The sequence below is a fragment of the Semicossyphus pulcher genome, unplaced genomic scaffold, assembly GCF_022749685.1.
Source record: "Semicossyphus pulcher isolate SPU_LCO1_2020_fin unplaced genomic scaffold, fSemPul1.0.p SCAF_25, whole genome shotgun sequence".
In the NCBI taxonomy this organism is placed as follows: Eukaryota; Metazoa; Chordata; class Actinopteri; order Labriformes; family Labridae; genus Semicossyphus; species Semicossyphus pulcher.
The window spans coordinates 1266133-1388028 of record NW_027211699.1 but is presented as its reverse complement, the minus strand read 5'-3'; the positions used below and the strand labels follow the sequence as shown (position 1 = coordinate 1388028).

Sequence of the window (121896 nt, the reverse complement as noted above, 5' to 3'; positions counted from 1 at the left end):
CTTTAAAACATTAAAGTGCTGCTCACATCAGAATGCATCATGAATAAATCAACATAAATGAAAGCGTGACATTGACTTTGACAGAGGGCATTTGTCCCTGTTATGAGTCTGCAAAAGTTGGTCTGTAAACAAAAAGTGCTCAAGTTATTCCTAAAATACAGTCACGTTAAATAAATATATTTAGATCAGCTCTGAAATATTCAGTTTGACTTCTCCAGCAGCTCCTGATAACACACAGCCACAGTGAGGAAATGAAATAGTTTGAACTTACGGCTTTCAGGTTCCTCAAGAGTGCATCTAAATTCTTCCCAGACCTTGGATTTGTTTTTAACTTATCTATCACTGTGACAATAATCTGTCCCCGGAGCCCGCCGCCTGCAAAACAGCGCTGATAGAACGGAGACGTGCCGAGCGCTCTTGTGGACACAAGCCGAGGTCTCCTTCCAGATAGATGCACCTTAATGAACTGCAATGAAGCCGAGAGCAGCCGGGAGGTAAACACACACATTAAGCATTTTGACATCACGGCATTGGAGCAAACTGCCGGCCGTCACGGGAGGAGTAAACAGTGTAAAGGTTAAAGCTGAAGGTGAGGAATCATTTCGACGAAGTGGCAGACGTTAGATCAGCTAGCTTTATTATGGCACTTTGTACATGTCACGTTACAAACTCAACATTCAGGGTTTCTTACAACACACGAAGAGATCAGAGAAAACATTGCGTGTTTGAAAAAGAAGAGGCTGGATGGGCCGGAGGAGGAATGATACTTTAATCCATCGGTTTTATAATCACCTGTGACAGAAGCCTGTACTGTCTTATTGGTTTCTCTGATTTGATTTGTGACATTGAAGGATAGTTTCACTTCTTTCAAATCTGTCTTCATATGTACCTTGAAGGAGCTCTTTGTATCTGTAAGAGTTTCTCTTCTCCTGACTGGAAGGAAACGGTCGCTTCCTAAAGAGATTTCAGTTTGACAGATTGGGAACATAATCCTTCTGTGATTGAATGAATCCTTAAATTTAGCTGGAGCTAATATGTCAGCGACCAAAGCTGCTGTCCTTTTAATACAAATGTGTGTGTTTGACCAGACAGCTGACAGTGAACACTAAATATCCACTTTCAAAAAAGAAGTTATGTAACCGTTTTTAAAGTTTAGATATTCCCCAATAAGGATTTATTCCTAATGTATCATTTTCGGATTAAGACATGTGACATAAAGTGATATTATTCAAGTCAACACACACTCTTGCCTGTGAGCAGTCAGCTGTGTGTGTCGTAAACAAACCAACTACCCAACAGTTCACAAGGCAAGGAGGGATTGGAGTATGCACGGTTGCATATAAACAGGAACATTAGTGGGATATTCATTTTGAAGATATTTTTTTTTTTGCTATTTTGCCTTTATTAAATTAAATAGGACAACTAAGGAGATACAGGAAATATTGGGAGAAGAAATTGGGGAATGGCGTGCAGCAAAGGGCCGAGTAGCCTCTGACAGTAGCCTCTGATTACGGGGCGCCTGCTCTACCCACTGAGCTAAACCAGCACCCCAAGGCTATTCATTTAAATTAACATTAGAAACAGCCTGGTATGAATATTGTTTGTTATTAACAAGGGCACTGGTATATTAACTCCAGATAAATGTAGTCATTACTGAGATAGATAATAACAAGGAGAGATGTATCTATACCAAATAGTTGTTGTAACACTTGATATTGCAAACTTCGAACTCCACAGCCCTGCTGTAAATACGATTTTGTGCCCCTTAACCTTCAGTAAAATTGTGCCACATAGGGATGTTTTCACACCAGAAGAGATGAAGCAACAGTAAAATGACCAACAGCTCTTTGAATGTACATGTGGCATGTTTTTAAGACAGATTTGAAAAGCTGTAAGTCCATCCTTTAAGTTCAATCTAAAGTATTTTCCCAGAGTCAATGCCGGGATTACGTCAAGTGTATATCAAGCCTTTAAAGGGGGGTATTATGCTAAATTCAAGCTTCATTATTTCACTCTGTGATACCTGTGGAGTAGCTTAGCATAATTTACAGTTAAAAAAACTCCTAATTTTTCTCACACTGGAGCTCTGTGCAGGCCCTCATACAGCCTCTGCCTGAAATGACTCAGTCAGCTAAGAAACCCCGCCCCTACAAGCCAGCTTTCTTCTGATTGGCCAGCTCTCCGAAAGCCTGCTGAGGCTGCACTTTGTGACGTCACAAAGTGTACAAAAACCTGTGAAACCTGTCGTTCACAGCAGACTGAGCTGAGGGATTACTCCAACATACTTTTACCTACAGATTTGAAACAGCATAATACCCCCTCTTTATGACAAAGTAGATTTACAGTATTTTTTTTTCATTTATAATCTTCTAAATGTCCAATGTGATCCGTCTAGCTTTAATAAACTTTAATATCAACAGGAAAAAGACAGAAAATAATAATTGCAACTGAGCCGCAATGAACAAGGAATGTTTGTCCTTTTCTGCTGGAAATTAATCAGAATTTATCTAAACATCAAAGTTGAGCATTATTTTTTGGATTGATTTTATCTCCACACTGTTTCCACTCAGACATCAATAAAGCGAAACCCTGATTATCAAAGAACACAGGCGTGGAGTCGCCTCCTCCTCCTCTTCTTCTTCTGCTGTTAAAAACACACACGTGTGCAAGTAAACTGTACAAAACCCTCTCCTGTACGTAAAAGGACGACCTCAGGTTGGTGCACGTGAACATACACGGTGACATCCATCCACACACACTTTGTGCAAATCATTGTTTTACACACAAACACATGTGGGCTCCCAGGGATTAACGGTAAACAGGTTGCATTGAAGTGCTACGAGATCATTCGTTGGCACGCGAGGAGTTAACATTTACAGTATTTACATTTAAGATTAATAACCATGCGTTTCCTAAATACAAACAGTTCTGTAGAAAATAAAGTTCTCATTCCTTTTTAGTTTCAGTCCGAGTGTCGGAGTTTTGTTGTTTAGCAAAAAGACTCGTTTCAAATGGCATTCACTTAACGGGTTATATCTTACTAGTCCTGTTGTGTTGATGGTTCTTATGCTGTACAGGATGCATGAGCAGGAATTGGCATTAAGTTGAATCAAACTTAAAAAACATGCTACTGAAGGTTCTCCAACAAGAGTCACGATAAAGCTTAGCCGTCCCCTCGACTAGGCTGAAAAGAGGAGTAAAACGCTTCTCCAACTTCAAGCTTTCATCCGCCTCTCGTCTTTGAAGTCGTTAAATAAATTGAAGCCAAACCTGGCTGATTATGACTCCAGGAAGTGACAGCAAGACTGTGACTTAGGGTGTTTAGACGACCGTGATCGATCCGCTGCATCACCCCACACAATAAAGTCCTCCTCTGACATCATCCTCTCCCTTTGGTGCCTCACTTTATGGCTGTGTGACCAGCCCTGCATCAGTCACTCGCTCAGCAGACTCCCGGGCTGGCCAGTAGGCCTCTCAGAGGGGGGGGTGGGGGGGTGGAGGAGCTCAGGGCGGGTGCAGGATTGGGACGGGTTGGCTGTGAAGTTCTTGCAGGAGGAGGGTGTGTAAGTTTAGGTCCGCACCCAGCAGACAGGCACCCAGAAGGACTCCCGCTCCAGCCTTTCCAAGATCCCCCGCAGTTCTGCACAGGCACTGGCTGAGTCCTCTTTGATCAGGACCCGGTCCACCAGGTGTCCGTACTGCTGATCGATCTGGATGGCGGATTGTCGCATCTCCTGGAGATCTTCGTCCTGCAATAGAAAGCAAAATAAAACTTACTGAAAGAGAGACGCATGCAAACTTTGTCCCAATTATAGACTTGCATTTAGTTTTTTTGGAGCACGCCCTGCCCATAGAAACTGCTATTTTACTCTAACCCAGTATGATGCTTCATTTGTAAATCTAAAGTAGACTTGAACGAGCGATTCAGATCATAAACTCACTTGGAAAATTTTGTGAGAAGCAGGGTCTATTTTTTCATAGACTTTTATACAATGTGAGTCCTTCTGCAGCCCGTGGAGTCGCCCCTACATGCCAACAGAAAGAATGTAAGTTTCTGACATGTGCACATGGGCTCCATTATTCCAATCTGTAGGTGACTTTTTCCATACAATCAAGTTTAGGTTAAAGAGCCAACTCTTTTCACAAAGGTCAACGGCGTAACTATCATTGATGCAGGTAATGCAACTGCGTAGGGGCCTGCAGCAGAGGAGGGCCCGGAATCGGATGGACCTGCTGTTGTTTTAAAGCTGCATTTATACACTTCTTTCATTCGTTCATTCTGATAGTGATATTGTGAGATTGAGCAAGCTGCTGGTGAGCAGCGCAGAGGGCCACTGACGGCTACTCAATGCATTAATCATGCTTTATTCACCTGTCGTGATGAATAAGAATACTTGAGGACAGCACTGCTGAGCTTTCGGGCGCTGTCCAAGGTGCTGAAGTTGTAAACGTGCAAAAAGTTTGGATGTTTTTTAATGTAGTGCCGCCTGAGGGATCAAAGGTCACAGGCAATCAGTGTTGGGTTTCTGCCTTGCCCCTTACGTGCAGAGATTTCTCCTGATTCTTTGAAACTTTTGACGATATTATGGACGGTAGACGGTGAAATCTCTAAATTCCTTGCAATTGCATGTTGAGGAACGTTGTTCATAAACTGTTGGACTATGTACCCAGGCAGTCTTCACAAAGAGAACCTCGAGCCATCGTTGATTGTGAACGACTGAGCCTTTCAGGAGTGCTCCTTTTATACCCAATCATGGTACTATCACCTGTTACCAATTAACCTACTTACCTGTGGAATGTTCCAGGTGTTTTTTGAGCATTCCACAACTTTCTGAGCTTTTTCTTGCTCCTGTCCCAACTTTTTTGGAACGTGTTGCAGGCATGAAATTCAGAATGTGTGTATGTTTCGAAAAAAACAATAAAGTTTATCAGTTTGAACATTAAATATCTTTGTCTTTGTGCTCTATTCAACTGAATATAGGTTGAAAAGGATTTGCAAATCACTGTATTCTGTTTTTACTCACATTTTACATCCCAACTTTTTTGGAATTGGTCTTTCAAATGTGTGACAGTGAGGCTGTTATTGTAACTGAGCAATCTGTACATAAGAGCGGGGGAGAGGCAAAGGGGAGGCACGTCGCAAACTGACCAGCAGGCAGAACATAATGATGCAGTGTGACTGACAGGGCTCGCTTTTAGCCGCGCTCGGAGCTGACACGTTCCGCCACTGACAGAGGCTGTTCATCACTCTAAATGGTGGCAGCATCATGTTTTTACACATAACTGTCACATGCAAATTGTGGATGAATTTGCATGCAATAGTTACTTCAGCTCCTGCTCATGCATAAGTCATGCATGTTCGGGGGAAATATTCTCAAGCAGCTAATTAAAGCTTGCATGCTGAATAATAGGTGAAGACGGCTCTCTGCTCTCTTTTCTAAACATAAACATATCAGCCAACGGGCTTCCAATATTTACATCCTGCACTTTTCTTTCCAGATGTGCGCCTGATGATCACATTGACACAAATACCATACTGCTAAACTCAACATCTTTTGTGATTCATTAATAAATCATGATAAAAGACCCACGTTCATGTCTATGTCATAAAATGTATATAAAAAAAGGGTATTAACCTCCTCTACTAAGTGTCACTCATGATATGTACTCCAAGTTTGTCTAAAGAAACTTTGTGAGCCACTATATTACCAAGAGAAACCCTGGGACTCACTGTAATGCGGCCATGATCGCCCCCTCCTGGCGAGGTTGCAGCGCTGCGCCGACGTCTGCTCTCAGGAACGCGAGGTTTCACAAATATGACGTAGGGCTTGAACTCCGCCGTCCTCAGCCTCCTCAGGGCCTGCAGTGATGGAGGAGGATTAACATGCAGCACAGGAGACGGGGTTCAAATACAGGACATGATGGGAGAGAGAGTCCAACAGTGATGCAGATCTGATGTGACAAGCAGTCAGCAAACTGCTGCTGCCTGCAGGATGTATAACTCCTGACTCCTGTGTTGTGATACATTTGGATGCAAATTAAACATTACAGGTGCTACATGAGCCGTACCTCCGGCTGCACGTCCACCACACACATCTTATTCTTGGCCTGCACCGAGCGGATGGCCTCTATACTCGTGCCGTACTGGTTCTCCTTGTATTCGCCGTGTTCTATGAACCTGGGAGGAACAAACAAGACTTTTACTTAGAAAGGGTTTATGTTTGTATACAATAAAAACATGGCATCAGTGCAGACGTACTTGTTGTTTAAAGCATCTGTATCAAACTGCTGTTTGGTGACAAAGTGGTACTCCACTCCCTCCTTCTCGTGAGGCTTCTTAGGCCTGGTGGTATCTGTGGGAACATAAGTAGGAGCTTGTACATGTAGTGTGATGCTTGTTTATTGTTAGTAGAGTGTGTGGAAATGTTTGGGAACTCACGTGGAACAGCCACTGCAAAACGATGTGGGTTTTCAGCGATCACTCGCTGCTTCAGCTCATTGATTCGTGCTCCAAGAGAACCTTTAAAAGCAGAGCAAAAAGTCAACTTCGAGTGCTGGAATAAATGTGTTGCAATGCATGCTTTAATCCACAAGGTGTCACTATCACCACAGGAGAACCTTTCAGTCTCACCGATCAGCACCACCAGACGGGGCCTCTCGTGGGGCCTCTGCTGGTAGCGTGTCACCTCCTCATACGTCAGGTAGTCGGGGTCTCCGGGATCGGAGCCCTCCCCGGAGGATCCCTGCCTGTCCTTCCGACTCAGCCGGAAACTTCTCCGTAAACCAGCTGTGCGGCGAGGCCGGAGAAAGGAGGGAAGAAGGAAAAAGAGAAAAAGGTTTTGGATTAGATGTCATGAAGTATAATGTTTTTGACATCACATGAGAACACAGTTTCACTTCAAGATGCAGATTTAAACTTTGTGCATTTAAAGAAAGTTATTAGTGCAGAGAGCAAACATGTTGGCATAAACTCAAGTCCAACCTGCAGATTGTCATGCATTAAAAACCTCTGTAAACATTGCACGTTAATAAAAATAGCTCACTCGTATCTTAAACTTGATAGTGTGAGATATTAGCTGAGCCAATCAGACGTCATGCTTCAATTTAAGTTCGATTTCATGCAGCACGACCAAAATCCTAAAGCCTGAGGGTGAAGCAGGCTCTCTTTCATGACTCTTTCCAATTGGAGTGACCCTAACTAGACATCATTTCCAACATTGTGGTCCACACAAGGCATGCTGCTCAGAACGAGGCTACAGTGCTGAGGCAGGACACACAGGACAGCCTGGCCCTGAGAAACACCACGTCAGCAGCACAGAGCGGCTGCAGGTCGGGGTTACCCCACGGCCAGGACTGCCTGTATCCCCCCGTCAGTGGTGTGTACCTGAGGGAATGAGCCGGGGCACTGTACCTGAATAAAATTCCCAGGAAAACACCTGGCCACAGGAGGGCGCCACTGCTTTACACTTAGGAGAGACTATAACTGGCGTTAGAGCATCACACAACCCAAGCCTCACAGCTCCACACAGGGTGAACGAGCAGCAAACGTGCCTGGTTGAGTGTGCAATGCGTCCAACGCAGCAGGGCCCTCATGAGGGGTCGGGGAGGAGCGGGGGGCGAAGAGGGTGTTTTTAAGGGAGGGTGGAAGCAGTGCACTGACATCAGCACAGCAGCAGGGGCAGGGGGGCAGTTAGTTAGATGCAGGGCAGCAGGGAGGAGGGGGGTTTAGGAGGATCCAGAGGGAGGGGTGTAGAGGGGTTACAGCTCCAAGCAGAGTGCACGACAGGAAGCACAAAAACTGTTTGCACTTAGTGTTACAGCGTGGAGGTGCTGACCATCACTCCAGCAGCTCGCAGGATGTGGGGGAGGAGATGGGAGTTCAGGTCGGGCTGCAGAAGGGGTGAGGGAGGGGAGGTCAGTGGAAGGCTGGAGAGGGGTTGAGGTTAAGGGCGACTGATGTACTCCCTCCACCCAGTTCACAATTTATCAAACCCTGTTACTCGGCCTTTATACGACCATCTACTTATTCAAGTCCCTCCACAATTTTACGTCCATTTTCTGTGATTGCTGCGGCCAAAAATGTCTGATTTCACTGCAGCTTTTTTAAAAAGCTGTGATGTTTTTTTCGCGCCTTTATTTTGTGTGTAACACATTAAACATCCACTGTGAGCGACTGGGACAAACGCTCTAATGAAAACATCTACTGGCAGAGCGAGCTGTTTGTCTTCTGACATCACTTCTGGTTGATTTTAGTGTCAGGACTCCAAATAAAATGTGTAAAAATTGAATGACATTAAAACCCCACGTGCACATTAAATGCTATCCATATGTGCACGGGAGAATCTACATTACATTTAGGCTGTTCTACTTGTTATTATCTCACTGTACAATGACTATGTACAATCAGCGATGACACAAACATCAGTAACAAGTAAGTAATGCAATAAAAGATGCCCTCAGATGTGTGAACTTCAATGACTTCACACATGAGGAGGAAATAGGATGATTGGCCAAAATTGCGAGGTCGAGTAAAAGTTGCAACAACTGGTTGAATTTGCACGAATTCGTGGAATTGCAACTTCCTGGAGGGACTGAACAGCTTTTACATCGTGCTGTAACATCATCATCAAAGGATAGTTCTGACAGTAATACAAGCACATTTGAATTTTTTTGTGACTTTGAATCAATCTATATTTATTGTATGGTTTGTATGTTTTATGTTGTTGAAGTATTTATATCTCTGTCATAAGGTTCTATAGAAGAAATAATACTGTGAAAAGAGCAGCTGAATTTCTATAGCCCTTTTTACACTGCGGTTCCGCCTCAGCACCCCAATGAAGCTCTGCCGTCATGAAGCCTTTGTCACTTTACATTGGACTAAGCAACGCCGGCGTATAGCCGCCCCAGAGTGTGTTTTTATATAGTGTGGTATTTGGAAGAAAAACGTGCGCGAGGTGTAAACAAACAGCACATGCTTCAAATACATCACTGCCGGCCCTGCAGTTCACACTGACATTATTTCGCCTCTGTTACTACCTCCGATGCCGGCTCAGAGGCGGAACGGCTTCGCCCCACCATTACGCCTCCATGCGTTCTACATGGAAGACGCATGGATGATAATCCCGCCTTAAACTGGCAGTGTAAAAAAGGCTAATGTAAAAAACGGAATGCAATAATTTGCTTATCCTTTTATTTATCTATATTTTATTGAAAACAGAATAAAGACAAGATATTTCATTTTCAAACTGATAAACTTTTTTGTTTTTTAAAATATTTACTCAATTATCATTTCATTTCACGCAGCTTCACAACTATTTGGAGTCAGGGGTGTATGTACTAAAGTCTTAATGATGTCTACTTCATGTCTTTAGATGTTGACTTGCTGTGCACAAACTGAAATAATTTTAAAGGGGGGGTATCATGCTGATTTCAAGCTTCATATTTCACTCTGTGATACCAGTGGAGTAGCTTAGCATAATTTACAGTAAAAAAAACCTCATCATTTTTCTCACACTGGTGCTCTGTGCAGGCCCTCATACAGCCTCTGCCTGAAACGACTCAGTCAGCTCTGTCCCTTTAAGAAACCCCGCCCCTACAAGCCAGCTTTCTCCTGATTGGCCAGCTCTCCGAAGCCTGCAGGGAGGCTGCACTGTGTGACATCACACAGTGCAGCGTGTAGAAAAAACTGTGTGACACCTGGCGTTCACAGCAGCCTGCACACTAAGCTGAGAAAGCCTGGGTATCACTCTAACATACTTTTACCTACAGATTTGAAACCTCACACACGTTTAGTCTGGACATTATTTATATGTCTTAAAATGTGAAACAGCATTATAACCCCTCTTTAACGCCATTATTTGAAATACATTGTGCGGATTAAGTAGCACCAAAAGTCCTTTCAGAATGCACTTACATAATCATTATTGTAATACAGTCTCGGTTTGTTTTGCTCTTGAACTGTCATATCCGACAGCTGAATTATGGGTAATTAATTATGCATGGGAGTCTCTGAAGAGGCAGATCTGTTACGGGCTCCTGCAGAAGTGTGAGACAATACTTCCCACACATTTTTCTCTCTCAGGTTAAATACAAACACTTGTCCCCGCCAGAGTAGCCTGTCTACCATCATCCGTCTTCCTCCTCTGGCTTTGTCTTTGACCCCATCTCTTGACCCCTTGGAAACCTTAACCTTAACCCTCAACCCCCGACCAAGACAGGTCAACCCTACAAGCGGCCGATTTGACCCCCAGCCCCCCAAAAAGCAGCCGGGGACCCAGCGCGCAGCCAGACTGCAGCAGGCAAAGAGCAGAGAGGGAGAAGGAGGTGGAGAAAGATGTGCACGCTCTCACCTATGTACTGTCCATTGAAATAGCCCTCACAGTCACAGTCCTCTGTAGGAAGGCAAGCAGGGAAAAGAGGGGGGTAAGCACAGGGTAAGAGACCTGGAAGAGTTAAAGGAGGAGTCGAGGAGGTGGAAGAGTTAAAGGAGGGAGGTGGGGGGCGGGGCACTGGCGCTAGAGAGGGCAGGCGGGGCAGACAACAGGCAGCAGGCAGGCGGACGGCGGGAGGCGAGAGTTCAGCCAAGAGATAATGAAGGAGCGCTGTCGGAGGCGACAGCCGCTAACAGAGGCTGGGTGAGAGGAGAAGAGGAGGAGAGAAGGAGAGGAGAAAGAGTGGCTCTCCTTCATGTGGAAAGGAGCCAGCTGTGTCTGTGACCCGCACACACACACACACACGTAAACAAGCTCGGCCTCCTCACAGAGCTCACTTACAGACACCTACGAATCCAACACCATCCATCAAATCTAACGTGTGACCATCTGTTCTGATCGTAGACTGACTAATTATAGACTAATTATAGGGAGAAAGAAATCTGTTGGAGCGCAGTAAAGAAAGGAAACTACAGAAAACTCTGCAGCTTGGACTGCGGCAGAATAAAGATGAGGAGGGAAAACAGAATAGGGAGTGAGGATGAAGCAGGAGGAAAAGTAGAGCTATTGTTATCTTTAACAACCTCTGCTTGGTTGGGCTTAAGTCTCCGGGGGATGCTATTCTGCCTGCAGATCACCTGGTACAACACACACACACTCACTCAAACACACACTCAAACACACAAAGACTAGGCAAAGAATCTCTATTCTGCTCTGGTACGCTAACAGGAGGAGGAGAGGAATTAAGCTGCAGGAAGTAAATATTCCGAACGCACACACACACACACATACACACTCTCCTACAAGACAACTAGAAATATTTCTACTGTGTGTTGAGATGAAAAATGTTTGCTGCCGCACATGTACCCACCTTTATCACATCCTTCGTCATCTGATACAGAATGCAACAGGGAGAAACAGAGTGTAAAGTCATTAAAGCAGGCGAGAACAGGTTGAATTTTGCTGCAGAGGATGCGATAAAAGAATGAGATGGGGCAGATTTTAAATTCAAGGAGGTTTTTTTGACATCAAAGATGTGTAAAAGGGGCGTGGATGCACATTTAAAGCGCCCCTGCTGGGATTTGAGGGAATTAATCAGAGAGCTGGAGGAGCACTGAGGAGTCCCCCCCACAGGCAGGCGGGCAGGCTAGCTGCAGCAGCTAGCATAGCAGGGCTAGCTGCCATATCGCTAAGCTCTTGTTGTCTCCCCGCGGCTCAGGCCTAATCAGATCGCATGCGGCTTAAGCGCCACAAAGAGCCGCCGCTCACATTACGCACTCACCTGTGTGTGTACACCGATCTCTATAACATGGAGCGAGAAAGTGAGAGGTGAATGTATTGTCGAGGCTTTGTTGCAGCGCAGTCTGGATCTACTTAAGCCGAGCTTGCTGGCCAGATGGACCAAAACATGAAAGAGATTAATTCATATCTGTTATCCCTCCCTCCATCTCCCTCTCATCCCTTTTAAAAGCATGTCTACACAGCAGCCCGCGGAGGACGGACAATGAATACTAATGCCTTTGAGAATGCCAATTACCAGCAAAAAAGAGGGGAATAAATGTCAATGAAAACATGGCTGCATTTATCCAGCAGAGGTATCATTGTCCTGGAATGACAGTGACTGATAGTGAGAGATGTCGAGGTGGTAATTATGAGATAGTTCAGAAGATGCAGAGGAATCCTGGGAGAGCAGAAACTTACAGACAGGCTTTTTAGGCGATTTAGGATTCGGGAGCGTGCCCATTTTCATCCTGTAAGCCAATCGCCTGGAGGAAAGTGGCGCAGCACAAAGAGCCAGAGAGGACGCAGGCAGAGAGAGAATCATCAGGTGAGGAAGACAAAGAAAGCCAAAGGTGAGGAGGGAGATTAGAAAAGATTTAAACAGGAAAGAGAGAGAAACATACAACACTTCAACACATTAAGCGACAATATGCCCCAAGGCGAATATATCTAAAAAGCCCCCCCGCTTCACAATAGTAAGACACTCAAACCAGGGGAAAGGGCACAAAACAAGGCAGCCTCTTTTCGACCAAATTTGTATCTCTTTGTAGTCATCTCTTTGTGTTTATTTGTAGTCGCTATCCGTCTCTTTGTGTCTCTTTGTAGTCATAATCCCCCTCTTTGTGGTTGTTTTGTGTCTCTTAATAGTCGTTATCTGTCTCTTTGTAGTTGTTCTGTGTCTCTTTGTAGTCCTAATCTGTCCCTTTGTGGGGTTTTTGTGTCTCTTTGTAGTCCTAATCTGCCTCTTTGTAGTTGTTCTGTGTCTCTTCGTAGTCCTAATCTGCCTTTTGTAGTTGTTCTGTGTCTCTTTGTAGTCCTAATCTGTCTCTTTGTAGTTGTTCTGTGTCTCTTTGTAGTCCTAATCTGCCTCTTTGTAGTTGTTCTGTGTCTCTTTGTAGTCCTAATCTGCCTCTTTGTAGTTGTTCTGTGTCTCTTTGTAGTCCTAATCCGTGTCTTTGTAGCTGTTCTGTGTCTCTTTGTAGTCCTAATCTGCCTCTTTGTAGTTGTTCTGTGTCTCTTTGTAGTCCTAATCCGTGTCTTTGTAGTTGTTCTGTGTCTCTTTGTAGTTCTAATCTGTCCCTTTGTATTTGTAGTCATCTCTGTGGTGTGTTTATGTTTCTTTCTGTGGAGTATCCGTTTCTTTCTTTGTGGTCTTTATACATTAAAACATTTGTAGTGGTTTTGTGTTTCCTTGTGGTTGTTTTGCATTTACTTGTCGACTTTTATGCGTCTCCTTCACGTGTCCTCATGGTGGATGAGTGTCTTTCTTGTTTCGTACAGCTCTTCGTGCTTCATGTTTTGTGCCTCGTTTTTGTTACCCTTGTTGTTTTATGTGTCTTTTGACCATTTACAAGCCTTTTTGCTGCCACTCTGTGTCTTTTAATAGAAGGGTATGGTAGTTGTTCTGTGTCTTTGTAGTCTTAATCCGTCTCTTTGTAGTTGTTCTGTGTCTCTTTGTAGTCCTAATCTGTCTCTTTGTAGTTGTTCTGTGTCTCTTTGTAGTCCTAATCTGTCTCTTTGTAGTTGTTCTGTGTCTCTTTGTAGTCCTAATCTGTCTCTTGCTAGTTGTTCTGTGTCTCTTTGTTGTCCTAATCTTCGTGGTTAAGCATTTTTTTTACAAACATTTATGTTTCTTTAATTGTTTTGTGCTCTTTTGCATCGACTTGTTTTCTTTTTTGGGGATTTCCTCAGCAGTTTTTCTGTCTTCAGGATGGTTTAGTGTCTGATTTGGTTATTTTCAGTCTGTTTTATGTTGTGTTGGGTTAGTGTCGTTTAATAATTACTATAACCCAGAGCTCAGACAGATCCCACAGCATTAGCATTTATCATCTATCATTCACTTAACCTAACAAACACATTGGTTTAGACTTTTCAGGCTTGGATACCCCTCTGATCTGTGAATCTGTCTGCGTTTAAGCTGTGGTTATTAATCCAACAGACGCTGCGGTGTTTGGCAGGGATCTCCCAGCCTGCTGAGATCATCTTACTGACGGATTATGACACTAACAGTATCAGCATTCGCCTATTCAAGGCTGCTTTGATGCTCCATCTAATCATAGTTGACCCTTCAAGGTGGAAAACATGATTCTGATTTAACAGATTGCAATGGTTGGATGAAAAAGTAAATATCAATCTTCTGTGGGTGAACTGTGCAGTCCTGGTCCTACAGGTTGTCCTTTTGATGCACAGACACATGTCTCATCCTGGATGCTCTCACCTCTCTTGGAACTTTTTGGAGGGGACGAGTCCGGCTCGCAGGTTGCTGTCTCCCACTCGCTTGGCCTGCCACCATGTGGGGTCGTCTTGGGTCACGACCTGCAGGATGTCTCCCCGCTTGAAGGGAAGTCCTGCTTCTTGGCAGGGTGTCGCCTTATCTTCCAAAGGGATGTAGTCAAACAAGGCTCTCATGTACACCTGGAATAAACAACCAAAAGGACCATATTCATTAATATTAGCTAAGAAAGAGAAATAACTACTGTGGAATGCAACAGAAAAAACAGACTGCAGATTATGTAGTCCCTTTCTTCCCCTCAGACACTCAGTACTCTGAGCACGCTCAGTTACTGATACTTCACCTTGCTCTCCTTCAGGCGGTCCTCTTCTTTAATGGCAGGGATTATCTTTAGAGTGATGGAGCCCTGGGACTGGGACTAGATCACAAATAGACAGAGGAAGTAGGAGAGAGAAGAGAGTGAGCACAGCCTCAAAATAAAGACAAACACTAAATAGACTTAAAGCTCACAGGCACCCTGCTGTGGAGTTCAGCAGGGTTTTAAATTTAATGGACTATCAGTGAACGCTGTTTTAAATAAATAAAATATGGAAATATAATCATCAGACACTTTGTTGTTTACCCCACACAACATTAACCATTGCCTCCGTGTTGGGCAAATACAGGGAACGACTTTAAATAGAAACATTTTCAATCTTTATTCTGAAGAAAGTACATTATGTACTTTTCACATTGGGGCAGATGTTTTCAACAGAGAGGGGGTGAGGGTATAATTTTATGGGACTACTTTGAAACTCTGTGCGCGCACAACAAAGACAAGTAAATGTTTAACAATATGTGGGCTGAATTTGTGGAGCAGTTTGATCGATCTCCAGCAAAGCACAAACTTAATTCTGTTTATGCAACTGAGCCAAAAAAACACCTTTTCAATCGGCACAGAGAAGAGGAAAGATTGTGATGTGTTTTTACTACTGACACCAGGTGTATATTTGTTTTATAGTTGAGAAGTCTTATCGACATGGTCGAAACAAAGATATCAGTACAATACATTTAAAGCCATAGAGTTCTAAAAGATGACATGTGGTATTAAATTGATAAAACACATTTTGGTTATTATTGGTTGTAATCATAAATAGATGTTTTTATGTAGATCACATTGAGCATGCTTAACGCATATATTTCGTGGTTAATTTCCTTATAATGATCATCGACTTCATATTATACCTGCATTTCCCCCGAGGGTAAATAAAGTTTCCTGGTTCTGATTCACTGCTACAGTACGTTGCCGGTTATGTTGGCATGAAAGGGAAGCTGCCCTCAGTGGAAAATTCCCAGATTCAGAATTTAGTTCATTTAATTAAAGCTCCCGTGAGAAACATTCAGTTTGTTGATTTTGGTGCCCCCTGTGGACAAAGCCATAACCTCTTATCTCTTTGCTGACATTGTTCTGTACATGCTTAAAGATACAATTTTGAATATTTCAGTTTTGTGCTCTTGAGCGCCACCCATTGGCAATAAAAGTCTATGGTTGGCTCCCTTGATCATGGTTCTAACTCTTGATTTTCCTCGCTGACTTTCCTTTTTAGACTGTTTGCCTTCATCTGAGCGTTCGCTTCTTTTTCTTTGGATTTTCACTTATTTTTAAAGTTGTATCTGTAGTCATCGATCTTTTCTTTGTTTGTTCAGCCATAGTAGATTACTGTTTACTGTTTTGCACTTGCAGAGACCACTGCTGGCTGATGTCACTAACATGTCGCCACAGACACCTGGTCCATAAAATACAATATACTACAAATGCAAAGGCTCGGCCGTAGGCTGTTACCTCATTCGGTGATAGATAGTGACTTAACAGACATTTATTTACATGAAAAAGTTTGAGATTATCATTTTAAGTGGTGTTTTTTTAACAGAAAATCTCATCCTGCTTTCTTTAACAGTCACATGTATCACTCACTTTAAATTTTTGCCCTGGAAAATGTTAACAAAAGCAGAGTTTAATCAGAAATATAAAGACTGGGTGTTAATGTTTCCTTTAATCTATACAGTATAATAACTGTGTGTCTTACCAGCAGCTGACTGATCTCATCCGGTCTCTTGTGGATCACAGAGACTCCGTTGACCTCCCTGAGTTCATCTCCTACATGGACCAAACCTGAGAGGAGGAGGGACAGCATGAAGCAAACACTGACAACACTCCTCTGCTTCTTTGTTGATCAGTCGCAGCATCAGATCCACAGATCTCCTCAGATAGATCTGCTCAGATGCAACCACAACAATGAAATCAAAGTCCGAGAGGAAGTCGGATCGATACGCCTCTCCCTCAGGACGGAGACGCACAAAGCGCGCACACTAACACATGCAGCGCAACGTATGCAGGCATACAAACAGGTCTGAGGCTCGCTCTGTAATCTCTCTGCAGCTGCTGTCTCTGAGATCTCCATCACATGACGCAGCAGGAAAGCGCAGGGAGACATGAATGATTAATGGTAGCGGACATGGATTGGTTAACTTTCCCCAGCATGCATGTTAGTAATGCTAAATCAGACACTCCTGCACATGGGTTTTATTTCCATGGTAACACTCATGAAAGGAGCTTTGCAGAGTCTGTATCATGCGTGACTGATTGTCTGGAGATTTGTGGAGAGCTTTGAGTTTCAACAACAAACCGCACCATCGCTCTCATATTTCTTCTTTCTCCTCCTGCTGCTGCTGCTGCATCTCTCTCTCTCTCTCTCTCTTACTGTGGCTTTCATCTCACTGTCTGCATTGGATTTTGATGTTTTTATCCTATACAATCATACATATATGCAAAGTTTGTGTGGAGCAGTCTCACGCAGATGAGTTCTTTCACACGGCTGTGAAAAGCAGGAGCATCTTGTCGCACTATTTCTTAACCCAAAAGGTTACCTTAAGTTTGGGATGATTTCCAGATTTGGAGGTGTAGCTTTTTTTTTTTTTATTAAATATTGTGTTTTTAGCCTTTGCCTTTATCTGCTAGGACATTGGAGAGAGTCGGAAATGTAGGAAGAGAGACTGGGGAAGCATGCAGCAAAGGGCCGAGGGTCTGCGGCGAGGGCTGAGCCTCGCAGAAATTAACTGCTGAACTGAACGGTTGAGCATCTTTAATTCAGTTGGTTCCCCTGGATGCAAACAAACGTCTATACTTGACACCTCAGCATGTCTATAAGAGGCGAGCAGGGCAGTAGCTGTAAGTAAAGACTCCACATGAATGTTTTTTGTCTTATTTTGAAGGAAGCAGCAGAACTCAGCTTGTGTTTGGCCTCTATCACTCCTCGCAGATTCATTCTACGAGCAGAAAGCGATGAGGTCATATCTTCCCAAGCTGGAGCCTGCAGGTTGACACTGGGCTGGTGGTGGGGCTGGAAGTATGAGCGCAGCGCAGGTGCAGAGCAGAGGGAGAGACCGGAAATGGTGCAGCTTAAACAGACCGCCAAATTGGGAGGAAGTGCTTTTGGTTGATTGTGGAGGATGTCGAGTGTGAATGTCAAGTGTGAAATCAGTGCAGCTCGAGTCGCCTGCCTGCACTAGCTCGCAGCTCCTTATTATATAGCAGCTTGGAGAGCATACACGTGTTTCCTTTGTGAATATGTTTGTTGGTTTAAGACTATTTAAAAGAAGAACAATGCTATGTCTTACACAACCATTACTGTGATGTAGACTAGCAGATGTTAGTTAAAGGTACAGTCAATGCCAGATGTTTTTTCCGTTTGTTTTACAGCAGCAAGAGATGATACAGATGTTAAAGTTTGCACTGTGTTTATCAATGGCTACCACCCCCCTTTGTGCTAAACGTGGTGAGGATTTTGAAACATTATTTTGATGCAGAAAAAATGCAGTCCGAAAAATAAGCACTATTTTGTGTGGAATTTTGTGTCCATCTAGTTTCCAACTCTGGTAATCATCATGAACTTTCAGACTGATTTCAGCACCTCTCCCTCGGTTGGGAATTACAGGTACTGTAAGCTCAGTAGTGTAATAAGATTTAAAAGCCAACAGAGACGAAATTAGAAGATGTACCGCTCCGGTCAGCTGCTCCTCCTCTCATGATCCGAGCCACGATCACGGCCCCGGTGCCTTCATCCCGTCTGATGGTGGCTCCCTGGTGAACAGAACAAAAGCATCATTAAAAGAAAAGAACAAAGGCTCCCTCATCATCACCTCCCTCATCCTTCGCAACTCACCAGAGGCTCCTTGTTCTTCACCAGCCGGACGATCTTCACCGACTCCTCCTCCAGCTCGTCCTCCAGGTCGTCCGGCAGCGGCGGCAGCACGGGGTCAAAGTTCTTCTGAGCCACGGTGTCGTGCACGGAGAGAACGGCCTGACGGGGAGAGGAAACGGACGATGAAGCGAGAGTGCGATGTCGGAAGCGATGAAAACACGGAGTAGAAGAGGAAGTGTGTTTACCTTGAGGTGTGGCGAGGTCAGGAGGTGCAGCAGCTCCTTCTCCTCGGTGCTCATCGGTCCGCTCTGCAGCTCCTCCGCCACCTGCACATCACAAAGCACACATGAGCCGTGACCCTGTGTGAACCTGTGTGTGTGCCAGTAATGCACGCTGCAATTTACTGTAGAGTAAACGCAGACAGATACAGACGTCCACGCAGGAAGATAAGTGTCGAGCAGCTAAGGTCAGCACTTTCCCCCTCACCGCTGCTTACTGGTGAGGAGATGGAGTTTCATCAGGATGAGTCAGCACTTTGAGGACATTAAAATTCACTTTTGATACCTGCATCGCTTCTCTGTCGGAGCTAACTCATTGTGACTGACTGCAGGGCCCGAGCGGAAAAGTAATTTAGGGCGTGTGTGCAGGAGGATCGTGTACGTGTGTGTGTGTGTGTGTGTGTGTGTGTGTGTGTGTGTGTGAGAGGAACTCACATCGTCTGCCAGACAAGAGGCACTGTGGAGGACGGGTGTCGGACTCTGTCTCTCATACTGCCTCAGCTTCTCATGAATCTGGAACACAAACACACAGAGAGGGGAGGGATTCATGAAGAGCAGGTGTGATGAAAGCTGAAGGTGAAAGGTACCCTCTGGATTTTTCTTGTAAATAAAGAAAAGTTTACTTTACATTCGGTGTTTGAATCCTTGAGGTCAAAACAAAAATGCTCTTCCCCAATTCAAACATTGTTTACATCCATGTTTACTTGCTAGCTTGCCTTCGTTGGTCTCTTGCAATTTTGGTGAGTTCATTACTACCATCTATAGATCGTAGGTACAGAAAAAAGCCACTGCTAGAAATCTGCACTACATGAGCCAAGTTTGGCAAACGTGCATGTCCATCTTTGTGACGAACAGTATGAGGTTTAAATGAAAAGAGACTTTATGCATTCTAAAAAACTAAGGCACAGACTACAAAACTATGTAAGCGGTTATAATGCATGTCTCCATTTAGGGCCCGGTCAGACAGAGCGACCACCGAATCATTAGCTGTCAGTAACCTAACTGTTATATTGTAAAGTGACAGAAGGCTCGCCTCTCCTTTCATCCGATTGGACAATGAGAAAAAATGGCCGTGACGTCCGGCGCTTTTCTGCTTTGAGTTGAAGTTTTTTCAACTCGAGGCGTTCAGAGCGTTTCCTCAAAAACATGAGGCGCACAAAGAGGAAAAACGCAACCCAAAAGCAGCGCACGAAAAGCGTCCCTCTCATTGAAAACAAATACAAAAAAGCTGCTAAAACGCGTTCTGTCTGATCGGAGTGTGCAAAATTGAGCTCACTACTGTAGTGGTTTTAAGATTGTTATACACAGCTGTCATAAATGCAAATGTGCTCACATTAATTCTTATTAATCCTTTCATACATATGAACACATACAGAGGATGCTGTGATACATTTTGTACCCACATCACTGAATCTGTTTTTGAGATATACTGTTAACTGACAAAAAGGCAAATAAACTAAGGAGGCATACACCTACTTTGTTGGTAGCGGGAGTCAAAACACAGACTTATTGCCCACTCAAAATGTCCTGCACACTGAATAAATGCATTAGAAAATAAACCAATAATTGATTTTGTTCCAACATTATGAATTTACAGGCCACACTATGAAGCCTTCTAAGAACCTGTATAAAAGGTTTGTTGTTGCATGCTACTGTAAAAGCTGAACAGGTCACTTTAAATAAAAGTCTACATTTTCCAGACTTTAATCAAAAAATGATAAAAACCCACTCTTCCTCTTTCAAAGGAAGCTTTCTGTGAGCTCATTTTAAAACTGCAAACATAATTCAACACAGCTGCATGTTCAGATGTTCTTCTAAAAATATCAGCGTACAGTGAATTTGTGCAAGATGCTTATTACAGCCCAGATTTATGTTTGTTGTTAAGAGGCAACCTCTAGCGGCTGTAATGCAGGAGATAGTGAGATGACGTAAAGAGTCCGTGTAGGGAGGAAGTCAGGTGAATGAATGGGCCGAATAAACCAAAAACAATTGGCCAATGTGTAGCTAAACCAAAAGTATTCTGCCTCTATACGTAACACAACTTATGTGACATAACAAACATACCAAGTGCTTTTCCTAAACCTTACCATTAAATGTGTTCTATTGCTATTTTATTTTTGGCTGACCGGTGGGGTCAGCCCTACACATGGGTCTGTATGTGACTGACTGACTGAGTGAGTGAGTGAAAACAAAACAATAACAACGGCCGGGAAATACTTCAAAACAAAAGCATTGTGCACAAATGAGGGGATTCAGAATTCCAGAACGGGCTTTTACTTTGAAAAAGCATACCGGAAGTGTTGACCTATTTTACTCTCCATGCCTGTGACTTTTACCGCAGGTAGAGATATTGCTGTCAGAGATCAATAGGACTCATCACAATTCATTTTTAACGTGTATTTTCACCGAGAACCGAGTGCGGCTCGCGGTAAAAATAGGGAGCCTCCTATTCTCTACATTTTCGCCGCATGAGTCGTGCGAGATACGTACGTGTCACGCCAGCATTGTGAAGACTCATTTCTTTTCATGCATTTAACATGAAAATCAACACGTCCCGCAGGCGTCACACACAGCTTCCAGTGATGCCCACAAAAGCGCACATTGACCTGATGTGGTCATACTAGGTTTTGACCTAGTCTTGTTTATAGTTTTTATCTTTGGTATTTTTCTTATTTTTGACTACAGCAAAAAATGGTCGTCCATTTTTTGTCTGTGCTGCCTAGAGACTTAGCATGCGCTGTGGGACGATGGCGCAGTGGAAATGAAAGAATACTTAGATTTGTTAATTGTTGTAAATTGGATTGAAATTGGTTTGGAAATGGTCATACCCACTTGTATGTTGATTTATGTTAGAACTGTGGACATTTTGTTTTTGAATTTTATGAGTAAATGAAAAAAAATACATGAAACACGTCCTGTCGAGGGTGTGTTTGCAAATGAAATCTACATGTAAACAATGATGTCAGACCTTCATGAGGTAGCCCAGGCTCCTCTCACTGAAGACGTCTTTGAGGAAGACCATGTCCTCTTTGTGGTTGGCATCGGGACGCAGCTGAGAGGTCAGCAGGGCCAGCGTCTCGTGCAGCCCTGCAAAAGGAGAGGAAGAAGAAAAACCAGCGTGTAGATTAACATGAACAGATGGAGCACAGCGCGTTTCAGGCTGTATGGACAGTACGTTTGGAGCATCTTACCAGCTCCTGCTGTGAGGACCGGCATGGCTTCTTTCATGGGGCAGTGAGGTGAGGGGGGGGAGGAAACCTGGGTGGAGGAAACAGAAGGAAATTAAAATCTACATCGCCATACAGATGCTGGATGGTGCTTTCACAGTCTGCGACACAAATTGTGTTTGTGTGAGCGCCTGCAACTGATGTAACAGCATCTGGAGACCCATGTGCAGTAATAAGAGCCATATATCTTCTCCTTATAGGCTTCATGCTTAAAATCCATTCAGCATTTCCTATTTTACAGTGCAGTTACCTCATGTGTGAGTGTGTAGGTGTGTATGTGTACATGTGCTCGCATTATAGAGCCGTAGTAGTAAGATAAACAGTCACTGCCGGTCCTATTAATCACAGCGACTCTCAGCACGCCCTCTGAGCTTTGTGTTGGTGTGTAGGAGAGCAGGAGAGGGGACACACATGGCACAAGCATGTATGTAATAACTGAAGCACTGTGTCATACAGCTCTAACTGACAGTTAGCTGACAGCTCATTAATCTATAGGATGGATGTTATCTCACAGGCAACTAAACAGCACGAGTTGTAAATGTGTCGTCTCTGCTCGACCCAATAAAACATGTTAACCACTTCCTGTCTGTTTGAAAGAAATAAAATTCAAAGGTGTGTTTGTTACTCAGCAGTAGGATGTTTTAGAAACAAATAAATGGATTGAAATATATCATATACATTTCACATTTTTCTTGATCAGCAACTCCCAACGATTGGCAGTATTTAGGAACACGCGTAAAGTAGATCCTCATGTCAGCAGCCCTGTGAGGCCATAATTAAAGGGGGGTATTATGCTAATTTCAAGATTCATATTTCACACTGTGATACCTGTGGAGAAGATTAGCATAAATTACAGTTAAAAAAACTCATAATTTTTCTCACACTGGTGCTCTGTGCAGGCCCTCAAACAGCGTCTGCCTGAAACGACTCAGTCAGCTCTGTCCCTTTAAGAAACCCTGCCCCTACAATCCCTCTTTCTTCTGATTGGCCAGCTCTCTGAAGCCTGCTGAGGGGCAGAACTCAGTGTTTGAGGAACACCTCCTACCCTGTGGCCGTGTTACAGAGTTGTCGGCAAACAGTAAACTTCACTTTTTTGATTTGAAATGAACGTCTGGTGCTCTTGTCCTCTGGAAAAGTGAGCACTGATGTCTTTCCGTCACAGCTAAAGAAACATTTTCCCAAAAGACGTTCTTAACCCGCTTGATGAGCAGAGCCGTTGAGCAGAGCGGTGGAGTGAAACAAATTTCCAAGGCAGACTGAGCTGCCAGGTGGTGTCCTTGGTGTACTGTGCCAGGGGCAGGAAGTTCTGCTATGTCTCGGGCAGATGCCCAAATATAGAGTTCCTCCACTTTGTGACATCACAGAGTGAAGCGTCTGGAGAGATCTGTCTGAAACTTGGTGTTCACAGCACCCTGCAGACTGAAACTTTTTTTAGCAGGGGATTATGCCAACATACTTTTACCTACAGATTTAAAACTTCACCCACGTTTAGTCTGAACATCCAACAATGTAACACTGTATATATGTCTTAAAATGTGAAACAGCATAATAAACACAACCTCTTTAAACACAGAGGTGCTTTGATTTAAAAAGAAACATAATCATGCAAAGCTCTAAAAATGTCCAGATGTCAAAGCTAATCAGGTATAATGTTAACCTGAGGCACAATCTGAAATAAATGTGTGCACTTTTTTCCTGAAACTTCTGCACTGAACATGTTTACCCAAAATGGTTTGCATTTTACCCAATCAATGTTTGACCCAATCAGCAGCAACAATAACATAAACCCTGCTAATGAAGGTAGTGGTCTTACTTAAGAGCATACAAGATAGGGTGTTTTATGTACCACTATTACAGTGTAAAGAAATGTTTTGCTACATATTGTCAGGCTGAGACCATAGACGATATATAAGCACTGTGATGTCACCCGTTGTTTTGCAACCTCTAGTTCGACATTTTGAGTGTTGTTATCTTGTTTTTTTGGAACCAGAAGTGACAGTATTTGAAGGAGAGGGTGGACACAAATTGTTACACCTTTATACTGGTTGACGTGCTGCGTATTTTAATCTTAAAGGGACCATAATTTACAAAATAAACATTATGCTGTATTAAAGACTTAGGTAGTAGGTGAGACCTAAAAATCATTCAGAAAATGTTTACTGAGGTAAGATAACAAGTAAGCAGTATGATCATTTTCCCATCTGTTTTTATAGGACCTCTTTTTGTAACCAGTAAAGGCTCCACCTACTGGCCTTAAGACAGACTGCAGGTTAAAGGGACATCTGCATTGGCTTTACTTTTGAAACCAGAGACTACATCTACTTTCTTTTCTTTCCTTTTAAGGTTCACCCTCTTTGTTAAGCATGTTATCATGCTAACATTTGCTAATTAGCACATAACACAAAAAGTAGTTGTGAAAAAGTTTAGTGATCCCCAAAGTCAGAGGATTTATACTTTGGGAATCATGACTGTTTGTACAAAATGACATGGGTATCCAACCAATAGATATGTTATTATTGGTATTATTTAAACAGTGAAAGTTCTTTAACTTAACTTGTGTTTGTTAAGAACTATACGACTCATTTCAGGCCTCCATACTTTGCTAAACAACATGTTCAGATGAGATTTTCTTGCAGTATTTACAGTACAGTAACTTTGGGAATATTACACTAAAATCTGTACGATTGATTCGAATATTCAGTCGGCTGAAACCTGCATGGACAGCTGGATTAACATAGCCCCCACTGATCAATATCCCCGTCACTCCACTCAATATTCTCTACACTTCCTCCCCATGGAAACACAAGTCAATAACATAAACCAACAGAGCGCGTCGTATCGCGCTACGGTCCGATGACAGAACAGCAGGAGGATGCCACAAAGACAAGGCAAAGCTGCAATAATAAGTTATATCCAGTGTCCTCAATTAACCTATGCAGTTTGTCTGCAATGTTGAGTTATTTAGCCAGCTCTGGTGAAATAATATTCTGACAGTTAAAAAAAAGATGCAGAGACACATTTGTTTAACCCGCCTGACAGTGATGAGCTTTTCTGCTTAATGTGTGTAAATAAACACAAGCTTTATAAGCAGTGTATTAAGTACAGGGCTCTGCATGTCACTGTGTCCACCCCTGATGGAGGCCTGCCATGATGATGCATCTTTTTGTGTTGTGTTACCTTGCACAGAGACGGCACTGCTGATTTTAGTGCAGGCTTCGCTTGCAATGTTGCAATGATTCCTGCCTCAAATCAAAACGTGCCAAATTTAGAAAGACTGAGTGAATGAAAGTGAGGCAAGAGCGGACAAGCTTTTCAAAAAACACAACTGTAACCAAGATGTCCTTTTTACTCTCTGTAGCCAGGACACACAAAAAGGAAAAACAATGCATCGCTGAACTGGTTTGAGAACTGTTAGCATGCTAGCTAGTGTTTATTATAACAAGCGATTGACCTATGTGCCGACTGGAGAAACGAGATGAGAGACAGGGACTAGGCGGCGACCTGAGTGGGAGGACAGCACAAGTTCCTACATAGATTACAGCTTCAAGGGGAAGCAAATGCTAATTGAGATACTTTAACCTGTTTTCTGATATAAATAAAGTCTGATGACTGTGATGACATACTGGAGTGAGATACAGAAAAATAAGTATTTCTTAACACAGAAATAACTGATTAGCAGTTCTTTGCATGCTAACATACCAAATCAACTTAATACACTACAATAAACATAGTGCATATTATATAACTAACTAAACATTAGCAATGTGAACAAGTTAGCCTCACACGGCTGCTTCAGTGGCTGTGCATCCTGCATTTAAAATAGCATACCTACTGCTGCCCTTACAAAGTTTGCACTTTGTATGTTATATATGCATATAATTGAGACGCACAACCTCTTAAAAAATTGTGCTGTGTATGTTTAGCCCCTTGCTTACATCCTTGAATTTGAATATTGATCCAAAAAAACTGTTGCCTTGGCGATGAAAATGCAACCATGCAACCTGATCTCATGAGAAATCCTGAAGTATTTTTGGCATACTTCATTTGAAGCACATGTATTGGGACACTTTACTAAATAGTATGGAAGTATTGACAGTATTGGAACGCAGCCATAGCCATATTTTAGGCACAATGTGCAGCGAACAGGTCAGTATTGCGGTAATAACCGACCAAAAACTACCAACTAACCAAACAGAATCTAATATTTAACAAGCCATGCACCTCTTTCTATTAAATGTACAGTCTCTGCAGAGCCATCAAGTGGCAAAGTGTTTTACAGTGACATAAAATAGGATTCAGTTCAACTGTGTAACCAGTGCAGAACTGTATTTTTAGGCTCATCAGCATCATAAATATGTCGTGCAGCAAGTAAGGAGTTCCTGACCGTGCACAGAGAGCAACACGCAGCTGCCAGAGTCCTTGCCTTCAAATCAGTTTCTTCTTATCAATTCTGCTTTTATAATTAAATAAAAACAATACAAATCATGTCAGAAATCTAGAATATTTAAACTTTATAGCCAAAAATGTAACGTACAGAGTCTTATTTAGCATAACTGCACGCTTGTTCATGAGAAAACCTCCAGTGCTTCAGCCCCTTGACTTTGATGTCTCTATACTGCTATGCTGCAATTTTTTTTTCACTCCTCCCGAAGCATTTCTAAAAAGTGTCCTTGTGCTTTGATGAATATGATGGACCTCAGCGGATACAGACAGACAGACAGAGCTCATGAATAATGAATGAGAGAGGGATGAGAAGAACAAGAGGAGGAGGAAGAAGAAGCAGCACGTCTTTTTTTGTTCTGTCAGGAGAATCAGTGAGATCAACGCACAAGAGGCAGCATGTGTATTCTCCTGTGTGTCAGACTGGATTCTCTTCTTATAACCTCACTATACTTATCAGTGCAGCATCTCTGGGAATGAGAAAGTGCTTCTTTCTGTACTCGTGTCAATATTGACTGTCAGTTGATGGTGTGTATGTCACCAGTGCCTCCTTCTGTAAAGTACAAAGTGCAGATTTAGATTAAAGACATGCTGTGAATGGCTTGCTGTTTAACATGGCGACTTTAACCAGATGCAATGTTATTAAAGTTCTGTGGCCAGATGCACCAGCTATGTCCAAGTTGTGTTAGGGTGTGAAGTCCACACTAAACCATACATTGCTACTTAAGTTGTCATTGTTTGGTTGCACCACGGAGACATAAGGTTATCTTAATTAAGCGTAACGTCCAAACGAAGCAATATATTGCCGCAGAAATTACGCTTTCACTTCCTGTGGCGAAACTATGATGGAGAGAGACGAGACTGACATTGCTAACGTGAAGTGTCTCTCTGCTGTGCAAAGAGCAAAGAAATTGCACAACTTTTTTTGAGAAATACCTCCAGATCACATGTAGCTTTGCTTAAGCAACCGCTGCTTTAGTTTAGCTTCTGTTCGCTACTGATCTCAGTTAGCCGTGCAGCTAGGGGTTCTTTTAGCTGCTTCTGCCTGGTGTTCTAGTTTAGGGAGTGTAAACTGACACATCCCTGTGCTCAGAGCCCTGACACCAGGCAGAGTCAGCAGATAGTACCGCTAGCTGCACGGCTAACTAAGATCCGTAGCTAAAGAAAGCATTTGGCACTTGCTCTTAGCTGTTACACCGAGTGCACCTACAGGCTGGAGCACTTCTGTTGTGTTGACTGGATTTGCATGTGTTGTCTGGGTTCGTGCATGATCCTTCTAATGGAAATCGATGTGTCTTTCGATGTCTGCTGTTTGTGGCATTAAGGAGGAAGGAGCTCACCAGCATATAAAGGGACACAAGTGACATTTGCAGGTGCATTTAACTGCCTATATTGGCTGCAGCTAAGCCGCTAATTAGCTATCTAGCCTTCAAACTGGTGTTTGATGTCAACTCGGGGAGGTTTTCAAAGAGATGAGCACCTCTTAGTGGCACCCATGGGGGATTAGGCTCAGATGGAAGAGGGTAATGCCTTTAATGCCTACATTTTTCATAAGGATATGATGATGAAATTTTGCCTAATGAGAATTAGCTTTTGTTACTCTTTAATTTCTTTGGGCGGCACAGCACTACTAGACTATGATCATTTTGCTTCAATTTGGACATGCAGATGTTTTCCCGTTAAGTCCATATACTCTCAAATGGTAGCAGGAATAAAAATGCATAAATGTATAAGTTAAAGCAGGAATTGCTTTAATTCTACTGCAATTAATTTTTAACGCTCCACTGATTTACACATCAAAGTTAGTAACATGTCTTGGGGAATACTACTCCTGTGTAAAAAAAAAAGTTGTGTAAGGCTTTTTTTGCTACAGAGGGAGCAGTAAAAAATCTGATAAATGCTAGTTGGCGCTAAGGACTACAAGTTTAGTGAAGGAGATGTGAGCCTACCAGGCTTCTGTAGCCTGCTCCCGACTCTGCTTGAGGCTAGCTGCTTGAAGCTACATTAGCTGCATAACACACGTCTTGGGCCACGCTAACTGTTTGCTCTGTTTTAAATTGGTTATCAGGAGTTTCTTGATGTTATAGGCGACTACAGCTAATTCCATCAATGACATGCTAATGGCTAATGGCTAATTGAGGATATTGTGATGCCAAACATGGAGGATAATGAGGAAGATGAGAAGGGTGAAGAAGAGTCTGAGCTGCATTTATACTGTAAGTTAGCATCATGAGCTAAAAGTAAGCTACCTCTGTCATGTGCTGTGTGCCTCAGGCTAACGTTAGCTACAGCTGTAGTGCTGTTTGATGAATCTGCTTTACTGTATCAGACTCCGGCAAGTGCTACAGTTGTATTCTCTCACAGCTACAGTATTTTGTGAATCCCAGCTCATGACTTTTTTATTACAGCTTTAAGAAAACTCGCCGGGAAAAAGTTCCTTTTGCCTTCAGAAAGCATGAGATTAGCGCTTTACAACATCACTGGGAAAACAGTACTATGAACATCAAACCAGCACACGTCACTGATCCAGAAATAGACGCAGACATCACACTTTGTGCACTTCATCCCCGCAAATATGACATTTTCAGTTCAAATCTAGTTAAGAGCTTAGCTGCAGATCACACAAACATGATGGAGCTGCAGTGAGGTCACACAAGTCAGCTGATCACATAACAGCCCCCGTCACATAACGCTCATGCAGACGGATCAGATGGTACTGTTGTACTGTTACTGCATTAAAAACATAATCCTGTGTTAAATAGAAAACCTGTAAGCCAACATAGCACCGAGTGTAATTCTCATATACTACTGAGATGCTCATTCATAAAAAGAGATGTATTTTAGACTCATATGAACTCTGTCTTTTCTTCCCCCCCCTTTATGCCATCTTTATCTTTGTCACACTGACACCAGCTCGAGCAGAACTTCTTTATCCTCCTGCTTTCAGAAACCAGCCCCGGAGGCGCTGCAACGTCAGCGGGTTCAGCAGGGCAGCGATTGGTCCTCACAGCGATCACCGCCGAGCCAGAGTTTCATCAGGTCTCACACAGAGTCTCTTTGAAGCTTGATCCAGCAAGAGCTCAGCTGTAAGAGCTGCTAAAGATACTACAGGGCGCCCAGTGCCATGCTAGAACCGAGCGGGGTTATAAAACCCACAAGGATGTGGGTTATGTTCAACACAATGTCAGACAATAGTGAAAAATGTCCGTTTTGAGTGCCCGAGATCCAGGTTTTTGTTCCAATAGCCGTCCCAAATATTCAGTCTTTCCCAACTACAGGTATTTTATTTTACCTCAGGCGCTACTTCTTTCGTTTTCAGAGAGTATGCTGATAAATTGGGAAGAAGCCTGAGCTAATAAAAGAAAAAAAGTAATTACGTTATGCTGAGTCAGATGCAACACCTTTACAGCAGGTGTTCACAGTGCGTGTTAACCAGCAAGTAAATGAGCAGAGAGGTTTGAACAGTTAGCTCAAAGTCCGAAACCGACAGTTTCATTAATGGATTAACTATTTAAATACCTGTAAAAATGTAAAGACAGTAAAACAGATAAATAATGGTTTTATTATAATTAAATGAAAAATAAACTATAGCGACTTATAGCTCAGAATCTAGAAGAAAAAACGAAAGCTTGTCCTCCAACCCAGACATGGACAATTCAGCTATATTAAAACATTTCTTAGCACGCTGTCCTGACAGAGAGCCCTGAAGGGAACCGTCACCAGTCTTAGCTCGGCATTCTCAGTATGAACACCAGAGGAAGAGACTGATGAGGATGTTAATGGAAGTAAATGGTCAAATGGTAAATGGACTGCAGCTTTTCTATAGCGCTTTTCTAGTCTTCCGACCACTCAAAGCACTTTTACACTACATGTCACATTCACACACTGATTGCAAAGGCCTGAGTGCCAATCTCCAATCAGGATCTATGCACATATATACACCAATGGATATGCCTTCAGGAGCAATTTGGGGTTCAGTGTCTTCAAACACCTGGAAGTTATGGCGCTTTAAAACCTGGAGCCTAAATGACTTGAAGGTACTTCAACATGTGACTGTAGCAGTCAACCCACTGAGCCACAGCTCAGAGAAACGAGAAGGTGACTGAGCAACATGATGGACAAGAGTTAATCTTAAACAGGCTTTTGAGTTGATAATGTTGATTTAACCATTTAACTATTTTGGGAAAACACTGACAAACCAGGTCTGAGAACATGTTGACGATAAAAGTCTTATTCAAATTAACACACATTGGTGGAAACCCAGACAACAACAACTAAGTATATTTGCCTCTTTTACGTGCACCTTTGTGTTCTATCATCTGAAAACCAAAGAGGAAGTCAAGAATGTTCTTAACAAAGATTCCCTTACACCTTGTTTCTATCAGGGACATGGGAAAGTCCTCATAATGTGGAGCTGCAACGTGTTTCAACCTGTATCCTGCATCCAAAATACGATGCTTGTTTATGCTTCCTGGAGGGACACATTAAAATGTCTTCTGATTTGCCTCCTCAGAACCTTCTGTGTAATTTCCAAAAGAGCTACAAATCACTGCTCAAAAGTAAATCCATTGTATGATGTTAAAACACTACAATTAACACTGTACTGGTGTGATATTGTGTCTGTACTTGTGTCACGTGGTGAAATTATACTGTACATGTAAAGGCCAAACGAGGGCGAGAGCTAAAAATTAGCTACATTCTCTCTGTTCAACACACCAGTTTCTTGCTCTGTGTTGTAGCTAAATTGCATCATCCCTATTAAAGAAGAATAAATTCAAACACCATCACCCGACTCTCTCCTTTAACCCAGCCGCAAACATAAATACATGTTGTTTTTCTGGCACATTTTGACTCCACTGGTGCTGTTGTTTTCTTGGCAGGACTGTCTCCATTGTTTATGAGCTGCTACAGTATTACTTTGCACTCCGTGTTTATACAGCATCTAAAGATGTTTCAACACAAAATGTGCCATCTGGAGAGGATGTGGTGATAAATGTGAGGGTAGAGGGATCATCGGAAAGACCCTCTCAAGCGTAACAGCTCTGAATGAAAATGTATTGTCCAGGATGCTGTGAAAACGTCTTGGCATCGAGATGCTGAAACAACAAATGCTCGGAAAGCTGTTGTAAATATGCTGCGTTCAAGGACCAAACAGTGTCATTCTGAGACATGTGATTTTACAATATGGTGGAGGATTTTCCTCCTGTTTCAGCCACTAAAAGATGTAAGAATTTGAAGCATGGAGCAGCCTCAGGAGCGGGAACACACACTGGTGGATGGTTTATGTGTGAAGTGTCCAAACACACACAGCTGACAACATCTTGGTCAGAACATGATCGAGCATCTTGGCTCGCCTCCCCGAGAATGAACAGCGCTCACACACACACACACACACACACACACACCAGCTAATCCACTGCCCTGACAGTAATGGGAGGCAACACTAAGCATGTTTGGCGAACATCCAACATGCCTTTCACACACGCACACACACACACACATTTCCCACACTCACACCCTCCACACAAAAGCACCCATCATATAATCGCAGAGGGTGTGGCCTTAGAGAAACTTATATCATCTTCAACATGGAGGGAAACTAGTGATGCTGACAGCTGAGACGCTCCTGTAGGCTGTCACTCAGATGCCACACACACACACACATACACACACTGCTACACAGCAACGTACAGGCAGATGTTTTTCTCTCTGTTTCCCCTCCTCTTCCTCTCTCTGTTCTTACTTCCTCATGTCTGTAGAGCATAATGCTAGCCCTCCATCCCTCCCTCCCTCCTTCTTTCTCCCTCCTCCATCTCTCTGCATCACTCTGCAGTGCTACGGCTCCCTCCACATACAGCGTGCCGTCAGCTGGCAGACGGAGGAAGAAAAATGAAAACACACCGTGGATAGCAGAGCATCGGGATCCCTCGACTGAAGGGTTAAGGAGACAGAAATGTGGACAGAAATTAGCTGTTTTCTCACCTTCTCTTCTCTGTATCGCCTCCTCTCTCTCTCTCACTCTCTCTCTCTCTGTGTTTGTGTCCCTCCTGACTGCAGCCACACTGTTTCTCTCGCTCTGATTCCTCCTCTTCCTCCTCCTCCTTCTTCTTTCTTCCTCCTCCTCCTCCTCTGGGCTGCTGCTCTCACAAACCTGCTGCCGCTGAGTGTCCGCCTCTTCCTCCCCTCTCTCTCTGCCTCTGACAGCCCCTCCCCTAGCCATTCTCCTCCCTGTTCATCACTGATGCTCTCTCTCTCTCTGGGCTCAGCATCAGTTGAACAGGAATGCCAGAGGAAGGTTGAGAGCTGTTTTTCTCTCTGTCTATCTGCTGCACAACAAGAAAAATATAAGAAATTGTTAAACCAAGCTAAAACTAATACTAATATAATGTTCAGTTTTCATTAAACTGATTTAGTGACGGGGTATTTTCAACTATAACAACCATTTCCATGATGTAGTTATAATGTTGTATTGTTGAACTGGGTTGCATTCTGACAGGTATTATGATTATTTCGGCATTATCTTGTCCACCTCATGTGCATCAATGAGGCTAAATGTTGGCTTAATATCAGGAATATCTCTCTGTGTGCAAAACAGTTCAATAGCAGCACCTGCAACTGTTGGATTAGCCTTCATTAGTGTTAGCTAGCTCGGTGTACCTGCAAGAAGCTAGCAACCAAGTGTAGTGCAACATTAAAGCACCAATTATTAATTTTGTATAAATAATGGATTAAAAGAATATGTGTAATAAGCAGAGGGTCATTCGCAGAGATACATCACCTGATTTTGCTCTTTTATTAATTTATACTTTAGTTAGAGCATCGTTTAGCTAACTGTTGACTTTTTCTTAGCTGCAGCTGTTTTCAAGGTCGCACTGAAGAACAAAGTTAGCAACTAGTAAGCAAGTGAAGAGCACTTTTTTACACTTATATTAATCTCCACTTTATAGCATCGATAAGCTAACTGTAGACTTTTTCTCAGCTAACTGTAGACTTTTCTTAGCTAACAGTTTACTTTTTCTCAGCTAACTGTAGACTTTTTCTTAGCTAATAGTTTACTTTTTCTCAGCTAACTGTAGACTTTTTCTCAGCTAACTGTAGACTTTTTCCTAGCTAACAGTTTACTTTTTCTCAGCTAACTGTAGACTTTTTCTCAGCTAACTGTAGACTTTTTCTTAGCTAACAGTTTACTTTTTCTCAGCTAACTGTAGACTTTTTCTTAGCTAATAGTTTACTTTTTCTCAGCTAACTGTAGACTTTTTCTCAGCTAACTGTAGACTTTTTCCTAGCTAACAGTTTACTTTTTCTCAGCTAACTGTAGACTTTTTCTCAGCTAACTGTAGACTTTTTCTTAGCTAACAGTTTACTTTTTCTCAGCTAACTGTAGACTTTTTCTTAGCTAACAGTTTACTTTTTCTCAGCTAACTGTAGACTTTTTCTTAGCTAACAGTTTACTTTTTCTCAGCTAACTGTAGACTTTTTCTTAGCTAATAGTTTACTTTTTCTCAGCTAACTGTTGACTTTTTCTCAGCTAACTGTAGACTTTTTCCTAGCTAACAGTTTACTTTTTCTCAGCTAACTGTATTTTTTCTCAGCTAACTGTAGACTTTGTCTCAATTAACTGTTGACTTTTTCTCAGCTAAAGTTTAAGAGCACTTTTTTGCACTTGTATTTATCTCCACTTTAGTTACCATCTTTTAGCTAACTGTTGACTTTTTCTCAACTGTTGATTTTTTCTTAGCTAGCTGTTGACTCTTTCTCAGCTAACTGTTGACTTTTTCCTCAGCTAACGGTTGACTTTTTATTAGCGGCAGCTGTTTTCAAGAACAGACAAAGTTAGCAACTAGTAAGCAAGTGAAAGTTCAACAGCGATAGCTAATTTAGCTTCTCAGATATTTCTTTTTTGTGGTGGTGGTGGTGGAGACCATACAGAGCAACAAAGACAGTGGAAAATGGGTATTTGTCAGAGACACAACACAAAATGAAATTGTTAGCATCTTTCTTGTTAAAACCTTTTTATTCTGCTGCCCATAATTGACTTATTTATATGAGAAAAAATACTAAATAAACAGTATGTTATAAAATTATAAAATCTGTTGGTGAAATTGAACAACCAGATACCGTATACCCCCTCTGGTTGTGGCCAGATTTTGGATTAAGTAAATGTTTACATGTTAGAAAAACCTTCCTGTTTATTCGCAGAAAGTGTCTCAATGACAAAACTGTAATGATAGAGGCACAAAAAGATGGTTACCCAGTGACAGCTGTATCTTCTCCTTTCTTTTCCACTTTCTCTTTGGCTTGATTCCACTCTGTAATGCTGTGGTGACTAATTGGATCTGATAGGCTGCCTCTGATGGAGTGTCCCCCTCCTCCCTCCCCCTCCTCCCTGAGCCTGGCAGGACTGAAGCTGAGGTCGAGGCTGTCCACGTCTTGCTCTGGAGCGGCTGCTGGCTCTTTGTCTGCTCATGCAGTGGACACACAGCATCTTAATGATGGGTTAACCCCCCGCGCACACACACACACACATCCCTTCATTCACATGATAATTGAGGGTGTTTCCAGTCTGTCTTTGTGCCTGGATGCCCCCACTCTTCTCAGTGTCTGGACCGCCGAGGCCCTCTGGATACAAAGGAGTGAAGTGCACACACAAACATGCCCTGAACATGCAGACACATGAGATTTCATGCTCTTTAAGTGAATTCAAAAGTGAGCCACATGTGTTGGTTTTCACAATGATGAATATGCTGGAGTCCAAAATTGGTCAGGTCATAACTTTCAATAACTATCAATATTGGCATTATCATTTAAAAAAAATAAGATATTGAGATTATCTGACACTTTTATGTAAAAATAACCGAATAAATACATTTGAAATACATTTGTCCTGTCCTGACCTGACTGTGTCTGTGCAGTGACATTGCTGCTCTCTGTGTATCAGCTGGACGCAGCGAGTATCCAAACTACAAACATCCCCATTAATCACACCAGTGGTCGTTTTGGCTCTTTGGCCAAATTGATTTGGAGACATCTGCTGACCTCCTCCTCTGGGGAGCAGGAGAGGCCGGCCTGATGTCCATAATGAGGGGAGGAACAGGAGGTCGGAACGGTCTTCTGACCCCACAAACCAGGTCTGTGTGTTCGGTCAACTCCAGAGGCACCACATGACCGGAGTGGACGTCAGATAATAGGGCACATGTTGGAGACCCTGAGAGCCATTATTCTGTGCTGAGTGCAGATGTATACAGCAAAATGATGATGATGAAGTATTTACTTCCTGTTATAATTACAGTAGAATCCAGACATGGCCTGTAGTCTCATTAACTTTATTTCATATGCGTCCCTCTGGCAAGTTCTTCTCTTATTCATGCTGTGGGCACAATGACAAAGCAAAAAAAGACTTAGAAGTAGTTCCTTTGTGCAACAACAAATATTATTTTTTCCTCTGCATTTCTTATCATGTTTGTTTCACAGCCTCTGGATAACATTTTGTAGAAGGAAAAAAAGAACAGAGCTCATAAAAGCAAACTTACTTTAGACACTGGGGAAAGGAAATGAATCATCCCTCTGCAATGCTGGAGATTCTGTGCACCAGTCTTTGTGTAGAAACTCAAGTATGTGATACAACGTTATGCTCTTAAATGCAGCATTTTCAAATTCAGCAACTAGCTTGAATTAGGAGGACCTAAGGCTTGTATAAATTAACTATATACTAAGCATAGGTATTATAATTATTGTTGTGTCTGTATGCTTAACTAATTAAAGTACAATACATTATAAATACAATGCAGCAAACAGCAGCCAGTTAAATCCTGCTTGCATCTTTTTGTTCTGCACTTGGGATAGATGCCGTATTTATGACACTTAAGAATGAACACTTAGTAAGCATGACTCAGATCTGCAGCTCATCAATAGCTGCATAAATCTACTACTCAGACATAATACTGATAGAATACAATATACACTATATCTGTAGGTTAGTGTGCAGATAGTGTGTCTTTGGGAAAGACATAAAGATGTAGCCAATGTGACCCATCGGTTTGTGAAACCACCTATCGAGTCCTGGAGTTCGGCATCCTGGCCGTTGCCTTCTCGGTTATTTCGGAGCCAGACGTGAGCGTACGTGCCAGGATGATGAATCCATCCAACCATTATCTATACCGCTTATCCTGTTCAGAGTTGCAGGGCGGGGTACACCCTGGACTGATCGCCACATACAGACACATAGAGAGGGACAACCATTTCAATCACATTCACACCTACGTGGGAAACAATTAACTTCGCAAGCATGTCTTTAGACTGTGGGAGGAAGCCGGAGTACCCGGAGGGAACCCATGCATGCACCGGGAGAACATGCAGAGTGGGGAGCGGTAACCACTGCATCACCGTGCAGCCAAGGATGATGAATATGCATTAAGTCCTGCTTGTCAATCAGAGGTAGCCACAACCTTAAGCATACCTTAAGCATAGCACTAGAATTGAAAAGATTACACGATGCTGTATTGAAGAAACAAGTGATTGAGACCATAAACTCATTAGAAAAATGTTCACTGAGGTAATAAATCAACTAAGAAGCGGGGACATTTTCCTGTCTGTTCTGAGAATCTGACTTGTTTTGCAACGAGTGGAGTCGCCCTCCTCCGGCTATTGGAAATAATGCAGCTGGTAGTGTACTTAGGAACAGGTATGAGCCGAGCAACTGGAAAAAAGATCTGCTACAGAAAGTGAGAGTGTAATCGGAAAATAAGGCACAGAGGCAAGTAACCGAGGCAGGTGTGAAAGTCTGAGGGCCTCTAGTGGACAGGTGGAGAATGGCAGTCACAGCAAATATTCAGTGTAGAAAAGAAACAGCCAAATGAAACGCACAGGAATACAAGAGATTTGATTGGACCAAAGGTGTTTCTGGTAATTTGGCCTGACTTTTCAGAGGTTAGCTCAACCTTCAGAGGGGGAGAAATGAGCTCTCACCTCTCTGTATGACATTAACTGATATCATATTTACTGTTCTCCCTTTCATCAGATCGTAGCTCTTTGTCTGGATGCAGGAGGCCTAATGTCCTCTCAGACTAATGCCGGCCTGGCGCCACAACTTTCTCACCATTCTCTCAGCCTCCAAGAGTCATCAATATGGCTGTGTGTCTGGCCTCACTGCATTATCTGCTGGCACTCAGACTCCTGCAAGGCCTCTGACCGCTCTCTCTTCTCTCCACCGTCTGAGATAATGAGGGGGGAGATGGGAGGATAACAAATCAGGTTGTAGCAAATTGGGTTACAGAGCCATTTTGAGTTCTTATTTCTGGAAAGGTTTAATTTGTTTCTTACATCACAATGACAGTATTGCCGACAGTAACCGAACGACTATAGTGACTGACTGATGCTGAACATTCATGGCCACACGGAGAAGTACACTGACATAAAAGGAGATAAAAAATACATCCAGAGATGTAAAAATAGCCACAAAGAGGTGAAAAAACAACCAAAAACATGTTAAACACAAAAACAACTACAAAGGGACACAGAAAGAACCACAAAGGCACAAAAGCAACCTTAAGGAGCCGCAAGAACAACTTTAAAGACATGCAACAACTTCAAAGAGACAAAAAAGCAACCATAATTGGACAACCAAAAAGAGTTGTGACGACAAGCACAAAGAGGGAGAAAAACAACTACAAAGTGACACATAAACAACTACAAAGAGACACAACAACAACCACAATCAGACACACCAAAACTACCACAGACACAAAAACAACCACAAAAAGTCATGACAAGAAGCACAACGAGACACAAAATCAACCACAAAGAGACACAAAAAACAACAAAGAGACACAAAAAACAACCACAGACTTAAAACCAACCACAAAGAGTCATGACAAAAACCACAGAGACACAACAACAGCCACAATCAGATGAAAACAACTGCAAAGAGACAAAAGAACAACCAAAAATAGACACAATACAACAAAGAGATTTTAAAAAAATGTCCCCGAAACAGAAAAAAATGACCAACCAATGATACCAACACGGCCATGCGTCTCGATTAATGTGTAAATCTTTATATCACTGTGGGGCTTGTTGTCTCACATGCATCTGTAAGCTATTTGATATTACATAGCAGCTATTCATGAATTTGTTTTTGTATTTTTGGACATTGTTGTCTTTGTCTGATAGTGATAGCTGCAGAGAGACAGGAAAGGCAGGGAACAAGGGGGGACGACATGCAGCAAAGGACGGTTTCATATCTCAGAGACCCAGAGCTCTAAATTACAGTTTGAAAATATTTATACTCACAATACAAATCTTCCCATTTTGAAGTCAAGTCATTATATTTATTAGTATATTTTGAGCAACTAAAAAATGATTTATAAGCTCAGTTTAAACGGCTTCACCCTCCATTACATCTCTGCTTGTTCTATGAAGGCGGCGCAGCCAAACATGCTTGTGGAGGTTTTTTTCTGTGGCAGGTGTTTTTTAAGATCTATACCATTTCTGGGAAATGTTTCATAATTTTATGTACCTCACTGGCTGCTGCAGAGCGGCACGAGGGAAAGTGAATTACAGCCGTCTGTGTGACTTAATAGAGACAGAAGGGAGGGAGGGGGAGAAAGCCGAGGCAGATTTCTGCTCATTCGCAGCAGTAAAATAAAGCAGGTGGCTTCAGCTTCCTTTGTGAGTCTTTTAATTTATGAGATTGTTTTGTTAGTAAATGTGGAATGTCAACTTTAGTGTGTGCAAACTATTGTCTCCATCTGCTGCTGTTAAAATGACTCTAATGTTTACTTCAGACGGCTGCAGTCTGTCTAATTTAGGTTCTGATGTCTTTGGTGGACAGTTTCAGTTTCTTTATTAAAATATGAGACTGAATCAAGTGCCCATCTATATCTCACTAAGTGTGTGACTGTCCAGAAACAGGCCTGATCTGCAGATGAACAGTACCTGCATCTCAGGGAGCAGGAAGTTCCTCCAGTTGGCGGTCCGGCTCTCTTGCCTCAGTGGCTCGATGCTTATTGGATTGCGTGCCCATTCCCACAGCTCCTGCAGGTCAAATGACTGGTGGGATGTGTAGCTCACGGCTGCTAAGTGGTGTATTGATCAGTCAGCTGAGCCTCTGGGCTGATGGGATGTGCTGCAGCAGAGCCAGGAGCTGGAAGGATGGTAATGGGCACTAAATACATTCCTGCACAGATTAGAGCCGCTGCCTTGGCTGACAGAGAGGGAAGTTCATCACAGAAGAGGTATTAAATCAACTGTAGAGTTTAATTGAGTTTAATTTATGCAGTTGAATTTTTAGCTTTCTTTTTCTAGGAGACAAGGTTGGAATTTTACTGATATGTTCAAACAAACATGAAGACCCCTGACAGTTTATCGTGTTATTTAACAGACAGACGAGTGTTAAAATCCATCCCTGCAGCTGGCATTGATTTTAATCTACAGATCAGCACTCTACACAGTAAACACATGCAAACAGAAATCAACACACCACATGTGCATCTGACTTTGCCCCCCACTGTGCCAGTCACAGTGCGTTCCAGTGACCCAGTGCCCAAGATTAAAGCCTAGCAAAGCCAGATTTAGCCTCCCAACAAACCAAATCCCAGATTTTAAGAGGCTGCGAGGACTCCTGGACTGTAAAGCCACAGCAACGCACCGCCAGCCAAGTTTATTTACACACTAACATAAAGCCCTCTCGTCTCTTAGGATGACAGAGTGCTGCACAGGCGGCAGGGAGAGGGAGTATTTCTGGGTAAAACGCAGTCAACATCAACCTCCAGGAATAATCATATTAACACTGTGATTCATGAGGCCGTGCATTGAGGTCCAAAAGCCTTCTGCTGCATAATGAGCTGCAGCAGTATGTATAAATTATTCTGTTTAGAGAGAGAGTGTAGGTGTTTGCAAAAGCAATTCAGAAAATGTAATGCTGAACTTTACATATGAGGATTTTCAGACATAACCAGTTGGAAAACAAACAACACATACGTATTAGATATGCTATGAACAAAGAAGAAAATATGAATACAGACACATTAGTATAAAAAGCAATCCTCAATAAGGACTTAAAAAACATTTAAATTGTTTCTTAAAAAAAAAAAAAGTTAAACTGAACTGAGTACCAGAAGGAAAATGGGTAAAATTATGGCTAGTGATAACGTTAGCAAGAACGCTATGGTTAGCCAACTTGCTGTAACTTAGCTACACTGCATTGTTATGGCATTGGTTGCTTTGTAGCGCTAGCTGATCCAAGTAATTTACCAAAAGCTAGCTAGCCAATTAACAAGCAAACACAGCCCCAGTAGTTTGTATGCAATGAATGAGCTAGCTAGCAAATTCCCCTGCATTAGCAAGCAAGCTAACTTTAGCTAAGGCCCCTGATTAATCGTATGTCCTAGCGATATTGACCCGTTTTCCAGTTCAGTTATTCCTTCATGTCCAGAAGAAACTTTCTGTGCTAAATTTTGGCCTTGAGTGCTAGTTTGTTGACGTTAGCGGAATCCATTGCTAACACTTGCACTGTTGGCGCTACAATTCTTTCACACATAAGCCACATGAACAGATTAAAGGTACAACGTGAAGCAATACACACGTATTAAAACTTCACTCATATCTAAGGTCAACTGACCCTTCGATAAGTCACGCCCCCCTTAGTTACTGTTGCTACGTTTAAGTTTTTGGCTGTCTGCTGTCAGACTTGCAGATTCCATATGCACACCGTTTCAACATTTCTCCTTGTACTGAAAGCTTGACAGGCCTTCCGCGCCTAGTTACGATTCCTAACGTAGGATTGGACAGTGGCCATCCAAAGGAGGGGCTTAGCGAATTGTAAAAAATGTACAAAAATTTGCTAACAGAAATACAAATAAATCAATAATTTGGGATTGAGAGGTGTAACGCTGTTTAAAAAAGACTGTATATGTAACATATAAAAAAATCTAATCTAACTTTTTTTACAGGTTTTTCTTTAACCGTATGCTCTTCAGCAGTCTCAAAGACATTCTGTTTCCAGGACTGTTTAAGCTGCTTAAATACCTGTAGGGCAGCTAACTACAATCACAGACAATGAGAAACAACACTTGTTTTTATATTAATTTATTTCCATACACACATTCTCTGCATCTTCAGTCTTACAAAACCTTGTCACTCTTAAAAAATAGTCCTCTGACTCAGACACACAGTGATAAATATATATCAGAGCGTTCAAAAGAAATGTATACAAGCGGTAATTGGCACATCTAGGAGAGAGGCTTTATCACCAGCTTTGCATGTTTCTTGTTTGTCAAACAGATCATGAAAACAGGCACATTTTGCAAGTACAGCCTCAAGAAATAAAGTTTATACTCAGCTACAATATAAATCCCTTTAAAAAAGTACCCAGAACCAGGGATCCAGCCCCTTGAGTTTAAAAAAGAATCACACCCATAAGAAAAGTATCCAGTAGCTCCAGAAAGCCCACATTCATTTACCTTTGATTTCAGAGGAAAACTGGTGGTAAACTTAGCACACACTTTAGTGCAATTAGCAACATGAAGCTTCATTTTATAAGTCTACAGGCTGATTTGTTTGAGCATAAAAAACATAAATGTACCTTTAAAAAAAGAGCAGGAGAATTAAACTGAGCGACAGTGACATCTTCTGGTTATAATCAGCACCATGCAGCTCGTTCCACAGAGCAGACATGATGCACACGACGTCACCTGTAAGAAGCTGTTTAAATGTTCTTGCTCGTATGATTGAATCTCTTTGGTGGCTTTCTCCCAGTTAAGATATGTCATTTGTGATTTGTCATGAATCCATGTGAGTTCAAAGATGTTTCCTGCTCAGGAAATGTGCCTGCAGAGTCAGAGTTTCAAATCAGCGATCAGTTTATACATGAATTCCATCGCAAGCTGGTGTCTTGTTTTTCAGTTTTTCTTCTCGTCTCCGGGTAAGAAGTACGGGTTCTCATGGCCTTGAACCAGATAGGAGTAGCGGGATGGATTCTTACCTTTAAAGGTCTTCATTCCATCTGGGTTGAGATCGTATGATCCCGTCTGAAATGTCAGCGGAAGCAATAATGATATTAGCATCTTTCATTTTCAAACATTCAAACACAAACACCCCTTACAGACAAATCACCAATGTGCACTAAAATCTATTATTGACTACCCCAGACTAACATCAGCTGAGCATCTTTGAACCATCAGTCACTTGATTTAGCTTGAAGATGAGAGCACACAGCTGTCCACAACCATCAAAACGCTCCCAGGAAGCTTCCAATCACCCAGAAAACCAGTGATTCTCACTGTCTAGATCATCAGCAGGAAGCATCAAGGCAAATCAGAATCTAGAAGCAAAGCCATGCCTTACCTTTTTCCATCCGTTGTGCTTCAGATGAAACCCCTACAGCAACACATGGGGAGTCAGGCAAAGCAGGGAGCATGGGAGGGAACTACTTACTAGTACTATATACTGTAAATATACATTCTGGATGATTGGGTTATACTTAATAGTGTGCATAGGTGTGTTTCTTTTAAATTACACGAGGTGATCATGTGTCAAGTGAGCATGAATTTGTTGATCTGCAGGTCAAATAAAGTCCAGTTGTTGTGGTTTAAACTGTAGGAAAGCATTGTCTTTCAGTGTAAAGCAGGAGCCACTACACACTGAAATGTTTAAATAAAGTTTAAACAGCTCTATGTGTTCAGATGTTCAGCCTAGATAACCCAGGTGTGTCTTTCATCTGCAAGCGGCCAAATCCATGCTTACCGGGTTAGTTTGAGGTTAATCAGCAGGTGCAAGATGTCAGGAGAACATTGACCAAACTTAAGGCTGATTTAGTGGAAACGCACGACAGAGGGATTAGTTGTAATTACTCGAGACGGCGAGACAATATACGGGAAACATTCAATGACTCACCAATCCGTTGGTCTGATGCTTCTTGTCCACCAGTGCTCGAGTGCTGCCCCCTTCTGTCAGCTCGATGGAAGGAGCTGCATCCCAGTTAGTGGTGGCTCGAGGGATGGGGGTGATGCCAGTGGGCCACGGCTGGTTTGTGTCGTCTGAGGCGTAGGGGCTGCTGCTGCTGTCTGGCTTGCTCTGTGAGCGTCCCCCACTGGTGTTAAAAAATAGAGAAGGTAAAATGTTGCATGTGTGAAATTTCACCTGGAATGAATTAATGTCAATAAAAATATTTTTTATTTTTATTATTTTATTATTGATATATCTTGTTCCTCTGTTGCTCCATTGTAGTACAAAAAATATTAAAATCACAGTAGTTTATCTCTTACCACAATAACATCATGTTGCCATAAATACTCAAAGAACTAAATGTATGTTACTGTATTGCACAGCTGAAAATAGTCCACAACTGTCCCAGGAAATTACTGATCCTTTTCATAATAAAAGCTGAAATTTTGTTTCCTGTTTTCAAAGACTTATGTCCTTAAGTATAAAAGTCTAAAATGAATTTTTAACTATCACATGTTTTTGGCCATTTCTTCTTCCAAAACAAAGAGACAGACCAATGCAATGCAGGTTTTGGTCTTTTCACATACTCCACTACTTCGAGAAAAATACTGAATAACATCTCCTTTACCCCCTAATGAACAAATCATTTTGCCATTGCTATAAGACATTTAAACTGATCATTTCAAAGTTCTTATTTTCATTCTATTTGGTGGCACCATATGGGGATAAAAGGCAACTGTAGGTGCACACATCCCAGATAACCAGACGTTTACATCTGGCTCCCTTTGTCACGGTTGTAACTCTTGATTTTCGTCGCTTTCCTTTTTAGACTGTTTGCCTTAATCTGAGCGTTGGATATGTTTCTTTTTCTTTGAAGTTGTATCTGTAGTCATCGATCTTTTCTTTGTTCAGCCATAGTAGATTACTGTTTACTCGCAACACTTGCAGAGACCGGAAAAGCAGCCGCTTAGCTCCGCCTACCCTCTCTGGCAGACCAACCACTGCTGGCTGATGGAAAACACATCACTAACTGGGCGCCGCTTGTGTCCCACCAGACACCCAGTCAGTAATACTGCAAATGCTGCAAAAGGCTTTCATTTGTTTACATGAAAACCTTCGAGATTATGACTTTAAGTTTAAACAAAATCTAAAATCATTATATTTCAACATCCTGTTGGTCATAACTCAAAATTAAAATGTAATCATTATACTGTGTGCATCATTATCGAGGATGCTGAAACATTTGTATGCATCCTAAATGTAAAATTAAACCCTAGTTTAAACAATGTAGGCATACAAATAACAACAGCCAACATTAGTCAGAGCTAAAACATGCAGAGTGTTAATATCCATTTCTTTCAATTGAGAAACTGCATGAATTGATTATATGCTGCATAATCATAAAAAAAAATCAATACTAGGGCTCTTAATGTTTGGAGGATTTGTTTGTTTTTCCCCTATTTTCCTACCAGAAGCAGTAGATGAGCAAAGCCAGGATCAGGATGATAAGAATCCCTCCCAGGACGCAGGAGATGACCACCACTGCCAGCAGAGCAGCTGTAACACACACATTAAAGGCATATTTCACTTTTTATTCAACTTCTACTTCTGCTGCATCATTTCAGCCCGTTAAAATAGTTACTCACAGTCGTTGCAGTTGAAGCCAGCATATCCAAATGAACATCTGAGGGACCAAACAGAGCATTAAAAATGATGATACTTGTGTTTACAGTAGGCAAGTTAGAGAGTGAATCCACAAGGGGGAGCTAACTTCATATCAACACGTACCACACAGTGACAGTAAAACACCCCACACCTGTCATTCCCTTTAAACAAAACTACAAATGTGTACTTACGGCTTGCACGTGTCTCCCACTGCCCTCTTCCCGCTCGGACACGCTAAAAAGAAACACACAATCATTTAAACACACACACAAAATGTTTCACAAAGAGAATGAAATAAGAACATAACAAGCTACAGTTTCAGACTCGCTCAGGGTAGACCAAGACGTTCAATACGCCTGATTGCACTGGCAATGAAAACACGAGCACAATGAGAGCCTCTTCTTTTGGAGGCCACATGATGACCATAACAAACAAGCCCATAAGGGAACATTATGTGTTTCTGGGAAAGGCAGTGTATGAACACATTTGTATGAAAGTCTTATTCTATATAAGCTCTACATATAGCCGATCTCCGTGGTCACAACCCCTCCACACAGAGAGAGAAAGCTGTGATTCTTCCACGTTTCCGGGGTAACAACCCAGTTAAAAAGAAATAAATGTGAGCGATAAATGAGGTAAAGGCCGAGGGTTGGCATGGAGAAAAGGCTGCAGCTCTTGACCTTGTCTCTGAGTCTCGCTCCCTGTTGTTTCTCCCCCTCATTCTCACACACAAGAATGTCACAGAGGAGTTTTTTTTGTTACAGTTCTCTTTACTGTAGATCAGCTGGGAAAACGTCACTGGAGCTTGTCTCAGGCGCTGTGGGGCATCAGATATAATAGTCTATGTATGAAGCTTTAAATATCTTTAGCACTATGGTAGCAGAACATGATAAAGATGATTTCAGCATGTTCTGGTCGGCCTAGTAGCTGTTACCTCTGCAGCTGGTGTTTGAGTACATGATGGAGATGTAGCCCGCTTTGCAGGAACAAACAGCCCGGCCGCCTGTATTTGTGCATGTTGTTGTGGCGGCCTCACAAGGTAGCGGCTCCTGCTCACACAGGTTGGATCCTAAAACAGAACACATATAAACAAGTGTATGAGAAAGAGTTTGTGTTAAAATAACCAAAGAAGTGGATAGTGTACAAGCTGTACTTACTTGTAAATGTAGCGTTCAACAATACATTTGAGCCTGCTGAGGTTATAGCCTTTCTAATGGACTTAACAACAGACTCTTGAGTGGCGTTGGTGTTTTCAAAGATGTTATTTACAGTTGCTTGCACACTTCCTTGTCTAGAAGCACAAAAAACATTGAAATATCTTTTGTAAGATGGCGCGATATCTTGCTGCAGGAGGAGAAAGAGAAAATACTCACTCAAGTCGTACAATGTCAGATCGAATATAACCAGGCTCATTTTTGAGGGCATCTCTGAGCTATGAAAGAGGGAAAAAACAGGTTTAATGACTGTGAATGGAGCATTCGTTCTAATTTCATTAACATGATTCCTAAGCTCACAACCTACCGCTGCTGATATCTTAGCCGCCGTCGTCTGGAATATGGTCGAGGACCTGTTGCTCATTTCTTTTTTAAAGATCAAGGAGGTGAGATGAAGCTGGCCGGGGAACACTTGGGCTGAGTGAAAAGAAGGAGAGGATGAAATAAGGCCCAGATTCTTACTGCCACCATTAGATGTGAAATGCTGTTATGTTCCTACCGGGTTCACAGCGGCCGTTCAGCAGGAAGCTACCGGAGAGACACTGGCAAGTGCCGTTGAGACAGACGCTTTCAAGAGGACAAGGGACAGATGGACACACTGTTGATGGGAGAAATAATGAGTGGCCATCAATAACTCTTATTTGAAGCGGAAAAAAGTTCTGATATACTATAACCTTTTAAACTGATGTGGTAAGCAGCTTATTTACCAATCCGGCAGTGAAGAAACAACATGTGTTGCTCCTCTCCTTTTAGCTCTGTTTTTGGTCTCTACCAACTCCTGAAGGATATATGATGCCCTTTATCTCCTAAACGCTCCACTATGCTCACCAGCTAGTCACTAACTCTGTTCCGTGCTGAACAGGGAGTGTACACTGGAAGATTTCAGAGCAAAGACAGCTGCCTACTGTGGCCAATGGAGAGAGGTACGAACCTATGACTGCACCCAGGGTAGGAATGGGCGTGGCTGCAGTGGTTGGGTTGACGGTGGTGCTTTCTGTTGTTCTCATGGTGGTATCAATACTGGCGGTGGTGGAGGTTGGCATGATGGTGGACAAGGCTGGTTCAGTTGACTGAGTTAAAGTACTGGTTTCTGCAGTGTGGCCAGGCACTGTAATAATAAACAATATGTAAAATCAATCCAAGGATATCTAAACAGAGAACACAGCCAACATCGCTGTCTAAAAGCATAGTGCAGCCTTAACCCATAGTCCACATTAAGTTCCTTCTCACCTGTATGTTTGAGTAAACAATTTTTTAAGAACACACACACCAACACTCATTACGCTGTTAGTCCTACCTCCTGGGGTTGCTGTAGAGGGACTAAGGGTGGTAGTAATTCCAGTGGGGGAAGCGGTGCTACTGCCTGGGGAGGTGTTTGGAGGGAGAGAGCTGGAGTTTGAGACGGAGGTAGGTGAAGAAGATGGGGTTCCAGTAACAGTGGAGAATGAGGGTGTTGTGGTAGATGGAGGAGACTCAGGAGAGGTGTTAGTAGAGTTTGTTAGTGTAGTTGTAGAGATAGCAGGGGTTACTGTACTTGTAATTGTTGTGCCGTTGCTGGTTTGTGTGGTCGTTGGAGTTGGAGTTGTTGTGGTGGCGCTCAGCTGTGTCGTGGCTGCAATCGAGGTTGTGCTGTTGTTGGTCTGTGCAGTCAGTGTGATTGTTGTTGTGTCGTTGCCAGTTTGTGTGGTCTGTGTCATTGTAGTTGTGTCATTGTTGGTTTGTGTGGTTTGTGGCATCGTAGTTGTGTCGTTGCTGGTTTGTGTGGTCTGCGTCATTGTAGTTGTGTCGTTGCTGGTTTGTGTGACCAGTGGCATTGTAGTTGTGTCGTTGCTGGTTTGTGTGGTTTGTGTCATGGTAGTTGTGTCATTGCTGGTTGGTGTGGTCTGTGTCATTGTAGTTGTGTCGTTGCTGGTTTGTGTGACCAGTGGCATTGTAGTTGTGTCGTTGCTGGTTGGTGTGGTCTGTGTCATTGTAGTTGTGTCGTTGCTGGTTTGTGTGACCAGTGTCATTGTAGTTGTGTTGTTGCTGGTTTGTGTGGTTTGTGGCATCGTAGTTGTGTCGTTGCTGGTTTGTGTGGTCTGTGTCATTGTAGTTGTGTCGTTGCTGGTTTGTGTGGTTTGTGTCATTGTAGTTGTGTCATTGCTGGTTTGTGTGACCAGTGGCATTGTAGTTGTGTCGTTGCTGGTTTGTGTGGTTTGTGTCATTGTAGTTGTGTCGTTGCTGGTTGGTGTGGTCTGTGTCATTGTAGTTGTGTCATTGCTGGTTTGTGTGGTCTGTGTCATTGTAGTTGTGTCATTGCTGGTTTGTGTGGTCTGTGTCATTGTAGTTGTGTCGTTGCTGGTTTGTGTGGTCTGTGTCATTGTAGTTGTGTCGTTGCTGGTTTGTGTGACCAGTGGCATTGTAGTTGTGTCGTTGCTGGTTTGTGTGGTTTGTGTCATTGTAGTTGTGTCGTTGCTGGTTGGTGTGGTCTGTGTCATTGTAGTTGTGTCATTACTGGTTTGTGTGGTCTGTGTCATTGTAGTTGTGTCATTGCTGGTTTGTGTGACCAGTGGCATTGTAGTTGTGTCGTTGTTGGTTTGTGTGGTTTGTGTCATTGTAGTTGTGTCGTTGCTGGTTTGTGTGGTTTGTGTCATTGTAGTTGTGTCGTTGCTGGTTTGTGTGGTTTGTGTCATTGTAGTTGTGTCGTTGCTGGTTGGTGTGGTCTGTGTCATTGTAGTTGTGTCATTACTGGTTTGTGTGGTCTGTGTCATTGTAGTTGTGTCGTTGCTGGTTTGTGTGACCAGTGGCATTGTAGTTGTGTTATTGCCGGTTGGTGTGGTCTGTGTCATGGTAGTTGTGTCATTGCTGGTTTGTGTGGTTTGTGTCATTGTAGTTGTGTCATTGCTGGTTTGTGTGGTTTGTGTCATTGTAGTTGTGCCATTGCTGGTTAGTGCTATCTGTGTCATTGTTGTTGTGTCGTTGCCAGTTTGTGTGGTTTGTATCATTGTAGTTGTGTCGTTACTGGTTTGTGTGATCAGTGGCATTGTAGTTGTGTTATTTCCGGTTGGTGTGGTTTGTGTCATTGTAGTTGTGTCACTGCCAGTTGGTGTGATCGGTGTAATTGTAGTTGTGTCGTTGTTGGTTTGTGTCATCGGGGTCATTGTAGTCATAACATTGCTGGTGTTTGTGATTGGCACACTTGTAGTTGTTATGTCAGTGCTGGTCAGTGTGTGATCTGGAGGGGGACTGGTGGTTGCATTAGTAGTCTCACTGGTGTTGGTGGGTTGGCTTGTCTCTGGGCTTGGAGTGGACAGTGTTGTATCGCTGGTTGTAGCCAATGGAGAATCAGTTAGGCCAATGGGGGAGTGACTGTCCTCAGTAATGGTGGAAGGGACTTCCTCTGTAGTGGTCCCAGACTCAGTGTTTGGTTGGGAGAAAGCATGGGTTGTGGATGGTTCCATGGTTGATTCTGTTGTGGCATTTTCTGTGATTGTAGTAGCTTCAGAGACTGTGGCATTTTCTGTTGTGGAGGGTGGTAAAGTTGTAGAACTGCTGGTTGTCCGGTTGCTGCTTATATCTGGGCTTGCAGTTACAGTCATGTCCGAAGCTGTTGGAGCTGTGGATGTCTCAATGATTGGTCCCCCATCGTTGGTGACATTAGTTTGTGTGATGGGATCTGTTGTTGTCATTCCTACAGTTGAAAGAAAAGCACAAAATGAGACATCACTTTCTCTTTCCTGGGCACATTTCACGTAAATGTTTGAAAGTCCAAATCTCTGGTAAAAGCCGGTGGAAAAAGAAGAATCTAAGACAGCTATGTGAAGAATTTGAAAATATCTGACACACAGAAGGAGACCACTACACACCAGACAATATGTTTAAAGCAACATTACTCACTGAGAGTGTCTCATTTGCTACATAAGACTTGCACCATTGGGATAAGTGTGTAAAATGCTATAAAAATGTGTAAATAAATATTAGCATAATATTATAATTTATTATAATTCTAACCAGATAGCCAACAGGTGGGTTATCAGAGCTTTGTCACTGAAAATGTTTAACATAAAAATACCGATTGGATTCACCTCACAATTTCTCAGCTTAAATAGTATGCTAATTGCTGAGGAAAAAATAATGCATAAATTAGCACATATTTCCATGTCAATGTACTTGTGTTCAGTTTAAAAAAAAAAATGCAGACATAAAATACTACACACTGTCCACCACAATGACAGGAAATTAAAAAAGCATTTTTTCATTGTTATTATTATAAAGTAAGATCTGCTGTGTTCAGACCTTGGTATTACTTTACTTTAATAGAATCAGAGGGTACATGCTAATTTTGTTACTCAGCTAATATAAGCAGAGCTAGCAGGGCAGACCTCTGCCAAGGCCAATAGTCTGGTCTTCTATGTAGTGAATGAAATGCAAATCTACGAATACATGTGCCTTGCTGTAGCATTTGTAGCTGTAAAACCTCAGCTGTATATCTCAACATATTTAATTTCTGTTAAGACGTGACATAAAAAAAAATCCCAGAAGTTTAAACTATCATCATAGTAGGTTGTGTCCTAAATAAACCTTTAACTTTAAGTGTTTAGCAAATTGGTTCTAAGCTGTGACTCCGCAGATAAGAATTATTTTTCAGCGCCTTATGTTTACCAAACCAACACGTGTCAGTCACAAGTGCTGCCAACTTCATTAGACCCTTTTAAAGAAATGCTGCCTCCTATTTGTTCAGTGCGCTGTCGTGACGCCTGTTCCCATTTAGCCTTCTCCCACTCTTCACTTTGTGTTTATGGGTACAGAGAGGAAGCCAGAGGGCAGCTTGAGGAGCGGTACAAACAGTAGGAGGTCTTTGATAATGGCTCAGCCTGTTTTCCTCATCTGTATGCATTGAATGATTACATTCAAAGCCGCCTTTTAAGCAGCCAGAGAGCGAACACAAATAGCAAGAGGGGTATAGATGCCCTGTTCAAACAGTTTTTTCCAGTCATATGAAAAACACAATGAAGTGGTGAGAAAAGCAGGACTAATATCAGATCCTGAGCATGATTTGATTATTTTCTCTGTGTAAAAGGCCCTGTGTCGCCTAATGTCTTTATCGCTTGGTAACCAGGACTCATTTGGAGATGAAAAACAACAGGCTGTACACACCCTGTGACAGCAGACTTTTATGGATATAATGTACTGGATGTGCACACACGCACACACACACTCCCATATCCTGTCCTTCAACAATTATGTATTAGGGGAGTGGAATAAGACATTAAGCAATCCACGGTGATGTATGAGGATGTGACACAGGTGGGAAAGATGGATATTCTGTCAGGTGGCGTTTTTTATGGTCATAAAGTAAAGGAGTGCCAGAGTTGAGGATGTGTAAAGCAACATAGTGTGAGATCATTATATGTAGCAATGGATTAATCTTGCTGTATGTCCAGAGATGAAGATCAATGAAAAACCTCCTAAACCAGATTAAAGTCTTCATCAGCCCTGTGACATTATCTGTGTGGTACTTTTTAGTACAGTATCAGATGCAAGGAATTGTTTCTTTCCATTATGAAGGTTACGCTTTCCTTAGTCTTGCATGGTTTACATATTACAATCTCAAAGGCCAATGATTTATCTGCTTGTATGAGAGGTCATTTTTCAAAATGCCTTTTGTTGTATTGAAACTTGGCAGGCAGTTTCAGTTTACCCAAAGTAAACCTTAGAGTAGTGAGATGTGACCTTCTCCACTATATCTGCTATGCGCCATGTCAGTGTCAGAGTGTACTGAAGGAATGTTAAGAAGAAGAGTTTTACGATCAACCAGCTCATAAGATGTAAGAGTAACATGTAGACGAATAACCTCTGTCAAAGAGCCTTATCAGTTCTGTGTGTATGTTTGGCGAAACTTCATTTCTTATCAATGCTTTTCATCTCCACATAATTGACAGAGTGGAAAGTTTCCAGTAAAGCTTATGAACACTGAAGCTGATAAGGAAGGATTTCACTGAAAAAAGAAAAAAATCATAAATACAAGAAAAGGTCAGCGTTTAAAAGAAGGCAAATCACACTATTCTGTCAATTATCAGCACCCCTGTATTAGACCCCCCCCCCCCCCCCCCCCACTAACCTCAACTGTTTGTTCTGTTTAGTGCTGATTAGTTAATGTTAACATGCTAACATGCTAAATTAAGATTTTAAACTACAGGGTGGATTCGCAGAGTTTATATTGTAATTACTTTTGTTAATCACCATCAACACCAATCAACATCCAGCATCATTATAGGGTTACATTCACATTTTGTCAAATACTAATTAGGTTAGCATGCTAACACACCGATAGTGAACATGGTTAACATAATGACAACTACAAAAAAATCAACAAGCTAGCATTGTCTTTTGATCCATGCTGCCATGCTAATGTTAGCGTTCAACAACGTTAGTTCAAAGAAACAATGCTGAAGTGGGCTACAGCTCTTACAAAGCTGCTAGCATGACAGCTAGCTAGTGTTTTTTAAGCTTGCTAGCAAGCTATCTTTCATATAGTAAGTGTCTGTTCTAAAGCAATATATAATATATAACACTTAAACTTATTTTAAAGTTGTAATCTCAAAGATCTGAGGCTCATTCTCTTTGGTGGCACCTATGGAGATAAACGGTAATTGCGGGAGCACTCTTCCCAGATATCCAGACAGTGTTGCATGTGTGACGTCCACGCTTGGCTCTGCTTGTGATTTTTTCCGCAAAAGTCGCCACCAGACAGCCAATTCATAATACTGCAAATGCAAAGGCTATCATCAGCGGGCCATAGGCTCAATCACTCAATCATTGTGCTACCTCATTTGGCGATAGACAGTGACTTAACAGACATTTATTTACATGAAAATCTTCCAGATTATTATTTTAATATGGGGAAGAGAACTACTCTGAGTTTACTAATGTTGTCAGGATGTTCATCGGCCCGGTAAATTTACACCACATCTGACATCCAATGTGTTGTAAAGGCCTCTTGTTTAAACATTAGCTCATGGAGGATGTTACTTAGTCAGGGTTGCCAATTCACAAGATAGGCGTGAAACAGATACTGTCAGGTTCTCTCTCGTGCTCTCACGCTGCCTAAACTAATTTCACATCAAGTAGAAAAAGCCACAAAGGCACTCCTTAATGAAAAAATGTAATATAAGGGCTTAAATTGGCTTTTTCTGCTAACAAGAAACCTATAGTCTATTCATCAGGGGTTCTCCCACACATTTCAGCATCATCACCTTTTTTCAAAATGATTTCCAAGCCTGAGTGGCAACCCTGATCTGGTAACCTAAGGGTGTTACATTGGTCCCTGTTGTGGTAATAAATAATACTGCTAGATTTACTAATAATGACATCAAAGCAGAGATAAAAGTCTTGGCAGGATTGAGGAGTTATCCAGTGGCGTACTTTATAACCACTTTAAAGGCCCCAATCAGTAATCTACAGTCATCCAGAGAGGAAGAAGGGCTACTGTTGGGAGGAACTGGAAAGCAATTTGTAATAACTTCAGATAACTCAATTCCTGTGATACATTCCAAATTTTCCTTTCCTTGTCCTATAATTATATTGCTAAGGCTGTTTAGGCCTTTACATGCAGATCATGGAAAGATGCTGGGACTAAGTTTACTGACATCATGAGAACATTTTGGTCTCACCATGAAACACCGAATTTATTAAAAAAGGGGAAGTGATGGACAAAAGGTGACTCACTAACTAGTTTGCATGGCTTAACACAAACAAATTGTGGTTCTTCCTCCACTGTAACTTTGTGAAAGTTATATGCGGCTTCCCCATTTATGTGAACACGGCAATGTTAGTCCAAAGTTAGATGATTTTGTGACGCCTCTGCCTCAGATTGATCCAAAAATAGCTGCAACAATGTATGATTAAACTTCTCCGACATCACCGCAGACCACAGCATCTCTTCAACTACATGTAAGCACACCAACGCCCAACTTGCACAGTTAATTAGTGTAATACATTTAAAAGAGTGGGGTAATTAAGAGCCCACTGTGCCTCGCATGTCCAACAAGGAGCCTTGTCTCTAAGGATTTAACCTACAGCCGGATAATCCCCTGCAGACACAAAAGGGATGACTGGGTCAGGCAGGGTGACAAGTGGGTCTAAGGTCGGCCTGCGAGTGCAAACTCAGGAGGATGTGGATCAGGAAGGTCCGGCTTTACCCACTGAGTCATCGCCCCAACTCTGGTTTGGACGGCACTTAAAATCTGCCACGCCTCTCCACCGTCGTTCTGCACATGGAAATCAAACAAGTGCTGCCAAAGAGATGTCTGCTACCAGCCTCACTTGAAATTACAGAAAGACAGACATTAGTGTTGTGTTTCACTTCAGGGGATTTGACACAATAGCACTCCTGTGAAGTACCTGCTCACTATCTGACTGTCAGATCCAGTTCCCCCAACGCACGTCCTCAACTTCCTGTCCCCAGTGCCACTCCTAGTGAATAAACCCTTGTCTGTATTGATGATCCAGAAGCTGCAGATGAACAGTCGTTATTCGTTTTTAATGTTGGCTTGAAATTTTTTACAGTTTATAATTGTGATGAGGGGAAATTGCATTCCTGAAATAGTTCTGTTTCAGATCTAGCTCTGCAGGAAGGACGGGCCTGATTAAAGAGCGCACACGGCGCAGGAGAAGGAATGACCCCCAAAGCCAGGAAAAGCCGGAGGCCAAAAGGCAGCATCTCATTAGGCGACGCAGAAGTCATGTGGAGAGCTGACCTTTATTGGTGTTTGCCTGTTTTACAAAAATCATGTATGTACGACATCTCAAACAAACTCATTAAAGGCAGAAATGGATGGATGGAGGCATCCTGGACAACAGCGCAGAGCTAATTACTGGTCACACTTTAGGTCCCCTTGCCAGCTAATGAGACTGAACATTTCTTACACACTGGTTTACGACCTCTCTGTGTTTCAAGGTGCCCATCCCTGCGTTACAAAAAAGACACAGGTCAGTTTCCTTCAGCACTCACTGCTGAGAGGAACCAGGCCTGAGGGCTGCCACATCAAAGCTCACAGCTGACACCGGGTCACCAGGAGCGACCGCACATGACTGACAGGAAGCTTTTATTTTCATCAAGCAGAAGACCATCATGCTGCTGAGAGCCGTGTGTCAACAGTCCTGATCAGATACACTGAGGCTTTTTATGGTGCAGGTGAAGACTGAGTATGAACATGGCTGAAGATACAGTCACAGGGAAAAACAACTACTCAATGAATCACTTGCAAACTATTTACAAAAGCTAATAATAGTTAAAGGCATTTTTGCACAGAAGTCTGAATAAGCAACATTATTTGCTTTTCTTTGTTATTTGTGGCAGAAAATGTATAGACAGATATTATGGATGAAAACATCGATTACTGATATTTTTCTAGCTTTGACTAACTGAACTCTCACTGCTAGCATCAAAGTCATTACATGGTAATTTAACTGAAACCAGTTAATTTTATAGCGGGTTAATAAATGATAGTATTAGAGTGGTGCAATGACTGAAATCAAATACTGCATTATAGGCGGTATCGGAGGCCGATATCGGTCTCAGAACAACTCTACATCCAGAGATTTTCTGACTTGTTTGCTGTGTTTAAATGAGTTTTATAGTATTTTTGTAATTCTTTATGGGTCTGTTATTTCTTACCAATATGTTTAGTATGTTCTGTTATTAAGGTTCATTTAGCTTTAGTTTAGCTTTAGTTTTTCTGAAGAGTTTCACAGAAAGCACACCTCCATCTAAACTCATGTAGGTATAATATCTCTGCATGTTCAGCTTAACTGAGAACTCCTCTCCGTATGATACGCTCCCAATTAAACCCTCTCTCTGTCATTAGTAACAAAAGACATTTTTAGGGAAGGTTACAGAAAATTATAAAGATTTCTCAAGAAGTTATTAGTATAAGGTGTTAAGTATAGCTCCTTTAATAGATTATTACACATGGGCTCATTCAGTCAGCCATTAGTCTGTGAGATGAGCCTGATCTATTAATACAAGACAATGGTGTGTATCATTAACTAGAGTAATGAAGGTGACTGAGCAAAATTAAAGCTACAACTCTTCGTCCAACTCGGACTTTTCTCTCTATTGACCGTCACTCAATGGGTTTTGATTCTTATTATATCATTCTTCTGTTATTCTCCCATCAGACCAGACTGCCTCCAGTTTAGGCAGCGTCCCAAACAGGCAGACAGAAACGGAGCTCTTACACTGTAAGTCGGAGGTAACAGATGGCTCCCCGGAGCAGGGCTCACTCGCAGGCCTGTGCACATATCATATCCAATTAAAGCTCCGCCAGCACATGCTTTCCAATTACAGAGCGAGATTTAGTGGCCTGCAGCAGGTCTAATCCAACAGGATAGAGCGGAGACAGCAGCATCGGAGGAGGGAGAGAGCAGCAGCGAGTGTGGATGTAAAAACAATACGCGGCAGCAGGTGAGAGTGCATCAGATGAGGAAGATCGGATCAATTATCAACATTAAACGGATACAAGGAGAGGAGGAAGTGAGGGACAAACAAAGTGAAACTGAGCTCTTTAAGTCCTCACGCTATAACAGAATAATTTGTCATTGTAGAGCAGTAAATTCAGTGTTTTAAGGTGTTAGACTGTTAGTCAGACAAAACTAGTGAATTGAGGAAATTCCATGACTTCCTCCAACATTTAAGGGGCAGATGTGGCACAGAGGTAAAGTGGGTCGCCCTCCAATTGGAAGGTTGGCGGTTCGATCCCCAGCTCCTCCTCTCTAAGTTATATAACATTATGTTTATTATTTATGACATTATTACAGTAGATGTTTTAGTTGGTCAACTTATAGAACATTTTAGCTAACGCTTTGCTGGTTTTAGCGATATGAAACGACAGGCCGACTTTTCTATCATAGATTTCAAGGGGGAAAAAATCCCATAATAAAGAAAGTAATTGTCATATTAATTGATAATTAAAGTAATGGTTGGATTGAGTCATTTTACATTCCTATAACTGAGCATAGCGTGCATGCTTTGGTAATGACCAAATGATGACTAGCCAGCGAAACATGAGGCATGATAAACTACATGCGGTCTGAGCGATGAAGCAGCAGCTCAGAGAGAGGGAGAAGGAAGGCATTTTTAACGTGCTCTGGAAGATCTCTTACGGAGGGCACAAGAAAATGTGGCGCCAGAGGAGGAGGAGGAGGATCAAGACCCTCAGGAGGTCTTTTTCATCTGGACCTCTTTACTGCTACTTCAGACACACTCAGTCATGCCCCCCCTTTCCAAGTCTTCCTCCAGCTCTGTGTTCCTGCACAAGTAGACACATGACAAGGAACACACTAACAGCCTGCAGGCCAGCAGCGAGGCTCCGGCACCAGACAGCGACTAACTCCTCATATGGCGACCTTGAATCACGGTGAAGCATCTCAGAACAGTCAAAATAATACAAAGTGTGACCAATGGATTGAACTGCAGCTCAGCTTTGCGAGTCCGTACAGTGGAGAGCTCATCAAAATTCCTCAGGGCAGCTTCAGCACGCTGTCGAGGGGGTCACAGAGAGTAAACTGTGTGTGTGTGGAGTGTGCTGTGCTGCGGGGAGCCGGCTGTTGTTTGACCAATACCATCTCGCTGGCTTCTGAGAGCTTTGACTCACACTGAAGGAGCAGTGAGTCACAGATTAAGAGTATTTTGGGGAAAGCCCCCACGAATTTGCAGAAGGCTTAACAATGGATGTTAGTCTATTCCCTCACACAACATGGGCATCTTTACATTTAGTTTGTAGTTAATTACATTTGCTTCTTAAACTATGTCACATAACCTGACATTTTTGGGTGTTAAGGACACATTTTAGCTTGTCTGTTTTTAACACTTATTTGTTCGTTTTTATGATTCAATTTTCTGGATATGTTAATGCCACACTTGTCTTTGTCTTGATAAAGGTTGGAGGCTTCTGTCAACAACAATAATAATAAGTCTCGGAATGTATGGTTCTATTCCTAACAACATCCAATATGTTGGAAACATAAAAAAAAATGTCCAAAAAAATCATCCCTTGTATTAATTTCTATATTCATTACAAGAAACACAGCTCTGTGTTGTCCTTATACAAATATATTTGTATGCGTAGCTACAAAACACCACATTTTTAATCGATTAGCCTAATTAAGAAATGCCAGATATATTAATTCCAGAATTTACATTTAACAATTACAATGTTATAAAATTTTAGGTAGTGTAACATGGTAAACTACAGTAAACATTAGTTACATAGTTTCTCGAGCTAAAATAAATGTTAAAACGCATTTAATATAAGAATGATAATATAGGTTACTCACAGGGGGCACTTTTTGGCTACTTTAATACTTCAAAACGCTTAATTTAGCTAGTAGCTATCTAAGTAACAACAGCAGGATGTTTAAAACAATTTTAAAATGTGATACTGCTAATTTTACGTAATTAAGAAGCTCATACTTCTCAACCACTGGTATGTATTGAGGCTACGTATATTGCATGAGGATTAAATCTGTGCCGACTTAATTAAACAAGTAAAAAAAATACATGAACACGTATTTTCAGTATTAACTTCATATTGGAAATAAATATGAGCTAGCTTAAGTCGAAATACACAGTTATCTACACAGTTGTAACAAATTTAAACTTCACTCACCATTGACGACAGCTCCCAGCAGAAACACGACAGGCAGATGACATAAAAACATGTTTCCAGTTTTCAGCGTGACTTTGTAAAACCTGTTCGTCTCCGGAGGACCAGCCGGTAATGAAGTCTCGAGTGCTGCCGGAGTAACGGTGGAAATAACGGTGCAGAACAGATGCTGTTTCCTCCTGAGTGTACACTCGCCCCCTGCTACAGGTGGCTCAGACTGAGAGCTGCAGACTCTGACAGCATTAAAAGCTTTAGTCTCTCCTCTGATTGGCCGGCTGTCCTGTCATTCATCATTATTGCACTGTAGCTGCACGGTCCTGCCTCCACTCATGGACCAGTCTTTACTGATAACATTCGCAATGCAAAGGAAAACTACTGTAGCATATAATAAAAGTCTATTTTCAGCTGCTAGTTTACACAGAGGGTGCAGTATGAAACAACCTTTGAATTAGTATTAGAGCCCTGGACTGTTTGTAATCCTAGTCGTTGGTTTTGAGTCATATTAAACAAATCATGTTGATGTTAATTTTTTTTAGATTTAGGTCACATTAAGATTTAAATAGACCTAAAGCACCTTGAGATTGAAAAGTCAAAACCACAACAATCTGGAGTCGCAGATATACACTGTCCCTTCTGGCTTCAAATTAAAAAGATGGGGATGGCTAAAATGAGATGCCATAGTTTTCGAGGTTTTCAGTAATAAACTAAAGTAAAGTATCTCTTTAATTTCTCAGGATATTATAACTTTGACCTAAGGATGCACCACCACTTCTTTATGGAGTATAATGTGGTTGGTGGTGCTAGTCACTGGTGTATAATAAGTTTTGTGGAAAAAGAAGACACAGGTGCACAATGAGCAGATTTCCATTATTTTCAAAAGTATGTAAACAAAAATTAAACCTTGAAATAGTATTTCTGATAGACTCTTGTCCAAATATGAAACAACAAGAGCACAAACTAATTCAGACTGAAAACATTCTAACCCCTTCACTATCTCATCCCTATTGCAGACTTCTAAATGGGACCATTTCAGTCTAAATAGGCTTTGTAAGGAAATACAAAGACAGCTCCTTAAAAACCCTCATGTTTTATTTTTAGTAGTCATGTAACTTTTGAGACAATCTCATGAAGAAAACATGCAATTGCTTGCTGACCTTGTTTTTCCTTCCACTAGTACTAGATGCTTAAAAGTTCTGTTATCGAAATGAAAAACTTTTTTCCACTTAGTGGCTTCTAACCTCTAGATAGGGAAGTTTTGATTTCATGTTGAATGGAGACACAAAAAGGTCAGCAGATAAAAACATCAGATTTATGTGAACCAAAAAAAGAGACTCTAACCTTCCTCACGTTTAATCAATATTTCACTTGCCTCTAACAGTATACAAACATCATTAAAAACCAGAACATAAGTTAATAAGTACATATCACTGCTGTTCCAGGAACTATCTGTCACAAGTATTCCTAACGTGAATCATCTTTTATTGACTAAGAATAGTTGTCTTCAAAGTTCCCGGTTCAACACTTGAGTCTGGACTAGCATAACCTTATCATATTTTTGCTAATGTCATACCTCATATGCTCATTACAGCAAACACAGGACTATTTTGATAATTAAAGTCACAATACATTCATACACAGGTTATTTATGACCTGTTTTACAACTTTATATTTGTGTTGTTCTCTTTCTTATTTTTCTACCAACACACTTCATTAGCCTGTCGCTGGCTTCTTTTCAAGGACGTATCTTTTCCCTGGAAACTTGCGCTCTTTTATGACGCAATTAACTCACTTGGTTAATTGCAGATGAGAGAACTCGGTATTGCAAATGTTAATTAAAGCAAACAGATGAGATGGAGATAAAATGTTTATGAAATGATCAAACTCTGTGGCATAAGGAATTTTGAACAATACGGTTGAAGGCCCAACAGACACAAGTGAACTAGGTCAGACCACATTATAACATCATGACTGATTATCAAGGAAACATTTTGTTTATTTTCCTCTGGAGCTGAGACGTAAGAGTGATTGATTGCTTCAATAAGTGGATGAGTCAGTGTGTCGTTTTTAGAGCACGCTTTCACACACTGTAGGCAAGTTACAAATGACGGTAATTTCAGCAACGGTTTTTATAATTTAAAAGATTAGTTTCCTTTTAACACAATTAATCTCCTAATATCGTCATTATAACAAACTGTTTTGATCAGTCAAAAATTTTTTTGACTAGTAGCTAATAGCAGCTCTATTCAAATCTGAACAACCTCACATATCACACACTGTGAGCTATTTTTAGTTACATGTTTTAAAATGTACTTCTGAAGTTATGGCGTGTTATTACAGGTTTTATTACATGGAAATCAATGAATTACAGACATTCAACAGTAATCAAGGCTGATCTGTTTGACAAATGTGTTATTGTATAACTAAGGAGTTGACTTTATCTGAAAATATTAACATTAATGGATAATTTCTTCCTGCAACACCTTCCAACAAATTAACCAACTATCTTTTTCCATTCTGCATGTTGTCATAGCGTAGAGTTTTTTATGGCTCTGCTCTGGGACACTCCTTCATAAGAGACATAACAAATGTCCGGCATGCATATAAGTAACACATACACCTTTCCGACCTCACTCTTATCTTACGCAAATACTCAGGGACATTGCAAAATATTTCAATACCTTTTGTTGATTTTCCAGCCTGGCAGCCAGCCGGATTAGTGTTGACACAAATGTATCTCATATCAGGGCTGGAGTCCTGCCATTCTTGCCATTTTTAATACTGTACAAGGTCATTTTATACATCAACTTTTAATTTTGTGTTGTTGATGGATTAGGAGATTGGTTTGAGATGATGCTTTTTTGGACCAAAAAACAATAAAAGGGTTCTAATGTTCAAATGTTCTTACTGAATCGCATTTAATATATAAAAGTCACTTTTGCTTATTAGAAATGAACACAAAGTAGATAATAGTTGAGGCTGGTCAGAAATTCTGTGGTTTTTTGTGTATTCTTAAACTTAAGTTTTTGAAGAATAAAAATATGACCTGTGAGTATAGCCATGCTAACAGCTCTGTGAGGCTAAAGCACAGTGGTTCTTCTAGCAAATGCCAAAATCAACATGCTTACATGCTTAAAATGTTGATGCTACCATGCTAATGTTAAGCAGGTATAATATTTTATCACATTTACCATCTTAGTTTAGCGTGTTAGCATGCCATTAGCAAAGTAGACTAAAGCTGTAGCTAATGGGAATGTAGTTAGTTTTATGTATTATTCATAAACTGAAGAATTGGAAGAAAAAACCATGAGCTCTGTGAGGCTATACCTACTAAAGAACAGCAATGTTTTTAGCAAAAACAACAACAACCAGCTAACATTCTCACAATTGCAATGCTCAGATCGTTGTTGTTCAGCACTTATAAACTTATAAATGTTCCATTTCTTTGTTAGGGGTTAGGCTGAATATAATTATTATGACCTGAGTTTATAGACTTGCTAACAGCACTGTAAACTACTAAAGCAAAGTTCTGCTTCTAGCTAAATGCTACCATCAACAAGCTCACATGCAGGTAGCCTATAATCTTTACTATTTTCACCATTTTAGTCTGTAGCACACCAACTTCACTCGGTGATAAAATGAAACTAGCTGAGGCAAAGTATGGGATGAATAAACATTTTGATTATGATGTTGTAAGTTGTTGTGTTGAAGTAATTGTTTAAGTGACTTTCTGGCATTAGACCAATATTGCCTTCCCGAGAGGCAAAGAAAGAGAAAAAAAGGCTTAAAAAGACATTTGCATTCTGTATTTGATTAATGCAACCAATGACTCATGTTATAGCATCATTAAACTCCCTCTTCTTTTTTATTGCTTTTGTTCCCATTCACTATCTCTCTGTGTACACAAGCCAATATGCTGCCTCTTCCCAGCTTTGAAGATAAGACCATCATGCAACCACACTCTCTCATCCACTCTTTCAACAGACCTGTGACCTCAGGCAACAGGAGACTGAGGACCAAGTAGAATAATAACCCACTGTTTAGCAGGGTTAACTTGGTGTCTGTTGTGGTGTGTTACACAAAGACAGTCAGCTTTAACACTCAGCTCAGGGGATAATATTTAGTGCGTAGATATAATGTCTCTTCAGAGCAATATTACTCCTTACTTCCTTTTGATCACACCCCTACTATTTGGTTTAAACTTGTATGGCCTGATTTCTCATTTTCCAGTAAACGAGTACAAAGAGCTTATCGATACTGACTCATGATGATGCACAGAAAGTTCTCAGCTTTATAACAGAAAAGAAAGATTGTCAGAGGAATAACTGCAACATTACACAGAAACTGCGGTTATTTATTAACTGAACGAGATAGGGTTTCCGTTGAATCACACTAGCTTAAGGAGTGTACAAAAGTGTAGAGAGGATCGGTAAATTCAAGTTTGAAAGGAAATGTAGATTTTATTCAATGATGACAGGAAAACAACATACTTCTCTTTTTGGTTTAAGGAAGCTATTTATTTCCCCAGCACAGACAAGTTAAAGGTCAAATTAACGCAGGTGTGAAATGGTGGCAGAACTCATGCAGACTTCTCTAGTTAGAGGTTCAATGATGTCCATTGTATTACCATAAGGACACTCAACAAGGCCTGTATTACTTTCAGTTATGTTTAAATTTAATTTGTTGACTCAAAAAGCGTAATATAAATGTATAAATATAGCGCAACACTCGGCATACGAGGAATGATAAGGGTTCAGGAATGGTTTGAGGAACACGACAACGAGTTCAAGCTGTTGACTTGTCCTCCAAATTCCCCAGATCTCAATCCAACCGAGCATCTGTGGGACGTGCTGGACAAACAAGTCCGATCCATGGAGGCTCCACCTCACAACGTACAGGACTTAAAGGATCTGCTGCTCTCCTTCAGAGGTCTAGTGGAGTCCATGCCTCGATGGGTCAGGGCTGTTTTAGCCTAAAAAGCCTACACAATATTAGGCAGGTGGTCATAATGTTTTGGCTGATATACTGCATCTACTATCTTTTATTCTCTAAGTTTGTAGGCATTTAATATTGCAATGTGGTGTTATATTGAAGTGGCGTACATAGCATTGCTCCTAATAGCCTAATGCTGACCCTCAAGTGTATTTCATCAGTTACATAAACACAGAGTGTTTGTGCTTTGCTCCAGTTAAAATAACAGGAATAGCAAGTGTGCTTTCTTTGAAATGCTGACATCTCAAAGACCCCTTATATGCAATACAAATGACTTTTGTGAGACATGCAGTCTGGTTGGGAGCAGTAGATCACTGGGGAAAAAAACTCACCACAAATTGGTGATAAATACTTTCACTTATTTTTCCAGTGGTTTGCTTATGTAACTTTCATTTATGTAACTACAAACAAGTTAATCTTTAAGAAAAAAACATGAAGGGGGTGGTACTGGGGAGTGATATTGATTTATTGGAATTAATGTAAACCATCCAATCCATTAAGCCCTCGTTCTAAATAAGAAAGACTTGTTTCATTTCCCCTTAAGCCCAAAATGAGCCGTTGAATGGATGGCACAACAATCTTTAAAGGCCACCTGAATATATTTGAACTTCATGCAGAGAAAAGGTCCTACAAGAAACTCAGAAAGTTATGATCAATACAATGTAGAGGAAAGCCAAACAACTATTAAATAGGGGGCATGGTTACTAAATTAGCACTATAAAGCATATTTGAGCTGCATTAGTGGTTAACCGACGCCTGCGCTAAAAGCCTTGTTAGAAGAGCATCATCGCCACCCAGTGGTGGAAATAAATACAGCTACTTTAAGCTTTAATAAGCCTCCTATGTGCTACAAACACTAATATTCTGAATGAATACTGAAACACTAATAATAATTTTAACTGTATGCCATCAACACCTCAATGCATTAACATTGGGGCTGCTGTGGCTCAGTGCTTTCAATTGGAAGGTTGGGGGTTCGATCCCTGACTGGCTACATGTCAAAGGCTGCTTCCCAAGTCTCCTATTTGATATCTCCTCGCTCCTTGCTTGAACCGGAAGTAGTTCCGGAGCGGCCATATTGAGGATCGTTTCAAAGCTCTTATCGCTGCTCGAAGGAGCGAGGATCGAGGAGAGAGGAGGGAGTTCCGAGAAGCGATAAGCGAGGATACACGAGAGCCGCCTGAAGTGTCCTTGGGCAAGACACTGAACCCCAGATTGCTCCTGAAGGCATCGCATGGGTATGAATGTGTATAGATACTGAATGGACATTGGCACTTGGCCATCAGTGTGTGAAAGGGTGAATGAGACATGTAGTGTAAAAGCGCTTTAAATGGTAGGATGACTAGAAAAGCTATGTAACTATGCAAGTATTCTTCAACATGTTTAAAACCACTCACTGCATAAGGATGACAGTAACAGCTCTTGATAACAGTATTTTTTTATTGTTTTCTCCCTAATCAGTTTTAAATTCATTGGACAAGCACAGTCTTGTGAATCACGTCACAAGAAGCTGAAAGAACATAAAAATGGAAGATATCATCAGCTACAAAAATTTGGCGGTGATAAAGAAAGGGAAAGAAATATAGTAAAATAAAATTTTATACAGGGGTCAGAATTCAGTAAGATGTAGTGTTTTGTACATTTTTCTTGTAAACAATAAGCATCTTGAAACAATATGGCAAATCAGCTCTGGAGGAGAGAGGAGGTCAAAGTGAAGAAACTGAACACTGGTTACCATGACGCATTTACAGAAACCCTTAAAGCGACAGATGTCTCAGCGGGTCACATAAATGTCATGAACATAAATGTTTAAAAATAGTCACATACAACAGCATCTCTGCTACATACATCAAACCTTCACTCCTTTGTCCCTGGTTTACTGTGATATGAGGTATATGTGAGGCAAATTCTTGTTTACGGCCAAACCGCTCAACATGGCAACATATTATTGAAGATATTACAGCATTGCATTCACTCCGCCACGTTCAATGATTGCTTAAAACAACAGGCCATCGGGGCGTAAAGGGGTTTAAAGACTCGTTCAGCAGAGTGATATCGATTCCAGCACTCAAGGCCAGTTGTAGCTATGGAAGACAGCGCAGTTATTGTCTTTAGAAAAAACATACAGCATAAATACATTTAAAAATCAGCAAGAAATTACATTTAACATGATCTAAACAAGATCTTGCACCCGTGCTTTTGAGGAATAGGCACCAAAATTTCTTAACGGGACGTGTGTTATGCTTGGTACTGCCAGCACGCGTGAAAGATCTAAATGCATACACATTTCATGGGTCAGCCAGCTTTCTGCTTTTAATGCATGTGGCTGCCTCGGTAACAGCTGAGGACATACTTGATCACTAACACATTTGTCATCAAATTTAATAAGAAAAGCAAAGCTGCTAAATTGGGTAACAAGTCAAACTAAAACTAGGGGTTTCAATTACATTTACATTATCCCGATTAAATGTTACTTTAAAAGCCTCCCGCCCGCCCACCCGCCCTCGCTAAACCCTTCCTAAAGATGAGAAAGAGAAAATGTTATGAAAAATCCCACTTTCACATAACCCCCCCCCCGCCCTCCCCCCAACCATCCCGTATAAACCCAAACAAAGGGGTATCCTCCATCATACACCCAGAAACCCCGCCTGCATATGCCCAAACATCAATCTGTCAAAAAGCCAGTCAGTCCACTCCTGACGTTTGAGCTCCGCTGCTCAGACGGGGCGCTTTCACTCAATGTAAGAAAACGGCTCAAAGTGCTAATTGGATTCTTTTAAAGAAACAAGAGAACTGAGGAAGAAGAGGAGGGCAGGACAAGGGGAAGGCCATTCTATCGCTGTCCAACAGCTACCTCTATTGGCCAAAGAAAAGCCCTAACATCACTTTTGTTCTCCAAAAATATACCAAGGACAACATTTACCCCCCGACACAGCCCTCGTTCTTCCTCTACTTCAACTGGCAGCTCCCCAGAATGATTAAATCTGTTTCTTTACATTAATATATATTCTTATATATAAATATATATAGATATATATATGGCCCTTGTTGAAGAAAACATGAGTTTCACATTGACACGAAAGTACCATAATCTCTATATAGCCAAGTAGAAAGTGTTTTCAGTGCTCAAGTGAGCTGGCAGCAGTCTGTTTATGTCACACTCATTCAACAAGTAATAAAACATAAGAAAAATCCTCTTGAAAAGAGTGCTCACTGCACCTCGTAGGCTTTTCCACTTTTTCCTGAGTAATACTTTCAACCGTGTAACAGACAACTTTTTTTTTTTTTGCTATATCGATTCTGGGCTATTCCCTGCCATCATGGTTATTTTTCATCACTGTGTCACAACTGTAAAGTCGATTGCTCAAACACTTCAGCTCATTGGAAACGAAACATGTCCGGTGCTACTCTACGCTGACTTAAAAAGTACTTTCAGTTTATGATTAATGACTAGACCTAGTGTCCCCTACAATGACGAGAACAAACAGTACAAACATATTTAACTTAGAAAAAGAACAGATACTTAAAAAAAATTGCATTTGCAGGAAGCCTTGCAGGCTCATTGTGGGGAGGAGTGGGCACAACAACAGAGCTTCAGGATATTTAACAGAAAGATGTCACTTAAAAAAATAATAATAACAATAATAATAATAATAATAATAATAGTAATAAAATAGGAGCGCTAAAAAATTAAAATAAGAACATCAACTATAACAAGAGAGTGTTCTCTCCTCTCAGGCTCTCATCTGTAGCTTTGGCTTGTTGTAGTTTTGGAACCTGTACTTACTGGCTCATTGACATCAGATAACAAACTACTATACCCTGAGAATTCAGACACAGGCGTCCGTATCCTGTGGTCCACCTCCCCGCTAGAGTCAGTGCCGTACGACAAGCCGTGGCCGTCTGACTTGAACTGGGAGCCGAAGGCCTGCGCAAAGTTTTCTATCTGGTAGGAAGGCTTGGAGGAGTCCAGAGAGGCCAGATCCTGCGAGGGGGCCAGAGGGTAGACCGCTGTGCCGTTCTTCACCGGCGGGTGCTCCTTCTGGCTGCTCAGGTCAGACGGGCTGATCTGGTAGGAGGAAGGGGGTGTGGAGGAGTGCTGCTTCTCCATCTGATCGGTGAGCTCCTGAGAGGGGGTGAGCTGCTGGTGTGTGGAGGCCTCCAGGCTGCTCAGGTGGAAGCCGTGCTGTGGCGAGGAGCCCGTCAGCATCGCAAAGTGAGACTTTGGCACAGAGGAGGGCAGCGAGGGCGAGGCCACCGGGTGGCCGTACCCGCACTCCAGCGGGGACGTGGTGTAGATGTTCTTGTCGGCGTAGAGGGGATTCCCCTGGTGGGAACTTGTGAAAGGTCCTGAGGCGGGGGCCCCGGGGCCCAGAGGGAAGCTGGCACTGTGGCTGGTGCGCTCCAAAGCTTGCAGCAGGAAGCGAGAGTATTCGTGCATCATGACGGTCTTCTCTCCAGACGGGCTGGAGGTGTCGGCATTGTGGCCGATGTCGGGGCCGTCAGCGGAGATGGGGTTCAACTCCACATGCTGGTCACTGAGATCAAAGTGAACGTCATGGTGCGAGCCGTCAGGTTTCTGGGTGTAGTGGTCGAGGAGGCTCTGGAGCACCTCGTCCGGGATCCCTGATTTATCGAGACTCAGAGGCGCCTCATTGTCCATCACGCTGGAAACGACACCCTGAATGACCGACTGCTGGGAAGACATGTGACCGATCCCGACATCATACTCGCTGCTGGTTCCTCCGACCACCATGGGCCCGGAAGAGTTTGCATTGTTTGCTGCGTGAAGGTAGCGTCTTTTCTTAAGGAACTGCATGGCGTCGTCGTAGTTGCTGCTGGTGGGTCCTACTTTAGCCCCGTTACCCTGCATGAGACCAAGACCATCCATGCCCTCACTCGGATCCAACGGGCCTGCTTTGGCCTTGTCCAAGCTTTTACGATTAGCCTTCTTGAACGCCATCTTTGGAGCTCGGCCGAGGTGGCCCTGCTGCATGCTGGGTCCCGGCTCTGTGGAGGAAGACACCGTTTGGTTCTCTACGGAGTATTCATGGATGCTGTAGCCTCCAGACACCGCCCCTTGAACGTGCGGTACCCTCACCCCTCCTCCGTCCCCCTTCTTCTTCTTGCGCTCCCCTCCCTCTGCAGAGTTTTTGGACTTTCCCCTCTTCCTCCCAGTGCTCCCAACGTTTCCCTGAGTGATTCCATAGCTGCCATGTCCCATGTCTACACAACCCATGTCCATCATCCCGGGATCCAGCCCCTTCTTTATGGCTTCTCCACAGGTTCGCTTGTGCTTAAGCAGTCGGTCTGTCCTAGAAAAATACTGAAACAAAAAAAACATTTCTAGCAAACCTTTAAGAGTTTTTCATACACACATTAGATCATCATCAAGCAGCTACTGACCTGTTGGCAGGTCTCACATCTGTACGGCTTCTCTCCGCTGTGTGTCCTCTTGTGCCTCTCCATGTGGTACTTCTGAATGAAACGCATGTTACACTGGTCACAGCTGAATGGCTTCTCTCCTGACAGAAAAAAACAGCACAGTTCAGGTTTCAGTCGACTCAGTCGAGCGCACGATGACTCGCAGGTTAAGTTAGGTCGTCTTCGATCACTCACCACTGTGGATTTTCTCGTGTCGCTGGAGAAGGTATTTCTGAATGAAACTCATGTTGCACTGACTGCATCTGAAGGGTCTTTCACCTGCAATCAAACACAGATGTACATGGTTACATGTTGTAGCCACAGGATGGTCATTATCATGCTGTTTTACCTTATTCATGAATTAGCAAAAGCAAAAAGGAAAATTTAAAATGGATCATACAACCAATGATTGATCAATATTGAGCAAGTGAACAACTTGATAAGTCAACCCAGGGTTTCTGTGAGCGCGCACACATATAAAGGGCTACTGTTAGCAGAAAATGATCAGTCTAAACACGGGAAAGTCTGCCGTCAGCTGATCGGCACATTTTACAAACTAAGAGCAAACTATGATTTTAGAAGGATATGAACAAGTTAGACATAATCCAGACTAAAATCCACTCAGCTGCTGAATGCTGCACTGTGTAAATTAAGTCTATAATATCACTGCTCGATATTCTTTTAGACTCATCTGTATTTAATGGACTTATGGAGCAAATAACAAGACTAGGTCAAAACCTAGTATGTTGCTGACCGCATCAGGTCAATGTTCGCTTTTGTGGGCAACACTGGAAGCATGGCGTGTACATGACGGCTGCAGGATGTGTTCATTTCCATTTGAAATGCATGAAAACAGATGAGTCTTAACAGTGCTGGCGTGTATCACGTGCGACTCACGCACCGAAAATGTAGAGAATAGGAGGCTCGCCTATTTTCACAGCGAGCCGGGCGCGGTTCTCGGTCAAAATCCACGGTTAAAAAATGAATTACGATGAGTCCTATTGATCTCTGACAGCAACATTAACACCTCTTCCTGTAGTAAATGTCACAGGAATGGAGAGTAAAGTAGGTCAACACTTCCAGTATGCTTTATCAAAGTAAAAGCTCAATCTGGAATTCTGACTCCCCTCGTTTGTAAAAACTGCTTTTATTTTGAAATGTTTCCCGGCTGTTGTTATTGGCATTTTCTTTTACTTTATTTGGCACTGAAAGTACCGTCAGTCAGTCAGTCACATAAAGACCCATGTGTAGGGCTGACCCCAGCGGTCAGCCAAAATGCTCTCTTTTATATCTTATAAATGAAACAAGCTTCAGTGCTGCGATCAGTTGTAGATGTATATCAGTGAAGCTTGATGAATATCTTTCATGAATATATTTCATGACGGTAAAGAGGAAGTGTGTTTGCTCAGGAGCAGGTTAAGTGTTCAGCAGAAGTTGCCATGGTGAGCTACCCTGGTAAGTAGTGAACCACCTTCGTAGTTCTGAAAACTCTGAGTTAACCCTGAAGTGACCTCGATAACTGAAAATCCTGCTTCGTAGTATACCCCCCTGGCTTTTTTAAATCTCCCCCGGTAGTTAGACGCCCACACCCACACAATGTATCAACGTATCTATAGATATTTTTCATTCATTTACACTCAATATGACAACTTTTCTTCAAAGGCCTTAACCACGATTATGACCAATAATACGTGTGCACAATTATGCAGTAAAAGAAGTCAAACGTGAGTCAACTCAGGAGCGTCTTAAGTCATGACTTGAATCAATGTTTAGGGTGGAAGTCTTTCATCTGGCCTTCCTGTACCTGAGATTATTGTGACTAAAAATCATCTGGACCAAAACTAAGACATAAAACTGATCTGAAGAACTTCTCGAAAAACCCACTCCAATATGTTTCTTTATCATTAGGACAGCTGTAATGCTGAAGGCCAAAAGGATGATTTCAAACATCGTAAATATTATATAAAAACTGTTTACATCAGAGCTCTTTCAAAGTACACAGAGAACCAGCTGAAGATGACGTTACATAAACTGTACAAGCAGCAATCAAAACACAAGCTCTGGCTTCTGCAGCTGGCGTAACAATGACACAAACAGTTTTCTTTTGGTGCTGACTGTAAAGAAACGAAAAAGAAAATATGAGCCTCATGGATGGAATCTGAACACTACAATACCTGTGTGTATGAGGACATGTCTGCGTAGGTGATAGGAGCTTCTGAAGGATGCGGCACAGTGCTCACAGATGTGGGGCTTTGTTCCCGGCGACAGGCTGCCTCCATCTGCATCCATCATCATTGATTGCTGTGGAAGAATGACAGAAAGGCACAGGGTGTTAAAGCGGGCAATATAACACGATATAAAGTGATTTAACAAATCTAAAAATATGTCTCACAAATAATGCTTTTTTATTTGACAAAAAGGTCATTCTAATACTGTTTAATTCAAATTTTAAAGACATAAATGAATATACTTTATTTGTGCTCATAAGTACTTGCTAATGTGCATAGATGGGTGTTTGAACACAACATAAAATATGGCTACACCCAGAAATACATTAATATATGAAAAACCTTTGCCTCGTTTCTCTTCTTCCTTGGTTTACCCTCTTGTCCGTCACCATTTGACCTCCGACCTTTTCTCCCAGCGGGCTCCTTTCCTAACTGACTCGGCAGCTGTGAGGATGACAAAGGGAGAGGGAGCGGGCCGTGAGAGCGAGCCACGACAAGGAGATCCTTCGGCTGAAGGTTGAGGGCCTTCAGTCTGAAAAACTTCCGAATCCATGTTTGTTGCTCAGGCAAGCAAAACAAAACACTTGGACAACGTCTGGTGATTGTCTCTTTGAAGCTTATTGTGCAAGATGTGGTTCCAGTGGGCGAGATAACAATGCCTTAAATTTATGGTCCACCCTTTGCATAAACAGCCTGCAATTCAAGGCGAGAGCCTTTCATTTCCATTTCCAACCAAAGATGCAGACAATCTGCACACCTACACGTGAAACACACTCTAAACGTATCACTCGGAATGTTTACTCTTCACTACACTTTATCACCAACAATCTGTGAGGAGTATTACTTCACAAAAGAAGATAATGTGCTTCCTATTACGCAGCTTCTGCTATTTCCTTTCTAGTTAACAAGCTGCATCTCAGTACCATATGGAGACTGACGGGGCCAATGTGGGTGCACCTGCTGGTCTGAAAATCAGCCCAAATTTTGTGGGTAAAAACAGGAAAAAGTCCAGCAAAAATTAAAACATGTTACAGTGACTTGATTAGATATAAAGCTACTACAAACTCCTACAAAGCGGCTTCATAATAATGAGAAAATCATAATGAGTGCCTGTTTCTAAAGGCTTCACGTCTTATGATAAAATAACGTCCTCTGTACGAAACTGTCCTTGAGTAAACAATGTAAAAAAAAAAAAATCTGCCACTCTGAAGACAATCATTCATTCCCGAGCCCCAACGACCTCAGATGCCTGGCTATTGTTAGAAGTGTGCGGTTGTGTATATTTCTATTTGAATGAGCACAAAAGACGTCTGAAATGAAGTGCAAGCTCAAACAAGACAGCTGTGTCCTTGTGACGTTTTCATTCACGCCGAGGCTCGATGACATCACCCCTCTACCCAGAGAGGGAAACAAGAGGGAAGGATGGGAGGGGAGAGGGGAGAGGAGGGGGCTTTTTTATATTTTGCATCTCGAGCCGTCAGTGGATTTATGTCACCATAAATACACAAGCTCCGCCCTTGCACCCGTTCTCTCCCAGGCTCCTCCCTCTCAGGCTTTTTAAAAACGAGGTGCTTGTTTACACGACAAGGCTACTTTTGGGGACAAACTTAGCTAATATAATAAAAAAAAAAATACATTTATTTAACTACATTTGGGTTTGTTTTGCTCATGTTTGATCCTATATGTCAAAAAACGCATAAAACTATAGCTGATTAAATGATACAAGGCTTTTAGCTTTTTTACACCGTATTTCCCCCTCGACAAGTGATGTTATGAAACCACAAACTGGGATGGAACAAATGTTCTTTCACTCTCGCAATGCTACGTTGCATTTATAGATATGTTGACAGTGCAGTTATCTGTGCCTCATATAAATAAGCTAAATCAGGATGTGCTGGAGGCCTGGGAGAGAGGGAACATGAGGCAGCAAAACGCTTACTTTCAAAAGAACTTAGTGAAGGATATCTGGTCCTATTTTATCTGAGTTAAGATGTGTTGACATTTTTTTATTCACCAATCTCAGTGTTGGTTGCAGGGACAGTTAGGGGGTGGAGATGTGATCTTTAAAGTTGTTGTGCTGCTATTATTTGTTATAAATTGATCTAAGTGAAAGTATGAAATGCCCAAATGATCATTGAAAAAACACCTAAAAAACAGGCAGATGCCCTTATCAGTAAACCATGAGCTACATACAACAATAGGATGTCACTAGCAATGCTTGATAAGACTTTCATTTTATAATCAAGCAACTGATTATTTTACGGAAGCCCTAAGTGGACATGCATCCATACATAGAATTTACTCCGTTTCCCGTGATAACAAGTTATTTCTGGGCGTTTTCTCGAGATCTCGGCTTATTTTTTTTCATTATCTCAGGACAACAAATCTGGTTTTCCGTTATAACGGATTAATTTGGCCCATTAACTCGAGATAAAGCTTGTTTTCTCGTGATAACAGGAACATTTTCCGGCAATCTAGAAAACAGAATAACAGGCTTGTCACTGTGATATTACAGACCAGGACATGCCGTGCTGCCATCGCCCACACTAATGAGGGAAGTTAAGTCTGCTCTGTGCTTGTTTGGTGCTTTTACAACTCCGGGGATACGAGTTATGATCATCTGATGTTATGGTGGTGCAGCGTCGGTATCTCGTAATAACCAGCTCTGTTATCCCGAGATAACAAGAAAAATGAGTCTCAAGAAAACGACCAGAAATGACTCGTGCATATCAGCTCAGGGCTTCTGTATTATTTACATATTATAGGTAAGTTAAGAGCAATTCTTTTGTTTTTGTGCAACCAACAGTCAAAAAAAAGAGAAGCAGCAAATCCACAAACTAGTATAGGGTATCTCTGGTGTTTTTGAATGTAAAAAATGTTAGGTGATGATTTTCTGTCAATAGAAGAACCAATTATTTGACCACTTCCTTTAGCTACAAAGCTATATTAAATAGTGAAATGTAACTTGAATCAAAACCCTTTCAAAAGAAATAAGCTCCCATTCAGGTAGCGATTTCCCATCAGTGGTACTCACGTTGCCCATGTTGAGGTCATGCACCAGCAGACTCTGGTTGTTGCTGACTGTCACCTCCAGCAGCTCTGTGCTCTTCCCGAGGCCCCCAGGGTAAACTGGCAGGCGGTAATCGTGCTCCGACATCTTCTCCTGCTTGATGCCCATGGAGTGAACATAGTCTCCCACCCCCGCACACCCCATGCGGCCACCCTGGGTGCCCATGCTGCAGTCAGGCGAGTCACGCTCCTTCTTCAGGATCATTTCGTGCGGCTGGAGGTCCTGCATGACGGAGTGGGCGGCCAGCCGGGTGAAGCTGGTCACCGGGGGGAGATGGCTGAACATAATCATGCCAGGGCCGAAATTGGAGTCCATTGCTCCATTGGAGTGCAGGAATTCACTGCCTAGTTTGTCTTGAATGATGCTCATGGTGGATGCCGGCGGGCTGGAAAACTATGGGGTGGCAATCAGTGTCATCCTGTGAGGAAACAGGGGCAGTTTGTGTTAATTGTTTAATGAATCACTAACTCGTAATTACTCTGTGATCATTAAACATTGATCGCTAGTTATAGACAAAAATACTAGCAAAAACAATCATGGAGCCAGCTCGGTCTTCAGGAATCAGTGTCACGGCCTCTGATCTCACAACTGGGCGCTTAGTCGGATTAAAACAGACGATTTGTGGGTCAACAAAGGGCCTGCAGTCTGGCACAATGACAAGCCGAAACAAGCAAAACACTGCAGCTACAATGTACAAAATTCTCTCTGGTTGATTACAGCGAGTATGTTTAGCATTTTACAGGGCAAAAAGGTCACTGCGACTGCATCACCAGACACAACATGAGATGAGGAATGAGAGGATTGAAGTTGTGTGTTAATCTGTTTGATGGGCCTGTCTGACCCAGTCATCCTATTTGCATGAGCTTATCTGCCAATGAGAGTGCACACAGACTGCATTAGGAGGTCTGATGGTGTAATTATGAGGCTTCTGCATAAACAGTAATAGCTGAGGTTTAATGCATATATTTGATCGAGATAAAGTGTTAATATAACGTGTAAATATTTAATTGAAATATGATTAGCTATGCCCAAATACAATGTAAAAATGTTTTTGAAGTTTAATCTCACAATTTTTAAGACATTAAAATGTATTTTATATCAATCTATTATGCTGTGCATTGATCTTTGGCCAACGCAAGAACGACCCATCCAGCTAATGAGTGCTTTCTGACTGCTGCCAAATGCCTTCAGCTCTGATGGTGCGTTAGCAACAATAACCTACTCTGCTAACACAAAGCCAACTTTAAAAAAATAAAAAGAAACAAGACTCCAGCCTCTCCGTCTAACTTCAGTTTTCTCTGTGTGTTTAAGCATACAAATAACGCCTAGAGTCGACCCCGTGGTCTGCGCACGTTTATTTAAACTACCAAGCTTGTTAGCTTTGCAATAGCTACCTTGCTAACCATTTGGCTAACCACTCTTGCGGGGCCCTTCTTTGTGATGCAGGATCAGGCAATAATTAATATGGCCATGCAATAACAGCCGCATATGTGCGCTGATGAACACCAGAAACCGTGCACTTTGGAACATCAAGACCACCTACACAGAAAGGAAATTCAGTGCCCTTTAAGACATGTAAACAAAGTTAGCTTTGTACTTATTTTAGCTGAAATTTAAGAATAGTGATTTAGTGGTAGATATCGTTGAACACTCGCGTTAACGTTACACAAGACGCACAATCTGCAAGCTGAAGAGATGATCAAGGACGAACGCTGGTTTGCGTCTGATAAATAAAAGACATAACATAACCTTCTTACGTCGTCTATACTTATTCTTGACTGTTTTCTCCAAGTTGTAGGCTTCGATTCCTGGACAGTGAACCGACTGTAAGTGATGGAGCGACAACACAAGCATGACCCCCATAACAAACGGCCCATACAACTCCAGCGAACAATGATGCTCGTCCGACTAGCCGAGACAGCTAGCTAACTTAGCTAGCTAACTAGCGGTAAAGTAACGTTGGAGCGCTGCGCTTTGTTGTCTGTCCCGCACGACGAGTTTAACGACTACAGCGACCGACTCTTCCCCCAAAGTTATATTTTAATGAATTTCCCTTACCGGTGCAGGACCATGACCTGCTGTTTTGGCTCGCGTAGTTCACCCTCAGCCGTCCGTTTTCAATATCTAGAGCCAAAACATTGTTCTCCCGCAGCTGCTGGGTTCTTCCATCTTGCCTCGGCGCAGGGGATTCTGGGTCCCGCAGGCGGACGCGTCCAGTAGAGACACTCAATAATTAAAACCAAACTCATGTTTTCATTATAACAGGATCACACGTATTCTTTATCATGCTTTCAAGTTATTCTTAACATTATTTTATAATTTAAAAAATACATTTTAATGTCCAAATCCATAAAAAGACGTATTTATGGAAATGAATAAATTATATATTATATTTTTTTGACAGTAAAAGTATTCAGAGGCTACGATCTCTGCGATTTATCTGGAAATTTGGTACATAAGCACGTAGATGGTGAGGCCGAAAGTAACTACAAACAAGTTGGTAGACATCACTTCACACAGATCCTTTGGTAAAGGGCCTTAATGTCCAACATACTACAGTATGAAAAAAAGAGTTTCAAAAGTAATCAGTTTGCAAAGAGAGTAAAAACACCCCATAAAGCATATTTAATACCACTACCCAAATAAACCTCATGTAAATGAACCCATCTGTAACATAATTAAATGTTTTATCATATTATTTCAGCATCATTTGATCTCTTGTAGCATGTACATATTAGTTTAATGTTTAATATTTAATGTCTAAGGTAGGCTTGCAGTTTTAAGTTTAATATTTAATGTTCAATGCTTGTACATAGAGAGTGAAGTTAAACCGGAGTCAAATTCCTTGTATGTGTACATACCCGGCCAATACAGCTGATTCTGATTATATAAAACAAATTTATATAACAAAAAAACATAATCAGAAACATTATCTCCAAATATCAAATGTAAGAGTAGTAGAATCATTACACTAAATGACTCATTTCAATTAGTGAAGTATTGCATACACATGTCATGTCATTGAGTTATTATTACTGATATTAACATATAAGTAGCATTCTAGTGTTGAAGCTTGTTTAGGCAAAGCTAATTTAATAGGCCCACTTCACACAATATAATAGTTAGTTGTGCAAGGATGGAGAGTGTCTTATTCTGGATAAAATGTAAGATGATTTTTACATAAAATCTTGACCTGCAGATTAACTATAGGTTTTTTTTTTAAGTGCAGCAAAAAGTAACAGCACAAGTACAATACTTAAGTCTGAAATGTAGTGAATTATTAACATAAAATAACTGAAATTGTACCAAAAAAATCTCAAAATTGGCACTTTGAATGACAATAGTAACTAAACTAAAGATCCTTAGAATTAAATAGTTCAAAACCAGCAGAACAAAAGTCTCAGAGCAGCCACTGAGCTCATAATGACAGATATATTCAGCAGTGAAGCTCTCAGATCTGCTGGATAAATGACTATGTATACATCTAAAAGCACATCAGAGTCGGGCCTTGTGCCCCCTCTCCTAATTGCCTCGGCTAATGAACCAATTAATTCAGAAAGCCGAGCGTAATCGAAATGCAGACAGTAGAGTAATGCAAAAAAAAAGGTCAGTGGGTACATTTTTGATGTCCCTGCTCCTTTTATATATCCCAGATGACAACCCGCACAGCGGACAGTGATCTTTGAAATCACTCTCATCTGGGAGTGCTTAAATATGTATGATGGTGCGATGATGGCTGCCTGATGAACTGAGATGAAAATTAGTGATTAGAATTTAAGAACATGGTTCGAGGTTAATAAAGGTTATCCTCTTAGAATTTCAATGTAGCCAAGAAACAGTTATCAAAGTAGTGTTTTGGAGTAGATAGCATCTTTTTAGAGTATTTGGGACAAGTTAAGCGCTGATAAACAAATGAATGTGTTTATATTAGAGAGAAATTGCAGTGGTTTGCAGGCTTCACTATCATTGAGGAAAAAGAGGATATGGCTGATGTCATTTATTTAAGGGAATTTGGATATTCAATCATCCTGGGGGAGTAATATTCTCTGATTAAAAAGCTAATATGGTGATTTTCTTGTCGCCACATTCCAGCATTTTTCAACCTTACTTATCTACACTTGACGACCTTTTGGCTTAAAACCAATTTAATTAAGCAAATAACATGAACAATTCAAATGTGTTCTTGGTTCACAGTTGAACTTCACCTCAGAATTTTCTAATTTCTCTGGATAGCAAAGCACAGCTTATAACTTTCATGTTAGCAAGTTGTTAGCAAAACTTGTGAGCAAACGTTAGCCTTCACATGATAAACACACGGGGCAACAATAACATTCATTTGGAGTCATGTTTCTGGTCTCTTCTGGTTAGTGTTTATCCAATATCTATTTCTTTTAGCTTTGTTTTTTTGTCTCCACCATCTTCTGTTAGGAAATATCTGGCTCTTTTACATGCTAAATGCTTCCCCTTATTAAGTAGCTAGTTGCAAACTGTATGAGTCGGCATCTTTGTGCCAGGCCTGAAGTGTACAGTGTTTTTTTAAACCGAGTACTTGACAGACAACAACTACCTGCTGTGAGCAAAAACAACACTATGAGAGGGGTGAAAGTTAACCAAAAAAGAAGATATGTGGGATGTAAAAACAATGTGCGGAAAGATGCTAAAATAGTTAGCAGAGGAACTGCAGAGTCTAATTACCTTCCCCTTCAGCTATCTGTGCGTCAACGTGAAATAACAACAACCTCCGGGTAGAGCAAGAGTTTTTATCAGTTAATTTGAACTTTTAGTTTATGAGAGTGTTTAAAAGTTATTTTCACTTTAACTTGTGTAATTATGGTAAATCAGAATGTCTACAAAGAGTCAATGTATGGAACTGCCACTGCTTCATAGAGCTCCTGTACTTCGGCGGTATTATCCAGCCCTACCTCAGAGCTAGCAACCTACTCGCTAAGAAGACCTCTTGGGAAGGAACACCAGTATAACATGAGGATAGAAGACATGATCCTGTCTTGTTTAATTTCACGACACTATTTTGCAAGCGGCACCATCACTGCATCCTTGGCCAAGTGCTGCTTAAGAAAATTATGTTTAAAGAAATATAAATAACCCAAAGCATTTTTCCCCTTCAAAATAACGATGCAGCCCTCCAGCACTTATGAAGGACGGGCTATGCGAGACCAGTCGACATGTGATACATTATTTATAGATACATTATTTATTATAACATTACATCACCCATCACCTCATAACAACATTAACAGTGTTTTGTTTTTCAGTTCAGACCTGTAATATAATCACGCATGGAGCATAACTACACTAAAAGCACATCTAACACACTACAGACAATAGGAGAGGACTTCCTGTAAGTGTTATGTCAATGTCATGCTCTGAGTTGTGTGTGTCAATCTCAGTTAAGGTTAGGAAATGTCAGTGCACGGCTCGGCTTTCCCCCAGTCCATACTATTAGACTGTTTGGGACGTTAAGGTCAGAGACATTACGACTCCTGCCCTGCACCTCTGACTCCACTTTAATGGAGTAATCTGCCCTCATTGTGAAGGTGACAGGAGCAAGGATGTCTGTAACAGCAGGCACACCATAGCTATGAAGAATGTGAAAAACAGTCCAATATTTTCATGCTAATCTGTGGCAATTCGTGTATCATATGACACTGAAGGTTATCAATCCTAACTCCTCATCAATAATTCAGCCTGTGCCGCATGTCTTTGTTCCCTCTCCTCCCTGAAACACACACACACATTTTATTTGGATGTGAATGTTGAATTTTCTTCATCATCTAATAAAGCTGCACAACAAAACTGTGAACAGCTGAGAGCCAAGCTTCACTGATTTCCTGTGTTATGCTGATTTGGATTCCTCTCGCTGGGAAACCCTGGTGCCTACACACAACAGATGGCGGTGCTGGCCGTCTACACTCTAATCCTCAATTGTTGGGAGGATAACAGCCTTATACGAGTTCCCTCACTGACAAAGGAGGCCCTTGTAAGTTATTCGAAACCTGTGCAGTGGTGAGACTTGTGTTGAGGCAAGGATAACATAAAATCTTGATGATTATATTTGGTGCATTCATAGAGGGCATTTGTTTGCACATGCTGCAAATCAGAAATTCAATCAAAACCTTACATAGGTGTTCGTTATGTTGGACAATGGACTGGGTTTACAACTTTTATAACTACATTTAAAAATTGGTTTCACTTGTCTGTGCTAATCATTTAAATGCAGTATGTAGTATAGGATATCATTTAGCTAATTGCTAAATTCCAACATTTTAACTTGAGATTTGGTAAACACAGTTATTTGCTTTCTAGCTAAGAGTTAATTAAGGAGATTGATACCACTATCATATCTGTAAAGTATGTTGCTAGTAGAGATTAGCTTAAAATCTGTAAACAGTCAAAGTCATGACTCCAGGAAGTAGCTGGGCTAGCTATGAAATAATTTAGCACATTATCTTTCGAAACTAAAACTTAATTGTTTAACGTTACAGTTTTTGTACAGTTTTTTGAGTTAACAAACAAGCTTTAAAAGGTGCAATTAGGTGAGTTTTATACCTTCAGACAGAGCCATACTAGCTGTTTCTCCCGGTTTCAAGTCTTTATGCTAAAGTAAGCTAACAATTAGCTATTACTGTTCTCAAATGTAACTTGTTAGCTTGTACTTTACTTTACTGCTAAGCAAAGGCAACATGGACACTAAATGGATGTTACCGCTAATGTCTTTACAAGCTACCAAAGCTAACAATTTAGCTAGCTAGCTGAAACAGGTTAAGTTATGCAAAAATGCAAAGGCATCAAGACAGAGGGAAAAGATATGTCTGTTGGGAATCTATATATTTAACTAAATATTAGACAGAATTTGGGGAAAAAACTCTTTACAGATAAAATCACAAAAGCTTGACTTACCATTCACGGACAAATGTACTTCCATGGCCTTCATCATTTCTGAAAACGTCAGCAAACATGTCGCAACTTTTTAACTTGGACCTTCCAGAAATTTTCCATTTTGGATGTTTTGAATACCACAAGGGGCCAGACTCTTCTCATTATCATGATTAAGACAGCTCCATATTTCCAATAAAGTGAGTATAGAACTATTACACTGTAAATGTAAAATTCAAGCGTCTTTATGCTAACCCATTTGCTAACTTGCTAATTGTTAGGTCAGACAGAACTCTGGATGCGAAACAAGAGTCCTGTGACTGTTAATAAATTAACACAGTATGTGAAACCAGTCAGTGTGTGACCAATTTTCGAACCCATCAGTTATCGTAACAAGATATATGTCTCTGGGAATGATGGTCAACTTCTCAGTATTTCCGGTGTAGCCAGCTGTTAGCCAGCCAAGGCGTCCTTTTCCGTGTGCTGCATCGTTTACAGTCCTTTTAGCAACTTTAGAAGCGAGCATGTGTTCAGATCTAAAGCTGAGCAAAGCGACACAGTGGCTGTGCTCTGGCTTACTTCAGTGGTATGAAGCCAAAAAAACCCAGACTTTCTTGTGATCCACTTATACCATAATTACCTTATTTTATGAAAATATCTTTCTTTAAGGTACATTGGAATAATGTGTTGCTGCATAGGGCGCCTTGATTCTGTGTTTACCTCTTAAATAACCACATGATCCTGCAAGTGTATCACAGGAAACCAGGATTTGCCTTTCAAAATAAATGTTCAAACAGTCTGATAGTTACAGTCCAAAAACCATTCTGTTGTCTGAGATCACTTTTATCAGCTGCAGCTGTAACATAAAGGTGATACACTTAAAAAAGCGTACCATACACTCTCTGGGTGAATCTTAGCAGATCTGAGGGAAACACCTCGAGGTCCATCGATAATTGCTCTGCTTTCTCATCCCGTGTATCTGAAGCTGCTGTCTCTCTGGGGGAAATCCTCCTCTTTCATTTCCAGCTCGAAGATTTGCAGGAGAGATTCTTTTTCAAGTGACTGAGAGCTTTTGAACAGTTTTTTTTTTTTGTAGGTTGTGAGTAAATGTTTGCAAAGGAAATTCTAATATTGATACAAATGAGTTAACGCTTTAATTTTTTCCAGAATTAAAATGAGAAAGCTGGTGCAATAAACAGAGGACCTCAGACATGCATCACATTAACACTCAAAGGCTCTGCACTATAGAAGCTGTTTGTTCAAACTACTTCATCCTTAAAAACCTCCATTAAACCTGATTTTATACGGAAGTCCGAAGTAGACATGCATCCATACGCTTTATTTACTCCATTTTCCCGCGACAAGTAATTTCGAGATCTCGACTTGTTTTAATCGCGTTATCTTGTAATAACATCTTTACTTATTTTTTTCATTATCTTGAGATAACGAAGCTGGTTGTAAGGATGGGATAATTTTCCTGAATCTAAAAAACAAAACAACAGGCTGGTTACTGATATTACAGACCAGGATATTCCATGCTGCCACTAATGAGGTAAGCCTGTTTCTGTGTTTGCAACTCTGGGGATACGAGTTATGATCATCTGACGTTACGGTGGTGCAGCGTTGTCATCTCAAGATGTCAAATAAATAAGTCAAGATCTCAAAAAAATACAACAACTGAAAATGACTTGTTATCACAGGAATGGAAGCATGTCCGCTTAGGGCCTCCGTGCTATTAAAACATGTTGCTATATTCATTTTTTTTCTGGTGTGTTGCCTTTAAAAAATTGCACAGAGAACCACACCTCTGAATACCAAGATCCAAAATCAGTTCAGTACATCATTTATTAATGAGGGGCTTAAAATACATTGAAAGATTAGAGCACGCCATCAATATATGATGTAATGAAACGATTTCTGATCATGTTTTTTTTTTGGTTGTTTTTCAAGAGATCCCTCTTGGTCCTAAAAAAATAAAAAATATCACCATTGTTGTGCGTTGTTACTATCCACTAAGTAATAAAACTTACATGCAAAGCAGTCCTGTGTCCAAGCTGATTAAAATAAGGGCAGCAAAAGATGCAAGGGTGAAGCATCCCCTTTCAGGACTCCCCTCTGGGAGGATAGTAGTACAGGAAGTCCTCAAGTGGAGTCGCCTTCCAGTGTCTAAATCAATAAGAAGGCTCTGCAGGAAAGAGGAGACGCGAAGGTTTAATGTCGGAGTTAAATGGGGCGATGCTTCTTGACAGTAAACGTTTTATTTATTTAAAGCAAGAATGGCAGAAAATGTGAAGATTTTAGAAAAAAAGTTAAATGAAAATGTGATTTTTTTTCAATTCTTTAAACATTTCTGGCTGTAATTTTTTTTTAATATAACAAGCTTTGGTAATTTGGCACAGGTTAACAGAAGCTCAAACTGTGACTGTAGCTTATATATACAAAGAAATAGTCACTGTCCCCTGATCTTGCCCCTGTAAGTATTCAATCAAACATGCACATAGGTCGTCCTTCCAGTAGATGGCACAGTTTAACTTGAAAGATCCTCCAATCTCATGACTTAGATCTCCGTGTGACTCTCCATGCTGCTAATCATACAGACGCTCAGCTACATTGTAAAGACAATGTAAGCACTTATGAAGAATGATTGAATCAATTAATCCACTAATTAATTGACGTATCAATTAAGTCTCCCACTGATACAATCAACCACATTACGCAGAAGAGCCAAATTGTCCACTCCTCTCATTCTCTAGCTCTTTACACACACACATGCAGTCTTGTGTAACTCCCCCCTCCTCTATCCCTGCCCCCTTCCCTCCCTCTACACACAAACACACACACACACCCCCTCTCTTCATCCTTTACAGCCCGTCAGAAGCTCTGAATGGTCGTCGGCTCCTCGTATTTCGGTCCGCTGGAGAGCACCACGCCAGTCAGAGTAGGGACGGAGCAGAGCGCACAGCTACACTCAGCCACCTGCTCATGTCATGAAAAACAACTGGAACAACAGTGGATTTTTTTCCCACATAAACGTATGAGATCACTGCTTTAAAAGCACTGGCACACGCGTGATTTATATTTGTATTCCAAGGATTTACTGTGCGCGCTAAAGTGGCCATGGCGCATTTTACGCACTGCAGGTAACCAGCGTTTTGGAGCCTCAAACAACCAAAAACATGGATTAAACAGCAAGTCATTTTATTGTACTCCTGGAGAGCTCAAATGGCGGCACTTCGCAGAAAATTTGGAGAAGACTACCAGGTGGTTAACACAAATCGGGCGACCACTTTTTCTGCTCCGGTGAAGAAGAAACGCCAGCGCTTCGTGGATAAGAACGGTCGCTGCAACGTGCAGCACGGAAACCTCGGAGGAGAGACCAGCAGGTACCTCTCTGACCTCTTCACCACTTTGGTGGACCTAAAGTGGCGATGGAACCTGCTCATCTTCATCCTGACTTACACGATCGCGTGGCTGGTCATGGCATCGATGTGGTGGATCATCGCGTACATCAGAGGAGATCTAAACCACGGCCACGACTCGTCCTACACCCCCTGCGTGGCGAATGTTTACAACTTCCCTTCAGCTTTTCTGTTCTTCATCGAGACTGAGGCCACGATCGGCTACGGCTACCGGTACATTACAGAGAAATGCCCGGAGGGCATCATCCTCTTCTTGTTCCAGTCTCTGCTGGGCTCCATAGTGGACGCGTTTCTCATCGGCTGCATGTTCATAAAAATGTCCCAACCGAAGAAGCGCGCGGAGACGCTCATGTTCAGTCAGGACGCGGTGATTTCTCAGCGAGACGGGAAACTGTGTCTCATGTTCCGCGTGGGGAACCTGCGGAACAGCCACATGGTGTCTGCTCAGATCAGGTGCAAACTCATAAAGGTAAGATTCAATCAGCAGGGAAACTACCTGCAACCAGGAAGTGTAGGAGCTGAGTGCACAAGTCACACCTTCTCTTACAAATAAGGCAATAAAACATGAAGTTTAATTACTTATAACAACTTCAAAAGACACTTGAGGAACACTTTTATTCTGTAGATGTCGATTTCTTTCTGCACAATGACTGCACTCTTGATTGACAGCTGCATGCTGCCTCTGGACTCTTTACTTCCTGTCAAGGAAATAAAACAGTTGCATGTGTATATAAACACCTAAAGTTAACCTTTTTATTTTACTCAAAGCTTCAGTGGTTCCACTAGACAATATACGCCTTGTTAAACAAAACCAGCTTAAGGCAGTATTACCATAATCCGTCAGCTGCAGCATGAGTGGCAGCCAGCTGCATCCAAACCCACTGAGATAAGAGAATAAAGGCTCGACACTGCGTCCAGCAGCAACTCCTCTTCAGCTGGTGACACCTGGACAGATAGGTGTGTGTCCATAAGTAGGTGTGACAGAGATAAGAGGCCCTGAGGAGGAGAGGTAATAGTGAGTGAAGCAGCCCTGCAGGGAAGGAAGCAAGGAGACATAAAAAGTATTTACTGCCTCCATAAAGGCTTTCATTATTAGCCTTATTCTTCTTTAGGGTGCATTTCTTTATTTGCTTTGCCTTGGATATCAAATTGCATCACAATATTTGAAGACGGCTTCAATATAATAATAAAGAACTCAGCAGACTTTAAAGGAAATATGGCTAATGAGAATCACAAGCAAGGAAGCGAGCAACAACCCAGAAAATGACCACAAACAGCCGCGCGGTCCACCAGCTCCCGTTTTAATTATCGTAATAGCGCTCCGTTCAGCCACATCCATGTTCAATGTGCAAAATGGGCCATAAAGAAGACAAACAGCATTAGTGCTCCAAGCTTGTTTATGTCTGTGTTCTCCTCTGCGCAGCCACGCTGAGCCCAGCGATGGTCAGCTTAATGATGCATGCAGGCAGGGAGCTGTTCCACCGTTACAGGCGTAGAGGGAGGGAACGGCAATCACACATGTGTAGGGTGGATTTCAGCTTATCAGCACAACTGGAAGTCATGGTAATTAATATTTTAAATATGTTGAAAGTGATAAACACAGTGGCACCGAGAAGTGGGAGAAAGATAAGCCGGATTTGTGCTTTTTTTCCCATCAAGCCACACAACACTTGAAGCTCTCCTTTTATCTTTCCTTGTGGACTGCAAGAATTACAATCAGGGTAGCTCTCAAGACCTCTCTGCAAACCCCACATCATTTTTACACCGCCGCTCTCTCTGAAATACAATAAATGCAGCATCCACTGTTGGCTGCTTAGGATTTTTTCTCCCCCCCCCACCCTTTTTTAGCTCCAGGGCTTTGTGGTCTAACCTTATTCTTTCGCTTCAAAGACTCCTCACCAAGACTGAGTTTTTGCAGCAGCTCTGCCAGAGCACAGGACACACAAACACATACACACACCGACCAAAAAATTAAAATAAGTGCATGAAAAACGGCATCACACATAACTTTCAAGGCTTAAAAGCTCTCATAAAAACTTTTGATTCGGTTGCTTCCGTGCAGTGCCTGCGCAGAAATGTTGGTGGTGCTGTTGAACTGCAACCCTCCTCAAGTCACTCCTCGTCATATGAATACTCAGGCATTACTGGCAGATGAACCAGAGTCTGAGGAGAGGTGTTGCTGCATCTTAAAGAGAGTACACGAACAGCTCTCTGACATCAAACCAGACGCACTTAAAATCTTCTTTGACACTCCATCGAGAAAATGTGTTTGAGTAATTCCCTTAACTTTAGCAGATGATATCTTATAAAAATTGGCCAAGAAGTGTCACCCAAGTTCTATTAACACATTTCAAGTCCTCTAATGGGACTTACTAAAGCACTCACGTCTGCAGATATCTCCTTTGTGAGGCACAAATGAGGCGACAATCCTTGCAAAATGTCGTACGTGACAAAAACAGTGATGCTTCTGACCTTGCTGACAGGACTTTTTACGTTTACACAAATATGTACGGTAACTTGTCCAATATATTGATATATCGTCCCCCTTCCTCGATGCGCCATTGCAGCCCGCCAGGTAGTCTTCCAGACTTTTAATTGGCCGCGTTGGAAGCTTGGACGGGGTTTTTTTTTCCTTGCTTGTGTGGACGGGGTTTTTTTTTTAAACAAAGGAGGGAGAAACTTGTGTAGGACGTGGCCTTAGACAATCCTACAAGGTCTGTCTCCTTTATACACACTGAGCCACATTACTGTGACCACAGTGTTCTTACCCTTTCCACACATATTTAGAGAAGTATCACACTCTCTTGCCTTTAAATAACCTGCAGCCCGAGGGCATGTTTAGCATTGAGCGCTTAATTTACATACTCAGCTCTGATTGGACGTTTACTTCCTCCTGCTGCATCTAAAGTAGATTTCCCGAGTGAGTTGTGTCCAAGCGTCTTTTCGTTCTGTCTGAACTTTGTATCCAATTTAAGAGTCCAGAATCCTTCGACTGCAGCAATCAGCTTTTCCTCTACTTTAAGTACTTTCCTGTATTTGGAGGGAAAAGCAGCTATGTGCTTTTCTGAAGGAAGGCAAATGTTCGTGATTGGTTTGTTTCCCTCTCACGTCAAGGGACGTTTTCATGAGGTCGAACCTTCTTTAACGTTTTGACGTCACGCTGTTGGGTGATTTTTGAGTCTTCGAAAAGCTTCTCTCACGGTTCGAACAAATGGTATCTTCTGGTGCTGGAAGTGTTGGCACAATGTTGGTCTTGCAAACAGGCAGACTTTGCAGGCAGTTCTACAAGTGCTGAGGGACGTCCAAACCTACAATTCACCAAGTCCACAAGCAACCTCAAGCAGACTCTCTGCAGACTTACTTTCATTAACTTAAATAAATAAACGAGTAAAATTTACTTCAATCATGTTGGCCAGAAATAATATTCAACCACATCATCCATCCATCTGTTATCTATACCGCTTATCCTGTTCAAGGTCGCGAGGGGCTAGAGCCTATCCCAGCTGTCATTGGCCGAGAGGCGGGGTATACCCTGGACTGATCACCAGTCAATCACAGGGCTGACACAGAGAGACAGACAACCTTTCACACTCACACCTACAGGCAATTTAGAGTCACCAATGGAACGAGCATGTCTTTGGACTGTGGGAGGAACCCGGAGTACCCGGAGGGAACCCAACGCATGCACAGGGAGAACATGCAAACTCCACACAGAAAAGACCACTTCATCCGAAACCAGTGTTTAAATTAGGAACCTCCTAGCTGTGAGGTGACAACGCTAACCACTGCACCACTGTGCAGCCCTCAACCACATCATGATATAGCAATACATGCTATAGATACAATCAAAAGAAGCAGCATTATTGTAGTTTGAAGGGCCATCTATAAGCGGCTTATAAAGCCGTGCAGTCTTGTGCACTCGCAAACTCAACATGATGACATTGAACACATCACAGTACGTAAAATCGCAAGTCCAGTAGGTGGATATAAGGATTCAACCTTTAAAGGGGGGCTAGTGGCAGCTTAGCATAATTTACTGTGGCTTAGCATAATTCACAGTTAAAAAAACTGCTCATTTTTCTCACACCGGTGCTCTGCGCAGGCCCTCATACAGACTCTGCCTGAAACGACTCAGTCAGCTCTGTCCCTTTAAGAAACCCCGCCCCTACAAGCCCGCTTTCTTCTGATTGGCCAGCTCTCTGAAACCTGCTGAGGCTGCACCAGCATTGTTACATTATATATATGTGTTAAAATGTGTAACAGCACAATACCCCCTCTTTAAGTATTGATTGTTGTCGGACTCCACCTGTTTTCATAGAACCAAGGTTACAACATGCATTACACAACAGTTAGATCCGACCAAGTAATCTGATTGGATAAGAGGCATTCTATGAATGGTGTTTTAGCGTACAACATCACTGGGACTTTTCACTGTGTTTATTACAGGGCTGTGTTAAACACTTGATTCTGATTGGTTAAGTACGGCATTCTAAACTATGCCATTTCATGAGAACAGACCATTGCTTTGAAGAACAGACTGTTGCTAGGGATTTGTCTCTAATCACACAATCCAGAGGACTAGCTGTAATCACATCAATCCGGCAAAAGAAGTCTGGTATATTTTACGTCGGTCTGTTTACAGAGGGGAAAAAAAGAAAAGAGACATTTTTGCACAGCCTTTGCCCTCTCCTTGAGGGCAACAAGGCAAGAAAGTTGCCCTTTTCCAAATGCTGCACAGTATTAAAATCAAAACTTATAGTGCTCTGTGATTTGACCTGTTGAACCCTGCCACGGAACAAACAACTGGACCCAAGCTGGTGAAATGTAAGGCTCAGTGACCCACGAGAGCTTAAACCTACACGACGCTGTTCCAGCAGGTAATGCAGCCTGTTAAATTGGAACCACTTGTTGTTTTAGACCAGTATGTCGATGTGCTAGAGATCTGCTGGACTGACATGGATGATCACTGTATGAGAAGGGTGAGACAGACCAAACCAAGTCCACACCATAAGCAGCTGAAACGCAGCTTTGCAGGGCATCCATGACAGCCTCGGAGGGCATGCTTGTGGAACATCCTGGCTGAAAATATGACTCTGGTATTACTGGGAGGATGGGAGAGTGGAGAAATTGATCAAAAGTGATGTGAAAAGCTAGTGAGACTCGCAGTAAGAGAGGAGACATAAGAAGAATTACCAACAGACTTTTAAAAGTATTCTTCCAAGGGAGAAAATCCCCTCGGCTGCATATCTCCTCAGAGGATTGCTACATATACTAGTCAGTGGAAGTAGAATTGATTTCCATTTCTTTTCTGATAAGAATAGTGATGCAATTATACTATCAGGCTGCGGAGGGCTGGAGGAAGGCGTGCAGCCATTGATTTGCAAACCAGAGAGAGAGAGAACCTTAAGACTGTGGACTGCTTACGCTCCGGTTTCCACATATGATATAGGATGGTTGGTTGTGGGAGTCTTAGAGTCCACTGTGACAACAAAACACATTTTCCGTCAAGAGCATTGTGACACCATTTCTGCCTTTGGGGCCCGAGCACCCACGGAGATTGCCGAGCCCCCACCGGCGCCAGTAGTGACTAGTAGCACTGGGCAACCTCCGCTTGCTCTAGCCCATCCTCTCATGTTCGTTCTGATATTGCGGGGAGGTTTCACCCAGCCTACTGAAAGTCACAAATGCTCTGCAAACTCAAAACAGAGAGAGACGCACACGCGCGAATTGCATTGAAGACGGCCTAGGGGTGAGCTAATTTGCGTTAAAGCTTCAGTTGTTGAGTGACAGTTACTGTAAAGCACATCTCCACATGTTGTGAATGACACGAGCAGGAGCTGTAACCTGCGATCAGTTCATCATAGTTTATAATAATGTAGCGCGGGGCGGTTTAATAGCGTGGATCTGTTTGTTAATCACGCAGTTCTTAAATCGGCGCCAATACTAAATAGTATATCATCAGCATAGAGAGGAGTAGTATATCATCAGCAAAGAGAGGAGTATATCATCAGCATAGAGAGGAGTAGTATATCATCAGCAAAGAGAGGAGTATATCATCAGCATAGAGAGGAGTAGTATATCATCAGCATAGAGAGGAGTCAGGTTCAATGAGCGTGTTTGCTTTGGTCAAACTTTAAGCCTTGCTCATTGAACCCAACCATAATCTTTTAACTAAAACTGCAACTGTTTCACAACGTTTACCACATGTTCATCTGATACGCTGGATGTTGCCGCTACAACAGTCATATCTGTCATGGATAATAAACGGCAAGGTGAGAAAATAGGGTTTAGGGGTTGGCGTGGTGGAAGGATTTGTCGTTTCTTCCACTTTAATGCCAGATGATAAGTTTGCACCCAGTTACTTATATTAATATTGGTAAAAAAAAAAGTAGAATTCTGATAAAAAGCTTGTCTTTTCTCAACATTCGATGGACCTGTTGGTGTCTCCCTTGTCAGCTTAGTGAGTTTCTACTTAAAAAAAAGTGAAAAGTAATCGCTGTGTTGACAATCAGACAGGCCATGATATGTTTTTCCAGGCAGAAGGGAAGAAATGACGCAGCAGAAGACTCAATTATGTGCGTGAACAGCTGTGCCATTAATGCACACTTAAACCTCAGGCAGACACTTTTCATGGTGTCCCCGCAGCTTTCTTTCAGTGTTATTAAATATAATGAGCAATAACAAAAAGCAAAAGTAACTTCACCTCTACACTGAGCTGGGTCACTCTAAAAACACTCTTTGACCTTGTGCTCATTAGCTGACAACTAAGAGGTCGATTCTCTTTTGTCTCAGAGCCTCTTGAAGATCACTCATTTTAAATGTCAGAATAGCCAGTCGCAGAGGAAAGGTAATGAGATTCTGCTGTGTTTTGTTTTAGTCATTAAATAGTGAATTGGAGCTGGTGCAAGATTTTTAGGTTTTGATAGTAAATTGTGAACATAATCTCAAATTTTCATTACTTTTACATTATTTTTGAACTCTTTTACCTAACAGGAACTCTCGCTTAGTTCTAATTTACTTTCATGCAGTTCAGTAGCTGGTTGATCTTTTGTTTTGGGTCTATTTTTATATTTATGCATGATACCTTATTTATAATTATGATAAGACAGTTGAAGATAGACGGATAAAGCAGGGAAGAGCGAGGGGAAGACATGCAGCAAAGGGCAGAGGATTGGAATTGAACTGGGGCCGCTACAACAAGGATTAAGCCTTGGTACATGGGAAACACGCACTGCTATGTGAGCTATCTCGGTGCGCCTGTTTATCATTTTTATTACCGGAATGTGAAACCAATACTGACTTCCTATTATTTTATCCACCCCATTTATATCGGTGACGGTAGGCGAAATAACAGAATCAACAAAACCTGAACATTATAACCTACACACAGAATTCTATTGTTGTATTACACTGCTTCAGTTTAGCCTAATGTACCTAATAAACTGGCAACTGAGTGAAATCTTTGGCAGATGCATATATTTGAAAACTCCCTGTTAACAAGATCAGGAGAAAACCGTGCAGTCAATCCCACGTTGGATTGTCCAATTCATTTGCCTCTTGATTTCATTCGACCAATTCATCTCAGTTAATCTCTGCTGGGTTGGGAGGAATGTGAGGACTGACCAGACCTTTCTAAACGTTCAGGCGGACCTTATCAGGCGGTGTCGAAGCCTGCGGGATTCCACCGGCTCGTCAGTCGCCCCTGATTGCAGACAAGCCCCCCCTGTTCTCATGCTGGTGATTGATGACTAGAACGCTATAGAACAGAGCATGGAGTGGAGTTGAGTAGGATGATGAGGCCACTTTGGGTCTAAACAATGTTGTTTTATCACCTGTCTTTGTACATGAGCATCATTCACAGCACTAAAATGCTCTTTTTGTAAGTGTGAAACAAAAGCATGATGCCTTTCTAATGATAATGAGCAGTTGACAGGTTGGGGAGTCCTCAGATGAAATGCATTTTGAGATGCGTCTAGTGTTTTTGCTGCACAGGCTCCCGTAGAAATGTAGAAAAAGGTCCCTGATAGATACATCAAAGCTAAGGGAGAAATATCTGTTTGTTTCTTGGAGTGTCAGATGTAAAAAAACAAAGTAGACAAGCTCAGCTATCTCGACGAAGACGAAGCGTAGGAGAGTGCCAGAGGGCCTGTGTAAGGAGCTTTGCCTTGTAATGTTTGCATACAGTCATCTTTCTTTTTAATCTTAAGCGACAAAGACAGAGAGTAAAAAAAAGGAATTTCCCTTAGCTAGCATTAGATAACCCACATGGAGGAGCGATGCCAAACAGCCCGTAAGCACCTTACAAGTGAACAATTCCCCCCCGACATGAAAGTCATTCTACAACATAAACCCAGAGGCTCATCTCATTGATATGCACACGAGATAGAAATAGAACGCCATGTTTTCTGGCAGTGCAAAGCCTGTTTACTCACACTTCATTCACAGATTGCGTGTCGGAGAGATAAATCTACCGGCAATGTCAGTGGGAGGTCAGGACGGAGTTGGCTGGTTTAGCTGCAGTACAGTTGTGGTGGTCTGGCAGGGTGAATGGGAGAAGGCTGAACAAGAGATGTACAAGTTACTCAACTGAAATCAAGTTTATTTGTGAATGGAAAATCATCATCTTTTTATCCTCGATTTCCCACAACAATTTGACAACATCCACGGATCGCCTGCCAACAGTGCGCTACAACAACCGTTGAAATTGAGAGATACATATGGGGCTTGATCTTATAAAAGTCAATACACTACTCATGATTGTGCTTTTTCTGCAACTTTCCTTCTGCTGTCATCCACCGTTTGCTATTGAATCCCACCCCTGAACTGTGCACATGTTAAAACTGTGCAATAATGATTGATACGTTATATTTGTCAAACTTTACAAACCTATAACACATGAGTAAAAGCAAAAGGAATGGATTAAACTGTGTATTTGTCTACTGTAACATAGGCTGGAATTGTTAGCATATAGGCTAAGTAGCTACAGTAGCTAAGTACCTAAGTAAGGCACCTTTGACCACAAGCTAGCTAACTGGCCTTACATCCAAGGCTAATGAGCATATTGTTTTTGGGCTAATACAGGCTACCATTAAGAAAAGGTCGAGTCGCGTCTACAAAATCCACTGTGTAACATTTCCTGGAGGACCTGGTCTCAAATAAATACGTGAATTTATCACAACCTCTTAGCACAGAATAACAGAGTAAAAACACTCAAAATGTTGTTAAATTTACGTGCCAGCACCTCGGGAATGTGCCAGTGCAAGCGTGGTTAACATTTTACACTTTGGGTAAGCTCCAAACTACTCAGTAGGTTATCAAAAAAGATTGTGGTTTGGAGTTTCTCATGTAAGTAATGTAACAAAGCCTCTGTAAGTGAAGTTACGTGGCTAAAGTGACGTTTGGTTCCATACTTGATTACTTCATGTTACACGCTGTAGGTTTGTTTGAAAATTAAATTAGTCTTTAATTAATCAAATTAGATTATGAATGGTATTCTGAGACCACACTGTTCCCCTCTGTGTGGAAATTGGTCCTGTGTGCTATCAAAGTTTGAGCTAACGTTAGCTGCTCTTTTCTACACTTTATTAGATATTTGAAGGTTAACACTCCCCAAAGGCGATGTTACATGAGATAGTGTTATACTTGCCAAACACATCATTTATTCATCCACCTAAAAAGCCTAGTCTCTTCTAAGTGTAAAAATACTGTACAAACAACTATGTTAGCTAAGCAGCTAAAAGAGCCGAACAGCTAAACATTTTCATATCCTCAACATTGCTCATTGGATGTAGCTATCAATTAAGACCCATTTACAGATATTAAAAATGAATCAGCTGGAAACATTAAAAATTCTGCTCCATGAGTCTTTGACCAACTCATGGAGCTAACATTAGCTTAATTAGCTAGCTACAGCCGATGGAATCTCCTAGCAACAGTCACCATAAAATGGCAGTCTGGGACTACAAATGAGGAGCCTGCTTTTGTCTGCTTTTACGTCCTTCATCGTAAGGACATATTGTGTCATTGTTTCAGGAAGACAAAGAATTACAATGGTAAAACTGTGATTATTTGTGCTGTCCATTCTCTGGCATCGTGTGAGGCCAGAAAGAAGCAGCTAAAGTAACTAATTCAAACCTTTCATATTTCATTATCAGCAGATAACAGAGAGTCAGAGCTAAAGGCTGTAAAAGGAAACTGCCTCTGTGGGAATAATGTGTTGCTTATTTTAAGATTTAGAACAAAAGAGCCAGAAATGGCAGAAAGGGTTGTAGAGAAGGGGGCCGGACGGTGTTTGAATCTGTGTGGGAGATCATTATGAAGCTCTGTGCGGTGGAGGCTGGAAAGTTTGTGTGTGTTTGTGGGTGGGTGGCTGGAGGCTGACACATCCCAATTATTGGATGGAGGTGTAACAATGTAGAAAAAGAGAAAAGAGTAAAAAGAAATGTGCTTTTGCTGTAAATTATTTATGAGAAATGTTCTTTATGTTTTACATGATTAATATTTTACTGTAATGTCAGCAGGATGAAAGATGTTAATGCCTGGAAATTGAAGGTAAAGCAGACATTAAGGTGAAGGAAGCAAATGGGAAGAGCGAACAGGCTGATTAGACACAATGAGACAGGAAAGGATGAATCTCATCCAGGACTTTGGTGTTGTTGTGCTCCACCATCATCTGGGCAATTAAATGCTTCCGCACCAGTAAACACTCTATGGGCAAGTCCTGTCCAAACACGGCCGTCTCATACGTCCGCCTGCAGGTTCTTCCACAAATCAATGTGAAGTGCCAGCTGTGTGGCCACAGCAAACACGGCACGGATGGATATTTGAGAAAGAAGAGATAGATGGAGAGAGAAAACACCTTCCATCACCTTTCCAGAAGGGTTATTTATATATTTATAGAGAATCACCAGTCACACCTAAAGACTGAAGCAGTGACGGAAAGAATGTTTACTCATAAACTATAGAGGACAATTTCAGCTACGTGTGCTGTTTGGGGTTTTCCATTTTCTGCCAATTTATACTTTTGAAACATTAAATATAAAACTAAATGTTTTAGTACATATAAATAGATAGTGTTTTAAACTTTATTGGCTTTTGAAAAACTAGAAAAAAACAGCATGTAGTTGAGGCCTTGTCACGTGTGAGATGTCTATGATTTGTTAGCAGTACCTTCCGTTAAACTTCTCAAATGGTTTCAATAGTTTTAGGACAAAAGAGGGAAAATTATTTAATATTTTACACACAAAAAAAGCGTATAGAAAATTCAGACCCATATTACAACCCATATTTATGTTGACAGTAATGCATCAACTTTAAGCGGGACTAGATGAGGCAGTCCGGTGATGTGGTCTAAAGAGCGAAAAGGTTTGTTTAAAGAGGAAGTCGTTTCGTGCCGTCTTGAAAATCATTGACAGACAGACTGTTGACAGATTGTTTGTCAGATATGTGACTAAATACATCTATTCTTGCTAAATAATCATTATAAAATGCCTTGATTTATGTTACTCCAGAATCACTAAACTATACTTCATAGTTTAGTAATAAAAACTAATAAGCTACAACAAGAAAATGCTGCTTTTACATTGAAGCATCAGTATCCACACTTTAATTTATACTAAAATATCACTCACATGGGGCCTTTTTTTGTAACTGCTTTTACTTTTGATATTTCCATTTCATTTTGTCGCTAATAATTGTGTATTTTACTTCGTAACATTTTGAACGTATGACCTGTATTGTACTTGTGAGAGTATTCTTAGGGCTTGTGTCCACTAACAGAGTTTTTGTTCTGGTAGCGTCCCACGACCTCAATTACCGAGGGGTTCTCACTGGCGCTTACTGTTGCTAGGTTGCGAAAGTTGTCTCAAGGCAACTCTCGCTTCCCTTGGTAGTGACCGTTAAGTCTGTTTTAAATTGCTCTGTAATTCTTGATAATCGCTTTTATTCAAAGAAATTTGAAGTGACATTAGCGCACTGGTGTTGAACTGTTTTCAACTGAGAGCGCTTTGAGCGCAGCGACAAAAGAAGCTGACAGGGCATTTTTGAGTTTAGGACGCTGAGCACTGAAAATGCTGAAATGCATTGATTCTGTAGAGAAGATAGGCGCTGCCAGCTCAAAAAATGCTGTTAATTGACACAGGCTTGACTTGTATTGTCATTTAATGTCATTTAAGTAAAATATTCGTCAACTTCCTCCACCACTGGACTGAAGATTTATGTCCTCTTTAATAAGACGAGAGGAAATCTAATGATGACAGATCAAGAAAACTTTTTCATTTCGTTTGTAAGGACATTGATCTTATGATCTGTGTCCTGTTTTATTCTTCTGTTTTTGATCTTTCTTGATTGATCACACTGTCTTTAATCCACTTCCTTCTCTCTTTTGTTGTCTGCTATCTTTCAGTCTCGTCAGACACCCGAGGGCGAGTTCCTGCCTCTGGACCAGTGCGAACTGGACGTTGGCTTTGGGACGGGCGCAGACCAGCTCTTCCTGGTGTCTCCTCTCACCATTTGCCACGAAATCAATCCCAAGAGCCCCTTCTTTGACTTATCGCAGCGCTCCCTCATGAACGAACAGTTTGAGATCGTTGTTATCCTTGAGGGCATCGTGGAGACCACAGGTGAGGAATACTTCCTGTCCATCACCTCTTTGGCCTTTTCCTTTTTTCTTTTGGAATCCACTTCCCTCCCATGGTTATTGCTTCTTTTCTTCCCTCTGCTCACTCAATCTAAATGTAAATTCCCAGATTAATATCAACCTAGATGCATTCCCGTCTAATAGATACTCGGAATCTAAACTCTGTGAAATTTCATTACCCCATCTGTCCAGTTTTGCATACTTAAAGAATGCTGAAGCTGAAAGAGCGAGAACGAGAACAACACATGAGAATGACATCCTGATTAAATAACGAGGGATATTCTATCACCGCAGAATTGGTTTATGCCCATCCTATGCATAATAAAAGCGAGTGGTCATGGATGCGTATGTCACTTTGATGAATGAGCCGGGGTTTTAGCAGAAGTTCCACTCCATTTTTCAGATGATAGCCGAAAGAGGAGGCCATTCTGAGCTTGTAAGAAATCATTCTATACAACACAGTTTCCTCTGTTGCATGTTTAAAAGAATTATTCTTCCCCTGAGTCGAATACAAATAAATCTATCTTCCACTTTTCTCCTCAGCTCTGCCTCCATCCATCCCCCATAACGCTCAGTTTGCCTCTGCTGTAGAAGAAATCTCAGAGCTGAATAGGCTTAGAGTAGGAGGGAGGGATCAGCAGGGAAGCGTAGAGCGAGCAGGAAACACGGTCTGTGCTCTGTTGATAAAACCATTAAATCAGCGAGCAGTCGCAAGTTTAGTGTCGCAGTGCCGAGGCACTCAGAGCTGAGGAGTTGAAGAGGGAAGCCCTGGCAGTGTCACCTTCAATAGGCCGCGTTATCCCGTCATCTTCACACCAACAAACATCCCATTAAGAGAGACGGATTAAGAGTTATCCCCTCACCTCCAGCTGCTGCTGACACAGCTGTTACACGAGATGATTGTCTCTGACACTTAAAAACCAAGATCAGTCCAGTCCTTAGAATTCAGGATGTCTTAAACTCAATGCTTTTCATTGAAAAACAGATCCTAAATGTACCCCTGGAACACATGCTACAAACAGGCCTGATCTGAAAGGTCAGCTTTGGTCTAAAATAGACCCGAGTTTGGTTTTTCTCAATACAAAATGCAGTCAAAATTGAAAAAGGTAAAGAGAGAGAGAGAGAGAGAACGTCAACTCAAGTTATGGCATGATTCACTAAATTAGAAAGCAACTGGGGCCAAAAGTTCACCGTATTGTAAAGCAACTTCTTTAATTGAATGATTACTGAGTTGTCCAGATTGCTTGATGTAGGTCCCTATACTCTTTTGGCATATAAATTCAACATTTTCTGATCCCATTTGGTGTGAAACCAATGCTTTGTTACGGCCCTTTGGCAAACGCACATACAAATGGACAAGGTTCCCTTTTGCATGGGTGGTCTGCCCTTTCCTAACATGTGGTTTACTTTGTGTATTGGTAATCATTTGGATTAGGCACCAAAAGAATCATGGTTAAGTAAAGGTAAATATCATTGTGTGGGTTAAAAAAATAACCCAATGTCAACTTTTGGTTCCACACAGGACCCAAACAAATTGGAGTTAGTTTAAAGCCCAGTTCCTGTCATTCACATGCTAAAGGGTGCTTTGTGTGTCTACATGGGAAGCCAAAGAGAGTTAGAGTTTGTATTTGACCTGGGAATGGAACTGATCAGCTATGCCTGTATAGTCTCTTTCACACATGCACTGCATGCCTGAAAACTTCCTGAAAGTGTCTGGGTGTGAACGCAAACGGCCACATTTTCCATCCCAACTTAATGCAGACTTTTTCCTGCCGCCTCCTTGTAAAAGTCCCACTAGAAGTTGGGTTGAGCCGATTTGTGAACGCAGGGGGTAATAGTCAGGAACATCACCGCCAGCGAGTTGGCAGAATGATGACTTTATATCATCAGACCGGTGTGAAGCTAGACACATAATAGGATGAATAAAAACATCCCAGGTTATAAGAGGAGGATCATTTACAAGACGACAATAGAAAAGATGTCTGCAAATTGGAGAGCTGAAGAGATTTGGGAGCTTCTGGCCGTGAGGGCCGACGCCAAAACTGTTTGCTAGTTGAGGGGACCAAAGCATACTTTTTATGTTTACGCCCCCCTCTCCACACTTCTCTGCTGTGAGGGATGTGTGAAAAACCCAAATGTCAGGGGCAAACTGTCTTGAAATGTACTCGAAATTGTCGGGAGTGCATGTGTTAATGAGCTAGTGATTCTCGTTCGCCAATATGCAGATGATACACGACTTTGCATGCGTTTATTTAGATACTTATACTTAAATTAACAGGGGTCAGATTCAAAGCCTCACGAAAAGGCCACTGCCAGGAATTTTACATAAAGTCTTCTTCAGGGACGCCCTGCTCGCTGTCAGCCAAGTGTTTGCATGCCGAGGGCTTTTATTTTTATGCACAAGGCAGTAAACATTAACCAGTTGGTTGAATACCCATATGACGCCTGCATGATGAAACAAAACTGGCATGCCTGTAAGGCTCTAAACCCACAAGCTTTCACTGCAGCAATATTACTTCTGTCTTACGTATCTACCGTCAGCAGAAATACATGAATTCCCCTGGTAAGACGAGAGAACACAGCCAGAAATTATCCTGGACTCACCCTCATAATTATAGCCAAGCCTCCTGGCTCATTAAGAGTAGAAATGACCTTTGAGTTTATGTAGGACTGTTGAAGGTTTTCTGTGGATGAAGATGAGTAGTGAGCCGGGAATAGCATTGGGCTATGACATAACAGTGCACATATCATCCCTCAGAGGGATGGGATCAGACTCCTACTCTCCCGCTAAGTGAAGTGTTTAACAGAAAAGCTCAGGTTGAAGCGGAGCCACTGGATCAGAAAATATCTGGATGAGTGCCTATCGATCGCGAAAGGACCTCCAACAAGCATTCAAATGTCAAGGAAATTATTTTACAAGAGGTCAAACAAAGATACTTGCAAGCATCTTTCATACAGCAGACACATGGGATCCAACATTACAATAAACCTTTGCTTCGTGCATTATGCATGCGAACACATCAACTACATAAATAGCAAGCCATTAGTTTGTCAATAGATGATTCAGGCCAGTACAGTGCACAATCAACACCACAAGCTACAGTGAAGACATGTAAGGGCAGGTCCCGCGGCTCTTGCCATTGATGTATTGATGTTGGGATGGTGCCAGGTGGCTGCTAATTATTTTTATCAGATTTAATCTGGCAATTATCACAAACACACCGATAACAAGCGTCACTCCCCTTTTAGCTGTATTAACAGCACAACATGTGCAAATGAATCGCCACCGCAAGTTTACCGACGGCCTCAGGACCTCAGGAAGGAATATTTAAAGACGGAATATCAGAATGATTCCCTATGAAAAGGTACTGTTCTGTACAGCTGTTCTTATGGAATAGTTATTCCATTAATATCAACATCAATATCTTAAGACAATTATTGGCTAGTAGTAGCTGTTTAGCTGCTTCCGCGAACCATTTGGGAAATGGCAAGAATCCTTCCCTGTTGGTTGACTGTTGAAACGGTATTTAAATCTCCAGGACGTGACTGAAAGGAAGACATGGTAGATTGCACAGGAAGGAGCATGAAGCACAGATTCCACAAGCAATAAGACAGAGCAGAGCGGAAAAAGAGATAATCCAGGGAATGCTGCCCTTTCACATCCCTGCTCATCAACCAGTCATTGTTTTATTGGAGCGAAACCACATTTATTGCTGCTTTATTACTCTCTCGTAGGTATGACATGCCAGGCAAGGACGTCATACACCGAGGATGAGGTTTTATGGGGCCATCGCTTCTTGCCGGTGATGTCCCTGGAGGAAGGCTTTTTCCGGGTGGATTACTCTCAGTTCCACAGCACCTTCGAGGTACCGACACCACCGTACAGCGTCAAGGAGCACGAGGAGAAAAACTCTCTGCCCTCGCCTCTATCCACCCCCACCCCCGCACTGACTGAGAGCCATGGCGCCCGGCGCGACCGTGTGTTTTCCGTTGATTGCATCAACACATCAGAGGAAAGGGGTCGGTATGGGGGCGGCGGGGGTCGACTGCCGAGCAAGCTGCAGAGGATGAGTTCATCCGGGAAGGAGGACCTGCAGAGGAAGGTGCTCCTGCTCAGCTCGCAGCACTCAGAGAAGGCCTGCAGCACAGGCGACCTGCCCCTGAAGCTCCAGCGCCTCAGCTCCTCGCCGGGACCCGAGGCGGAGAACCGGCTGCAGCTGAAGTCCCTAAAGGTGGGCTTTGAACCCATGACGCAGTCTACTGGAGACCTGTACCAGCACAGCCTAGCGCCCACACTGTCCCCTGCTCCGATGCCAATGCACAGCCCGCTTCTTTCAAGCGGGAGGCCGGAGGACAACTTGCCGGCGAAGCTGCGGAAGATGAACGCTGACCGCTGAAACCAAGACTGTTGCAAAACACACTGAGAGACTCTAACAGACCTCCTAACACAGACAGACAGGAGGAGACGCGCATGGAAACAGATTCAGATGTTCTTTAACTTTGGAGGGAAAAAAAACTGATGTTTAGTTAAAAGTTTGATTTGTTTTTTTTCTAGAGACACAATCTTTCCTGGGATAACTGTGATTTTTGTGTTTCATTCATGCAGGCTTTGTTACACACGAAACAAGAAAACACAAACTTCATGCTTAATCATCCGAAGAGTTCACGACTGCACGTACACACTGAATCCATTGTTTAATGTATGCACCACTACACTTAATAGCCAACCTTAGTTTTATGGGAATATAAATTATATTAAATAATGATAATAAATGTTTGATCTTTCTTGTGTTGTTATTGTCTTCACACTATAGGAAAGTCAGTGTGTGATTACTGGAGTCCTTAGTGCAACAGTTGGGCCTGATGTCAATAAGTAATCCAACAGTGCAATACAAATCTTTTGTCCTCTTGGCAAGCAAAACTTTTCTCAGTGTCCATATGAGAGAGAGAGAGAGAGGTGTTAACGAGCCAAGCGGCTGGAGAGAAACAGAAATATGAAGGATGTTTATCGGAGAATGGTACGCCAATGTTTCTACAGATGAGTAATACGGTCACGAAGGTATCATGTCTGGAAAACACACCCAAACAATGATAATAGGTATATAGCGCCTTTTCAAAACACAGTTCAAAGTGCTTTACAACACAAACAGCACATTTAAAAGTCAGGTAGAATAAAGCAAACGAAAGGGCATAACATTTAAAAGCATCATAAAACACAAAGAGATTAAAACAAACGAATATGTCGGCGCGCTTTAATGAAATAATAGAAATGTAATTTTTATAAAGTGGGTTTTAAAAGTGATTTAAAAAGGGGAGACGGTGATTGCTGCCCTGATCACGCCAGGCAGGTAATTTGAGTGTATATATAGGCCCATGAGGCAAAGGCTGTATCAGTTTTGAGTATAGAAAGCAGTGGAATAACAAGAAACAATGCATTCAAGGATCTCCGGGTCTCTAGGTCAGCTTTGCATCCACATCCAGCGCAATCGGAGATTAACTTCACGGCACAGCCCCCTGTACCCGTCTTCTAATAATTTAAAAGAACAAACAGAACTCAATTCAGGTCCAAACGCACTACAAAGAGCTTCTCCTGCACCACAGGGTCGGCGCATCTGAAGCACTTAAAGCATCTAAAGCCTCCATTCCACCGCTGCAGCAGCACAACGACAGGAAAATCAATGGAAGGGGGGGAGAGATTTTTCCTGCTTCAGCCGCACACTTGAAAAGACCTTCCCCCCCTCTCGTTAGGAATCTGCAGCTTCGACCACCCACTCAGTTTACACGTAGGCTCGGCTGCTCAGTACACTCTATCCCTATAACACAGACATGGTTTGTCGCTGTTCTTGTGCTGCTGAGTGTGATGCACCAAATTACACAACAATTAATAGAAACAGGCTCATTAAAAGGCAGAGGACAACAGATAAAACAGGCAGTTAATAATGAAAGGAAAGCTTAATGAGAATGACCTGCTACTCAATGTGTCCAAGGGGAAACATTGCTCTCAATATGTGGCCTTCAGATTCAATTAATAAATAAAGCAGTTCAGTTTAGTTTTTCATTAAGGCTTTTTAATTCTCACCTGTCAACCACTCATTGTGCTCTTATCGTTAGTAACCAGGTGGTAGCAGCTCCTAGCTTTTCATATCTTTGATGCATATTCACAAACTATGACTAAATGATGATCGTGCCACTCATTCTGATGAGCCGGCGACAGATATCTCTAAGACAACGTGCAAAGCGTCTGCGAGATCTGAAGAAAAAGCACAGCACATAGGCTGCAACAGGATTATCTATTAACATTATAATAAAGTGTAGGAGCTATTGTAGACATTCATTGACATTGATAGTATTCCGTATGGACCACAAATCCTCTGTGATTCTCTTTTTTGGCCCACTCTCTATTGACAATGAATAAGCACGGATCCAGATGTTTCCCCAAAGAGCACAAAGAGAAGCATAGCTGCCAGTTGCCATTAATGTTCGTTCAAACTTAATATTCACTTCAGTTCAGTTCAGGTGTGAAACGACTTGTAGTTCAACGTAAATGTTTATCGATACCAATACTGCTTTTTGATACCGGTACTTAACGATACTCTATTCCATACTACTCCCCAAATATTGGAAGCAAAAAATAAAGACGTGTCTTCATTGATAATGCACCTCTGGAAGGGGGGGTTGTAACTGGGGTTTCGGGCTGTGGTTATCTCCCTCCAGTAACAACACTTAACGTTACCGGAATTGTAGTAACAGTAACAATCATACGCATTGCAAAAATAGTTTTCTGGCTGTCATAGCAACTCAAAATTCATTCTTACTAGCGTACCTAAACCAACTGGACTCCACTGTAGTGAAGTAAGTCTTTTACAGTAACCATGGCGACAGCTCTGTGACATTCTGTGTTATTCTGTGTCATTTTCCCTCGTTTAGCGATGGGGAATGGGTTTAATTTTGGTTCTGCTAACGTTACCCACTGCAGATGAAGCTGAGGCTGCTGCTTGACTGACGCTGTCTATGGATTCAATTGGAACATAACTTAGAAATGCTAATAACCGAAGCTAGATAACAACAGTGACTGAATAATACAGGCTTATTTATTTGAACCAGGCATTTTAAGTTTGGCTAATCCCAGCTGCAGCCTTTCCAACAGAGCCAACGGGACTTGGCTGCACTGTGGATGTTCTAGCAGTAACGCTCGCAACGACATTAGCCGCTTTGCTAGAGCAGTCAAACACGCTGCATTGCTGCAGAGTTAAAGACTGTTGAACTTGTATGTGTTTCACGAGGTTGCTGGTGTTACCAACTTAAGACGCAACTACCTTTTTACATAAATTGAAGATGCACCAGAGTTAAATTCGGTGAAGTGAGCCCGAACTTTTGAACACGTTGCTCTGTCCCCCATATAGACCTACCAGACTTTCCTCAGCATGAGACCACAACAATGCAACCGTGTTGCCTGACGCTGGCGGCTTCGTCATCACTAGGATGCGAGCTACGTTGAAATGAAACGATTGAATGAAAACGGCATTAAATAAGACGGAATGTTAATGTTAAATACCGATCGGAGCACCGTTTGTCCACAAGCTTTTTGGTACTTTCTGTACCGACCAATCACGTACCAGTACCAAAAAAATACCAGCTCTAGATACCCATCCCTAGCACCGACAGGACGAACTTGCCGCTTCTTTGACAACTGCGCCATCTTGGATTTTGGCATGAAGTGGCGGTACAGGTGGTGGTGTGTATGTGATGTGTATGGATGTTTGGGCAATAAACCAATGACATCACATATGACATCAACAGCTACTGTAGTAGTTTTGTACATAACTGGGCCTAGCATGACACTTTCTGTAACTTCTGGCTCCTTTTCTTTTTGCTCATTATTTATAACTGTATTCATTTTGTACCATTGCACCATTCTTCCTACTGTGTGCTGTTGCTGTGACCTGCAAATTTCCGATCATGGGCAAACACTTGGCAACGATGGCAAGGAAGAACATCCTTTTAACGGGCAGAAACCTGAAGCAGAAGCAGACTCAGGGTGAACAGCCGTCTGCCGCTACTGGATGTGCTGCGAATGGGCAGGCAAAAAACGGTTGTACTAATGCTCACTGCAAGGTGGCTATCCCTTTGATATCTGGTTACATTAGGCCATTGGAAAGCTCGACATAGATATATTTTATTGGGCCATTTGAGATATCTAAATAATTCACAAATTGAATTTACAGAAAATGTACAATATCACATTATATTTCACTCTCCCTACATGGAATTGCCCGGGGCCCTTCAGCAGTTTAATACGACCCTGCGAACAATTACCTCCCCGGTCGTGTGAATAAATCCGTCTATTTTTCTAATTGAAGTGATTAACCAAACCCATGTGTCAAGTATTGCCAGAGGACAATCCAAATGACCGATCAGGTACTTTCTTAATAATTTCACGACCTCATCCTACTCACAAAGAAAGAAATTGGCCTCATATATAAGTTGTCGACACCCATCGCCACTGAATTAATGTTATTATTCTCCATGCGGCGATGCAGTTATGCAGCAATGACCATTAGTGTGTGACAACAGGAATTATTATTTCCTGTGGAGCCCTCACGGTCTCCTCAGGTCAGGGGCGGGCTGAGCGGGGCAGCGGAGGGGAGGAGACAGAACAAATGCAATTTAGGTCCTAAGAAATTTCCCCCTAAAAACCCAATTATGTCTCTGCAGGGAGGACAGGGTGATAAGGGTCATTTTGTTCCTTCTAATGGAACGACAGGACAGCTGCGTGTAATGATGGGGTCTCTTTTTATTCGCTTGGCTTTCACTCACGGGCCACATCAACGTCACACACACACAGCTCAATGCAGCACACTGGAGGAAGAATATGATTAAAAGTCCTTTGAAAGAGTCTGATTAAAAAGTAAAAGACTGCTCAGTGTCTCATGATTGATTTCAAACGATGTCTGAGAAAAAGTTTCCCTGCTCTCGCTGAAGGCTGCGAAGTGAGGAAAAGTAGGAAAAAAGAGGAGTGGCGTGGGATGTCTGATGTCGGAATGCTTTTTGAATTTGTGCGATCATATTTCTCCCAAAGTGCACGCCTGCATGTGACAAGTACAATTTCACAGAAGAGAAAGCGTCAGACAAACGATTTGTCCGCGGACGAAAAATGCTTATGGTGCACATTGTATCGAGGCGAGCGCGGCCGTGAAAAGGAAGCAAAAAAGAAATGAATAGATAAGGACGGGAGAGGGAGTGAATAGATAAATGCAGCAGAGAGGGGAGCCATTACTCATGTTTACACGTCTGAGATTTCATATCTGGGCGCTTGGAAGAAGAGGAGACGTGTTGGGTTGTGTGAAGGTGCAGCAGTGCATGACAGCACAGAGGAAGTCCGTTTGATGGTGAAACAAATGGACAGCCACAAGCATGCACAGTTTGTTGTCAAGGAGCTCATTATTTCTCATTTAGTTCAATGGGATTTGGCCTTGACACACTGCTAAACCATGTGAGTGCATGTATGTATATGTATGAGAAGGAGAGGTTAATAGAGACTGTAGGTTTCCACCAGACTCTGGTCCCTTATTAGGCTCTGGGTGTTCATAGTGTATTGTACTTATGAAGCCATTGAGTGAAATCATTTCCCTAAGGTTCACATCCGTTCTTTTCCCCTCGCATCTTGATCTAACTTGATCGATCGTTGTGGGTTGTAATACACAAAAAACTTGTTTTTAATTATTGTTAGTGATCAATTCAAGGTATGTTTTTCCTCTGGGAATGATGGCATCACTTTCACAGTTTCAGTTTGATTCAGTCACTAAAAGGTCGCCAAACTGTGTCCTCTAACTGTCCAACCACCAAACACCAGATGGGAGATCAATCAAAATCTTAAGTTTGCTCACATTATTTAAGCTTTTCCAGCAGTAACGGGTGATTTGCAAACTTTTGTCCAAGTTCTGCCTCTCGGGCAACAAACAAGCAGCCCTGCCTGCTGGGTGGAGGCCGTTTGTGGTTCCTGATGAAGACTGCACATCAGGCTTTACGTTAGCCAGTATCTACCAGCTTTTCACCGGTATCACTTGTACTTGTCCGGTGCGAAAATGTGCAAAATAAATAAATAATGAAAAGATTAATAATGGCGTATTAAATAGGCTATTGGGTTAATTAAAAGACATGTTGCAAAGAGAACCTGATTATAAACTTAAACAGTCTTTGCCTCCACTGTTAAAACATCAGGAAATGGACAGGCCGAGGCGGACACAGTGGCACAGTGTGACAAATCATTTGTGTCTCTGTGATTGGCGAGAGCCAGTGGCGATGATGACAGCGCTGTGAGGCCATGGCGAGTTGAAACTCTACACAGCCTGTGAAACTATCAACCGGGATTTCGGGGGAAATCTACTCCGACTGGGCAAAGCTGGCAAAAACTGCCAGCACAATTCCTGTGTCGAGTATGTCTGCAGGGTGTGGATTCTCGCTCCAGAACCGGATAAAAATGGCCCTGAGAAGCCGGCATACTGAGAAAAAAAGGTTAATAACTTACAAGTTGACCCCAGTGGATTGAAAGTCTGCAAAAGCAGCGCAGCAGTTCTGTTCAATGAAGCAAATTTGGACCGACAGCCAACGTAAATGAAACGCAAAGACACATTTAGGGTGATTTCTAATGAAATTATTAATGTCGAATGAATGAATGAATTAGGCATATATAGCCATTGTTGAGTCTGAGGGCATCACATGGCCTGCTTTTCCAGTCAGAGCTATTCCCAGGGGGGAATGGTCTTTCCCATGCAAACTGCCCTAATGAAGAGACGTGTACATATTCAGAAATCAGGAATACTTTTGCATAAATTTGCTGAGTGATTTCCAGTTTGCATCCCAGCTATTTTGCCCGTTACATTCACATGCACTGGCTCAGGTAACATATGAACAAGAAGAAATACTAACACAAGAGGCCTCTGAAGCAGGAAGGTGTGACACTGAATACAAATGACACTGAATATTGTGCTTTGCAGCCACGATGCCTGAAGATACTCATGTCGGATTCCTTCTCTTTGATCATCACACAAAATATGACAAAATCTTCCTTAAAAGTAGTGAAAAGACACGGCTGCATACAGATGTGTGGAAACGGTAGATTCCCGTGCATGTGAGGGCGTATTGTGCGGGGCTATGATGAACAGACCTCACAGATATTGATTCCTTGTGAGGCCTCAGGAGGTCAGGTTGCTCCAGACTTCCCTCTGAGCCGTAGATGGACCTCCATCTTCCACTCCACCCCCTGACACCAGCTGTCCCCGCAGAGCACCGTGATTATCCCCGCCTCTGAGCATCGGATTGCGTTGCAGGTCCACGCTGGTGAGACAGGTATTGATTTGTGCTTCGATCTCTGGCCCGGTTGCGTTAGCCGGAGCAACGAGAGGGACGTCCCAGGAGGAAGCTCGTATTCTTCTTCTTCTTAGATGAACCTTTCATTCCAGCACTTCAGCCCTGCCACAGACGTCGGCTTTAAAGAGCCAATATTTACACGTTCCTCACATACATCCCACTGGTGAGAATTATGGTAATATATGCATGGAAGAATCAATGCAGTCAGCCATTCATATTCTCAAAGCATGTCAACAGCGGTTGTCTCACTGTAAAGACACGTTGGAATTAAAATGCTACTCAGAAATATGGTTGCTTTCTCCCTGGTTCCATACGATTCCCAGCGGTTTCTTCTGCATGGTTATGGAGGAATTAATCACAAAGCTGCGCATGAAACGGGAAATATCTGCAGTTTGGATCAGCAGTTCCACGCATTTACACGCTAAAGTCGTTGTGTGTCCTCATCACCGCAGGGCAAAGAGGTTCCCCTTGTTGCTGTGGTGACAGGGGTTGAAAGAAGTGGCTTGCGCTTGATTGACAGCTGCTGCATCTGTTGTTGTGTTTGTGTGTGTGTTTGTAGTGTGTGTGTGTGTCTCAATAAGGTTGCTCAGTCAAGCACATTTCCCTTTTAGACACCACAAGTGGCCTAATCAGTCATTCACTCGCAGTTGGTGCAACATGGTACAAAGAGACGGCTCACAAATGAATCAGTTTTTACATTAAAACATCCCCACGCCAATAATCTGACAGGAAATAATGGGAAAATAATGTACACAACTGTTCCTTATGAGACTGATGTTCTTTGTCATTTAGGACTGTGGCGCTGATATTAACTTGTCAGTGACAGGGAAGTCTGCGAGACGGCCTCCTAATGAGCCTCCTCGTGCCTTGTCTTATTATTAAGTATTCATGACCCAGGTATTTTTAACCTGCGGAGACATGGGTGTCAGGCTCATTACAGTAAGAGGCTGAGGGCCTCCAAAATCGCCTCAGACATGAGGTGACTGGATAAAACTAAAGGAAAAGGTAGCACTGAGGTCAGCCACATCTTTAGTTTAAGCAGAGAAGGTGAAAGTGTCTCCAAATCCCAAAGTCTGTTTACAAAAATGTCTGTTTAGTAAAAGCCCTGGGTCAAGAACATACAGTTTAATCGCCGGAGCAAACCGCGACGAGGAACTAAGAGGAAATGGTGGAGTTCTCTTGTGTATGGGGTTGCCAAGTGATGATAAAAATAAGGTAAAGGCTTCAGGTATTCCAAATTTCCATGTGTGAAGAGCAGACATGCTCAAAGAAAGCTGGATCCAGCATGTGAAAAGGGAGCAGTAAGCTAGGCTAATGATGCTAACTGTTTAGCATAGAGGATTGTGAGCTTTAACTGAATGTTAGCGTTAGTTCAAACAAAAAAACTATCTGTGCTGATGGTTTAAAAGTACTACAGCAGGTCACGTAAGTTAGTTTAGTTTAGGTGTTGGTAATGCTTAAGGTCTGAAGGAGATAGTCTGGGTGGTGATACGAGCTGTTGGAAGTGGTTTGTCAAAGATGCTAGCAAAGCAGCATAGTGTATAAAATAAACACAGCAGGAGAGTCAGGTAGGTTGGACCGGCGCTTTTAACTGTGTATCTTTTAAGACAAAATGATAAATTAATAAAACTAGTGACTTACCAGTTACGTTCAAATTTAAGTAACTGGATGGTGGGTGGTTTGGTGCTGAGGTACAACTGAGTGTTGTCAGCATAGCAGTGGAAGCTTAAGCCATGGTTGCGGATGATCTGGCCGAGGGAAAGCATGTAGATGTTGAAGAGGAGGGGTCCAAGGACGGCACCTTGGGGCACACCGTTGTTGAGGCCAGGTTGGAGCTGGAGTCACTGATGGTAATAAACCGTTTCCTGTTGGAGAGATATGAGTGGAATCAGGAGAGAGTACCAGTGAGGCCCAGGTAGTCGGAGAGGTGATACCTTACAAACGATTCCAAATGAAACAGATGGGACAATAATGCATAGAAAATACGATTTCTTGGCGCATCCTAGTTATGGAATTATGGCAATCTGGATAAGGTTAATGCATGCATGTGTATTATAAATACTGAACAAATTCCAATAAAGAGGCTCAGTTCCCTCTTGTTTAATAACTATGTCTTAAGCTCAGTCTTCATGGACTCGTTTTAGCCCCTAAGTCATTGCGTATGGAGTCTACATCGCCACACCTGGTGTTCACTTTCCTCCCTCTGTCTCTTGGCTTTGATGTGTAAAATCTGTCCCCGGTCTGCCTGCCTGACCGACCCTCTAAACACCGGTTGCACAGCTTGCTCCTAATCTCCATCACACCGTGTCAGCTTTAAAAGCGACCCCCTCGTCACAAAGGAAGAATGCACACACTGTTTGAACATCTGCCTGTCTGTCAGCCCGCCAACTTGCCTGGAAAAGGAGTATCACATGTTTTCAGACAACTGGTTGTGTTGTTGCTCAAATAAACCAACAAATGGCCTCAGTGAAGTAAAACGAAGCAATTGTGTCTATAACCAACTTTCTGATGGTGGAATAAGGGGGTCCAAATGGTACTCTTTCGTCAAGATTGCAATCACCCAGCCTTAGAGGTGGCCATTCAGAAAATGGATTTGCCTTTAGACAAGGTCGGAGGGCAGAAAAACTTAAAAGCTTTAAACCTGGTTTTGTTGTATTTTGAAAGCGAGTATGAGAAACATGCACACAGGGGAGCAGGAGTGTGTGACAGTGTGTCCGAGAGTCGTGGCAAATATTTGTAGAACACTAAAATGTCCTGGTTTTTACCACAATTAAAATAATCATATACTTGTTTTCAGCTCTTACTTGTGTGTTTTTCATGTGCTGTCCCACTCATTATTACCTAACCCAATCACAAATCAATCAAATCAATCAATGTGCTGTTGTCAGGGCCGACTGGATTTTTGATGCATGCACAAACCTTGGTAAGCTAGCAAGCGGGGGAAAATTAGGATAGCGGTTCAGTAGTGTCCAAAAAGCAGATGTTTGATTTCTTTTCCAAACCTCCCTCTGAGCCAGCTAAGCGCCTGAGAGAGAGAGAGAGAGAGAAACAGAAACCTCAGCTGACAAGTTGACACCGGCACCCGCACCTCCCAGATCAGAGCCAGTCGGCCGACAGCAGCAGGGGCAGCAGCAGTTATCCTGGCTCGGCAGGCCGATTTAGATGTCTACAGTTTGTTGCCCACATTTGTTTTTCATAGAATATATGCATTTAATATGCCTTTAACAGGACTGACAGGACAACACGTGAAAAGTGCAATGCTGCATTGGAGTTACATAAACCGTGCGCACACATGACAGCTCACTTTGGTCAGTGCAGGCAAAAGACTTAGGACATCAAAGAGTAGGCTACATGTCAAGGGTGAGATGTGACAGTGTGCACATACAGTTGATCAGGTAGCAAAAGTGTGTACAGCTTAGGCTATTTGTCAGACGATTTAAATTCTTTACAAGAGCACGATGTTCTTCATACATCTAGGCTCTTAATTTTGCTCTCAAAGTGCACCAGAAAATAAGAAGAGGAAGAAAATACTTCCAATGTCCCTGGTCATAGACTATAAAAGCAGTGGAGATAGCGTCGTAGTTTGACGCCAGTGGGGAAGTGACTTAAAGCTGCATACTTTCTGATAGCCAGCAGGAGCAGCAAGACCAATTATATGGGAGTAGATGAAAAAAGAAACCTATTTCAGTCTTGATTTATCACCTGAGGTAATATTTGCATTTTGAGTTTTTGGTCTCTATCAGAAGTAATACGTCTTTTTAAATTTAGCATGTTTGTCAACTGTGGTCCACCTAGAGCAGGGGTGGCCAACACCGCTTCTGGAGAGCTACCTTCCTGCACGTTTTAGGTTTCTCCGCACTCTAACACACCTGATTTGAATGTTTCGCTCATTACCAATCCCCTGAGACGCTTCAGTTGGTTGATAACGAGCAGATCATTCAGATCAGGCGTGCTAGAGTGCGGAGAAACCTAAAACATGCAGGAAGGTCGCCCTCAAGGAGCAGGGTTGGCCGCCCCTGACCTAGAGTAAAATGGTCCACCTAGAGTAAAATTAATGATACATCAGGGTATAGTTTAGGATGTGGCTTCCTGTTATTGACAAGAGGCTACCATAGTGTCAGCCAGGATACAGGCGAAGAGATTGCAATGTGATCATTGACACAAACTGTCATTATGCATGTCATATGCATTAGCAGGCAAAAAAAAACAGGGACACTGCCCAAATTAAGGGGCATTACTCACAGGGAATACATCATTATAGATACAAACCAAAGAAATGTTTGCAACTTTTAAAGTTGGTTATGTTTCTATATTATGTTCTGCAGTGCTGTTTTGAATACAAAAAGTATGGTTCCCTCAATTAAATATGGCCCATTACCACTGGTCAGTTCAAACTTGTTTCGTTACACACATCGCCCTTTTGTAATAATGAAATACATCCATCCCTCACAGTGTGAGAATACTTTCACCATGGAAACCACAGAGTACATGTTTCGGATGTAAATGATTTTCAGATCTCCCTCAGAATACTATCTAGTTTCTGTCATCTCACTATCTTTTACGTGATTTGAAATGGGAGCAAAATTACAATCTCTTACAGCAGCAAAAAACTGCCACAAAACAAATTGAAGTCAATAAAGATAAATAATATCCGAAACTCAGACTTGACTCAGACTAATGGTTATTATTCCTGCTGGAGGAGTATTTGCTGATTTTCGCAACTTGTCCCTGCCAGCTACAAATGTGTGAGTCTCCAGTGAATCAACAAACAAAACAATGTGTTTTGGACAGAGAGAGGCGTCCACAGCATGCAGGCCATATGCTGCAGTCTTTGGGATAATAGACTTCAAAGTATTCTGAAAAAGCAGAAGACTGAATCAAGTTTCAAATATGCAAAAAACAAATGGCTATCAGGCTGTCCGTCCACTTGGTCCTGACAAAGCTTGTGTGTGATAGACCAGCATTATTTAGCCTATTTGTTGTTCTATCTATTTCTTTGACGTTTTTTTTCCCCAATATGGGCACAATATGAGGTTGCTTGCCCTCTATGAACGCACTTAGAGATGTCCCTGCTGTCACCACTCAATCTGACAGCTGCAGAGCTGGGTGGGAGGAGGCGGGTGCATGACAAGCTCCATTGCAGACAACAGCATCACTTTCTCGAAAAGCTACAGTTAGACTGAGACCTTTTTTAAAAAAAAATCTTATATGAATATAGATAGATACAGCCCTGGGTGAAGGCTTTTGAACCACAGACAAAACTGACATTCTCTGCTTCTCTTTGCCAGTCTGTGTTGTAATCTTTCCCCACATACACACATTACAGCACATCTGACACCACTGACAAAACATGTCAGTAAAATATGTCAGCCAGCTCAGTGACACGCAGCGTAATGTCAGATACTCTCTCATTATCCTCCTCTCATCGGTGTGACTTCCTGTCACCAACACTGTTGTGAAACATGGTAAACCAGAGAGGGATGACAGAGGAAACACAGCAAATCACACCTCCTATTGTTCTCTCTACATGTGCACCTTTTATATCCCAAACCTTCGCTCTGTTTTCATCTCAGCGTGTTTGACACAAGGCAGGGGCCGGAAATTATATTCTCTGTAAGCAGAGAGAAGATTCCTACAGGGGGGGTCGCCTCTTACATTTATGTATTATTAGTAGGGTTACATTATGAAATTAAACACAAAAAGGGGCCTGATGGCTTTAAAAGCTGCTTTATCTGGTGTTCAGATGCAAATATGTTTATTTCAACTCATTTCAAAGCATTTAGGCAGATACAAGCATTTCATTTCACCAAAAAAAATCTCTTTCCATCTTTAGAACAGATAAAATTAGCATCAACCAACAAGGGATTAGTTTGACATTTTGGAAAATAACCCCATTCACTTTCTTGCCAAGAGTTACATAAGGACATTTAAGCCGCTCACATATTTGGTTTGTACCAATCAGCCCCGAAAATTCACTTACCACATTTTATCTGGATTGTTTTAAAAATACAAATATTGAAGAGTAAAAACTAGTTTTGTTGTAAGAGGGTTGGTCTCTGCTGGTTGACACGTTATCAGGATTTCTCTGTCCAGCACATCAAACCCTTCAGCACAGATTCACAGTAGTTTTTGAAATTAACAGGACCTCTCAATGCTGCTTTAGGTGGTGGTAGCACATAATGTGTTACAATTATGTTCCTGCAACTCAGAAACACTGTCAGTGGAAAGTACATGTCGAAGACGAAAAAAGCTTAATGTGCGTATTGTAATGTAAGGTACCCTAAACATAACGTTGCATAAGGTAACGTGGTGTAATGTAACCTGACATAAGGTAAGGTAACAAAAGAGAACGTAACGTAAAGGAAAGTAACGTAACATAAGGGAACAGAATGTAATGTAACGTAATGCAAAATAATGTAACGTAACGTAACATAAGGGAACGTAAGCTAAGGGAATATAATGTAACCTAATGTAAAGGAACGTAACGTAAAGGAACTAATGTAACGTAAAGGAATGTAACGTAACTTAATGCAAGATAATGTAACGTAAAGTAATGCAAGGTAATGTAATGTAACGTAATGCAAGTTAACGGAATGTAAAGGAACGTAACGTAAAGGAATGTAACGTAACATAAGGGAACGGAATGTAACGTAACGTAATGCAAGGTAATGTAATGTAACGTAATGCAAGGAAGTTTAACGTAAGGTAACAGAAAGGATTGTAACGTAATGCAATGCAAGGTAATGTAACGCAATGTAAGGGGATGTAATGTAACCTAAGGTAGCGTAACGTAAGGTAGCATAGCGTAGTAAATGGGCACTTAAACTACTGGGCTAGGTTACGTCACATCAAGTTAGCTTATGGAAAAAGTGTCTAAAATATGACTCAAGTCAATGCTTCACCCTAAAACATGACTTGGGGCTCTTTATTCTACACCACATATATTCTCCTTCTCTGTTAATCCAACCTCTCTAGACAGATAGCTGTCCACTTAGAGAGTCTAGATCTGTCTAAATTCTGCCTGTTATACATTTATACTTTGTATGCCTACTATAGTAGTTGTATACTTCGTACTTATTTCACCAGGATGAACCTCCGCTTATAGACTTATAGAACAACAACTTGCATTTTGTTTATCTATGGGTTCAACAAACCAGGTAAAACGTGTTACGAGCAAGGCTCCTTTCCACTGTTTGTGCAAGGCCAAGCTTGTCGGCTCTTAGCCATTAACCATTCAGATATCAGATTGCATTCTCATCCAGCCCCCTGCAAGTAACACACAGCTCATTAAATTCATGAGGCACACAATAAGACAACATGGCATGTTAATCAAAGAGTCTGCCTTAAACCTTGCCGGTCCTGCAGCAAGGTTTTAAAGATGCAAAGGTTCACTTTGACATGCATGGTTTATTTTCTCTAAGCCGAACGAGGGGACAAATGCTGTTAGGAGAAAAAACACTTCCTGATTAAATCCTTGTGCTACCCAAAGCGAAACAAGCAAAGAAGGTATCAAAAAAGGAGATACTGAATGTGAAGTTACTTTAATCTTTCAAGAGCTATTTTCTTTACTGTTAGCTCCACATCAATGTAAATGGCGCTACTTCTTGTAAAAACCCCAGAGATATGACGATGGGGTTAAAGCTCAATCTTCAGATTATTTTTGGTGCTTTAGACAGACAAGAAAACATTTGCTGTCTGACAGACAAACAGATGGCTCTCCAGACGATTCATATTTCTCTGCCAGACAAGGTTGACGTTTACCAGCAGGGACACCAGCACACGCGCGCGCACACCTGTCCTGATATCTAATGAGCTCCTGGAAGAATAGGTTTTCATAGATAATATCCTAAGAGTCAGAGACGTGCGTTTCTAATCAGAACATTGTGCTACAGTATGAGAAAGCTCTCTCTCGCCCCAAAGTGTTCCTGTTGAAATAATGGACACACCACAGTGATGTGACACAGGAAGTGTGATTGAGCTCTCGTGTACCCGTGTAATGTCCTAATTAATTGTCTTTGCGATGAAGACGGTTATGACATGAGCTGTGTTTGACAGTCACGCTCATTAAATCATTTAGTGACCACTTTCACCCAGCAAAGGAAACAAAGTGGAGTTTCATCAGGATTAACAAGCTGCTATGTTAGAAGCTGGAGAACCGTCAGAATGGATTTACGCATATTAGCGTTAATCTTCGCCTCTGATGAGTTGTCAGGCTCTTAATTCATAATCAGTAATTAATACAGAATAAATATGACTGCTGTCAGATTACATTAGCAGAGGTTAATTGTTGCTGGTGCATTTCATTAGCTGTTGCTTGAGCAGTGACTAAAGCTGAAAGAGACTCATTAGACTTTTTGGCTGTGAACGGCTGAAAAGCACTCTTTCAGTGTTTTTGAGTGAAACGAGTGACCATGATAAAAAAATGTAAACACTTTTTGAATCAGTGCTCAGGTGTGTTTATGCCATATATTTACATCTACCTACAAATGCAGGGTTAACACTACAAGATATGCAAGACGATTTTGGGCCCAAATCCCGTCTTCTGACAAAAGTTAGGAAAGTCACGATTTTTGGGCGGTTCGTAAGATTATCTTGCCATATTTTCCAGTGGCATGAGGTATGTTATGAGTGATTTTATATTAAACATGTTCAATATTTAAGATCTGATATCATGTTGTGAGTGGGGGAACCCTATGGGGCAACCCAGCGGACAGCCGAACACGCATTCTGTGGATTGTTGGGAAGCAAGCTGTAGACTGTAGGAGGAAGCACAACAGCGGTAACTGTTACATGTACAGCCCATGTTCGCACCGTCTCTACAACTTCATCCATAGTTTTTTCTTCTTGAATTTTCAGTAGAAAGTAGTCCAAAAACTATCATAGCCAATTCTTCCTGCCCGTCGTCCGCCATCTTTGTTTATATGTGGGGTCTCTCACATTTTCAATATCTGTTAAGATTTAAAAAATCATTTAGTTCTGGTCCAGCCTTAGGTTGATGACATGAGCTGTTCAGGATCTAGGTGGAAATTTCTACAAGATAATCCTAAATTTTCAAAATGCAATCTCTCAATTTATGTAAAACATAAAAACAATTTGAAAGTTTATGGAACATATAGAATAGGGCAGTTTATAATTTAATGTTTCAAAGGTGCAAAAAATGGCATACAGTTTTGGCAGTTTTTGTAGTTCATTTGAGGCTGTTAGAATCAAGTATTTAACACAGCCATGCAGTAACAGCAGTATGATTGGTTAATTACGGCATTCTGAGGTCTGATATTTTTCGATAGCAAACCGTTGTTACGAAGAACAGACCGTTGCTAGGGATGTGGCTCTTATCACACAATCCGGAAGACAACCTGTAATCATATCAATCCACCAAAGGAAGTCCGGTAAATTTGAAGTCGGTTTACAGAGGGAAAAAAAAGAAGAGAGAAACTAATAAGGGTTAAAAGACACAAAAACTGAAGGCTACGACAGAGAGATCTACAAAACTGAAGACGGCACATGAAGTAAACATTACACAGAACACAGTACGGGATACGGCGGTGTTTAAAGATGATGAATGGAAAAGAAAATGTCAACAGACTCTGACGGTGACGATGCAGAAAACCCTATTCAGGTGCGCCGGTGGTTCAGTTCACCTTGTCTTACTTCACCATCAGTGGAAATGTTTCAATTTAATGTGAGTAAAAACAGCTCGGTTTGCTCATTATAAGAAGGCTACAGAGTTAACTGCTGCCATGGACGCAGCTCTAACTGTGAGTGTAACACTATTTTTAACGTAAATATAATACTTTGAATTAATAAAATAATTTCCAAATCAATACTTTGCATCAAATTATTGACTTCTTAAGTAAATATTAATGTAACGCTTCACGTCGGGGTCCTGCTCACCCTGTTGGGGTTTCATCCGCTATAACCTGTTTACTATACATTAACTCTTACGTGACCACTTTTGCTTTGTGCAGCTTTAAAGTTAAGTTGAAACTAGTTGTTTTGGTGATATTTTAGTTTGTACTCCATGGATTGATTAAAAGGAACAATTTACCTAAAAAAAACTATAATTATTTCAGGAACACAAGCAGCCCTTCAGACAGATTGGAGGGGGTGTTTCCTGAGGTCTAAGGGTCCTGACATAGAGCAGAAGGCAATGCATTTTCTATTCCATCACAGGAAGGCACCACTGTGAATATATCTGACTTATTAGTGAGCAAAGTCCCTCTTTGTATATCTTCTACGCTGATAGATTCGTGCCCGAGGGAGAAAGGCATGGACCAGAGCAATGTGTTTCAATCAGGTGGATGTGTTGAATCATAACAAGGGCAGCCTTAATCACATCTGTTTCGCAGTGCGACTCAGACTTTGTCTCAGTCCGTGCCGTTTATTCACTGTACAAGCCAGAGTCTGATTAAAGTAAACAAACTATTCATTTATTGCTTCTTTTCGAGGAATGTAATTTGGCAGAAGGCTTCCTCTGGGAGCAGAAGCCAAATGCAGCGTGAGAGTCGCTGACAGGGCGTCTCGCTGCAGAGCAGAGCCGGCTGCCAAATGATCCTGTCAGGTCTGTGTGGAGAGAGGCTAAACCACAGGTCTACTGCATTTAGCCCTGTCAAACGCAGTTAGTGCTCTGCGTGCAGACACCTCCCCCTGGTGCTAACTGTATCAGCCATTATTTGTTTATCGTCTCAGAAGTGGAAGCTGCTGGGAGACAACCATGTAAAGACCAATTAAGGTTTGTTTTTTTGGTGAGTGTTTTTTTTTCCCTCTCAGAAAATCCCAGCAGTTTAGTTACATTTCTAACGACTGTATTGTTATGTAGATTGAAGTTTCCTGCATCCTCTAATTCACGAGGGAACACTTCTTTTCATTTCACGCTCACTTGCAATGAAAGTAGTTTTTACAGAGTTCAGTATGCACATGCTATTTTTCTAAGCATTCATTAAAGTTTAACAGACAAATGAGGACATATGAGGCATTCAAGCACTTTTTTGGACCGTGGAAAGAGACAAGAGTCAAAGTAAAAGGCATGAGTCTGTGGATGTGGATGATATGGATATGAAAGCTGCTTTTTACTTAACTTCAGTATGCTATAGTTGTTACTACCGTTTTTTATAACCGACTAATTTGGCCTCAAGAACAAATAATTTTACCAATTATCTGCCATCTTTTTTACAGTCCAAATGGAGGTCACCCCTCACACCTCACTCATGGAGAAAGTGGAGAAGGACGAAGTAGGAGAAAGCTGGCATGGAGAAAGCTATGTGTGATGTTGGGTATGTTGTTATACCAGCGATGGTGGATGTGATGCTTTTATAAGATCAAAAGGACCGGACCCAAACTCTTTGATCAAATTCTATTTCATACAATTTTGCACCCAACCCAGAGTGCAGGGTAATTGGTGCTGTGCTTTTCACTGCATACCTGGAAATCCAAAATGTGTGTTGTTGTTTTTTTAAGTGGAGCACTCAGGGGCAAAATTACTACATATTATCTGCAGGAAATCATAGAAAACAGGGCTTAAAAAAAGGGGAATATTGGATGCAACCAATTCCAAAACACACGTGAAAAATCATACCAAAAAAAAAAGTGTTGCAAATGAAAAACTGTGCTGTAGAGAGCCAAACAACTTGAGTACAACTGTGAATTACCCTCCATTGAGTATTTCTACCACATTTCAATGCTAAAGATTACACCAATGCTTTCCAACCGTTTTGGCTTGTGGCTACATTTTTAAAAAACGTTTTGGTTGGTTAGTATGGATAAATACTGCATATCATATTGGTGGCAATCTTTTAATCCAGCCCACAAAGGCAATGCTCACATTAAATACACGAAAGACTTTTGGTTTAAAAGAAACCCCCAATTTTGCTGTTATAATACGTAGAAATCAACTTCACTGCAACTGTTAATGGGCAAAGGTACAACAGAGGTAGGGCGAGTTGTCTTATCGGTAGATTGGTGGTTCGATCCCCGGCGCCTGCTGTCCTTATGTCAACGTTGGGCAAGATACTACAATGCAAACTGGCAGAGCCATGGGCAGATTAATCTGTTTTAATTTAAGATGAGTACTGATGGCCAGCTTGGCACTTTGCACAACAGCCTATAGCAGCAGCTTAAAAGCAGACACGTTTAGCAGCATTGGCTACTTTAGCAAAGCGATCTGTCCATTAGAAGCCATTTCACCTAATATAGCATCAAGAAAAATCACAGATTAAAGTTGTTTTTGTACTAGGTATAAAGTTGTGTAGTATTTCCACCATCAGAAACATACGCTACAATAGCCTCTATTGTTTTGTTGTCTGATAACCATTAAATTCATCGATTCGGTGCTTCGTCTCTCTTTCTCCCGTCAAATACAGTAAGTTGTAATCCGCTGCCTGGGCTCAAGAACTTGTTGCTGTGACAACAGTTCCAGAAGAATTTTAAACCAACTTTCAATAACTTTCAAACTTTTCCAGGTATAAATAACCAAGTCCTGGTGTGCTTACAGAAATAGGTCACCATCTCCAACCAGCGAAATCTGAAATGCCTGGCCGTGTAGTGTTATCTTTTAAACATGCAAGTCTTGTAATTCATGCCAAGTCAGAGCAACAAAAATAAACAAGACGTTTTCAGAATATTACATGTCGGTCGTCTGTAGAGACCTCACAGAGAAGCTGAGAGATGAAGAGAAGCACGGGGCTAGAGAGCCTCTGAGGCAGAGAGGAGGGAAATAGATGTAATATTATATAAGGCTTGTCGTATCGCAGCAGGTTCTTTCTCCTGGCATGAAGATTTTGGTGTGTCATCGTGATGCTTGTCAATACAGAGAGAGCGAGACAGAGAGGGGAACAAAAGAAGAAACAGATCCAGACTGTGAGTTGTGATTCTATACCAAAATGTAGACTGATGTACCATAGTAGTCTGAACATGAGTAAAGAACGCCAGATTTGACGGCTTAAAACAACATTCATCAATCTCTCTAAGCTAACTGCTTCGGCGAAATTAGTTGGGTGTCTTAAAATACCAAGATCAACCATTTAAAAGGGATGGAAAAATGACCTTACATGATCAAACTCCAGTCGTGGTGGAGAGACAGTATTTGGGTCAGTGGGAGGCCGCGCTCGGTC

The 121896-nt window shown here is 41.8% G+C and overlaps 5 protein-coding genes across 7 annotated transcripts; 1 reads left to right on the top strand and 4 right to left on the bottom strand.

Moving 5' to 3' along the window:
- Positions 1–625: 625 nt before the first annotated feature.
- mpp3a (MAGUK p55 scaffold protein 3a) lies at positions 626–32464 on the bottom strand. The gene is made up of 19 exons (XM_069676111.1): positions 32272–32464; positions 21814–21880; positions 21591–21709; positions 19058–19135; positions 18590–18670; positions 18366–18503; positions 18202–18283; positions 16230–16315; positions 14507–14581; positions 14149–14345; positions 12132–12196; positions 11302–11322; positions 10350–10391; positions 6632–6787; positions 6440–6520; positions 6260–6353; positions 6070–6178; positions 5732–5860; positions 626–3749 (listed from the first exon to the last, which is right to left on the bottom strand). Exons 2-19 carry the CDS (start codon positions 21848–21850, stop codon positions 3570–3572), a joined length of 1770 nt encoding a protein of 589 aa, XP_069532212.1. The 5' UTR covers positions 21851–21880; positions 32272–32464; the 3' UTR covers positions 626–3569.
- Positions 32465–41390: 8926 nt separating this feature from the next.
- LOC138603946 (protein HEG-like) lies at positions 41391–45006 on the bottom strand. Its single transcript, XM_069675727.1, has 5 exons — positions 45002–45006; positions 44877–44914; positions 44700–44787; positions 43180–43375; positions 41391–42314 (listed from the first exon to the last, which is right to left on the bottom strand). Exons 1-5 carry the CDS (start codon positions 45004–45006, stop codon positions 42186–42188), a joined length of 456 nt encoding a protein of 151 aa, XP_069531828.1. The 3' UTR covers positions 41391–42185.
- A 942-nt stretch (positions 45007–45948) lies between these two features.
- LOC138603945 (uncharacterized) lies at positions 45949–48157 on the bottom strand. The gene is made up of 7 exons (XM_069675726.1): positions 47407–48157; positions 47041–47217; positions 46609–46707; positions 46417–46526; positions 46269–46327; positions 46049–46186; positions 45949–45964 (listed from the first exon to the last, which is right to left on the bottom strand). Exons 1-7 carry the CDS (start codon positions 48155–48157, stop codon positions 45949–45951), a joined length of 1350 nt encoding a protein of 449 aa, XP_069531827.1.
- An 18188-nt stretch (positions 48158–66345) lies between these two features.
- znf281a (zinc finger protein 281a) lies at positions 66346–76606 on the bottom strand. Of its 2 annotated transcripts, none has more exons than XM_069676085.1 (7): positions 76526–76606; positions 74432–74885; positions 71740–71841; positions 71344–71470; positions 69365–69448; positions 69152–69270; positions 66346–69071 (listed from the first exon to the last, which is right to left on the bottom strand). In XM_069676085.1, the coding sequence occupies exons 2-7, from the start codon at positions 74834–74836 to the stop codon at positions 67488–67490; spliced, it is 2421 nt and encodes an 806-aa protein (XP_069532186.1). In that variant the 5' UTR covers positions 74837–74885; positions 76526–76606; the 3' UTR covers positions 66346–67487. The 2 variants fall into 2 exon arrangements, with proteins under 2 accessions (XP_069532186.1, XP_069532187.1); XM_069676086.1 differs by lacking the exon at positions 76526–76606 and adding an exon at positions 76225–76310.
- Positions 76607–84583: 7977 nt separating this feature from the next.
- kcnj19a (potassium inwardly rectifying channel subfamily J member 19a) lies at positions 84584–102202 on the top strand. Of its 2 annotated transcripts, none has more exons than XM_069675847.1 (3): positions 84584–85249; positions 97184–97400; positions 101153–102202. In XM_069675847.1, exons 1-3 carry the CDS (start codon positions 84584–84586, stop codon positions 101812–101814), a joined length of 1545 nt encoding a protein of 514 aa, XP_069531948.1. In that variant the 3' UTR covers positions 101815–102202. The 2 variants fall into 2 exon arrangements, with proteins under 2 accessions (XP_069531948.1, XP_069531947.1); XM_069675846.1 differs by having other exon boundaries at positions 97184–97514.
- The last annotated feature ends 19694 nt before the right edge of the window (positions 102203–121896 follow it).

Excerpts from the sequence above, each read along its gene's own strand:
- mpp3a (XM_069676111.1), bottom strand. The coding sequence starts at position 21,850 with ATGAAAGAAGCCATGCCGGTCCTCACAGCAGGAGCTG. Across the intron at positions 14,582-16,229 it reads ATGAGATCAGTCAGCTGCTG|TCCCAGTCCCAGGGCTCCAT; the intron begins GTAAGACACACA and ends TTTGTGATCTAG. Across the intron at positions 3,750-5,731 it reads GCGATCATGGCCGCATTACA|GACGAAGATCTCCAGGAGAT; the intron begins GTGAGTCCCAGG and ends TTTCTATTGCAG.
- LOC138603946 (XM_069675727.1), bottom strand. Across the intron at positions 44,788-44,876 it reads TGGCTTCAACTGCAACGACT|CTGCTCTGCTGGCAGTGGTG; the intron begins GTGAGTAACTAT and ends TGTGTGTTACAG. Across the intron at positions 42,315-43,179 it reads AGCATCAGACCAACGGATTG|ACGGGATCATACGATCTCAA; the intron begins GTGAGTCATTGA and ends CTGACATTTCAG.
- LOC138603945 (XM_069675726.1), bottom strand. The coding sequence starts at position 48,157 with ATGCCACAAACCACACAAACCAGCAACAACACAACTACAATGACACTG. Across the intron at positions 46,708-47,040 it reads TACCCTGGGTGCAGTCATAG|TGTGTCCATCTGTCCCTTGT; the intron begins GTTCGTACCTCT and ends TCCCATCAACAG. Across the intron at positions 46,328-46,416 it reads CGGCTAAGATATCAGCAGCG|CTCAGAGATGCCCTCAAAAA; the intron begins GTAGGTTGTGAG and ends CCTCTTTCATAG.
- znf281a (XM_069676085.1), bottom strand. The coding sequence starts at position 74,836 with ATGAGCATCATTCAAGACAAACTAGGCAGTGAATTCCTGCACTCCAAT. Across the intron at positions 71,471-71,739 it reads AGAAGAGAAACGAGGCAAAG|CAATCAATGATGATGGATGC; the intron begins GTTTTTCATATA and ends ATTCTTCCACAG. Across the intron at positions 69,072-69,151 it reads GATGTGAGACCTGCCAACAG|TATTTTTCTAGGACAGACCG; the intron begins GTCAGTAGCTGC and ends TTTTTGTTTCAG.
- kcnj19a (XM_069675846.1), top strand. The coding sequence starts at position 84,584 with ATGGCGGCACTTCGCAGAAAATTTGGAGAAGACTACCAGGTGGTTAAC. Across the intron at positions 85,250-97,183 it reads TCAGGTGCAAACTCATAAAG|TCTCGTCAGACACCCGAGGG; the intron begins GTAAGATTCAAT and ends GCTATCTTTCAG. Across the intron at positions 97,515-101,152 it reads TCTGCTCACTCAATCTAAAT|GTATGACATGCCAGGCAAGG; the intron begins GTAAATTCCCAG and ends ACTCTCTCGTAG.